Source organism: Ornithorhynchus anatinus, chromosome 3, assembly GCF_004115215.2.
Source record: "Ornithorhynchus anatinus isolate Pmale09 chromosome 3, mOrnAna1.pri.v4, whole genome shotgun sequence".
Classification (NCBI taxonomy): domain Eukaryota; kingdom Metazoa; phylum Chordata; class Mammalia; order Monotremata; family Ornithorhynchidae; genus Ornithorhynchus; species Ornithorhynchus anatinus.
The window spans coordinates 14,734,269-14,868,831 of record NC_041730.1 but is presented as its reverse complement, the minus strand read 5'-3'; the positions used below and the strand labels follow the sequence as shown (position 1 = coordinate 14,868,831).

At 59.7% G+C, this 134,563-nt stretch overlaps 9 protein-coding genes and 1 long non-coding RNA gene across 12 annotated transcripts; 8 read left to right on the top strand and 2 right to left on the bottom strand.

Annotated features, from left to right (window-relative positions):
* Positions 1 to 9,338: 9,338 nt before the first annotated feature.
* On the top strand, positions 9,339 to 31,322 carry PLCB3 (phospholipase C beta 3). Its single transcript, XM_029060653.2, has 32 exons — positions 9,339 to 9,443; positions 11,819 to 11,896; positions 12,553 to 12,621; positions 12,905 to 13,045; positions 13,778 to 13,857; positions 14,261 to 14,314; positions 14,546 to 14,621; positions 14,778 to 14,878; positions 15,896 to 16,062; positions 16,709 to 16,855; positions 17,324 to 17,564; positions 18,617 to 18,701; positions 20,090 to 20,276; positions 20,760 to 20,855; positions 20,944 to 21,014; positions 21,133 to 21,229; positions 21,448 to 21,532; positions 21,812 to 21,936; positions 22,041 to 22,195; positions 22,718 to 22,879; positions 22,994 to 23,093; positions 23,504 to 23,608; positions 23,711 to 23,802; positions 25,659 to 25,806; positions 25,999 to 26,034; positions 26,640 to 26,850; positions 27,222 to 27,348; positions 27,547 to 27,623; positions 28,621 to 28,710; positions 28,893 to 28,950; positions 30,379 to 30,465; positions 30,585 to 31,322. Exons 1-32 carry the CDS (start codon positions 9,345 to 9,347, stop codon positions 30,828 to 30,830), a joined length of 3,693 nt encoding a protein of 1,230 aa, XP_028916486.1. The 5' UTR covers positions 9,339 to 9,344; the 3' UTR covers positions 30,831 to 31,322.
* A 2,667-nt stretch (positions 31,323 to 33,989) lies between these two features.
* On the bottom strand, positions 33,990 to 46,383 carry BAD (BCL2 associated agonist of cell death). The gene is made up of 4 exons (XM_029059370.1): positions 46,329 to 46,383; positions 44,012 to 44,235; positions 36,048 to 36,223; positions 33,990 to 34,531 (listed from the first exon to the last, which is right to left on the bottom strand). Exons 2-4 carry the CDS (start codon positions 44,187 to 44,189, stop codon positions 34,421 to 34,423), a joined length of 465 nt encoding a protein of 154 aa, XP_028915203.1. The 5' UTR covers positions 44,190 to 44,235; positions 46,329 to 46,383; the 3' UTR covers positions 33,990 to 34,420.
* A 194-nt stretch (positions 46,384 to 46,577) lies between these two features.
* On the top strand, positions 46,578 to 56,590 carry LOC114810031. The gene is made up of 3 exons (XR_003757772.1): positions 46,578 to 46,652; positions 52,517 to 52,624; positions 56,306 to 56,590. It is a non-coding gene; the product is annotated as an uncharacterized LOC114810031 (long non-coding RNA).
* Positions 56,591 to 59,319: 2,729 nt separating this feature from the next.
* On the top strand, positions 59,320 to 65,210 carry GPR137 (G protein-coupled receptor 137). Of its 3 annotated transcripts, XM_029061532.1 has the most exons (8): positions 59,320 to 59,727; positions 59,825 to 59,874; positions 61,487 to 61,712; positions 62,068 to 62,217; positions 62,466 to 62,594; positions 62,696 to 62,814; positions 63,892 to 63,991; positions 64,743 to 64,830. In XM_029061532.1, exons 1-7 carry the CDS (start codon positions 59,371 to 59,373, stop codon positions 63,980 to 63,982), a joined length of 1,122 nt encoding a protein of 373 aa, XP_028917365.1. In that variant the 5' UTR covers positions 59,320 to 59,370; the 3' UTR covers positions 63,983 to 63,991; positions 64,743 to 64,830. The 3 variants fall into 3 exon arrangements, with proteins under 3 accessions (XP_028917365.1, XP_028917364.1, XP_039767316.1); XM_029061531.1 differs by lacking the exon at positions 63,892 to 63,991 and having other exon boundaries at positions 64,743 to 65,210; XM_039911382.1 differs by lacking the exons at positions 63,892 to 63,991; positions 64,743 to 64,830 and adding an exon at positions 64,712 to 64,733.
* Positions 65,211 to 67,342: 2,132 nt separating this feature from the next.
* KCNK4 (potassium two pore domain channel subfamily K member 4) lies at positions 67,343 to 72,849 on the top strand. The gene is made up of 7 exons (XM_039911381.1): positions 67,343 to 67,758; positions 68,113 to 68,416; positions 69,029 to 69,149; positions 69,271 to 69,431; positions 69,863 to 70,049; positions 71,416 to 71,564; positions 72,153 to 72,849. Exons 2-7 carry the CDS (start codon positions 68,228 to 68,230, stop codon positions 72,528 to 72,530), a joined length of 1,185 nt encoding a protein of 394 aa, XP_039767315.1. The 5' UTR covers positions 67,343 to 67,758; positions 68,113 to 68,227; the 3' UTR covers positions 72,531 to 72,849.
* Positions 72,850 to 81,875: 9,026 nt separating this feature from the next.
* LOC120638301 (basic proline-rich protein-like) lies at positions 81,876 to 83,583 on the top strand. Its single transcript, XM_039911660.1, has 2 exons — positions 81,876 to 82,143; positions 83,450 to 83,583. The coding sequence occupies exons 1-2, from the start codon at positions 81,876 to 81,878 to the stop codon at positions 83,506 to 83,508; spliced, it is 327 nt and encodes a 108-aa protein (XP_039767594.1). The 3' UTR covers positions 83,509 to 83,583.
* A 39-nt stretch (positions 83,584 to 83,622) lies between these two features.
* ESRRA (estrogen related receptor alpha) lies at positions 83,623 to 86,039 on the top strand. Its single transcript, XM_029059099.2, has 6 exons — positions 83,623 to 83,997; positions 84,123 to 84,239; positions 84,346 to 84,474; positions 84,589 to 84,756; positions 84,889 to 85,158; positions 85,306 to 86,039. The coding sequence occupies exons 1-6, from the start codon at positions 83,661 to 83,663 to the stop codon at positions 85,569 to 85,571; spliced, it is 1,287 nt and encodes a 428-aa protein (XP_028914932.1). The 5' UTR covers positions 83,623 to 83,660; the 3' UTR covers positions 85,572 to 86,039.
* A 307-nt stretch (positions 86,040 to 86,346) lies between these two features.
* TRMT112 (tRNA methyltransferase subunit 11-2) lies at positions 86,347 to 88,755 on the bottom strand. The gene is made up of 4 exons (XM_029059220.1): positions 88,656 to 88,755; positions 87,204 to 87,305; positions 86,753 to 86,845; positions 86,347 to 86,654 (listed from the first exon to the last, which is right to left on the bottom strand). Exons 1-4 carry the CDS (start codon positions 88,734 to 88,736, stop codon positions 86,547 to 86,549), a joined length of 384 nt encoding a protein of 127 aa, XP_028915053.1. The 5' UTR covers positions 88,737 to 88,755; the 3' UTR covers positions 86,347 to 86,546.
* Positions 88,756 to 93,426: 4,671 nt separating this feature from the next.
* PRDX5 (peroxiredoxin 5) lies at positions 93,427 to 101,058 on the top strand. Its single transcript, XM_029061166.2, has 6 exons — positions 93,427 to 93,575; positions 97,188 to 97,322; positions 100,206 to 100,337; positions 100,424 to 100,462; positions 100,655 to 100,716; positions 100,835 to 101,058. The coding sequence occupies exons 1-6, from the start codon at positions 93,441 to 93,443 to the stop codon at positions 100,938 to 100,940; spliced, it is 609 nt and encodes a 202-aa protein (XP_028916999.1). The 5' UTR covers positions 93,427 to 93,440; the 3' UTR covers positions 100,941 to 101,058.
* Positions 101,059 to 104,791: 3,733 nt separating this feature from the next.
* CCDC88B (coiled-coil domain containing 88B) lies at positions 104,792 to 134,165 on the top strand. Its single transcript, XM_029061165.1, has 27 exons — positions 104,792 to 105,055; positions 105,311 to 105,450; positions 105,655 to 105,766; positions 107,640 to 107,709; positions 107,818 to 107,876; positions 108,014 to 108,097; positions 108,335 to 108,478; positions 108,725 to 108,870; positions 110,474 to 110,555; positions 111,547 to 111,705; positions 112,242 to 112,388; positions 112,573 to 112,681; positions 112,802 to 112,938; positions 114,245 to 115,948; positions 120,312 to 120,439; positions 120,862 to 120,982; positions 122,502 to 122,618; positions 122,929 to 123,069; positions 123,959 to 124,215; positions 125,053 to 125,196; positions 125,975 to 126,161; positions 127,913 to 128,058; positions 131,629 to 131,727; positions 132,320 to 132,489; positions 132,642 to 132,851; positions 133,048 to 133,116; positions 133,271 to 134,165. The coding sequence occupies exons 1-27, from the start codon at positions 104,996 to 104,998 to the stop codon at positions 133,321 to 133,323; spliced, it is 4,995 nt and encodes a 1,664-aa protein (XP_028916998.1). The 5' UTR covers positions 104,792 to 104,995; the 3' UTR covers positions 133,324 to 134,165.
* The last annotated feature ends 398 nt before the right edge of the window (positions 134,166 to 134,563 follow it).

Here is a 134,563-nt window from a genome sequence, read left to right as displayed (position 1 = left end):
AGAAGTTAAGTGACTCTCCCAAGGACGCACAGTGGACAAGTGGCACAGCGGGGATTAGAACCCGCCGCCTTCTGACTCCCAGGCCCATGCTCTATTCACTAGGCCATGCTGCTTCTCATCTCTGCTAATCCTATTCAAGTCTCCCAGGTACTTAGCAGAGTGCTCTCCCAAGTGCTCTGCACATAATAAGCTCTCAATTGATTGATTTCAGTAGGTGCTCAATGAATACTTTTGATTGATTAGCTGATTGATAAGCTCATTCATTCATTCATTTAAGTGTATTTATTGAGCACTCACTGTGTGCAAAGCACTATACTACACGCTTGGGAGAGTACAATACAACAACAAACAGACACATTCCCTGACCACAATGAGCTCACAGTCTAGAGAGGGAGATAGACATTAATACGCATAAATATGTAAATAAATAAATTACAGATATACATACGTGTGCTGTGGGGAAGGGAGGGAGGGTGAATGAAGGGAGCAAGTCAGGGCGATGCAGAAGGGAGTGGGAAAAGAGGAGAGGAGGGCTTAGTCAGGGAAGGCTTCTTGGAGGAAATGTGCCTTCCATAAATCCTTGACGTGGGGGAGAGCAGTTATCTGTCTGATAGGAGAGAGGGAGGCCAGAGGCAGGATGTGGGCGAGAGGAGGGCGGCAAGATAGACAAGGTCGAGGTATTGTGAGAAGGTTAGCATTAGGGGAACAAAGTATGCGGGCGGGGTTGTAGTAGGACAGTAGCGAGGTGAGTCAGGAGGGGACAAGGTGAGTGTTTTAAATCCAATGGTGAGGAGTTCCTGTTTGATGAGGAGGTGGATGGCCAACCACTGGAATTTCTTGAGGAGTGGGGAAACACGGTCTGAACGATTTTAAAGGAAAATGATCCGGGAAGCAGAGTGGTGTTAGACTGGAGTGGGGAGAGACGGGAGGCGGGGAGGTCAGCAAGGAGGCTGATACGATAATCAAGGCAGGATAAGTGCTTGCATTAATGTGGTGGCATTTGGATGGAGAGAAAGGGGTGGATTTTGGTGATGTTGCGAAGGGGGTAGAACTGACAGGATTTAGGGATGACTTGAATAGGTGGGTGGAATGAGAGAGAGGAGTCAAGGATAATGCCAGGGATATGCTCACCACCGTGGGGTGAAAAAGCATTCTCTTTGTTCAAAACCAAACCTCTCGCCTTCGACTTCAACAGATACTCCCTGTCCCTGGAGGTGTGGGATCTCTAGTGAACAACAGCTCTCAATTCTGATTTTACTTTGTCCACACCCTTTGTGATTTTATAACCTTCAATCATGTTCTCACTCAGCCTTTGCCTCTTCAGACCGAAGCTGCCCTACCCCTCTGATCATCCTAATTCTCCTTCTCTGTTCACAGTCTAGTGAGGGAGTCAATCATCCAATCAATCCTATTCATTGAGCATTTACTGTGTGTAGAGCCCTGTCCTAAGCACCTGGGGCAGTAATTAACCGACCTACATGGAAATGTCTCAGTACCTTAAATTCGATAATGTCTAAGACCGAAGTCATCTTCCCTCCCAAATCCCCTCCGCTACCTAACTTTCCTATCACTGGCAACCTGACCATCCTCCCTGCCTCTCGAGCCTATAACCTGGGCTTAATCCTCACCAAATCACGTACTAATCAGTCCTTAGTACAGTGCCTGGCACATAGTAGGTGTTTAACAAATTCCACAGTTATTATTATTTTTATATCTTTCCTCTAACGTGCTGCGATCTTACCTCCCTGCGGGTCTTCCCTGTTCATTTCCTCCTCTGCATAGGAATGGAACGCTGTGGGAGAAATTCTCATAATAATAATACCTGTGGTATTTGTGAAGTGCTTACTGTGTATCAAAGACTGTACTAGGCACTGGGGAAGATAGAAGGTAATCAGGTTCCACATGGGGCTCCCAGTCTAAGAGGGAGAAGAGGTATTGAATCCCCATTATGCAGAGGAGGGAACTGAGGATCAGAGAAATTAAGTGACTTGCCCAAGGTCACAAAGCAGGTAAGCGGGGGGACCCGGGATTAGAACCTAGGTCCTCTATTCCCAAGCCCGGGCTCTTTCCACCAGGCCATGTTGCTTCTAAGTAAACGGTACGTTGCTTGGTAGCTCCCTGGGTACTCTGTGGGCTGAGAAAGCATACGCCTCACCACTCCACCATTATTCCCCAGCCCCATTACTGGGGATGAAGAAAGTGGCCAAAAGCACAATAGCCTTCTAGCCGGAAAAGCGGCCCCCGTGGGATGCAGCTCTCGGGAGAACTCACACCCCTTCCCGCTTGGCAAAGCAATGAGCTAGACCTTCCTGGGCTTCCCCCTGCACTCAGATAGGGGTGTGCTCATGCCTTAGGCTCCCCTTTTTTTGGTATCTGTTAAGCGCTTACTATGTGTCAAGCACTGTCCTCAGCACCGGGGTAGATACAAATTTACCAGGTGGGGGACAGTCCCTGTCCCACATGAGGCTCACAGTAAGAGTGAGGAGGATTGAATCCCCATTTTAGAGTTGAGGAAACTGAGGCCCAGAGAAGTTAAGCGACTTGCCCAAGGTCACATGGCAACAACCATAATAATAATAATAATTGTGGTATTTGTTAAGCGTAACAAATAACGGTATTTGTTAAGCACTAACTATGAGCCAGGCACTGTACTAAGCGCTTGGGTAGTTACAAGTTAATCAGATTGAACACAGTCCTTGTCCTATATGAGGCTCTTGCTCTTAATCCCCATTTTGCAGATGAAGGGACTGAGGCCTAGAGAAGTGAAGTAATGATAACGATGGGATTTGTTAAGATCTTACTACATGCCGAGCACTGTTCTAAGCGCTGTGGTAGATGCAAGGTAATCAGGTTGTCCCACGTGGGGCTCACAGTCTCCATCCCCATTTTACAGATGAGGTTACTGAGGCCCGGAGAAATGAAGTGACTTGCCCAAGCTCACACAGCAGACAAGTGGCGGAGGCCGGATTAGAACCCATGACCTCTGACTCCCAAGCCCGGGATCTTGCCACTTAGCCACGCTGCTTCTGCCTATGATGGCATTTGTTAAGCACGTACTATGAGCAAAGCACTGTTCTAAGCGCAGGGAGGATATAAGGTGATCAGATCGTCCCACGTGGGGCTCACAGTCTAAATGCCCATTTTACAGGTAAGGTAACCGAGGCACAGAGAAGCGAAGTGACTTGCCCAGTCACACAGCTGACAAGCGGCGGAGCCGGGGTTTGAACCCACGACTTCTGACTCCCCAGCCCGGGCTCTTTCCACTGAGCCACGCTGCTTCTCTAAGTACTAAGTGCTAAGTACTAAGTGCTAAGTACTTAGTACTAAGTGCTGGGGTAGATACAGTGAAAACTGCATCAATTCTTCCCTCCGGTCTGATAATTGGGTTGGACTCAGACCTTGGCCCCCATAGGGCTCACAGTCTTAATCCCCACTTTATAGATGAGGCCCGGAGAAGGGAGGCGACTCGCCCAAGGTCACACAGCAGACAAGTGACAGAGCGGGGATTAGCAGGCCCTCCGCCTCCAAGGCCCGGACTTTTTTCCACTAGGCCACGCTGCTTCTTCTTACTGCCTCTTACCTCGGTGGCTGCCCTTTCTTCGGCCCCCTCCTACCTCTTAGGTCCCTGGGCTTGCTTTCTTGAACTTGAATCTTGCCTTGTCGGTCTGATCCTTTCTGTCATCTGGCTATTGCTCTCCCCTCTGTTATCAGTCAGGGCAGAGATCAACTCCAGGCCGGCTGGATTCTGGGTGAGGGGGCAGATCCGCCACTCAGGTGAAATTCGAGTTCCATCTTGTGTTACTGGAAGCCGTCTCCGGAGAGCAGGGAACAGCTGACATCTCCGGAATGGAGAACTGAAAGGACACTCAGAGAGATACGGCAACCTTGAAGAGTAAACAATTACATTAAAGAAACCTAGTAGTTATCTAAAGCAGGACTCTCCTCCCTTAGAAAGGAAGACTTTTAAAGGTCCTAACCCAGCCCCATCTAACCTTCTGTGAGATTCCCTAGCCCCTGGTTGGAAATGACTGAGTCTGGTCTGTGACTTACGTGTCCTCTAGACTGCAAGCTTATCGCGGGCAGGGAACACGTCTACTGACTCCGTTATATCGTTCTCTCCGAAGTGCTTAATGCGGTGCTCCGCACCCAGTAAGCGCTCAGAAAATACGATTCCTTGACTGCCAGTGTCCCTTGACACCTGTCCCTCTTTCTAGGGACAACCCCCATTCTACTTTGTCCCTTTTAGAGTTGAATCTCCGGGCCCTGCCCCTCCCTCAGGGACAAAGATCCCCACGGCCAACACAGCGGAGGAAAGAAACCGAAAAACCCAGTGGCCTACAGACCGTCGGGGGCTATCAGTTGGAGACCGAAAAGGAACCCTCCACATAGCGGCCCTTTCTCTGATCTGCTCGGATCACCAGGCCCCCTCCCTCCTTCCCCAGCCCCCCACTCCTAAGAAACCTCCTTCCGAGTTCCTGCTCCCTTACCAGAATAGAGGGCTCTCGTGGTTCGGCTCTGGCTCTCCTCTCCAGAGGAGCTAAACGTCCGGTTCTTAGCCTCCCAAGGCTTCCACCCTTCTCCCCCCTCCCCCAGCCTCCTTCTGACCCCCAGCCCCCTCCCCTCCCCACCGACCCTCCGCCTAATGCTGTTGTCGGTTTGGTGCCTCTAGGCTCTGGGGATAGAGAAGATGTGGTTAATGGAGGGGGAGGGGGTCTGAGAAGGCGCCAGGCCTCCCTACTCCACCATTATTACCCGGCCCCATTACCGGGGATAAAGTGGCCAAAAGCACAACAGCCTTCTAACCGGAAAAGCAGCCCCCGTGGGATGCAGCTCTCGGGAGAACAGACTCCCCCTCCTGCTTGGCAAAGCGACAGGCTGGAGCTTCCTGAGTTTGCCCCTGCCCCCTCCTCAGACGGGGGACACTGACCACTCCTGCCCTAAGCCCTCCTTACTGCCCCGCACCCCTGGGGCCGCCCTGCTCTTCCATCCCCTCCCTACCCCTTAGCCTTCTTCTGGGCTTTCTTTACCGAATGGTACCTTTTCTGTCTTGCCCTTTCTCTCATCTTGCTATCGCTCTGTTATCGGCCGGAGGGGAGATCGACTCCAGGGCAGCCGGATTCTGGGAGAGGGGGCAGAGCCCGGGGTGCCCCCATTGCAAGGGAGGGAGGGAAGGGAACAGGCACCGGAGAACTTCTCTGATTTTTTTTTCTGTTCTGCCTCTCCCCGCTCCCTCCCCCTTCACTTTTCCCAACACAACTGCGGACTTTGCCCCCGAGACTCTCCCTCACTTTAGGTACTTGGCCTACAACTCCCCAGGAGGTGACTTTAGCCAATAATGACGATAATAACTATGGTTTTGTGAGGTGCTTTCTAGGTGTCAAGCACTGTACTGAGCGCCGGGGTCCGTATTTTGGCCAAGAAAACTCTACGGATCCACTGCCACAGCGACTGCAGATGGAGGTGGGGCGTTCCGCGAGAGATGCGTCCATGGCGTCGCTATGGGTCAGAGACGACTCGACGGTATAAGACAAGAGGAGATACAAGAAAATCAGGTCCCACGCTGGGCCCGCGGTCAAAGTAGGAGGCAGCACAGGTATCAAATCCGCATTTTGCGGATGAGGGAACTGAAGCGCAGAGAAGTTAAGTGGTTTATCCAAGAGCACACAGCAGGTAAGTGGGAGAGCTGGGATTAGAACCCAGGTCCTCTGACACCCGGACCAGGGCTCTTTCCACTAGGCTACGCTGCTCCCTGCCCGCCCCACTTAAAAAAGCTCTTCACTTGTTGAACAGAGCATGTGTCTGCCAACTCTGCTGTAGTATACTTTCCCAAAAATATACTTTCCCAAATGCTTAGTACAGTGCTCTGCGTGTAGTAAGCACTCGACAATTACAATTGATGGATTGATTTGAAGAATTTTGTTTCCTGCTTCCTTTGCTCTCTAACGACCCCATCTTGATGTTCTCTTCCTTCATCTCCCATCAAGTTCCACTCCTCGCCAGGATAGACGAGGAGAGATCACCATCATCATCCTCACTATGCCATGCAAATGCTTCTCTTAGAGAAGCAGCGTGGCTCAGTGGAAAGAGCACGGGCTGGGGAGTCAGAGGATGTGGGTTCTAATCCCGGCTCTGCCACTTGTTCTCCAGTGTGACCCTGGGCAAGTCACTTAACTTCTCTGTGTCTCAGTTACCCCATCTGTAAAATGGGGATTAAGACTGTGAGTCCCACGTGGGACAACTTGATCATCTTGTATCCTCCCCAGCGCTTAGAACAGTGCTTTGCGAAAGAGCACAGGCTTGGGAGTCAGAGGATGTGGGTTCTAATCCCGGCTCTGCCACTTGTCTCCTGTGTGGCCTTGGGCAAGTCACTTTACTTCTCTGTGTCTCGGTTACCTCATTTGTAAAAATGGGGATTAAAAATGCGAGCCCCACGTGGGACAATCTGATTACCCTGAATCTACCCCAGCGCTTAGAACAGTGCTCAGCACATAGTAAACGCTTAGCAAATACTATCATTATTACCCCTTGTAGACTGTGAGCCCATTGTTGGGCAGGGATTGTCTTTATCTGTTGCCAAACTGTGCATTCCAAGTGCTTAGTAGAGTGCTCTGTACATAGTAAACGCTCAATAAATACGATTGAATGAATGAATGAATGAATAAATGCCATCATTATTATTATTGTTATTATAGAGCCCTCCGGATTCCCCACCCGAGACCCCCGCCCGATGCCAGCTATTTCCTAGGCGCCCCCTCCTTGGCCTCGCCCTGAACTCTGGCCCAACCACCCTGCCTGCACTTCCTTCACCCCCCGGGCTAGCTTTTCCTGCTCTTCCCCCAGCCCCTTCTCTGCCCTCTCTACTGTGAGCCCCATGTTTGACCACCTCATTACCTTGTATCTACCCCAGCGCTTAGAACAGTGCTCGGCAAACACCATCATCATTATTATTACTATTATTACTGGTCTCTAGCCTGCCCCTCCCAGGCTTCCTCTTCCTATTTTCTTGTAATGGCATTTATTAAGTGTTTAATAGATGTTAGTCACTCTACTAAGCGCTGGTGTCGATACAAGATAATCAGGTTGGAGACAGTCCCCATCCCATATGGGGGCTCACAGTCTCAGAGGAGCAGCATGGCCTAGTGGATAGAGCACGGGTCTGGGAGTCAGAAGGTCATGGGTTCTAACCCCGGCTCTGCCGCTTGTCTGCTGGGTGACCTTGGGCAAATCACTTCACTTCTCTGACCCTCAATTACCTCATCTGTAAAATGGGGATCGAGACTGTGAGCCCCATGTGGGGCAGGGACTGTGCCCAACCCCATTTACTAGTGTCTACCCCAGTGCTTAGTACAATGCCTGGCACATAGTAAGTGCTTAACAAATACCATAATAATTATTATTATTCTCGGGGCCTCGGTTACCTCATCTGTAAAATGGGGATGGGGATTAAGACTGTGAGCCCCACGTGGGACAACCTGATCACCTTGTATCCCTCCCAGCCCTTAGAACAGTCCTTTACACATAGTAAGTGCTTAACAAATGCCATCATTATTCTTATTATTCTTAATATTAGAAGTGGAGTGACTTGCCCAAAGCCATGCAGCTGCAGACAAGTGGCAGGCACAGGATTAGAACCCAGGTCCTTCTGCCTCCCAGGCCCGGGCTGTATCCATTAGGCCACCCTACTTGGGAGTCAGAGGTCATGGGTTCTACTCCCGGCTCCCCCACTTGTCAGCTGCGTGACTTCGGGCAATTCACTTTGCTTCTCTGGGCCTCGGTGACCTCATCTGTCAAATGGGGATGAAGACCGTGAGCCCCAAGTGGGACAAACTGATCACCTTGTGTCTACCCCTGCGCTTGGAACAGCGCACACAGCGAACGCTTAAGAAATGCCAACATTATCACGAAGTCCTCGGGCCGGAAGGGGAGGACATCGGCCTGCGGGAAAAGAGAGAGGGGCTCCGGGGGACGGACCCAGGGGCAGAGGGGGACGTTCTCCGTGAGGAGGGGGCCGGACGCCTGGGTTCCCCGGAGGGAAGGCGAGGCAGACTCCGGGTCCCTGAGGTTTGAGGGGGAGGGGAGAAGGGGCCGAGAGGGCCGTGCTGGAAGAAGAGGCTAAGATGGCCTCGCCGATGACAAGTTTCTCCCCCCCCCTTCTGGACCGTGAGCCCGTCGTTGGGCAGGGATCGTCCCTATCGGTGGCCGAACCGTCCTTTCCAAGCGCTCGGCAGACAGTAAGCGCTCAGTAAGCGCGCTGGAATGAACGAACGGAAGGCCGTTGGCCGGCCGAGTGGGAAGCAGAGAAGCAGCGTGGCTCCGTGGAAGGAGCCCGGGCTCGGGAGTCAGAGGTCATGGGTTCGAATCCCGGCTCCGCCACTTGTCAGCTGGGTGACCGTGGTTAAGTCACTTCACTTCTCTGGGCCTCAGATCCCTCGTCGGGAAAATGGGGATGAAGACCGTGAGCCTCACGAGGGACAACGTGATGACCCTGTATCTCCCCCAGGGCTTAGAACAGTGCTCGGCACACAGTAAGCGCTTAGCAAATACCAAGGTTATTATTATTATATTATGATTATTATTAAGGGGAGTCGTTTCCCGGGCCTCGGTCCCCCCCGGGTCGGCGCCGTCGAGGGGCGCAGGCCTCAGGGGCGAAGGAAAGGCGGGAAAGCGGAAGCAGCGTGGCTCAGTGGCAAGAGCCCGGGCTTGGGAGTCAGAGGTCATGGGTTCGAATCCCGGCTCTGTCACTTGCCATCTGTGTGACTGTGGGCGAGTCACTTCACTTCCCTGGGCCTCAGTTCCCTCATCTGTCAAATGGGGATGAAGACTGGGAGCCTCACGGGGGACAACCCGATGACCCTGGATCTCCCCCAGCGCTTCGAACAGTGCTCGGCACCTAGTAAGCGCTTAACCAACACCCACATTATTATTAAAGCGGGGAGAGGCGCGAGGCCCGGGCCCGCGCGCCCCCGACGGCTGATCGATGGATGGATGGATGGATTGATCGGCGGGCGGGCTGGCGGGGGCGGGGCCCGGGGAGGAGAGGAATGGAGCGGGCGGGGTCGGGGCCAGGCCCCGCCCCGCCCCCGATGCCCCCGCCCCCGAGCCCGGGCCCCCGCCCCCGAGCCCGGGCCCCCGCCCCCGAGCCCGGGCCCGGCCCGCTTGGGGAGCGGGGTGGCCGGCCGAGCAGGGCGTCGCGGCTGCCGCGCTCCTCCGCCCGCCGTGCGCTGCGCCCTGCGCCCTGCGCTCCGCACCGGGCCGTCCCGTCCCGTCCCGTCCCGTCCCGTCCCGTCCCGTCCCGTCCTGCCCCGTCCCGCCCCGTCCCGTCCCGCCCCGTCCCGGCCGGAGCCATGGCCGGCGCCCGCCCCGGGGTCCACGCGCTGCAGCTGGAGCCGCCCAGCGTCCCCGACCTCCTGCGGCGGGGCAGCAAGTTCATCAAGTGGGACGAGGTGAGCGAGCGCAACCTCTCCCCTCCCCCCGCCCTGCACCCCCACTTCCCCCGTCCCCCTTTTCCCAGGTCTCTTTTCCCCTCTGCCCGGGGCCAACCGGCCCTCCCCCGACTCCGGCTTTCGCCTCCCCGCCGCCCCCCGGCCTCCCCATTCCCCCGATGCCCCTTCCCACCCCCGGGGGCCTCTTTCTCCCCCGGTCTGGGCCTCCTCGCCCCCCGCGCCGCCCCGGGCCCTCATCGCACGCGGTTTCCCCTAAGGACGGTGAGACTTTGTTCCGCTCAGAGCCTCCCCCTTCGAGGGACTTCGCCCCCCACTCCTCTAGGAGAAGACTTTGCCCCCCGATAAATCTTTCGTGTTCACTTCTCCCCCCCCCTTCCTCTGGGCCCCTCCGCGGGGGCCACCCGCACGTGCCACTCCCCTCACCCCTTCTCCTGCCCCCCCAAACGATGCCCTGGCCCTTAAGACTCTCCCCCCAACTCTCCCATCGCCCCGGCCGACAGCCCCGACTTCACATCCTCTCTCTGGCTTCTGCTGCCTCAGTGTCTCCTCCGTCACCCTCCTTGCCCCTCCGCGGTTCCCCCTTTCGCCCCCCCCCCCCCACCACGAGGGCTCTCTCCGCTCCCCAGTTCTTCCTCTCCGCTCCCCCAATCCTTCACCGTCTCCGCCACCGTCCCTTCCTTTCCCGGTCCCCGTCGCCCCACCTCTACCCACGTCCCCCCGAGACTTCCCCGGCTCAGGATCCACGTCCCTCCGCTCCCCGCCTCTCCTCCACCTCCCCTGCCTCTGCTCCCCGTCTCCCCCGCATCCCTGTTACGGTTCCCGTCCTCTCCCCTCCCTTCCCCGAGTAGATCCCGGAGCGGAGTCGGGCCTGAGGCCTGGCACGCTCCTTTCTCCTTTCCGGCAGGGTGGGGCAGGGGGAGTTTGTTCGAGTTTGGAGGGGAAGAGAGGACTGGGGGGTGTGGCCAAGGGCAGCAGGTGTGGTAGGGCGGATCGTGGGTGTGAGGGTCGGGGGGCCGCCGGGGGACCCCTGCTCCCGTCCCGGTACCAGCCTGGCCCCGGTCGGGAAAGTTAGAAAAGTTTCTCCTTTTCCTTATGCCGTGATAAACCCAAATAAGGAAGTAGGAGCCCGGGAGAAGACGGTCTGGGGGCCAGCGACGGGATTGGGGTAGCCGGGGCTTTGGGTGTCAGGAGCAGCAAGGGGGGGAGGGGAGGCCGAGGAAAGAACAAGGGAGGGGGGGTGGGAGCCGGGGAAAATGGGGTGGGTGGGGTGGAGGCAGACCTGAGGAGTGGCGAGATCCCGTCCCTATTCTAGGAGATCTCCCTTCTTGATTAGGAGCTGGCAGGATCTGTGGTGGGAAGGGAGAGGTGGAAAGCAGGAAGAGGGTGGGGGTGGGAGGAAACGAGAGAGTGAGGGAGAATTTGGAGAGGGGAAATATAAATAAGAGGTGAAAGTGTAAAGGAGGAAGAAAACACTTCTCCTCCTTTGATCCTCTCTTCCTCCCCTCCCTCCCCGGGCCATCTCTGGAGATGCTCATGGGATTTGCTGATCCCCTTCCGCCCCCCCGCCCGGGTCCACGGAACCCCTCCCCATCAGGGGAACGAGGGGAGAGCCGCTCATCCTTTCCTCCAGGAGAGAGGAGGGTGTGTGAGAGAGTCAGAATGCCGGCAGGTTTGCTGGGCGAGGGGGGAAAGTGAGGGGGAGGTTTGGAGAGGCCCTGGCGGGGTGGGTGGGGAGTGCGAGGAAAGAGGGATAGAGAGGTCTGTGAGGGCGGGGTCGACCGGAGCCCAGGAGAAGCGTCTGTGGCGCCAGTAACCAAGGGACCCCCCCCCCCCCCCGCCCCGGTCAGACAATTCCCACTTTGCCGGATGAGTCCTGTTAGTCCCGGGGATCTGGGAAACCAGCCCACCCGAGAGTCAATCCACACCTCTAAATCGGAGCCAAACTGCCCAGCCGCCCGGGGTCCTTCAGCCGAAGGGGGCTGGTCCCAGGCCTTGGCGGCTTGGGCCTGAACCCGCCGTGGGTAGAGGAGTGAGGGGAAGGGTCCCCGCAGGCAGGGGGCGAAGACAATCAATCAGTCATTGGTATTTGTTGAGCGCTTACTCTGTGCCAGAGCACTGTATTAAGGGCTTGGGAGAGAACAGTACAACAGCGTTAGCAGACACTGTTCCCTGCCCACGGTGAGCTTCCAGTCTAAAGAGAAGAGCGGTGAGGTGTGGGAGTAGGGGACCCGACTGTGAGTTCTCCCTCTGCACCTACCCCGACCTTTGCCCCCGTGACCTGCGCCCCCTTGGCAGGCCCAGGGAGCCAAAGGTGCGGTCTGAATCCCCCGGCTTCTGCCCCCTCCCTCATCTCGTGCCCCGCCTGTACCCTCCAGGAGGCCTCCAGTCGCAATCTGGTGACCCTGCGTGTCGACCCCAATGGCTTCTTCCTCTACTGGACTGGGCCCAATATGGTAGGAGCGTGTGACGATTCACACCCGGGGGGGGGGGTGTAACAGGATGGAAATTCCCTCGTTGGGGGCCCTTCTCCCTCTCCCCATTCCCCCTCAGGGTACCCCAGGCCCCGATTCTTTTCTCCTGACCCCTGCCGCCCTTGGGAGAGGGGCCTCTTAAACCAGCTGACCTTTCCCATGACCTAGGCCCCAAGCCCGGCTGGACAGGAAATCTCCCCCTCACTCCCCCCACCCCCCCACCACACACACACACACACACACACACATACACAGGTCCTCCCCCCAACCTCAGTGACCTTGGGTCCCTCCCACCTCCTGAGGCAGGAAACGCTCCCCAGCCAGGGGAGGTCCTGGTCCTCAGGATGGTCCTCGGTGCCCCTGCCCCCGGGGCTGCGTTCATCCCCTGGCCCCGTGCCCATCCCCTCCCGCTCCCCAGGCCGGTCTCCGCCCCTCTCCCCCTTCTCTCCCTCCCCTTGGATTTGCCTGTGGTTTGGCAGCTGTTTTGCCTGTGACCGGAGAGCCCGCTATCCTCTGCTCGGAAACAGCAGCTTGAGGATCCTGAAGTTCCCTCCTCCCCGGGGACCCCCCACTATGTCCCGACCCTGCCCCCTTCCCCTAACCAGTCACCTGTGCACAAACACCCCGTTTCCCCCTAGGAAGTGGATACCCTGGACATCAGTTCCATCAGGGACACTCGATTTGGCCGCTATGCCCGGTTGCCCAAGGTGAGCTTCTAGAGAAGGGGCATGGTAAGCACCCCCCACGTCCACCCCTCGCTCCTCCCCCAGCCGCCGATCCTCCCCGGCCAGCAGCCGCAGGGCTGCCGTTTTCAGAGCTGGTCTAAACAGAGGCAGAAGGCCTGGCCCCAGGGGAAGGCCCGCCGGGAGAGAGGGAGGCCAGCGACATCGAGGGGGACGTACTGGATCTGGCCTTTGTTGGGGAGAGCTGACCTCCTGCACGGGGAGGGTGAGGAACCCCTTGACCTTCTGACCTCCCCTTCCCCCCCAGGATCCAAAGATCCGGGAGGTGCTGGGTTTCGGGACCCCCGAAACCCGACCGGAAGAGAAGCTGGTGACTGTGGTCTCTGGCCCGGATCCGGTCAACACGACCTTCCTCAACTTCATGGCCGTGCAGGACGATGTTGCCAAGGTGGGGCTGGGAGAGATTGGAGGGTAGGAGGCTGGGCTGGAGGGCAGGGGGCAGGGAAGGAGGGGGCCGGGCTGGGAAAGCTGATAGGGAGGGAGGAAGGGGCCGAGCTGGTAGGAAGGACAGGCCGGGTTTGGAACCCCTTCCGATGTGCCCTCAGCCCCCTGCCTGCCCCTTCTCTCCCATCTCTGGGGGTTTGAAGTACGGGGGTCGCGGGGCTGCTGCATGGATGCGAGGTGTAACCATGCCTGTGTGGAACAGACTCCTCCTGGCATCCCAGAAGACCAGCTGCTCTTATGAGGCAGGGCGGCCCACCAGCTCGAGCTTGGGCTGGGCTTGGGGGGCTGCCGGTCTTAGGGGGCGGTATCACCTTAGAGCAGGTCTGGTTGGGGCAGGATGGGGTTTTCCAACCCCAGTGGGGCTCTGAGCGAGGCCAGAGTTGGGAGGGAAGGAGAGGGTGTGGGGGGGTGAAAAAAAGAGGGAGAAAAAGGTGGAGGAAGGGAGGACGGGAGAGAGGAGGTGGTTTGGGATGGGGGTGGGGGTAGCCGAGAGATCAGGGAGGCAGCAGAACCCGAGGCTTCTGATAAGAGACCCCCGCCCCAGAGGGGAGTGGAGGGGAGAAAGCCTACTGGGCAGTGAGGGGGTGAAGGGTGCTGTGGCCAGGGTCTTCTCCAGTCTACTTTATAATTATTATTACTATTACTCCCTCTATCTCCCCCTACTTTTGCTCCTCAGGTCTGGGCGGATGGGCTCTTCCAACTGGCCATGAACATCTTGGCGCAAAACGCCTCCCGCAACACCTTCCTGCGCAAAGCGTGAGGCGGCGGCTCGGTGGAGGCGGGAGGGACGGGGCGGGAAGGGCCCGGAGAGGCGGCCTAAGGGAGGAAAGGCCAGGGGGCCAGCGCGACCCAGAGGAAATCCCACAGGCAGCCTAGGGCCGGGCCATTAGTCACCCGCCGCTGGCCGGCTGGTGGAGCTCGGTTGAGGCCTGTGTGGGGAGGGCCTCCCCTGCCCCCCACGTCCACCACCACCAGAAGGGTTGGGGAGGCCCCGGGGAGGGGAGGTAACCCCAGGCCACAGAGACAGCACAGGACAGCGATTTTCTCTGCGGGGCCTCAGCCCTGGGTGTGGTGAGTGGAGCCGGGAGAGGGGGTCCCCATTTGGAAAGGTCAGAGCCGCTCTGACGTCTCTTTACCTCTTTCTGTCCGTGCCTGCCAGGTACACCAAGCTGAAGCTTCAGGTGAATCAGGACGGGCGGATCCCGGTCAAAAAGTGAGAAGCCCCTGGGGACGTCGGCTGGGAGGCGGAGAGCCGGGAGAATTTGGGAAGGGGGTAGCCGGCCGGATGGGAACGCAGATGGGATGAGGCAGTCTCTCTTGCCCCACAAGTGCTCTGAGGTTTGCCCTACTGACCGATGATCCCTCACCCGCTAGCCCTTGACCTTCGCTCCAGCTTTCGATTCCTATGGTCCCTCTCTGACCTCGGCTTTCTCCCCCTGCCCAGTATCCTGAAGATGTTCTCCGCTGACAAGAAGCGAGTCGAGACGGCGCTGGAGTCCTGTGGTCTCAACTGTAACCGGGTATGTGGAGAGAGGTGTTTGGGGGTACAGGGGACCTGCCCGGGTCTGCCCTCCAACCGTTCCCGTCCCCTAAGCCCTGGCTCTCCCCTGCCCCGATTCCCCTGAGGCTTCACCCCCGTGGCTTCACCTCGGGCCTTCCGCCACCCAACCCCACAGAGCGAGTCAATCCGGCCGGACGAGTTTCCTCTGGAGATCTTCGAGCGATTCCTTAACAAGCTGTGTCTGCGGCCCGACATAGACAAGATCCTCCTGGAGATGTGAGCTGCGGGGAGCGGGTCCGGGAGGGCGGGCCCAGGTTCAAGGGGTGTCTGGAGGCCGAGGTGGGGTCGAGGAGCACCCCCACGTCACCCCGGCCCCTGGCCGTGAGTGAGCATACTCGAGGGAGGAGGAGGAGGAGAAGGTGAGGGTTAAGTCTTTGGAGTTGGAGGGAGCCCTTTGGGAGGGGTTAAAGTTCTTTGCTGGGCACCCTGCCCGTAATCATTAATCAATCAGTGGTATTTACTGAATGTTCACAGAACACTGCACTGAAGGCTTGGGAGAGACATGATCCCTGCCCTCAAGTAGCTTACAGTCTAGTGGGGTGATAGTGCTGGTATTTATTAAGTGCGTACTATGTACTAAATACTAGAAAAGATATAGGACCATCAGATCAGACGCAGTTTCCATAGCACCCGGGGCTAACGGTTTAAGAGGGAGGGGTACAGATATTTTATCCCGATTTTACAAATGAGGAAACTGAGCCTGATGAAAGAGCAGGCAAGTGGCGGATCTGGGATTAGAACCCAGATCTCCGGACTCCCAGGCCCATGACTTTGCCCACAAGGCCATATTACACTCATCGACTCACTGAGGGCTGGGAATGTGTCTGCTAACTCTGTTTTATTTTCCCAAATGCGCAGTAAAGTGCTCTGCACGCAGTAAGAGCTCAGTCAGTTCCATTGATTGAGCCGTGATATTTATTGAGGAGCCCCTACGAAGCACTGAGAGAAGCACTTGGAAGAGTACAGCAGACCAAGGCCCACAGCCACCACCCTCCAAGGGTTTACGGTCTAACGGGGTGGACCGACGGAAAGACAGAAGTGACTTACAGATGACGGCGGGAGGGGGGACGAAGTCGTAGCAGGAAAGCGAGGACGTAGCTTGGCCCCCGGACAAATAAAAACTGACCTCGGCCCGTCCCCGGCGAGGGGCGGAAGGCAGATTGAGTGCCCCAGGGTGGAGCCGGGCGGCCGCAGCCAGCGTGGCTGGAGTTGAGCAGCCTCCCTCTCCCTCAGAGGGGCCAAGGGGAAGCCGTACCTGACCCTGGAGCAGCTGCTGGACTTCATCAACCAGAAGCAGAGGGATCCGCGTCTCAACGAAGTCCTGTATCCGCCACTACGCCCCGCTCAGGCCCGTCTGCTCATCGAGAAGTACGAGCCCAACCGCCAGTTCCTGGAGCGCGGTGAGGCTCCCTGGGGTCCTGGGCCGGGGGTCCTGGGCCGGGGGCCCTGGGGAACTGTGCCCCGGGACTGGGCTCCTTCCTTCCCCCCGCCCCCGGCCGGGGAGGGAAGCCCGGGGGAGCGGGAGGGCTTCCCGGAGATGGGGGTGGGGAGCGGCGCGTGGGAGTGGGACAGCGCCTCAATCAATCGTATTTATTGAGCGCTTACTACAGGCAGGGCGCTCTACTAAATGCTTGGTAGAGTACAGTGTAACAGATTTGGGAGACACGTTCCCTGCCCGTCACGAGCTTACAGTCTAGAGGGGGAGACGGGCAAAAATATAAACAAATAAATTACGGCTATGAACGTAAGTGCTGTGGGGCTGAGAGGGAGGGTGAAAAAAGGGAGCCAATCCAAGTGTAAGGGCGACGCGGAAGGGAATGGGAGAAGAGGAAATGAGGACTTAGGGAAGGCATCTGGCCGTTGACCCCCAAAAGGGTCAGCTGGCAGCTAGTGGCCTTTCTGGCCCCGAGCCGGAAAGAGGGAGCCTTGGGCTCGGGAGGAAGGTGCGGTGCCCCGATTCGAGGGGAAGGACGAGTTTGAGGAACCTGGGATTCGAGGGGTTGCGGGTTCTCCTGTGTTGGGGGTGACCCTCCCTCCCAACCCTAGACCAGATGTCCATGGAGGGCTTCAGCCGCTACCTGGGGGGAGAGGAGAACAGCATCGTGCCGCCCGAGGCCCTGGACCTGAGTGACGACATGACCCAGCCACTGAGCTCCTACTTCATTAACTCCTCCCACAACACCTACCTCACGGGTCAGTTCCGCTCCCATCCCCCCTCCACTCCCAGCCTCTCCCCCCACCAGCCCCACCCCGGGCCTCAACTCCTCCTCCCTTGGCGGCTTGGGAGAAGGGGAGAGGAGTTCAGCGCTTTGACCTTTGACTCCTGGCCAGAGGGCCCAGGGGAGATCTCCTTGGATTTCCAGCGCTGTGACCGGTGGTGTTTCTGCGTCACCCTCCTTTTCGCTGGCCTCCCTTCCCTCTCTCCGCCTCTGCGGTGAGCAGGGTTGCAGGCCCCCTTTCCCGGGCCCGTCCCGGGGGTTCGGCAGACCGGACGGAGGGGTGGCGGGCCCTGTGAATCCTGACCCTTAACCTTCCTCCCGCCTCCCGGTTGGTGGAGCGGCAGACCGTCGGAGCGTGAACCCTAGCGGCCGGAGCCTTCCGCCCGCTGACCTGGGCCCTCGCTCCTCTTCCTCTTGCCGCCGCCCGAACGTGCCCGGCCAGCGGGGCAGCTGGCGGGGGCCTCGTCGGTGGAGATGTACCGGCAGGTGCTGCTGTGGGGCTGCCGCTGCGTGGAGCTGGACGTGTGGAAGGGCCGCCCGCCCGAGGAGGAGCCCTTCATCACCCACGGCTTCACCATGACCACCGAGGTGCCCCTGCGCGACGTGCTGGAGGCCATCGCCGAGACGGCCTTCAAGACCTCCCCCTTCCCCGTCATCCTGTCCTTCGAGAACCACGTCGACTCGTGAGTCTCGGCCCCTCCCTCCCCGCTGACCCTCACCTTTCTCCCGGTCCTCCCCGTCCGACCCGGTCCTCTCTGGGCTCTCGGACTTCACCTTTCCCCTTCTGGGGCCCGACCTCTGTCCTCAGGCTGCTCCGAGTTCCACGGTGCCCCAGTTGAGTTGCGCTCGTGTCACCCATCTTATCCAGAGTCCCCCTGGCTCCCGGCTCACCCCGGCGGGTGGAACCGATCGAGGGCCAGAAATCGGAGGCCTGGCACTACGCAGCCTGGCCCGGCCCGCCCTGGCACCGGCTATGGCAGCAGCACCACAGCCTCCTGTCTGAGGAGGAGGCATGGCAACCGCGGGGGGAGTAAGGGACAGCCGAGCCCAGCCCGAGGAGGCGTGGCAGCTTTCCCCAGCCCGTGTGGGGCTCTAGGTGTTGGCAGAGCCCTCGTGATGGGGCGGGCATCAGCCCTGGCCTCTGAGACCTGCCTGCCCCCGTCGTGCCCAAGTGGAAAGTAAAGCCGGATTTCTAAGTGGAGATCCAGGGGCTCCCGACCAACAGCCGGATTTCCCGGGCAGGGCCGACCGCGTTCCGGCTAGCGATTGGGCCGCCCGAGGCCCTGGTCCTGAGTGAGGATGCAACCCGCCCCTTGAGCCCCTGCCGGGTTCATTCGGTCAATCAATAAATGGTATTCTTTGAGCGCTTTTTGCTTACGGGGCACTGTACTAAGTGCCTGGGTGAGTCCGGAACAGTAGAGAGTTGGTAGACACGTTCCCTGCCCACAACGAGCTCCTAGTCTAGAGACAGTGGAGAAATCTACACTCCTTCCCCAGCAGGAATTCTGGGCCTGGCCAGCCGGGGAGGCAGACACTGAAGCCCAAGGTCTCGGGGGACAGAAAAAGGAAAAAGGTGTGCTTGGGCAGCACGGACCGGCCCCCCACCGCCCCAACCTCCAACTCTACCCGTGTGTCGCCAACCCTCCAACTCCTCTCCGTCCTGGAGCCGAATCCCTCCCTGTCCCGGGTCACTCCCGGCACTGATCGCGGCCTCTTCCCTTCTCCCTGGATCTAGGGCGAAACAGCAGGCCAAGATGGCCGAGTACTGTCGCAGCATCTTTGGAGATGCCCTGCTCATCGACCCACTGGATAAATACCCGGTGAGAGGCCCCTGGGTGTAGGGATCTCTGGGGTCACAGGGACTGTTGGGGAGACCCCGTGGTGGGGATTGAGGTTGAGGTCAGGGAACCTGGGTTCTAATCCCGGCTCCGCCGCGGAATGATAGTAATAATAACAGTGGTATATGTTAAACACTTCCTATGTGCCAAGCACTGTACTAAGCGCCGGGGGTAGATAAAAGATAAACAGATCCTATGCGGGGCTCACGGTCTAGGAGGAAACACAGGTATTGAATCCTCATTTTACAGTTGAGGGAACTGAGGCACAAGAAGTTCATTCAATAGTATTTATTGAGCACTTACTATGTGCAGAGCACTGTTCTAAGCGCTTGGAATGTACAATTGGGCAACAGATAGAGACAATCCCTGCCCAATGACGGGCTCACAGTCTAATCGGGAAAGTGACTCGCCTAAGGTCAAACAGCAGGCAGGTGGCGGAGCTGAGATTAGAACACACGTCCTCTGACACCCAGGCCCACGCTTTTTCCACTAGGCCACTCTGCTTCTCTAAGCGACTTGCCTTCTGGGTAGCGTTGGGCAAGTCACTTCGCTTCTCTGTGCCTCCGTTTCCTCATCTCTAAAATGAGGATTCAGTCCCCATTTTCCTGCCCCTTAGACTCTGAATCTGGGTGGGACAGGTTCTGTGAGTGACTGATCTGAATATAGTGCATCTACCCCAGTGCTCTGCATGGTGCTTGGCACTTAATTCAGCAATTGATTCCTACAATTATTATTTGGGTTGCCCTTTTCACCCAGTTAAAAAATACTGCAGGCTGGCAGTGCAAACACACGCAGCTTGGGTTGGAAGGGCCTTAGAAACTGCTTAAAAAAATGTCAGTAAGCTCTCAGCCTAAAGAGTCCCTCGTGGAGCTTTGCTTTACTGAGGGAGGATGATAATAATAATAATAATAAAGATGATATTTGTTAAGCGCTTACTATGTCCCAAGGACTGTTCTAAGTGCTGGGGGAGATATAAGGTCATCTGGTTGTCTCAGGTGGGGCTCACAGTCTTCATTCCCATTTGACAGATGAGGTCAGTGCGGCACAGAGAAATTAAGTGACTTGCCTAAAGTCACCCAGCTGAGGAGGTCATCTCACTTCCTTGTCAGCGGCAGACAGTTCTTGCGGCTCTCTAAAGGCAGACGTCATTCAGTCTGCTAAGTCCCCAGAGTCTCCACCTTGGGTCCATCAGCTCTCTCTTCCTCTGTCCGTCAGTCTGTCCTTCCTTTCAGAGATGTCAAAACTGTGGGGGGCGTCAGGCCAGGGACTCCTAAGCCCCTCGGGCCATCGTCAGAGAGCCCGTGGCCGTGCCTGGGCCGGGGGCTCCGGGCGGCCCTGACCCTCTCCCACCCACCCCGTGTCCCCCCCAGCTGGCGGCCGGCGTGCCCTTGCCCAGCCCCCAGGACCTGCTGGGCCGGATCCTGGTGAAGAACAAGAAGCGACACCAGCCGACCCTGGGCTGTGTCGAGGGCTCAGTGCGCAAGCGGCCACTGGAGCAGAGCAACTCGGCCCTGAGCGAGACCTCGCTGGCCACCGAGCCCCCCTCTCCGCAGTTGGGTACGACTCCCTGGCCTCCAGTAACCTCCGACCCTTCCTGGCCCGGCCCCGTTTACGCTGATCCCTGACTAAGCCCTCCTCTCCTCTTCTCCCTCTCCCTTCCACGTCGCCCTGACTTGCTCCCTTTCTTCATCCCCCCTCCCGGCCCCACGGCACTTACGTCCGTATCTGTCATTTATTTATTTACATTAATGTCGGTCTCCCTTTCTAGACTGTAAGCTCGTCGTGGCCAGGGAGTGTGTCAGTTTATTGTTATACAGGCTTCTCCCAAGCAGTTAGTGTAGTGTGCTTTGCACAGAGTAAGCACTCAGTAAATACGACTGAATGATTGAATGCTCCCCCATGAACCACTCGACCTCCAAGCCTCAGGCCGGGCTCCGCCCCAACGGCAGTGTACCCCAACCCCACAGCTGGAACGTCTCCTCTTCCCCTCCCCCCTCCACACAGCGAGAGGGTCCCCCTAACCTCCTCTTCCTCCCCCAGGGAGCCCCAGCCCCGAGAGCTGCCCCTCTCTGAGCAACGGGGAGGAGCGGTCAGCAGAGAAATTGAGGCGCAGCCTGGAGTCCCGAAAATCGATTGGTTAGAGGCGGAAACCCGGGCTGGGGGGGCGGGGGGCGGGTGAGGGCCAAGAAGAGGATCGGGTGCCCAGCCTGCTTTCTCTCACCAGACCGAGAGGTGGAGAGCGATGATGAGGAAGAGGAGGAGCAGGTGGATCCCAAGAAAACCACCACAGATGAGGTCAGGCCCGGGAAGGGGTTGGGGGGTAGAGGGGCCGGGGGCGCCGCCGGGGTTGGGGTCACCGAAGAGGAGCCCTGACCCCCGAGAGTCACCCTGGAGTTGGGTGGGGGCGTCCCAGGGTACAGCCAGCAGCGAGGTGAACGCCACAGAGGAGATGTCGACGCTCGTCAACTACATCGAACCCGTCAAGTTCAAGTCCTTTGAAGCGGCTCGGAGTGAGTCTGGGTGGGAGGGAGCGGGATATATGCTCGAGGAGGGGGCCGGTCGCCTTGGCGGGTTGGGGGCTCCGGGACACGGAAGAGGGGGCTTCCTGAGCGTGGGATCGGTGTCAGGACCGGGGCGTGGAGCCAGAGGGTGGCGGGAGGGAGAGCGGAGGGTGTTTTCCCCAGCCCTGCCCCGACTCTAACACTGGTCCGCCCACCCACCTGTCCAGAGCGGAACAAGTGCTACGAGATGTCGTCCTTTGTGGAGACCAAAGCCCTGGAGCAGCTCACTAAAAGCCCCATGGAGTTCGTGGAGTATCCACCCAGAAGAGTGGCTGGGGTCTCTGGCCCCTGGGGGAGGGTCCCGGAGGGAGGATCTGGGCCGGCTGCGTAGGTCTGCCCGCTCAGCGTGGGCTCCCTGGGGAGGGAGGGAGGATGAGGGCCGAGGGGCGGTCGGCGCGTCTGGTAGTGGGGGGTCAAGGGGAGGGTGAGGGGCCCCGAGGGAGGGCTGAGGGGTAGCCGGACTCTCTGGGGTCCGGTCCCGGGAGGTCCTCGCGGAAGTGCTGCTCTGGGCCTTGACCGCCATCCCGTCAGATACAACAAGCAGCAGCTCAGCCGCATTTACCCCAAGGGCACGCGGGTGGACTCCTCCAACTACATGCCCCAGGTCTTCTGGAACGCCGGCTGCCAGCTCGTCGCCCTCAACTTCCAGACCCTCGGTGAGGCGGCTCATAACCCCCTCTCCCTGACCCCGACGCGGTCTTCTCGTGCCCGCCCGGACCCGTTGCCCTCTGACCCCTCGCCCCCCGCCCCCTCGCCCCAGACCTGCCGATGCAGCTGAACGCGGGGGTGTTTGAGTACAACGGTCGCAGCGGCTACCTCCTGAAGCCCGAGTTCATGCGGCGCCAGGACAAGTCCTTCGACCCCTTCACGGACGGCATCGTGGACGGGATCGTGGCCAATGCCGTCAGGGTCAAGGTGGGGCGGTGGGCTGGGGAGTGGGGCTGGGGGCCGGAGTAATAATAAAAATAATGATTACGATACTTGATCAGCGCTTACTATGTGGCAGGAACGGTTCTAAGCGTAGGGGTACGTAAAAGTTAATCGGGTTGGACGCGGTCCCTGTCCCACACGGGGCTCTCACTCTTAATCCCCATTTTACCGGTGAGGTCACTGAGGCCCAAGGGAGTGAAGCGACTTGCCTAAGGTCGCACGGCAGACACGTGGCAGAACCGGGATTAGAACCCAGCTCCTTCTGCCTCCCAGTCCCGCGGCCTATCCACTGAGCCACGCTGCTTCCCGGCTTCCCGGAGTAGGCGTTACTGACGTTGATCGAGCCCTCGGAGGAGCCTAGGGTGACCGGTTACCGGGATCCCAGCTCCGCGATGGGCCCAGCCAGCTGGGCAGGGTGGGGGCAGACTGGTGCTCTGCACAAAGTAAGCGCTCAATAAATATGATCGGATGAATGAACGATCCCACTCCTCCCTGCCTCCCCGCCAGGTGATCTCGGGCCAGTTCCTGTCAGACCGACGGGTGGGCATCTACGTGGAGGTGGATCTTTTCGGCCTCCCCGGGGACACGCGCCGCAAATACCGCACGAAGCCCTCGCAGGGGAACTCCTTCAACCCCGTCTGGGACGAGGAACCCTTCGACTTCCCCAAGGTGGGCTCGCCGGACCCGGGCCACCCCCGCGCCTCTCCGACCGCTCGCGTCTAACCCGGGTCGGCTGTGAGCCCCCCCCCCCCGCCTCTGACTCTTCTCTCCCGGGCCCTGCAGGTAGTGCTGCCCACCCTGGCGTCGCTTCGCATCGCGGCCTTCGAGGAGGGGGGCAAGTTCGTGGGGCACCGGATCCTGCCCGTCTCTGCCATCCGCTCAGGTGGGACCCCCTAGGCACCTGCCCCCCGGAGTCCTCTCCGAATCCCGAGGGTTGGGGGAGGTGAGCCCGTGGCGGGCGGGGCCCAGCGGACTGCCCAGGGGGCACAGGGCAGAGATTTGTCCGGTTTTCTGCCGCCCCGTCCCCTGCTGGGTCCTGGGTGTGGTGGTGGCTGGCCAGGGGCTGTCCCCAGGATAGAGCACCATCGGTGGGTCTCCAAGGGAGGGTGGCGATGACTGGGAGGGGAGTCAGGCGGGAGAAGTGGGGAGGGGGGTTTCCCTCTTACTGTCTCTGGGGTCAGCTGTGGCAGGACTGGCCAGGCTGCTTGTGGAGAAGGAGGAGGAGGAGGGGGACCTCCTTTACCCTTGCAACCCAACCTCTCCATGATCCCTGCCCTGCCCTCCCCCCTGCAGGATATCACTACATCTGTCTACGCAACGAGGCCAACCAGCCCCTGTGCCTACCGGCCCTGCTCATCTACACAGAGGCCTCCGACTATATTCCCGATGACCACCAAGGTGAGAGGGCTAGAGTTACGGCGGGTGGGTGTGTACGTGTGTGCCTCTGCCACTAACTTCTTCCCTCGACTCCCCCTGCGGCCCCAACACCTTCCGCCCCAGACTACGCGGAGGCCCTCATCAACCCCATTAAACACGTGAGCCTGATGGACCAACGATCAAAACAGCTGGCGGCGCTGATTGGGGAGAGCGAGGTAAAGGAGGGCTTGGGGGTGGGGCGCTGGGGTCGGAGGTGATTCGGGGGGTGGGGGGAGAGAGGGACAGCGAGGAAATAGAGCCGGCATCCTTTCATGGGGTGATTCACCAAATTCAAGGAACCGGGGTGTCAGTCTCCGATCACACTCGGTCTAATCTGTTTTTGTGGTGTTTGTGAAGCGCTGACTATGCGCCAGGTACTGTGCTAAACGCTGGGGTAGCTACAAGCTAATGAGATTGGGCCCAATCCATGTCCCACGTGGAGCGTGCCGTCTTAATCCCCATTTTGCAGATGAGGTGACTGAGGCATAGAGCGGTTAAGTGACCGGCCCGAGGTCACGTGACAGGTGGCGGATCCGGGATGAGAAATCAAGTCCTCCGACTCCCGGGACTGTGCTCTTTCCACTAGACCACAGTGCTTCCCGGTAATATGGTTACATTGACTTTTCCTCAGCGCAAAGAAAGCGCTTCAGAAATACACTATTATTATCACACACTACTTCTAGTATTCCCGTTGCTGTTATACGTCAGTTTCAGGCAAAAAAAGCGGGAAAGCTGGAGGGCTGTCATAATAATTGTGGTATTTTTTCAGCACCTATGTGCCAGGCACTGTACTAAGCGCCGGGGTAGATACGAGATAACCGGGTCGGACACAGTCCCCGTCCCACATAGGGTTCACAGCCTTAATTCCTACTTTACAGCTGAGGTAACTGAGGCAGAGAAGTTAAGTCAGTCCGTCAGTCGATTGTATTTATTGAGAGCTTACCGAACGCAGAGCACAGTACTAAGCCCTTGAGAGACTACAATATAGCAGATGCCCTCTGTGCCCGCAACGAGCTTCAACTCTAGAGGGGGAAACGGACATTAATATAAATAAAATAATAATAATAGAGGTATGGAAAAGTACAGAAGTGCTTTGGGGCTGGGAGGGAGGGATGGATAAAGGGAGCGAGTCAGGGTGACGCAGAAGGGAGTGGGAGAAAAAGAAAAGAGGGCTTAGTCAGGGAAGACCTTTCGGAGGGGATGTGCTTTGAAGATGGAGAGAGTAATTGTGTATTTGATATGACGGGGAGGGGTGTTCCGGGCCAGAGGCAGAACGTGGGCGACTCGCCCAAGGTCACCCGTCAGACGAGCGGCAGAGCTGGGATTAGAACCCAGGTCCTCCGACTCCCAAGCCCGGGCTCTTGCCATTAGGTCATGCTGTCGTGTGACCTAGAGATTGTACCTCAGTCAGAGATACTTAGAATGTCACTTCATAATTATTGTATTCATTAAGCACTTAGTCTGTGCCAAGCATTCTGTTCAATGCTGGAGTAGCTGCAGAATAATCAGATCCTCTAGCACAGTCCCAGTCCCACGTGGGACTCCCAAGCTGAGAGGTGGAGAGGGGGATTGTCTCATCCCCATTGTACAGAGGAGGAAACCGAGTCTGAGAACCCAACTGAGCAGAGGCAGATCCGGTACTTGACCCGAGTCTTCTGACTCCAAGCCCCGTGCTCTTTCCGCTAGGCCACACGGTCTCCCGTTCGGTCAGTGCTCAATGTTTCCCCGGGAAGAGGCCAAATTCCCAGGAGAAATTGGAAAAGTTCTTGAGTTCTTAGGGCACCGAGAAGTCCGCTATCCCCTCATCGTCCCCGAACCCACGCGAGGAAGGGAGAGGCCCGGGTAATTCCGCCCCTTCTGCGCTGAGAAGGAGAGCCGGGATGGGAGGTTGGCATTCTCCGCCCCTTGACCTCCAGACCTCGCTGCAGTTAGAGGCCAGGGGAAGTTGGGTGGTCCTTGTGGTCAGTGAGTCGAGGATCGTGGAGGTGCCTGCCCCTCTCTTACCCTTTCCTCCCCTCCCCCGCCCTCCCAGGCTGACTCAGAGATGCCCCAGGAGCCACCTCCGCGGCAGCTGGGCCCCTCGCTGTCAGCTAGTCCTTCCTGCAAACCAACGGAGTCCTCTTCTCGCTGCCCTCACCCCGCCACCTCATCTTCCACCAGCCCTTCCATCAGCAGCCCAGGTACTGAGTATTGGGGAGCGGAGGCGGGGGAACGGGGGAACGCGGCTCCCGGGGTCCGGCCATCCGGCCATCCGGCCTGGGGCCGGGGTCGGTGGTCTGTCCCGGGGCGTGTCCTCTTGGGGACACGCCGTTGAGGCCTCTGGCTGGCTCTGTCCCGGGCCTCCCCCGACCCGTTTCCTCCTCCTCCCCCAGGCCAGCGAGATGACCTCATCGCCAGCGTCTTGGGAGGTAAAGGGGGTCGGGGATGCAGCGGGCCACAGTTGGGCAGAAAGCACAGAGGGGAGAGGTTGGGGAATGCCCGGGGGGTGGGCGGCAGGGCGGAGAAGCAGCACGGTGTAGTGGATAGAGCTCGGGCCTGGGAGTCGAAAGGTCAAGGGTTCTAATCCCGCCTTCGCCACCTCTCTGCTCTGTGACCTTGGGCAAGTCACTTCACTTCTCCGGGCCTCCGTTTCCTCGTCTGTTAAATGGGGGTCGAGACCGTGAGCCCCACGGGGGCAGGGACTCTGTCCAATTCCATTTGCCGGGATCCGCCCCAGCGCTTAGTACAGTGCCTCTCACTTAGTAAGCGCTTAGCAAACACCATCGTGATTATTATTAGACTCTAAGCTCGTTGCGGGCAGGGCATGCGTCTCTTCATTGTTCTCTTGTACTCTCCCAAGCGCTTCATACGTGCTCCGCACACAGCATGCGCTCAGTAAATACGATTGAATGAACGAAGGAAGGAGTGGAGGGGCGTGGTCTCCCCGTCTCGAGGGGCTCCGGGTGGAGGGTCCGGCCTGCCCCGGCCACGGGACTGAGGGTTGGACCGGCCGGGCCCGCGGCCCCGCTTCCAGACGTGTCCCCGACGCCGCTGGGGGAGCTGCGGGGCCACAAGGCCCTGGTGAAGCTGCAGGGCCGGCAGGAGCGCGACCGGCGGGAGCTGCGACGGAAGCAGCAGAGGAAAGCGGCCACGTTGACGCGCAGGATGCTGGCTCAGCTGCAACAGCAACGCGACGAGCTCTCGCGGCGAACCTCTCAGTCCCAGCGCGGCGGGCGGGACCCCCGGTGAGTGCCCGAGGGCAGGCCACCCTAAGGGGACGGGGGGCTACGGGCCCACGGCGTCCTTCGGGCTAACGGAGGGGTCGCAGGGCGGCGGCAAGGACCCCGGGGTTCCCGGGATGGGGGATCCGGGCCGCTTTTGCCTCGGCGCCTCGGGTCAGGCACGCCGGGGGCCGGAGAGCCTGAGGATTGAGGAAGGGACGTTTGTCGGGGGCGGGCTGAAGGCCCTGGGTGTGTTGGGTCAGGGGCCGTCGGAGTCCGAAGGGATGGGGAAGGGTTGTGCGGAGGCGGGCGTTCCCCCGGGGGGGGGGGGATCCCCGGGTGCTCCGGGCCCGGGAGAGGTTGGCTCGGACTCGAGGGTGCGTCCGGCTCCCCAGGGCCTCGGAGGAGGAAGAGTGGAGGAAGTACCGGCAGCTGCAGAAGAAGCAGTTTCAGAGTCTCCTGGAGCTCAGAGAGGCCCAGGTGGAGGCAGAGGCGGGTCGGAGGCAAGAACACCTGAGACAGGTGAATGAGAAGCCCGGGGCGGGCGGGGAGTCACCTGAGAAGGCAGCGGCTCTCCGGGGAGAGAGGGGCGCATCCCGAGAGGAGCACGCTCAGATCTGGGCCTTGACGTGAGGGCGACCCCGAGTCACCAGCGTGGAAGCGCCGTTCGGAACCTCGGGTCACCTCCGGCCCCGTGTCCCCCGTGTCCCCCACCCCCAGACTCAGCAGCGACTCCGGGAGACCGTTCTGGAAGCTCACGCCTCTCAGCTGAAGAAGCTCAAGGAGACGAGTGAGAGGTCAGTGCCGGGGGAGGGCTGGAGAGGGCAGGGTGGAAAGGGCAGAGAAGCAGCGGGGCCCAGGGGGAAGAGGGCGGGCCCGGGAGTCAGGGAACCTGGGTTCCGAGGCCATTCCCGCCCTTTGCCCGCTGGGTGACCGCGTTCGAGTTCCTTCCTTTATTCAGTCGTGTTTTTTAAGCGCTTACTGTGTGCAAAGCACTGTACTAAGCGCCTGGGGGAGTACAATATAACAGCAGACAGAAATATTCCCTGCCCCTGATGAGCTCACGGTCTGGGGGGGGGGGGGGGAGTCGCTTCACTGGGCCTCAGTTTCCTCATGGGGGATTCAGTACCGGTGCTCGTCGGTCATCCTACAGAAGCAGCGTGGCTCAGTGGAAAGAGCCCGGGCTTGGGAGTCAGAGGTCATAGGTTCGAATCCCAGCTCTGCCACTTGTCAGCTGTGACTGTGGGCAAGTCACTGCACTTCTCTGTGCCTCAGTTACCCCATCTATAAAATGGGGATTAAGACGGCGAGCCCCTCGTGGGACAACCCGATCCCCTTGTATCTACCTCAGCACTTAGAACAGTGCTCTGCACATAGCGCTTAACAAACACCAATGTTATCGTCGTCAATGGCATTTACTGAGCGCTTAACTGTGTGCAGGGCGCTAGGGAGAGTACGATACAACAGAGTCGGTAGACGTGTTCCCTGCCCACAGTGAGCTTACAGTCCAGAGGGGGAGAAAGACGTTAATATAAAGAGATGACATATCATTTATAAATATGTTCTCCCTCCTACCTAGACCGGTGGGTCCCATGCGGGACAGGGACCCTGTCCGACTCTGTGATCTTGTATCTATTGCGGCGCTTGGCACGAAATAGTCGGTTAAGTGATTATTCTTATCAGGAGAGATTTGGGGCTCCCCACGCCCTAAAAGGAGGTGGAGGTGGCACCGGGTCGGTGGGCGGGTGGGAGACGGGGTCTCGCCTCAGCTCCTCCGTGGCCACGGCCCCCTAGGGAGAAGAAGGAGCTGCAGAAGATTCTAGAACGGAAAAGGCACAACAGCATCTCCGAGGCCAAGACGCGGGAGAAGAGCCGGAAGGAGGTGTAAGAGGCTGGGAACCGGGCCCCGGGACGGAGGTGCGAGGGTGGGGGAGGCGGAGAGGGGGGTACATTTGGGGGGAAAGGGGCCGGGGGGAGCGGGGCGGACAGCCGGGGGAGCCTGGGAGTGGGGGCGGATTCCTGGTGTGAGCTGATTCCCGGGTCCCTCCCACCGCCTCCGCCTCCAGGGAGCTGACGGAGATTAACCGGAGACACATCACCGAGTCGGTCAACTCCATCCGCAGGGTGAGAACCCTGCCCGTCCCTCTCCCCTCCCCTCCTCGGTCCCTCCCCTTCACCCCCAGCCTGGCCTGACCGGTCAGTCGACCAGTGGCATCTCTTGAGCACTTACACCTCGCTACTCTCCTACTCTAACCCGGCCCGCGCACTTCACTCCTCTAATGCCAACCTTCTCCCTGTCCCTCCGTCTCGTCTGTCTGGCCGCCGACCTCTCGCCCACGTCCGGCCCCTGGCCTGGAACGCCCTCGTATCCGACAGACGGTGACTCTTCCCCCATCAGAGCCGTATCGAGGGCCCCTCTCCTCCGAGAGGCCTTCCCTGACTAAGCCTCCCTCTCCCTTCCTCCTACTCCCTTCGGCGTCGCCGTGACTCGCTCCCTTTATTTATCCCCCCCCGGCCCCGCCCCGCAGCACTCTGATGTCCGGATCTGACATTTCTATTAATGTCTGTCTCCCTGGCTAGACTGTAAGCTCGTTGGCGGCGGGGGATGTGTCTGTCTGTTGTTATATTAAACTCTCCCAAGCACTCGGGGTGCTCTGCACACGGTAAGCGCTCAGTAAATACAATTGACCGACTGCCTTGGGCAAGGCAGTGTACTAAGCACTTGGGGGAGCGCCGAAAGGGAGGAGACACAATCCCCCGTGAGCCCCTTATTGGGCAGGGATCGTCTCTGTTGCCGAACTATACATTCCAAGTGCTCGGTACGGTGCCTTGCACAAGATAGTCAGTCACTTGTACTTACTGAGCGCTTACTGTGTCTGCACATAGTAGGTGCTCAATAAATACGATCGAATGAATGACTGAATGAAACCCCGATTCAAGGAGCTGAGTATCTAGCTGAAGAGACGGATATTGAACCAGGCCACCTCCTTCCTGACCCTGTTAGGGACCGATACTAATTGAGAATTGTAATAAGCTCTTACTATGTGCCGAGCACGGGGTGGGGTTCGAGAAGCAGCGTGGCTCAGTGGAAGGAGCCCGGGCTTGGGTGTCATAGGTCATGGGTTCGAATCCCGACTCTGACACTTGCCAGCTGTGTGACTGTGGGCGAGTCGCTTCACTTCTCCGTGCCTCAGTGACCTCGTCTGTAAAATGGGGATTAACCGTGAGCCCCACGTGGGACCACCTGATTCCCCTGTGTCTCCCCCAGCGCTTAGAACAGTGCTCTGCACATAGTAAGTGCTTAAGAAATACCAACATTATTATTACAAGCAAATCGGGTTGGACACAGTCCCCGTCCCACGTGGGGCTCCCCATTTTACAGACGAGGAGACCGAGGCACAGAGAAGTAAAGTGACTCGCTCCAGGTCACACAGCAGACTCGTGGTAGATCGGGCCATCCCCTGCCCCCCTAGGGACAGCTCCATCCCTCTAGGTGACCCCCCTCCCGTCCGCCTCCCTCCCCACTCTTGGTTGAGACCGTCCCCCCCGCAGCTGGAAGAGGCACAGAAGCAACGCCTGGAGCGTCTCGTGGCCGGGCAGCAGCAGGTGGTCCAGCAGGTGGACGAGGAGGAGATAAAGGTGAGAGGGCGGGGGCGGAGGCGAGGCGGCCGGGCCGGGAAGGGGAGGCGGAGGGAGCCGGAGGCCGGCGCGGAGGCCCGGGGCCGTCCCGCCGGCTGACGGGGCCCTCTCCGCCGTAGCTGCTGGCCCAGCTAGCCCAGGAGTGCCGGGAGCAGAGGGCCCGGCTGCCCCAGGAGATCCGCCAGAGCCTGCGGGACGGGCTGCAGGGCGCCGAGGAGGAGCAGGGCCCGGCCGCCGGGCACGCGGCGGGGGGCGCGGGGCACGCCCCGGCCAGCGGCGCCAGCAACGGGCACGCCCCGGGGAGCGGCGGCGGCCCCCCGCCTGGGCTCGGCCCCGAGAGCCACGAGGAGAACACCCAGCTCTGAGCCCGGCCCCGGGCTCGGGGAACCGGGCCGACCGGGCCCCGGCGGGGCCCCGGCCCGAAACGGGAGAGAGCGGGCGCCCGAGACACTAAACTCTCTTTTTAAAACTTTTTATTATTTTGGGGGGGTTTAAATTTTTTATTTTTTTAAATTCGGGCCCAAGGGCCTCTCCTCTTCCCTCTCCCGTCTGTCGTACCCTCCTCCCCACCGTGGAGCTGCCCCTCCAAACGGGCCCCCCGCGCCGGCCTGGGGAGGGCGGGCGTCGGTTTCCGATCGATCGGCGCGCATCCCCGAGCGGGGTCGTCCCTCCCCCGCCACCCGCTTTACATTTCTCTCAGACCCTAACCGGCCTCCCCCGGGGTCCGCCGGCCCCTCGTCCGACGAGCCGCGGCCCTGGGAGGAAGGGGCTCCCGAAGGCGGGGAGAGCGGGCCCTGGGGTGTCGTGATCGTCCTTGTCCTTTGGGGTTTTTATATCAATAAAAGTGGATTCCAGGGCCCGGGCTGCGACCTGTGACTGGGGAGAGAAGGTGGGGCGGGCCGGGGGTGCCAGGGAGAGCCGGGGGACACCCCCCCCCCCCCCCCCCCGCCACCCTCAGCCGCCCCTACGGCCGCGGGAAACGGGGGCCGGGGGGTGGTTGAGGCGGAGCCGCACCTCCGCCCGCCTCTCCGGGCGGCACCTCCGGGACCGCAGGCGTTGGCACGACCCCGGCGGGGAATGTTCCTGTTTTTCCCCGCTCTGGGAAGGAGGGGAGGATGGAAACCCGCCAACTAAACAAACGACCGGCTCCCCGAACCCAAACAGTTTGGATAATGGAAAAGCAAGCCGCGCACAATTGGCCATCTGCTGGCTCCAGATAAACCCTGTTAAGTTCGGTTATTTGAATTAACCTCAATCTTCTGCTCCCCCTCCCCGACCTCCGCTGCTCCGGCTCCTCCTCCCCGAGCTTCCCTTCCTGGCCTCCCCGACCCGTCGGCCGCCGGCCGGGCGGCCGCGTGTTGAGAAACGCCGTGGCCTGGCGGGTGGCGCGGGGGCCTGGGGCGCGGAGGGTCCGGCTTCTAATCCCGGCCCCACCGCCCGTCTGCCGCGGGACCTCGGGCCGCTCCCTTTCGCTGCCCTGCGCCTCGCTTCCCTCGTCTCGAAAATGGGGATTGAGACGGCGGGCCCCGGGTGGGACGGGGACCGGGTCCGGCCCCATCAACCTGCCTCCGCCCCAGCGCTCGGTACGGTGCGCGGCACGTAGGAAGCGCTTCACGGATACCGTGATTATTATTATTAACTCGTATCTAATTCGGTGCTCGATACGTAGTAAGCGCTTAGCAGATACCACGATTTTTTAAATCGTTCTTAACGTGACCGTGTCCTCCCCCAACCCAAGAACGTGTCTACCGCTTTTGTCGTGTTGTACTTCTCCCAGAGAAGCAGCGCGGCTCGGTGGAAAGAGCCCGGGTTTGGGAGTCGGAGGTCGCGGGTTCTGATCCCGGCTCCGCCGCTTGTCAGCTGTGTGACCTCGGGCGAGTCGCTTCACTTCTCCGGGCCTCAGTTCCCTCATCTGGAAAATGGGGATGAAGACTGGGAGCCCCACGTGGGACAACCCGATCACCTTGTATCTCCCCCGGCGCTTAGAAGGGTGCTTGGCCCATAATAAGCGCTTAACAAATACCGACATCGTTATTATTAAAATGGGGATGAAGACTGTGAACCTTACGTGGGACAACCCGATCACCTTGTATCCTCCCAGCGCTTAGGACATAGCGCTTAACAAATACCATCATCATCATTCCAAGCGGTTAGTACGGTGCTCTATCCCCAGCGCTCAATAAATGCCGTTGATTAATTGATTTTCATTTTTAATGATATTCAAGCGCTTACTAGGGACCAGGGGCGTTAGAGGCTCGGGCCGGGAGTTGGAGGGGGTGGGTGGGGTGGCGCTCCGTGGACCCCCGTTATGGGGACGGCAGCCGGGACCCATCCCGCCGCTGGCCCCGGGACCCAGGTGTTGGCCCAGCTCCCCCGCGTTTCTGTGTGGCTCAGTGGCAAGAGCCCGGGCTTGGGAGTCAGAGGTCATGGGTTCTAATCCCAGCTCTACTTGTCAGCTGGGTGACTTTGGACAAGTCACTTCACTGCGCCTCAGTGACCTCATCTAGAAAATGGGGATGAAAGAGTGTGGGCCTCATGTGGGTCCAACCTGATGATCCTGTATCCACCCCAGTGCTCAGCACATAGTAAGCGCTTAAATACCAACATTGTTATTATGATTACGTTGGGAAGCAGCGAGGCCTAGTGGAAAGAGCCCGGTCTTGGCCCATGGGGTCTAATCCCTGCTCCGCCTCTTGTCAGCTGTGTGATCTGGGGCAAGTCACTTTAATTCCTCTGTGAGCCCCATGTGGGACAACCTGATTTCCTTATATTCCTCCCCCCCGCCCCCCAGTGCTTAGAACAGCGCTTGGCCCATAGTAAGTGCTTAACAAATACCAACATTATTGAACGGTGCTCGGCCCGTAGTAAACGCTTAAGAAATACCAACATTATTGAACGGTGCTCGACCCGTAGTAAACGCTTAAGAAATACCAACATTATTGAACGGTGCTCGGCCCGTAGTAAGCGCTTAACAAATACCAACATTATTGACCGGTGCTCGGACCATAGTAAGCACTTAAATGCCATCATTACTGACCAGTGCTCGGCACATAGTATGCGCTTAAGAAATGCCATTGTTATTGACCAATGCTCGGCCCATAGTGAGCGCTTAAGAAATGCCATCGTTATTGAACAGTGCTTGGCACATAGTAAGCGCTTGAGAAATGCCATCATTCAAGAGGGGCTTAGTGGAAAGAGCCCAGGCTTGGGAGTCAGAGGTCGTGGGTTCTAATCCCGACTCCGCCACTCCTCTGCTGTGTGACCTTGGGTGAGTCGCTTCACTTCTCTGGGCCTCAGTTCCCTGGAAAAATGGGCGTTAAAAAATGTGAGCCCCACGTGGGACAACCTGATGACCCTGTATCCACCCCAGCGATTGGAACAGTGCTCTGCACAGAGTAAGCGCTTCACAAATGTCATCATTATTGTTATTGACCAGTGCTCGGGCCATAGTAAGCGCATATCAAATGCCACCCTTATTCTGTGGGGGCAGATGCCCCCTTTGCACGGAATAAAGGAAGGGAGGCGACAGCAAATAGTGTCTTTATTTCCACGTTGGGGGGGCGGAGGCGGGAGCTCGCCCAGCCTCCAGCGCTTCGGGCAACAGACGGTTAACTCCGGCAGGGGCCGAGGCGGCCACGCCCCCTTCGGCTCCAACGCCGGAAGTGGGGCCTGCCCGGAGACGTCACTTCCGGCGGCCATATTTCTCGAGGGCGGACCCCCTCCCCCCGCCGCCGGTGGCCGCGGGTCGTTGTAGAGGTAAGGCGGCCGGGCTCCGAACTCCTTCTGCGCCTCCGGGGCGAGGGCGGTCCGCACGGGGAGCGTGGCCCGGCCGGGAAGGGGCTCCGGAGCGGGGAGATACGGAGCCCCCAAACGGGGGGACGGACTTCCGCCCGCACTCAAGATGGCCGCCGGCGGCTTCCGGTCCGGCGCGGGGCCGGGGGCGTGACGTCAGCGGTCACTGGGCAGAGCTGGAGCTGCGATTCCACCAGGAGCGGAGGACGCGGGTCCAGCCCGAGGGTCGCTGCAACTGCGCCGCGGTGCCCGCGCTCTTCGGCCGGGGCAGACCCTACAGTGATAATAATAGCAACAAAAACATGAATACTCCTATTTCTGCAGCAATTACTAATAATAACGTTGGTATTTGTTAAGCGCTTACTATGTGCAGAGCACTGATCTAAGCGCTGGGGGAGATAAGGGTCATCAGGTCGTCCCACGTGAGGCTCACAGTCTTCATCCCCATTTTACAGATGAGGTCACTGAGGCACGGAGAAGTGAAGTGACTTGCCCACAGTCACACAGCTGACACGGGGCAGAGGCGGGAGTCGAACCCATGACCTCTGACTCCTAAGCCCAGGCTCTTTCCACTGAGCCACGCTGCTTCCAGGCTTACTATGTGCCAAGCACTGTTCTAAGCGCTGGGGGGGATACAAGGTGATGAGGCGGTCCCCCGCGGGGCTCCCCGTCTTCATCCCCATCTCCCACATGAGGTCACTGAGGCCCACAGAATAATAATAATGATAAAAATAATAATGATGGTATTTATGTGCCCAGCACTGTTCTAAGCGCTCCTCGGGTTGTCCCCCGTGGGGCTCCCAGTCTTCATCCCCACTTGACAGATGAGGGTACTGAGGCCCAGAGAAGTGAAGTGACTTGTCCAAAGTCAAATAATAATAATGATGGTATTTGTTAAGCGCTTAGTATGTGCAGAGCACTGTTCTAGGCGCCGGGGGCGATACAAGGTGATCAGGCTGTCCCCCGTGGGGCTCAGAGTCTTCATCCCCACCTCCCAGATGAGGTCACTGAGGCCCAGAGAATAATAACAATAATGATTAAAAAAAATAATGGTGGTATCTGTTAAGCGCTTACTATGTGCCAAGCACTGTTCTAAGCGCTGGGGGGGGGGGGATATAAGGTCATCAGGTTGTCCCACGTGAGGCTCCCAGTCTTCATCCCCATTTGATAGATGAGGTCACTGAGGCCCAGAGAAGGAAAGTGACTTGCCCAAAGTCACACAGCTGGCAAGCGGCAGAGGCAGGATTAGAACCCGAGACCTCTGACTTCCAAGCCCGTGCTCTTTCCTCTGAGCCACGCTGATGGTGTTTGTTAAGCGCCATTGGTAATAATAATAATAACACTGATACTAATGTTTGTTCAGCTCAGTGGAAAGAGCCCGGGCTTGGAAGTCAGAGGTCGTGGGTTCTAATCCCGACCCCGCCACCCGTCAGCTGTGTGACTCTGGGCAAGTCGCTTCACTTCTCGGTGCCTCAGTGACCTCTGACAACCCGATCACCCTGTATCTCCCCCAGCGCTTAGAACAGTGCTCGGCACATAGTAAGCGCTTAACAAATACCAACATTATTATTATTATTAAAATGGGGTCTGTGACCCCCAGGTGGGCCGTGGACTATGGCCAACCTGATCAACCTCAACTTACCCCAGCGTCTGGCACAAAGTAAGCGCTTAACAAACGCTACTTTTTAAAAAAGCCGCTGACACCTGGCTCTCGGATTGGGGGAAGGGGGTCAAGGGACCCCCGGATCCGGCTGAGGACGGGGTTTGGGGGTGGTTAGAGGGGGTCTTACCTGGAAAGTGCAGTCGAACTCGTCACTCATCCTGCGGAGCTCGCGGCCGTAACGCTGGGCGACCCAGAGGATGGGGGGTGCCGAGTGCGAGCGACCCCTAAACGGGCTGTGTTCCTCCGCCTCGGAATCCGGGGGTTCCGAGTTCAGGCGTCCGGACGGCTCCTTTGCTCTGGGACCTGTGGCCGGGGGGAGGCGGGGGGGAAGCCAGCTGAAAGGAGGGGCTGGGGAGGGGGACACGGTCAGTCAGAAGGGTCGCTCATGTTTACTGAGCGCTTACTCTGTGCAGAGCACTGTACTGAGCACTTGGGAGAGGACAGCAGAACAATATCCAGACACCCTCTCTGCCCACGACGGGCCTTAGAGTCCGGAGGGGGAGACGGACATTAATCGAGAAGCAGCGCGGCTCAGCGGAAAGAGCCCGGGCTTGGGAGTCAGAGGTCCTGGGTTCTAATCCCGGCTCCGCCGCTTGTCAGCTGGGTGACCTGGGGCAAGTCACCCTCCTCCTACGCGACAGACGCTAACTCTTCCCCCACTTCAAAGCCTTACTGAAGGCCCATCTCCTCCGAGAAGCCCTCCCTGACTGAGCCCCTCTTTCCTCTTCTCCCACTCCCTTCGCCCCCCAATTTGCTCCCTTTATTCATCCTCCCAGCTCCACGGCACATTATCGTCACTATCATTAATAACAAATAGTACTATATTTATATGGAAATGATTACATTTAGTATTTATTGAGCACTGTGGGCAAAGCACTTGGGAGAGCACACTTAGGTACCTATCTGTCATTTATAATAATAATAATAATAATGTTGGTATTTGTTAAGCGCTTATTATGTGCCGGGCACTGTTCTAAGCGCTGGGGGAGATCCAGGGGAATCAGGTTGTCCCACGTGAGGCTCACAGTTAATCCCCTTTTTACAGATGAGGTAACTGAGGCACAGAGAAGTTAAGTGACTTGCCTCCAGTCACACAGCTGGCAAGTGGTAGAGCCGGGACTCGAACCCATGACCTCTGATTCCCAAGTCTGGGCTCTTTCCACTGAGCCACGCTGCTTCTCTATTATCATCATCATCATAATGTGGCATTTGTTAAGCGCTTAGTATGTGCCAATATCCCAGGTGGGGCTCCCAGTCTTCATCCCCATGTTCCAGATGAGGGAACCGAGGCCCAGAGAAGTGAAGTGACTTGCCCAAGGTCACCCAGCTGACGAGTGGCAGAGCCGGGATTAGAACCCATGGCCTCTGAGTCCCCGGCCCGGGCTCTTGCCACGGAGCCACGCCGTTTTCCCAAGTAAGCGCTTCACAAATACCATCGTAATTATTATTATACCAAAGGGGACGTACGATGCTCTGCACACAGTAAGCGCTCAATAAACTCTGCCACTTGCCAGCTGTGTGACTGTGGGCAAGTCACTTCACTTCTCCGTGCCTCAGTTCCCTCATCTGTAAAATAGGGATTAACCGTGAGCCTCGCGTGGGCCAACCTGATGACCCTGTATCTCCCCCAGCGCTCAGAACCGCGCTCGGCACATAGTAAGCGCTTAACAAATACCAACATTATTATTATTATTAAATACGATTGGAAGAGAAGAGCCGGGGTGTGTGACCGAGGGCCGAGTGGCCCGTCTGTCTGTCCTTGTCTGACATCCTGCAGCTCCCTCCCCCACACCCCCCCCCCCCGCACACCCAGCTGAACCCCACTTTATCAAATGCCTGCTGAATCGGCGTCCCGAGGATCCCCACGACTGCTGCTTCTCGGGGAGTCCTTTAGTGGGCCGGAGATGAGTGACGTTTATTAAGCACCTCCTGAACGCAGAGCCCTGTACTATGTGCTTGGCAAACCACCCCAACTGGCACGAGGCCAGTTATTTCTATTAATGTCTGTCTCCTCCTCTGGCCTGAAAACTCGTGGGCAGGGAATGCGTCTGTTTATTGTTACATCGGACTCTCCCGAGAACTAAGTCCAGTGCTTTGCACACAATAAGCGCTCAATAAATACGGTTCAATGAATGAATGAAGAGGAAGCGCTCAATAAGTACAACTGAATGAATGAGTGAAGAGGAAGCGCTCAATAAATGCAACTAAATGAATGAATGAATGAAGCAGCCTATGACTGGACCCTGTGAGCCCATTGTGGGTAAGGACTGTCTCCATCTGTTGCCAAACTGTACACTCCAAGCGCTTAGAACAGTGCTCTGCACACAGTAAGCGCTCAGTAAATACGATTGAATGAATGATGCCCGCACTGGTAACTGCTGCTTTGGTGACTCTTTTTTTTTTAATGGTATTTTCTGAGTGCTTACTATGTGCTAGGCATTTAGGGGAGAAGTGTGGCTCAGTGGAAAGAGCCCGGGCTTGGGAGTCGGAGGTGGTGGGTTCTAATCCCCGTTCCGCCACTTATCGGCTGTGTGACTTCACTTCTCTGTGCCTCAGTGACCTCGTCCGTAAAATGGGGAGTACGGCTGTGAGCCCCACGTGGGAACACCCGATGACCTTGTATCTCCCCCAGCGCTTAGAACAGTGCTCGGCCCATAGTGAGCGCTTAACAAATACCATTATTATTATTATGTATTAATATTACATATTATATCTGTTTCAATACTACTCTCCCAAGTGTTCACTACAGTGCTCTACATGCAGTAAATATATGTATAATTTGATTTATTTATATTGATGCCTGTTTACCTGTTTTGATGTCTGTCCTCCCCCTGCTAGACGGTAAGCCCGGTGTGAGCAGGGATCGTCTCTAATGCTGAACTGTACTTTCCAAGGGCTTAGTCCAGTGCTCCGCACACAGTAAGCGCTCAATAAATACGATCGAATGAATGAATGCTCAGTGAGTACCACTGATTTGAATGATTTGACTGCTTGGACCTCGGGGTTTAACTACCCAAAATTGTGGCGAAACTTCCCCTCTGCCCCGGCTCCTTCTCGTCTCCTAGGCCCAGCCCACAGACCCCCAGGGTAATATTATTTATTTTGGTGGCCCCGGAGGCCTTAAGAGCAAGAGCTGGTGAGGTGTGCAGCTGTGGCCGGCCACATCTTGTCCTGCTTGTCCTCAGTCTCCCTCAGATGCGGCCGTTGGGGCCCTGGGGCCTCTGGAAGTGGCCGCTGTCCGGGAGAAAGGCAGGACTTCCTGACCATTTAAGGCCCGCTCACGCCTCTCTTGCAGCAGGAAAGAAAAAGAGAGAAGAGGGAGCGGCCACGGAGGGGAGAGGAAGGGGACGGAAGGCCTCTGTGCGATTTAGCAATGGGCTTCTGGAAACCGTCAGCAACGGGGAGACACGATGGAGGGCGAAAAGTGGGGGTCAGGCTCTGGGGGCCACCGCTCTAGACTGTAAGCTCACTGTGGGCGGGGGAACTCTCTTCTCTTAAGAAGCAGCGTGGCTCAGTGGAAAATGCCCGGGCTTGGGAGTCAGAGGTCATGGGTTTGAATCCCTGCTCCGCCACTTATCAGCTGGGTGACTTTAGGCAAGTCACTGCACTTCTCTGGGCCACTTCTCTGGGCCACTGCACTTCTCTGCACTTCTCGGTGTCATCCTTGACTCGTCTCTCTCGTTCACCCCACACATCCTATCCGTTACCGAGACCTGCCGGTTTCACCTCTACGATATCGCCAAGATCCGCCCTCTCCTCTCCACCCAGACGGCTACCTTACTGCTACGGGCTCTCGTTATATCCCGGCTAGACTACCGTGTCGGCCTTCTCTCTGACCTCCCTTCCTCCTCTCTCGCCCCGCTCCGGTCTATTCTTCACTCCGCCGCCCGGCTCATCTTCCCGCAGAAACGATCTGGGCATGTCACTCCCTTTCTTAAACAACTCCAGTGGTTGCCTATCGACCTCCGCTCCAAACAAAAACTCCTCACTCTAGGTTTCGAGGCTCTCCGTCACCTCGCCCCTTCCTACCTCTCCTCCCTTCTCTCTTTCTACCGCCCACCCCGCACGCTCCGCTCCTCCGCCGCCCACCTCCTCGCCGTCCCTCGGTCTCGCCTATCCCGCCGTCGACCCCCGGGCCGCGTCCTCCCGCGGTCCCGGAACGCCCTCCCTCCTCACCTCCGCCAAACCGATTCTCTTTCCCTCTTCGAAACCCTACTTAAAACTCACCTCCTCCAAGAGGCCTTCCCAGACTAAGCTCCTCTTCTCCCTCTACTCCCTCTGCCATCCCCCCTTCACCTGGAGAAGCAGCGTGGCTCAGTGGAAAGAGCACGGGCTTTGGAGTCAGGGCTCATGAGTTCGAATCCCAGCTCTGCCACTTGTCGGCTGTGTGACTGTGGGCAAGTCACTTAACCTCTCTGTGCCTCAGTTCCCTTATCTGTAAAATGGGGATTAAGATTGTGAGCCCCACGTGGGACAACCTGATTCCCCTATGTCTACCCCAGCGCTTAGAACAGTGCTCGGCACATAGTAAGCGCTTAACAAATACCAACATTATTATTATTATTATTACTCTCCGCAGCTAAACCCTCTTTTTCCCCTTTTCCCTCTGCTCCTCCACCTCTCCCTTCCCATCCCCACAGCACTGTACTTGTCCGCTCAACTGTATATATTTTCGTTACCCTATTTATTTTGTTAATGAATTGTACATCGCCTCGATTCTATTTAGTCGCCATTGTTTTTACGAGATGTTCTTCCCCTCGACTCTATTTATCGCCATCGTTCTCGTCTGTCCGTCTCCCCCGATTAGACCGTAAGACCGTCAAACGGCAGGGACCGTCTCTATCTGTTACCGACTTGTTAATAATAATAATAATAATGTTGGTATTTGTTAAGCGCTTACTATGTGTCAAGCACTGTTCTAAGCGCTGGGGTAGACATAGAGGAATCAGGTTGTCCCACGTGGGGCTCACAGTCTTAATCCCCATTTTACAGATGAGGGAACTGAGGCACAGAGAAGTTAAGTGACTTGCCCACAGTCACACAGCCAAGTGGCAGAGCTGGGATTCGAACTCGTGAGCCCTGACTCCAAAGCCCGTGCTCTTTCCACTGAGCCACGCTGCTTCTCTGTTCATCCCAAGCGCTTAGTACAGTGATCTGCACCTAGTAAGCGCTCAATAAATACTATTGAATGAATGAATGGGCCTCAGTTCCCTCATCTGGAAAATGGGGATGAAGACTGTGAGCCCCACGAGGGACAACCTGATTACCTTGTATCCCCCCAGTGCTTAGAACACTGCTTGGCACATAGTAAGGGCTTAACAAATGCTATTATTATTATTATTCTCTGATGTACAGGCTGCTCCTTTGCCTACTCTGCACTTTTTTTCCAATGGTATTTGTTAAACACTTACTTTGTGCCAGGCCCTGTACTAAGCGCAGGGACAGGTACAAGATAATAATAATAATGACGGCATTTGTTAAGTGCTTACTATGTGTGAAGCAGTGTTCTAAGCGCTGGGAGGGATACAAGGTCATCAGGTGGTCCCACGTGGGGCTCACAGTCTCAGTCTCCATTTTACAGATGAGGTCACCGAGGCCCAGGGAGGTGAAGCGTCTCCCCCAAAGTCACACAGCTGACGAGTGGCGGAGCCGGGATTAGAACCCATGACCTCTGACTCCCCAGCCCGGGCTCTGTCCAATGAGCCACGCTGCTTCTCTGTGATATTTATGGTAGTTGTCAAGCCCTTACTAGGTGCCAAGCACTGTTCTAAACCCTGGAATAGATACAAGGTTGCACACAGCCCATGTCCCACAGGGACCTTTACTGTCTTAATTCCCATTTTACAGACGAGCTAATGATAATTAATAATTATGGTACCTGTTAAGCACTTACTATGTGCCAAGCACTGGGGTAGACACCAGATGCCAGTCTTCATCCCCATTTTCCACTGAGGGTCACTGAGGCCCAGAGAAGTGACTCGCCAGAGGTCACGCGGCGGAGCCGGGATTAGAACCCAGGTCCTTCTGACTCCCAGGCCCGGGCTCCATCCGCTAGGCCACACTGCTCCACACTTGGATTTGCACCCTTCCTTCACGCCTCCCCCAGCCCCCCAGCAGGAAAGTACATAGTCGTAATTTGTGTATTTCCATTAATGTCCGTCTCCCGAAGAACCTGTCTTCCGACTCTCTTATATGGAAATGATAATTATGGCACTTATTAAACGCTTACTATGTGCCAAGGGCTGTCCTAAGCGCTGGTAATAATAAGCACTGGTAATAATAATAATAATGATGACGATGGTATTTGTTCAGTGCTCACTATGTGTCAAATACTGTTCTAAGGGCTGGTATTAATAATAATGATGATGATGGTATTTGTTATATGGTAATAATAATTATGGTACTTAAGTGCTTACTATGTACCAAGTACTGTTCTAAGCGCTGGTAACAATAATAATGATAATAATTATGATAGTATTTGTTAAGCGTTTCCTATGTGTCAAGTACTGTTCTGAGCGCTGGTAACAATAATAATAAAGATGATATTTGTTATCTGGTAATAATAATTATGTAATAAGCACTGGTAATAATAATATGACGATGGTATTTGTTAAGCGCTTACTATGTGTCAAATACTGTTCTAAATGCTGGTAATAATAATGATGATGGTATCTGCTATATGGTAATAATAATGGTCCTTCAGTGCTATGTATAAAGTAGTGTTTTAAGTGCTGGTAATAATAATAATAATAATAATGATGATAGTATTTGTTAAGCGCTTACTACGTGTCAAGTACTGTTCTAAGCACTGGTAATAATAATGATAATAATAATAAAGATGGTATTTGTTATATGGTAATAATTATGCCACTTGTTAAATGCTTACTATGTACCAAGTACTGTCCTAAGCGCTGGTAACAATAATAATGATGATGATAGTATTTGTTAAGCGCTTACTATGTGTCAAGTACTGGTCTAACTGCCGGTAATAATAATAAAGATGGCATTTGTCCTATGGTAATAATAATTATGGTACTTGTTAAGTGCTTACTATGTACCAAGTACTGTTCTAAGCGCTGGTAACAATAATAATGATATTAATAAAGATGATAGTATTTGTTAAGCGCTTCCTATGTGTCAAGGCTGGTAATAATAATGATGATGGTATTTATTATTTGGTAATTATAATTATGGTACTTAAGTGCTTACTATGCATCAAGTATGTTCTAAGCGCTGGTAACAATAATAATGAGGACGATAGTATTTGTTAAGCGCTTCCTATGTGTCAAGTACTGTTCTGTCTGCTGGTAATAATAATAAAGATGGCATTTGTTATATGGTAATAATAATTATGGTACTTGTTAAGTGCTTACTATGTACCAAGTACTGTCCTAAGCGCTGGTAACAATACTAATGATATTAATAATGATGATAGTATTTGTTAAGCGTTTCCTATGTGTCAAGTACTGTTCTAACTGCCGGTAATAATAATAAAGATGGTATCTGTTATATGGTAATAATAATCATGGTTCTTGTGAAGTGCTTACTATGTACCAAGTACTGTTCTAAGCGCTGATAACTATAATAATAATGATGATGATAGTATTTGTTAAGCGCTTACTATGTGTCAAGTACTAAGTGCTGGCAAGAATAGGAATAATAACGACGGTATTTGTTATATGGTAATAATAATTATGGAACTTGTTAAATGCTTACCGTGTGCCAAGCACTGTTCTAAGTGCTGGGGTCATCAGGTTGTTCCACGTGGAGCTCACAGTCTTAATCCCCATTTTCCAAAAGAGGTAACTGAGGCCCCGAGAAGTGAAGCGGCTTGGCCACAGCAGACGAGCGGCGGAGCCGGGATCGGAACCCTCTGCACCCCAAGCCCGGCCTCGTTCCTCTCCCAAGCGCCCGGGACAGTGCTCTGCACACAGTAAGCGCTCGGTTGTTATTATTCATCGTACTTATTGAGCACCTACCGTGTGCGAATGACTGTATTGGGCGCTCCAGGACAACCTCAAAGACACTCCCCGCTCACAAGGAGCTCAGAGCCTCTAAAGGACGACCGCTCGATGAGCGACTGGGCCTTACCTTCACTGAGGTGGGCCGCGGGCGGCGGCCTCCGTCCGGGGAGGTGCGACGCTAGGTCGGGGGAGGTGTGGGTGTGGCGACCCAGGCCCCCCGGTCCCGCTGGGGCCTGGCTGGGGTCACCTCCCGGGGTGCAGACGTCCCCCCGCTCGCTCGGCTCAAACTCCGGAATCTGAAACATGGTCAGCTCCTGGGGGGCATTGTCCGGGCGGCCGCGGCGGCAGCAACTAGGAAGGAAAAGACGGAAATCGTTCATTCCTTCAGCGGGATTTATCGAGCGCTTTCCTGTGTGCGGAACCCTGGTCCCAGCGCTTGGGAGAACTTAATTTCTCTGTGCCTCCGTGACCTCATCTATAAAATACAGAATAAGACTGTGAGCCCCATGGGGGACAACCTGAGCCCGCCGTGGGCAGGGACCGTCGCTGTTTGTTGCTGAATTGGACATTCCAGGCGCTTAGTACAGCGCTCTACACGCAGCAAGCGCTCAATAAATACGATCGAATGAACACCCCAGCGCTTAGGACAGCGTGGCTTAGTGGCAAGAGCCCGGGCTTGGGAGTCAGAGGATGTGGCTTCTGATTCCGGCTCCGCCATTTATCGGTTGTGTGACTCTCGGTCACTCGCTTCACTTCTCTGGGTCTCAGTTCCCTCATCTGTAAAATGGGGATGAAGACTGTGAGCCCCACGGGGGAAAACCCGACGACCTTGGATCTCCCCCAGCGATTAGAACAGTGCTTGGCCCACAGTAAGCGCTTAACAAATACCATCATCATCATCATCGACAGTGCTTGGCACACGGAAGTTTAATAATAATAACAATAACACCCTAAACAAATACCGTCATCGACAGTGCTTGGCACACAGTAAGCGCTTAACAAATACGATCATCATCATCGACAGTGCTTGGCACAGAGGAAACTTAATCACAATAATAATACCCTTAACAAATACCATCATCATCATCATCGACAGGGCTCGGCACATAGGAAGCTCAATAATACCCTTAATGAATACCATCATCATCGACAGTGCTCGGCACAGAGGAAGCTCAATAATAATAATACCGTTAACAAATACCATCATTCCTTCAAGCGTATTTATTGAGCGCTTACTATGTGCAGAGCACTGTACTCGGCGCTAGCGTGGCTCAGTGGAACGAGCACGGGCTTTGGAGTCAGAGGTCATGAGTTCGAATCCCGGCTCTGCCACTCGTCAGCTGTGTGACTGTGGGCGAGTCACTTCACTTCTCTGTGCCTCGGTTACCTCGTCTGTAAAATGGGGATGAAGACTGTGAGCCCCACGTGGGACATCCTGATTCCCCTGTGTCTACCCCAGCGCTTAGAACAGTGCTCGGCACATAGTAAGCGCTTAACACATACCAACATTATCATCATCATCATCGACAGTGCTCGGCACAGAGGAAGCTCAATAATAATCATACCGTTAACAAATGCCATCATTCCTTCAAGCGTATTTATTGAGCGCTTACTCTGTGCCGAGCACTGTACTCGGCGCTTGGATCATCATCATCGACAGTGCTCGGCACAGAGGAAGCTCAATAATCATCACACCATTAACAAATACCACCGTTCCTTCCATGGTATTTATTGAGCGCTTACTCTGTGCGGGGCACTGTACTAAGCGCTTGGCATGGACAATCCGGCGACAGATGGGGACCCTCCCTGCCCAATGCCGGGCTCGTCGTGGACAGTGCCTGGCACCCACGGAGCTCAATAATAATCCCACCATTTACAAATGCCATCATCATTATTCTTCCAATACAGTAAGTAACAAAGGGCGCCGGTCCCGGCCCCCAGTGAACTCCCAGTCTGGGGGAAGGGGGCCGGGGGGGGGAGGCGGACCCAGACATCAGGGCAGAGATCCAGATCCCGATATTGATGCCAATCTCGATATCAATAACTAAAATGCGAACTAAAAGCGGGGGGGGGGGGGAGGAGCAAAGGTCAAGGGGAGGCAGAAGGGAGGAGGAGCTGAGGACAAGTCTGGGAAGGCCTCTGGGAGGAAACGGGCCTTCGGGGGAGGCTTTGGAGGGCAGGAAAAGTGGGATCTGCAGGAGCTGGGGAAGGGGGCGGGGGGGGTGGGAGCCCAGATGGGGGGTCCCTCCCCCCTTCCCCCCCCTCCCCCAGGCCGGGCCGGCCAAGAAGGCGGCCCCCTCCTGCCCCGGGACCTTTGACCTCCCCTCCTCTGCTGCTCCCCCAAAGCGCCGGTCCTGCCCACTGACCTCTGCGGCTCCCCCGGCTCCCCCGAGCTGGGGGGGAGGGGAGGGCGGGGGGGACCCCCCAAAGCCGGACCCCCTGACCTTGGCCGAGCCGCGCCTCTCTCCCAGTGGCGGGGCAGGAGCCCGGCCCCCTCCCGTTGTCCGGGTGACCGAAACTGTCACCGGATCCGCCCAATGGGCTCCGGGCCGGGGCAGGGCAGGGCCGGGCGGGAAAGGGGAACCCCTCCCCTCCCCCCCTCCTCCCCTCCCCCACCTGGGGACCCCCCTCTCCATCCCCCCTCCCTCCAGCCCCACCGGCTCCCCTGCCAGCCCCTCTCCCACCCCCCTTTTACAGCCAAAATAAAGCTCAGAAACGGTGGCATTTGTTACGCACAAAAGAATCAGAACGAGAATAATAAGAAAGAGGTTAGTCCAGTGCTCTGCACATAGTAAGCGCTCGATCAAGACTAAATACCCTTGAAGGGGATGGCCTGGGTTCGACCCTCGCTTTGTGCCAACCGCTAATAATAAGAGTTTTTCTGAAGCGCCGACTGGGGGCCAAGCACCGCTCTTCCAGACCCCGGGGGGGGGGGGGGGGCAGGGACCGTCTCTCTTTTTTGTTGAATTATAATAATAATAGAGTAGTCGATAAGCGCTCACTATGTGCCAAGCACTGCTCTAAGCCACGCTGCTTCTGGAGTGTGAGAGCAAGGACCGTCTCTCTTTGTTGCTGGATTATAATAATAATAGAGTATTGGTTAAGCGCTCACTATGTGCCAAGCACTGTTCTAAGCCACGCTGCTTCTAGAGAGTGAAGGCAGGGACCGTCTCTCTTTGTTGCTGAATTATAATAATAATAGAGTAGTCGATAAGCGCTCATTATGATGTGCCAAGCACTGCTCCAAGGCACGCTGCTTCTAGACCGTGAGCCCATTGTGGGTAAGGACTGTCTCTCTTTGTTGCTGAATTATAAGAATAATAGTATTAATATAATAATATAATTCGATAAGCGCTCACTAGGTGCCAAGCACTGTTCTAAGCCACGCTGCTTCTAGAGTGTGAGAGCAGGGACCGTCTCTCTTTGTTGCTAAATTAGAATAATAATATAGTAGTCGATAAGCGCTCACTATGTGCCAAGCACTGTCTTAAGCCACGCTGCTTCTAGACCGTGAGCCCATTATGGGTTAGGACTGTCTCTCTTTGTTGCTGAGTTATAAGAATAATAGCATTAATATAATCATATAATATAATTCGATAAGCGCTCACTAGGTGCCAAGCACTGCTCTAAGCCACGCTGCTTCTAGAGTGTGAGAGCAGGGACCGTCTCTCTTTGTTGCTAAATTAGAATAATAATATAGTAGTCGATAAGCGCTCACTATGTGCCAAGCACTGTCTTAAGCCACGCTGCTTCTAGATCGTGAGCCCATTGTGGGCAGGGACTGTCTCTTGCTGAATTGTAATAACAATAATAATAATTACTATATTCCTTAAGCGCTTACTATGTGCCAAGCACTGCTCCAAGCCACACTGCTTCTAGACCGTGAGCCCATTGTGGGTAAGGACTGTCTCTCTTTGTTGCTGAATTATCATAATAATAATATGGTATTAGTTAAGTGCTTACTATGTGCCAAGCACTGCTCTAAACCACGCTGCTTCTAGGCCGTGAGGGGCAGGTACCGTCTCTCTTTGTTGCCGAATTGTAATAATAATAATAATTATAGTATCTGTTAAGCCCTTACTCTGTGCCAAGCACTGTTCTAAGCCACGCCGCTTCTAGACCGTGAGGGGGCAAGGACTGTCTCTCTTTGTTGCTGAATTATAATAATAATGATGATAGTATTCGTTAAGCGCTTACTATGTGCCAAGCACTCTTCTAGACCATGAGCCCGTTGTGGGCGAGGACTGTCCCTTTTTGTTGCTGAATTATAATTATAATAATATAGTGTCCGTTTAGCATTTACTATGTGCCAAGCACTGTTCTAAGCCACGCTGCTTCTAGATCGTGAGCCCGTTATGGGCAGGGGCTGTCTCTCTTTGTTGCTGAATTCTAATAATAATAATAACTATAGTATCCGTTAAGCGCTTACTATGTGCCAAGCACTGTTCTAAGCCACACTGCCTCTAGACCTTGAGCGGGCAGGGACTGTCTCTGTTGCTGAATTGTAATAATAATAAAATAGTATTCGTTAAGCGCTTACTATGGGCCAAGCACTGTTCTGAGCGCTAGCGTAGGCAGAGGGCAATCAGGTTGGCCCACGTGGGGCTCACACTTTTAATGCCCATTTTACAGATGAGGTACAAACAAATCAAGCAAGTCAGGTAGGACACGGTCCACGTCCCACGTGGGGCTCACGGTCTCGATCCCCATTTTAGAGATGAGGGAACTGAGGCAGAGAGAAGTGAAGTGACTGGCCCAAGGTCACAGAGCAGACACGTGGCGGAGTCGGGATTAGAACCCAGGTCCTTCTGACTCCCAAGTCCGTGCTCTATCCCCCAGGCCACGCTGCTTCTCTGCACACAGTAAGTCCTCAATAAATACCGCTGATTAATTGATTGATTGATTATTCTCCCTGAAAAAATTCATCCCTCCGAGTCTCGTCACTCCTGACCCCAGCAGTGCTCGCACACACTCACACTTATATTTAAACATATATTTCATATATATATATGGATTTAATATATATAGCTAAAAGAGAAAGAATATCAGAATATGTAGATCTGAAATCCTCCTCATATTCCTTCCCTCAAGTTTCCTTTATTTACTTTTTTAATGGTAATTGTTCAGCGCTTACTATGTGCCAGGCACTGTGCAAAATGCTGAGGTAGATACAAGCTAATCAGGTTGGACACAATCCACACCCCACATGGAGCACACCGTCTTAATCCCCATTTTCAGCGTGGCTCAGTGGAAAGAGCCCGGGCTTGGGAGTCAGAGGTCATGGGTTCGAATCCCGGCTCTGCCACTTGTCAGCTGGGTGACTGTGGGCAAGTCACCTCACTTCTCTGTGTCTCAGTTACCTCATCTGTAAAATGGGGAAGAAGGCTGTGAGCCTCACGTGGGACAACCTGATGACCCTTATCTGCCCCAGCGCTTAGAACAGTGCTCTGCACAGAGTAAGCGCCTAACAAATACCTACATTATTATTATCCCAGAAGCAGCGTGGCTTAGTGGAAAGAGCCCGGACTTGGGAGTCAGAGGTCATGGGGTCTACTCCCGGCTCCCCCACTTATCAGCTGTGTGACCTTGGGCAAGTCACTTCACTTCTCTGGGCCTCAGTGACCTCGTTTGGAAAATGGGGATTAAAAGTGTGAGCCCCACGTGGGACAACCTGATGACCCGGTATCCCCCCCAGCGCTTACAACCGTGCTCGGCACATAGTAAGCGCTCAAAAATACCAACATTATTATTCCAAGCAAATCGGGTTTGGCGCAGTCCCCGTCCCCCGCGGGGCTCACGGTCTCGATCCCCATTTTACAGATGAGGGAACCGAGGCAGAGAGAAGTGAAGTGACTTGTCCACGATTAAACGGCAGAGAAGAGGAGGAGCGGGATTAGAAGGCCTGACCTCCTGGCTCCCGGGCCCGGGCTCTGTCCACTGCGCCACGCTGCTTCACCCACTACGCCACGCTGGTTCAGTCCGGAGCCGTGGCGTTCCACCCCCTCCAGACACGGCCTCTCTTTCCGGACTGCGGAATTTAGCTTCAGGAGCCGGGGGGGGCGGCGGGCTGGTCACCCAAAATAGAAATGCCAGACATAGAGGTGGCTCCACTGGCCTCGTCCATTTTATTAAAACTGGATGGGCAATTTTAATAAAATTGAGAAGCAGCGTGGCTCAGTGGAAAGAGCCCGGGCTGGGGAGTCAGAGGTCATGGGTTCGAATTCCGGCTCTGCCGCTTGTCAGCTGGGTGACTTTGGGCAGGTCACTTCACTTCTCTGAGCCTCAGTGACCTCATCTGTAAAATGGGCATTAAGACTGTGAGCCCCAAGTGGGACAACCTGATCACCTTGTATCCTCCCCAGTGCTTAGAACAGTGCTCTACACATAGTAAGCGCTTAACAAATGCCATCATTATTATTTTAAAAAACCCAGGACAGCTAGCTACCCTATTCCTCGTCATCTTTCTGGGGTGCTTTCTTTGCCTGGAGCTCTTTTGGGGGAGGGTATATCGGTACACGGCACTTAACCCCTTTTTGTTATATTCTTTTCTTAGTTCCCCATTTCTCCTTTCTCCTTAGCTGATCGCCTAATGTATTTATTTGACTCCAACTTGGAGAAGCAGCGTGGCTTAGTGGAAAGAGCCCGGGCTGGGGAGTCTGAGATCGTGGGTTCCAAGCCTGCCTCCGCCACTCGTCAGCCCTGTGACTTTGGCCAAGTCGCTTCACTTCTCTGGGCCTCAGTTACCTCATCTGTAAAATGGGGATGAAGACTGTGAGCCCCACATGGGACAACCTGATCACCTTGGATCTACCCCAGTGCTTAGAACAGTGCTTGGCACATAGTAAGCGCTTAACAAATGCCATCATTATTTTTATAATTATTACCCCATTTCCCCAGGCATTGTAGCTGTAACCATTAGGCGAAAAGGGCCGACAGTCACCCCATCAGCATCCCGTTCCTTGCTTCCGCTGTGATTCTTGTTCTGGGGCTACAATGTGAGGGAAGTGGGGGTGTGCCCAGAAGCAGAAAATTTGGAATTTGGGAAAAGAACGTCTAGGTGTCCGCTCTGGCCCTCCTCTCAGATTCCTTTCTGTCCAGGTTTTAAATTTTCAGGGCTGAAAATTTCTCTCTGCCTCCCGCTCCCCGCAGACCCATGGCTTCAGGGGGGCCTGGGAGATGATTGATGATTGGGGTATTTATTAAGCGCTTACTAGGATGAGGCACTGTACTAAGTTAAGTAAAATGGGGTTGGACACAGCGCCCGTGCCACATGGGGCTCACAGTCCCAATCCTAATTTTACAGATGAGGAACACCACGGTTCTGGAGCGGACAGGGTGGTCGGTGGTCCCTCTGGAGGAATGCTCAAAGTTCAGGAGACGCAGTGTGGCCTAATGGGTAGAGCATGGGCCTGGGAATCAGAAGGACCTGGGTTCTAATCCCAGCTCTTCCACTTGGCTGCAGCTCTGTGACCTTAGGCAAGTCGCTTTCCTTTTAATAATAAGAAAAACAATAATAATAATAATAAAATGATGGTAATTGTTAAGCACTCACTAGGTGCCAGGCACTGTACTAAGCATGGGGGTGGATACAAGCAAATCAAGTTGGACACAACCCCTGTGCCACGTGGGGCTCACAGTTTCAATCCCCATTTTACAGATGATGTAACTGAGGCCCGGAGAATTTAAGTGACTTGCCCAAGGTCACCCAGCAGAGAGGAGGAGGAGCCAGGATTAGAACCCATGACCTTCAGTTCCTCATCTGTAAAATGGGGATTAGCACTGTGAGTCGGGTGCTTAGCTTCATTCATTCATTCAATTGTATTTATTGAGTGCTTACTGTGTGCAAAGCACTCTACTAAGCACTTGGGAGTTATCTACCCCCAGTTTGGCTCAGTGGAAAGAGCCCGGGCTTGGGAGTCAGAGGTCATGGGTTCGAATACCGGCTCTGCCCCTTGTCAGCCGTGTGACTGTGGGCAAGTCACTTCACTTCTCTGGGCCTCAGTTACCTCATGTGCAAAATGGGGATGAGGACTGTGAGCCTCACGTGGGACAACCTGATTACTCCGTATCTACCCCAGCGCTTAGAACAGTGCTCTGCACATAGTAAGCGCTTAACAAATACCCACATTATTATTATTATTACCCCAGGGCTTGGAACAGTGTCTGGCACATAGTAAGTGCTTAAGAAATACCGTTTCTTTTTAAAAAAGGGGTTACAACTTATTTCCACCAAAAGACGTAGAAGAGATCGTTTTTCAGCCCCGTACCCCCACCCCTAACACCTGTGTCATTTATTTGTTCAATCGTATTTATTGAGTGCTTACTGTGTGCAGAGCACTGTAATAAGCGCTTGGGAGAGGACAACAATAAAGAGACACATTCCCTGCCCACAGTGAGCTCACAAGCTAGTGGGGGGAGGATTTTTGAGGCTTCTCAGTGATTCTCTCCCCACCTGGGTGGATGGAGGTGGAGGAGAGATGAGAAGCCCCCCCAGAATCCTGATCTGACCCAGCCTCAGGGCCGCACTTTCTTTTTGTCTTATCTTTCCATCAGCTTTCAGAGCTCTGGGGGGTTAAACTTTGTATATTCGATTTTTACATTCACTTTCTCTTCTCTTGCTTCTCCTTAACAGGCCACAGAAACACGTACCAAAATCACGGGTCACGACTAAGGAATGCAGACAGCCTGGAACTGGGACCCCGCTACAGATGAAAAAAGATAGGAGCTTTGCCCCTCAAGTGTAATTAATTATGTTGCCTTTTTTAGGGCATTTGTTAAGCGCTTACTATGTTCCAAGCACTGTTCTAAGTGCTGGGGTAGACAGAAAAGCTAATCAGGTCGGACACGGTCCGTGTCTTACGTGGGCCTCACAGTCTCATTCCCCATTTTAGAGCTGAGGTAACTGAGGCCCAGAGAAGTGAAATGACTTGCCCGCGGTCACCCAGCAGACAAGCGGTGGCCATTTTCTTCATCTTCCCTCTCTTCCTGCAGTCGGGGACCTGGGTTCTAAATCCGGCTCTGCCGCTTGTCTGCAGCTGGGTGACCTTGGGCGAGTCACTTCACTTCTCAGTGCCCCAGTCTCCTCCTCTGTATGATGGGGATTAAGATTGTGAGCCCCAAGTGGGACAGGGACTGTGTCTAACCCGATTAGCTTGTATGATGATGATGGTGTTCGTTCAGCACTTACTATGCGCCAAGCACTGTTCTGAGCGCCAGCGTAGAGACAAGGGAATCACAGTCTTAATCCCCATTTTTACAGATGAAGTAACTGAGGCCCAGGGACGTGAAGTGACTTACCCAAGGTCACGCAGCAGAAACGTGGTGGAGCCTGGATTAGAACCCACGTCCGCTGACTCCCAAGCTCTTCCCACTGAGCCAGGCTGCTTTTCCAATAATAATAATAATGATGGTATTTGTTAAGCGCTTATTATGTTCAGAGCACTGTTCTAAGCGCTGGCGTAGATACAGGGTCATCAGGTTGTCCCACATGAGGCTCAAAGTCTTAATCCCCATTTTACAGATGAGGTAACTGAGGTACCGAGAAGTGAAGTGACTTGCCCACAGTCACACAGCTGACAAGTGGCAGAGCCGGGATTCGAACCCATGACCTCGGACTCCCAAGCGCGGGCTCTTTCCACTGAGCCCAGCGTTTAGCATAGTGCCTGGAGCATGGTATACGCTTCAAGGCTCTCCATCAGCTTGCCCCTTCCTACCTCTCCTCCCTTCTCTCTTTCTACCGCCCACCCCGCACGCTCCGCTCCTCCGCCGCGCACCTCCTCGCCGTCCCCCGGTCTCGCCCGTCCCGCCGTCGACCCCCGGGCCGCGTCCTCCCGCGGTCCCGGAACGCCCTCCCTCCTCACCTCCGCCAAACCGATTCTCTTCTCCTCTTCAAAACCCTACTTAAAGCTCACCTCCTCCAAGAGGCCTTCCCAGACTGAGCTCCCCTTCTCCCTCTACTCCCTCTACCACCCCCCCTTCACCTCTCCGCAGCTTAACCCTCTTTTCCCCCCATCTCCCTCCGCTCCTTCCCCTCTCCCTTCCCATCCCCTCGGCACTGTACTCGTCCGCTCGACTGTATATATTTTCATCACCCTATTTATTTTGTTAACGAAACGTACATCGCCTCGATTCTATTTAGTCGCCGTCGGTTTTTACGAGATGTTCTTCCCCTCGACTCTATTTATCGCCATCGTTCTCGTCCGTCCGTCTTCCCCGATCAGACCGTAAGCCCGTCAGACGGCAGGGACCGTCTCTATCTGTTGCCGACTTGTTCATTCCAAGCGTTTAGTACAGTGCTCTGCACCTAGTAAGCGCTCAATAAATACTATTGAATGAATGAATGAATGAATGAATGAATGAAAAAATTCCATAAAAAAGCCAGAGGGGGAATGGGGATAAGCGTCTGTTTGGCTGGAAAGGATGGATCCATAAAACTTCTGGGAGGAAGAATCGGCAGGTTTGGACGGTAGACGTGATGTGGAAGCAGGATGAGCGGGGAGTGGAGGATGACACCAACGTTGTGGGCTTCCGTGACAGGGAAGATGGGCGCATTAGGTATTCCACGTGAGCTGGGGCTATCACACTCTCCATTCTCCCGGCTCACTGCCCCAAACGGAGTAGGGAAAGACCCCCTTTGATTTTAAACTCTTAGAGGCCAGGGAACTTGTGTCTTGCTTCTTTGTAATAATAATGATTCGTTCATTCATTCGATCATATTTATTCAGCGCTTACTGTACTAAGCGCTTGGGAAAGTATAGTACAATAATGATAATGTTGGTATTTGTTAAGCGCTTACTCTGTGCAGGGCACTGTTCTAAGCGCTGGGGTAGATCCAGGGTCATCAGGTTGTCCCACGTGAGGCTCACAGTCTTCATCCCCATTTTACAGATGAGGGAACTGAGGCATAGAGAAGTGAAGTGACTTGCCCACAGTCACACAGTTGCCAAGTGGCAGAGCCGGAATTCGAACCCATGACCTCCGACTCCCAAGCCCGGGCTCTTTCCACTGAGCCACGCTGCTTCTCTAACAGACACACTCCTGCCCACAACGAGCTGACAGTCTAGAGGGGGAGATAGACATTAATATAAATAAATCAACAGATCAGTAGATAGATAAATAAACAAATACGTTACAGATAACCCGGCTCCGCAACTTGTCTGCTGTGTGACCTTGGGCAAGTCACTTCACTTCTCTGTGCCTCAGTGACCTCATCTGTAAAAATGGGGATTAAAAAAATGTGAGGCCCACGTGGGACAATCTGATCGCCCTGTATCCACCCCAGCGCTTAGAACAGTGCTCTGCACATAGTGAGCGCTTAACAAATATCAACATTATTATTATTATATATCCATATGTGCTGTGCGGAGGGGAGGAAGGATGAATGAAGGAGCAAGTCAGAGCGGCACAGAAGGGAGTGGGAGAAGAGGAGGGCTTAGTCAGAATGATAATAGTAATGATAATAATCATAACGGTATTTTTTAAGCACTTACTTTGTGCCAAGCACTGTAAAAGTGCTGGGGCGGAATCAAGCAAGTCGGGGTGGACACAGTCCATGTCCCGCATGGGGTGGAATCAAGCAAGTCGGGGTGGACACAGTCCATGTCCCGCATGGGGTGGACAGTCTTAATCCCCGTTTTACAGATGAAGTAACTGAGGCACAGAGAAGTGAAGTCAGTTGCCCAAGGTCACACGGCAGCAAAGTGGCAGAGGCGGGATTGGAATCCAGGTCCTTCTGACTCCCAGGGCCGTGCTCTATATTCTAGGAATGCTTGGACTTTCCCAAGTTCTTCCTGCAGCGTTTCGTGCTCCCTAAATTCTCCATAAATATTACTGACGGATGGATTAGGGTCCCGCTTTTGGCTGAGGTGGCAGGGCGGAACCCCACCTCGGTGGTGCTCGCAAAACGGAGGCTGCTTAACCTCCTCGTCTTCCACCGCCACACTAGCCCACCGTGTAAGCCAACTGGCCACCGTGTAAGCTCACTGTGGGCAGGGAACGTTTCCACCGATTCTTCTATTGTACCCTTCCAAACACTTAGGACCGTGCTCTGCACACCGGAAGCGCTCAATAAATCCGATCGAGTGATTGATCCCCCAACCCGTCATCATCAAGGGTATTTACTGAGCCCTTGCCGCCTCGAGAGAACTGTACTAAGCACTTGGGAGAGAAGCAGCTCAGTGGAAAGAGCACGGGCTAGGGAGTCAGAGGTCATGGGTTCAAATACCGGCTCCGCCGCTTGTCAGCTGTGTGACTTTGGGGAAGTCACTTCACTTCTCTGGGCCTCAGTTCCCTCATCTGGAAAATGGGGATGAAGACCGGGAGCCCCACGGGGGACAACCTGATCACCTTGTATCCCCCCAGTGCTTTGAACAGTGCTTGGCACATAGTAAGCGCTTAACAAATGCCATCATTATTATTCCAGTGCAACAGAGTTCCCTGCCCACAACGAGCTTAGAGTCTGCAGGAAAACTCTCCGGCCGGGCTCCAGGATGGGTCAGTTTAACCGGGACGGAAGGTGGGTCCACCCCATTTCCACCCACCTGGTGACAACGGCCCAGATGCCCAGGTGAAGGTGAGTTTGTCTCCCCTATCCCTGTCCCCCTCCCCCGCTGTTTTTTTAGGGAATTTTTTAGGCATTTACCATGTCCCAAGCACTGTATTAAGCACTGAGGTAGATACAAACTCTAGCTCTATTTACCAGCTTCCCTCTAGGCCGCAAGCTGGTTGTGGGCAGGGAATGCCACTTTATTACTGTAATGTACTTTCCCAAGCGCTTAGTACAGTGCTCTGCACACAGTAAATGCTCAATAAATATGATTGAATGAATCATATTGGACAGGCTGCTAATCAGGTTGGACACAGTCCCCGTCCCACATAGTAATAATAATAATAATTGTGGTACTGTTAAGCGCTGACTATATGCCAGTCACTGTACTAAGCGCTGGGGTGGATATAAGCAAACTGGGTTGGGCACAGTCCTTGTCCCACGTGGGGCTCACAGTTCAACCCCCATTTTACAGACGAGGGAGCTGAGGCACAGAGAAGTGAAGGGACTTGCCCAAGGTCACACAGCAGCAGATAAGTGGCGGAGCCGATTTTAGAATCCAGGTTCCTCTGCCTCCCAGGCCTGTGCTCTGTCCACCTCTCCCACATAGCACGTAGTAAGCGCTTAACAGGCGTAGGGAATAGAGCCCGGGCCTGGGAGTCAGACGGTCGTGGGTTCGAATTCCGGCTCCGCCACTTGTTTGCTGCGTGACCTTGGGTAAGTCACTTCACCTCTCTACGCCTCCGTTACTTCATCTGTAAAATGGGGATGAAGACTGTGAGCCCCAGGGGGGACGGGGACTGCGTCTAAACTGTTGCTTGTATCCATCCCAGCACTTAGCACAGTGCCTGGCATACAGTAAGCGCTTAACCAACACCACTATTATTATTATTGTTAACCACAAATGCAGAGAAGCAGCGTGGCTCAGTGGAAAGAGCACGGGCTTTGGAGTCAGAGTTCATGGGTTCGAATCCCGGCTCGGCCACTCGTCAGCTGTGTGACTTTGGGCAAGTCACTTAACTTCTCTGTGCCTCAGTTACCTCATCTGTAAAATGGGGATGAAGACTGTGAGCCCCACGTGGGACAACCTGATTCCCCTGTGACTACCCCAGCGCTTAGAACAGTGCTCGGCACATAGTAAGCGCTTAACAAATACCAACATTATTATTATTATTGTTGTTGTTATTATTAGTCTCCCCTTCCCCATTTCCCCTCTTGCTCCGTCTCGTTCCCCACCCATAAAAAGTGTCTTCCCACGGTCCTGGCGAGGTTAACAAGACAGGAAGACTGAGAAGCGGTGTGGCCTAACGGTTAGAGCACGGACCTGGGAGTCAGAAGGTCCTGGGTTCTAATCCCCACTCTCTTAGCTGTGTGCCATATGACCTTGGGCAAGTCACTTAGCTTCTCTGTGCCTCAGTTTCCTCACCTACAAAACGGGGCCTAAGACTGCGAGCCCCATGGGGGCCACGGGCTCGGCCCAACTCGATTAGTTTGTGAGGGCCCCGCAAATGCCATGTTAAAAATATGCCGTGTGACCTTGGGCAAGCCACTCTGCTTCCCTGTGCCTCAGTTTCCTCACCTATAAAATGGGGCCTAAGACTGCGAGCCCCATGGGGGCCACGGGCTCGGCCCAACTCGATTAGTCTGTAAGGGTCCCGAAAATGCCAAGTTAAAAATATGCCGTGTGACCTTGGGCAAGCCACTCTGCTTCCCTGTGCCTCAGTTTCCTCACCTATAAAATGGGGCCTAAGACTGAGAGCCCCATGGGGGCCACGGGCTCGGCCCACCCCATTAATTGCTGAGGGCTCCTCAAATGCCATGTTAAAAAGGGGGCTGACGGTGGGGCCCCGAGGGAGGGTGGCCATCTTGGATTTGGGCGGAAGTGCCCCAGTCTCCTACGTGAAGGAGGACATTCCCTCCTCTTTCCGGCCGCCGATTTGAAGGGTCCGAGAAAGGGGTGGCTCCCAAAGGGAGAGGGAATTACAGCGGGAAGTGAGCGAGGGAAAGCGACGAGCCGAGGGGAGGTGGGCGACGTCTTCCGCCCACCGTGACGATGGCCGGCGGAAGTGCCGCTCTGGCCCCGCCCCCTCGTCCTTGCGTCTCTATGGCCGGCGGCCTCCCGTAACCCCTAGCGTCCGCCGACGGCGTAGCCCGCGCCCATTCTCCAACGGCCCTTACGTCAGGAGCGGCGGCCCCCTCCGCCTAGGGGGCGCGCGGGCTCCGCGGCCCTGGCCGCCATTGGCGTAAGCCCGGCGCAGGCGCAGAAGCCGGAGTCCGGCCTTCATCTCCCCGCCGCCGCCGCCGCCGCCGCCGAGGAGGGACCCGGGGGTCCGGGCCGCCCCCCGCATGACGGGAGGAGGGGAGGACGTCAGAGACACCCTCCCCCTCCCCTGATGTGGGGGAGGAGCGGGACCGTCCCGTCTGGATAAGGGGGAGCCCCCGGCCCCATCCCCCCGACGGGCAGGGGGGCGGGGGAAACCATGCAGCCCCCTCCCCACCCGGTGAAAGGTCACCTGGGGGTGTAGGGGAGCCCCCTCCTGCGGCCCCTGCCCCCCCCCCCCGCGGCCCCCCATCCCCGCCGCAGGCGACGAGGACGAGAGAGAGAGGCCGGGAGTCGGTTGCCCCTCGGGGTCACGTCCAGTGACCTTTGCCCCCCGGGCCCGCGGTGGCCGATTTAGGAGCCTCCCGCAGCGGGCCCAAGGCCCAGTAGGGAGGGGAAGGCCAAGCCCCGACACCTTGCACCCCCCGCCCCTCCCCGTGGCTCGACGCCTCGCCACCCCCCGCCCCACCCCGTGGCTCGACGCCTCGCCACCTCCCCGCCCCTCCCCGTGGCTCGGTGCCGCCCTCGCCCCCTTCCCCCTATTTATTCCCTCGGGTCCCCGTCCCCCCGCCCCCCATCTGTCCCCCCCTCCATGGCCCCGGGGTCCTAGCCCCCGCGGGGCATGGAAGGCAACCTGTCCGGACTGGTGCCCGCAGCCGGACTGGTGCCCGCGCTGCCCCCGGCCGTGACCCTGGGCCTGACGGCGGCCTACACCGCCCTGTACGGGCTGCTCTTCCTCTCCGTGTACGCCCAGCTCTGGCTGGTCCTGCTGTACGGCCACAAGCGGCTCAGCTACCAGACGGTGTTCCTGGCCCTCTGCCTGCTCTGGGCCGCCCTGCGCACCACGCTCTTCTCCTTCTACTTCCGCGACACCCCTCGGGCCAACCGCCTGGGCCCCCTGCTCTTCTGGCTGCTCTACTGCTGCCCCGTCTGCTTGCAGTTCTTCACCCTCACCCTCATGAACCTGTACTTCGCCCAGGTGAGACCCCGGGGGCGGCCGGAGGCCGGGGGAGGGGGGGGGGGGGTCCGGGGTCGGGCCGGGGTGGTGAGCGACCTCCTCTCTCCCTCGGATCCAGGTGGTGTTCAAGGCCAAGGCGAAGCGCCGACCGGAGATGAGCCGGGGACTGTGAGTACCGGTGACCTCCGACCCCCGCGGACTCGGGGTAGGGGGCGGAGGGGGACCCCCTCGCTTCCCGCGGACGGCAGGGGGGCGCGAAGGGTCCGTCACGTCAGCGTGGCTCGGCGGCCGGAACCCGGGCCGGGGACCCGCGGGACGGGGGCGTCTAATCCCGGCTCCCCCCCTTGTCTGCCGGGTGACCCGCGCCTCGCTTCTCCGTGCCTCGGTGGCCCCGTCTGGAAAATCGGGGATTAGAGATAATAACGCTGGTATCCGTTGAGCGCTTACTATGCGCAGAGCACTGTCCTAAAAGCGCTGGGGGAGATACAGGGTCATCGGGTTGTCCCACGTCGGGCTCACCGTCTTGATCCCCATTTTACAGACGAGGTGACCGAGGCACAGAGAAGTTAAGCGACTTGCCCACCGGTCACACAGCTGACAAGCAGCGGAGGCGGGATTAGAACCCACGATTAAGACCGTGAGCCCCACGGGGGACAATTTGATGACCTTGTATCTACTCCAGCGCTTAGAACGGTGCTTGGCACATAGTAAGCGCTTAACAGATACCATTATTATCATTACCCCAGTGCTCAGGACCACGCTTGGCACAGACTGAGCGCTTAAATACCGTTATTATCATTACCCCGGTGCTTAGAGCGGTGCTTGGCACAGAGTAAGCGCTGAACAGATACCGTTATTATCATCACCCCAGTCCTGCGTAGAGCAGTGCTTGGCACAGAGTAAGCGCTGAACAGATACCGTTATTATCATTACCCCGGTGCTTAGAACAGTGCTCGGCACAGAGTAAGCGCTGAACAGATATCATTATCATCACCCCAGTGCTTAGAGCAGTGCTTGGCACAGAGTAAGCGCTTGACAAGTACCGTTATTATCATTACTCCAGTTCTTACCGCAGTGCTTGGCACAGAGTAAGCGCTTAACAGATACCGTCGTCGGTCTTATTAAAGGGGTGAGGACACGAGAGGGGCTGAGGACCTGAATCAGGGAGGGTTAGAAGAGGCTGGATCAGGTGAGCATGGGGCCAGTGGCTTCCTTGCTTTTTCCGTTCTTGGGGAAGAAGCAGCGTGGCCTAGTGGTTAGAACCCGGGCCCGGGAGCCAGAAGGTCGTGGGTTCTAATCCCGACTCCGCCACTCGCCTGCCGTGTGACCGGGGGCCAGCCCCGCTTGCCTTCTCCGGGCGTCAGTTACCTCCTCTGTAAAGTGGGGATTGAGACTGTGAGCCCCACTTGGGACGGGGACCGTGTCCACCCCGATTTGCCGGCGTCCACCCCGGCGCTTAGAACGGTGCCTGGCACGTTGTCGGCGCTTAGCCGACGGCGCGACGGTTACTGCGGCGGGCCCCAGTCGAGTGCCTGAGTAGAAGGGGCCTCCACGCTCGCGTCGTCCCCTCTATTTCCCCGGAGACGGAGCCGGGCCGGGTCCGTTGGTCCCCGGCCTCGACGCCGACCGACCGAGCCCCAGAATCTCGGGCCGGGCGGGGCCCGTGGCTCCGGGGAAGGACCGAGGGGCGGTGTCGGGGGAGGGGGGCGGTCCGGCGATGAGGCAGGGTCCCCCCCGCCGCCGCCGCGCGCACGCGGTGACCGGGCGCTCCGCTCCGCAGGCTGGCCGTGCGGGGGGCTTTCGTGGGGGCCTCCCTGTTGTTCCTGGCGGTCAACGTGCTGTGCGCCATGCTGTCCCGCCGGCACCGGGCCCAGCCCTGGGCTCTGCTGTTGGTGCGGGTGCTGGTGAGCGACTCGCTCTTCGTGATCTGCGCCCTCTCGCTGGCCGCCTGCCTCTGCCTGGTGGCCCGCCGCGCCCCCTCCACCAGCATCTACCTGGAGGCCAAGGTGGGCCGGGGCCGCGGCCGCCCGGGTCCGGGAGCGAGGCCGGGGAGGGGGCCGCCGGGTGGAGCGAGGGCGGCTTGGACTCCGGGAGAAGGAACGGGCCGGGATTCATTCGAGCGTATTTATCGAGCGGAGCTCCGTGCCGAGCGCCTGGGGAAGCGCGCTACGGCCATAAAGAGCGCCGGTCCCCGCCCACCACGAGCGGCGTCGGGAGCCGGGGACGCCAGGGTCCCGGGAAGGTGGCCGGAACCGGGGGAGGACGCGGCGGGTGGCGGCTCGGGGTCCCGGGAGGGAAGCCGGGGCCGAGGTGCCGCCGGCCCGCCTCCCCGACGGCCCGTGCGTCCTTCTCGGTGCCCAGGGGACCAGTGTGTGCCAGGCGGCGGCGATGGGCGGGGCCATGGTCCTGCTGTACGCCAGCCGGGCCTGCTACAACCTGGCGGCCCTGGCCCTGGCCCCCCGGAGCCGGCTCGACTCCTTTGACTACGACTGGTACAACGTCTCCGACCAGGTGGGCGCCTCCTCCTCCTCCTCCCGGGCGAACCCCCTTGCCCTGGACTCCGTCTCCGTCCCCCGCGTCCCCCGGCCTCCCCGAGGCGACGCTCCGTTGTTCCGCTCTCCCGCTCCTCCCGGCCTCTCTCCTCAGACCCCGGGGCCACCCCTCCCACTCCCCTCCCGGTCTTCGGCCCCGCTCCCTTCCCACCCCGCGGAGGTGAGGCCGGCCCGGCGTCCGCCCCTTGCACCCTCCCGTCTCCGCAGGCCGACCTGGTGAACGACCTGGGGGACAAAGGCTACCTGGTGTTTGGCCTCATCCTCTTTGTCTGGGAGCTGCTGCCCACGACTCTGCTCGTCGGCTTCTTCCGGGTTCACCGCCCCCCTCAGGACCTGGTGAGCCCCCCTCCCGGGGCGGGGAGGGAGTCTGAGAAGCCGGGGGGTCCCGCTGACATCCCCCTTTTATTTCCTCTCCCCCGCCTCCGCGAAACCCCAAGAGCGCCGCCCGCATCATCAACGGGCAGGTCTTCAGCTCCCGCTCTTACTTCTTTGACCGGGCTGGGCGCTGCGAGGATGAGGGGGGCCCCTGGGAGCACAGCCGGGGCGAGAACACCAGGTGAGGATGGGGGGCCGGGGGGGTGGGGGCGGGGGGTCTAGCGGGCTCCACCCCGGTGGACGACGAGTCCCGCCCCGCCTCGTGCCGAGGGGTCCAAAGGCGACGGAGGGAACGGACCCCAGGAACCGAGGACCTGGGTGTCTGGGGGTCCGCCCGGGTCGTGGCTTAACGGGTCGGGCACGGGCCCGGGAGTCGGAAGGACCCGGGTTCGGATCTTCCTGGCTAGGGAAGCGGCGTGGCTCGGTGGAAGGAGCCCGGGCCGGGGAGTCAGAGGTCGTGGGTTCTAATCCCGGCTCCGCCGCCTGTCAGCTCTGTGACCTCGGGGAAGTCCCGTCGCTTCTCTGGACCTCGGTCCCCTCATCTGTCGAATGGGGACGAAGGCTGTGAGCCCCACGTGGGACAGCCTGATCGCCCTGTATTTACCCCGGCGCTTAGAACGGTGCTTAGCGCATCTCGGCTCTGCCGCGCGTCTGCCGCGTGACCTTGGGCAAGTCACTTCATTTCTCTGGGCCTCAGTTCCCTCCTCTGTAAAATGGGGATGAAGAGTGTGAGCCCCACGTGGGACCCCGTGTCCAGCTGATTAACTCGTTCTGCCCCGGCGCTTGGCACATAGTGAGCGCTTAACGAGCACCGTAACTATTCTTATCGGGGCCCAACATCCTTTGTTCCGAGGGGGTCCGCGGCTCCTCCCCCGCCCCCCGCCGGTCTCGGAGGATCCGTGCGGTTTTTTCCTCTGTGGGGTTCCGAACCGCCCGATGGGGTCTTAGGCCCCAGCTTTTTTCTTTTTCCCTTACGATATCTGTTGAAGCGCTTCCTCTGGGCCGGACCGTGTTCGAAGCGCCGGGGCAGATACAGGCTAATCAGGTCGGGCCCCTTCCACGTCCCACGTGGGGGCTCACGGTCTTAATACCCATTTTACGAATGAGCTAACCGAGGCACGGAGGAGTTGCGATTCACCCGAGGTCACGTGGAGCCGGGATTAGGACCCGGGTCCTTCCGACTCCCAGGCCCGTGCCGCAGCCGCTGGGCCCCCGCTGCTTTTCCGAGAAGACCCTCGGAAACCCGTAACCCCGCCAGGTCCTCGGCCCGCGCCCCTTCCACAAACCGGTACGGGCTCTGCTTCTCAGGGAGGGCGAAGACGGTCTGTTCCGCTCGTTGCTCGCCGTAGCCAAACCGGGTGAGATTTCGTTCTCCCTGCCCGTCCTCCCCCAAGTTGTTCCCCCTCCCCTCCCCGAGGGACCCCGGCTAATCCGGTACCGTCGGAGCCGGACCGTACTCTCGAGCAAAGATGGAAAAAGCCTAGACTACGGGTCCTGGGAGGCCCCGCTTGGCAGGGCTCCAGGGCGTCGGGTTTAATCCGGACCGGCCCTCCGGCCCTCCGGCCCTCCGCTCCCGGGTCTCCAAAGAAATCCGGCCACCGGGTGCTGCTCGCGGAAGGGCTACGGGTCCCCGCGTGCCCCGGGACTAATCCCGCACCGCCGGGGACCCGGCCAACTGCCGGCAGACGGCTTCGGGATACCGGGTACCGGAGACCCAAGCGGTTAGCTACAGGGAGCGGGCGAGCAAACGGCCTGCTTCCGCCTCGCCTTCGAAGCAAACCGCAGAGTGGTCTGTGGAAGGGGACGGGTGAGGAGCTCCCGGGGCCGCGAGGCTCCAGGGGCGCCCCTGGAAAAAGACTGCAGGCGGGTCCCAAGGCCACCGCCGGGGGTTCGTAGCGGTTTGGGTCCGGGAAGCTGGAAGAACGGTCGTATCGGTGTCCCTGTCCCGGCGTGGCACGAGGTGCCCTGAGGGACCCGAGCCCCAGCGCTCCCTGGGACCCGGCCCGCTCCTTTCTCTCGTCGTCTCCTCTCTCTCGCCCGCTCGCTCCCTCCTATTTCTCCGCCCTCACCCCCCGCAGCGGATGACTGACTCTGACTCTCTGCCCGCAGCCTGTCGGGCAGCCTGGGGGCCGGCAGCTGGTACGGCGCCGTCGGGCGGGAACCGGGCTGGTGCGTGGGGAGCCAGGCTCGGACGGCCCCCCTGCTCTTCTCCCAGGCGACGGGGCCCGGAGGCCACCATCACCACAGCCTCTACTCCACTCCCCAGACGTGACCTCCCCGTCTTCCTCCCCGCCCCCGCCGTGACCCCCCTCGTCCCCGCGTCCCGCGGCCGCCCCGCTCCAGCTCCCCGGTGCCGGGATCGTCCGCGGCTTGGGGCCCCGGTAGAGGAGGCGGCGGCGGCGGGGGCCCCTCCGGGCTCGGTGAAAACTTTCGGCGGCGGGCTTGGGCCTCCCACCGGGAGGGGCACCGGCCGCCAGATAGCCACCGCACCCTGGCGTGCTGCCCCCGTTTCCATGTCGGAGCCAGCCGCCTCTCCTGTGCCTGCTGCTCAATAAAACGGTGTCCGCATCCCGGATTTCCGGCTGGAGTCCGCGTCCTCACCCGCCTTTCCAGACGGCGTCTCGGGCGAACGGGGGGCAGCCGAGCCTCTCTCCCGGCGGCCGGGAGGAGAGGCCGCGAAGCGCTCGGGGGCCCCTCCCCCCTCTAGTCGAGATCGCCGGGACCAGAGGGGACCGGGCGAGTCGACCGGCAACGGCGGCTGGTCCCGTCCGGGGCCGCGGCGGGACGGCCTCCGCCCGCTCCCCGCTCGGGCCACCTGCCCCTCGGCGCTCGGGCGAGAGGGGCACACGGCCTCCCCCGACCCAGGCCAGCGGCTCGCGGGGGTTTAGCCCGGCGGCCGGGGCGACGGGGAGGTCCTCAAAGAGGCAGCGGGATGAGGGGGGCTCTGACGGCAAGCTCCGGTGCGACTAGTGACCGTCACGTCCCCGCCGCGGGACAACCCCGCCCGGGCTGAGCGGGCGAGGAGGAGGAGAGGAGTCGGGGGAGGGGGGGCTCGCGTTCCTTCTCCTCTCCCATCCCCCGAGGGGAACCCCCGTCGAGGGGAGCAGGCGGAGGAGCGGCGGGAGCCAAAGCCGTTAGCCCGGTCCCGCCCCGCAACCAGGAGACTCCCCTGCCCCTGGCCCGCCCCATCTGGGGGAGAAAAAGCCTTCGGCCTGCTCCCCGTCACCGGCCCCTCTGGCCCTCCGCACGGTCCTGCTTCCCACTCCTCCGTGGGAGCGGAAGGGGTGTTTGTAAAATCAAGTGGGAAGAGACGTGGGCCGCTTCCCGCTTCTGGAGCATCCTTGTGCGCTCCGCCGCCGCCGCCGCCGCCGCCGCTTCCCTCCGTGCCCTCGGGGGTTTCCAGCCCCTCGCCTGCTCCCCGGGCCCACCCCCCGGCCCGGGCAGGGCCTCCTCGGCTCCCCCCTTCTCTCCGTGGCCGGAGCGAAGGGGTGGACGACGGAAGGAGCGACCGCCCCTCCGTCCCCCGGCCGGGCCCATCCCCGGGAGCCCCGGGGGGGGGTCAAGGAGAAGACCCGTTAATGGGGTTGGGCGAGGCCCGGAGCTCAGCCCGGCGCCAGGGAGGTGGGCCGTGCCCAAGGCAGGAGGGGCACACCTGGGGGAGGGGCAGTGCCCGCTGCCCCGCGGACCCGGCCTCTCCTGGACCGACCAGATGCCCCCGGGGCCCAGCTCGCCCGCACCGGCTCCGGCAGCCCCAGGACCCGCGCCATGGGAAGGTGAGTCTCGACGGCCGGCCGGGCGGCCGGGGTCACCCCGGACCCCTCCTCACCCTCCCGAGCCCCAGCCGGGGGGCGAAGGGACCCCTACGGGCGGTGCCGGCCCGGAGAGCGTCGCTCCGGACCTGGCGACGGAGGGGCCGCGCTGGGGGATGGGGAAGGGGAAGGGTCAGCTCTCCTTCTCCCCTCCCTCCACCGCCCCCCGACCCCGGGGGCTCGGAGTCGGATGTCTCTCCCTCCACCCCGGGGGCCGCTCCCGTCTCCGTGGGTCAGTGAGACGGAGGGTGCGGCGTCCTGGGCGAGCCCGGCCTGGTGCCCGTCCGGGAGGGTTCGCCCCCTCCTCCCTCTCCCTACCCCTCATCCTCCCCGACGCCTTCCCGGAACGGTCTCTGACCGGCAGGGGCTGACCCACTGCCCCCCTGGGGGAAGAAGGGCCGGGGTTGGGGGGCCGAGGGGGGTCTCCTCCCTGGAAGAGGACTGGTCGAGGTGGAGGAGGCCGAGGCCGGCCACGGGGGGAATCGAGACCCCCCCCGGGACCCCTAGGGACGTCCCCCCCGGCCCCCGGGCTCCCCCTCCCCCTTAGCCGAGCCCCCGGGACGCGCCCCCCCCGGCCGGAGAGGAGATGCCCTTGGGTTCCTCGAAAGCCGCCGATCCGGGGGAGGGTCGGGGCCGGACCCCAGGGGAGCGAGGGGGCGGGGGGCTCGTGGCCGGAGCCCCGTCACCCCCAGGCCCCGGCCCCGGGGGCCAACGGGGGCTGCTGGCCCCGGGGACCCCGGGCCGGGGGTGATGGGCAGGTGCGGAGGGGAAAGGGGAGAAGCCCTTTCAAAGGCCTCACCGGGAGGTGGAAGGAGAGCAGACCCCCCCCCCTTTCCATCCCCTCCCCTCCGCTACTGTCCCCTCCCCTCCGGTCCCCTCCCCTCCCGCCTCCCAGGCCTCCGGCGCAGGGCTCCATCATCCTCCGGCTCCCTCCATCTGCATCCCTCCCTTTCCGCCCTGCTTCCATCCCTGGATCTCCGCAGCATCCGTCCCTCCCGCCGCCTCCGGGGCCTTTCCCCGAGCCTCCTCCCTCTCCTCCCGCGCCCTCCCTTCCACCTGTCACCCTGTCATCCCCATCCCTCCCACCGCCCCCCCTTTCCCCGCTCCCCGGATCTGCCCCATCGCTCCCACCTCTCCAGCGTCTCCCCCAACCCTCCTCCTCCCTCCTCTCCATCTCTTTCTCCTCGCTCGCTCGCTCTCCTCCTCCTCCTCCTCCTCCTCCTCCTCCCCGGCTCGGTCTCTCCAACTCCGCCCGGCACGCTTGTCTGCCCGGCGTGGTGCTCCCAGAGATGGAGAGGATGAGGGGGGCGGAGGAGGTAAGGGGTTCCGGGGGTGGGGGACGGGGGGAAGGGGCCGGGACCCGCCGGGATCTGGGCCCGGGTGGGGATGGGGAGCGGTGAGAGGCGGGATGGGGAGGCAGGTCGGGTGGGGGGGCGGGGGGCTGTCGGGCGAGCCGAGGGAGGGGTGTGAAGCGATGGGGGTGGGGCCGGTCGGAGGCCGAGGGGAGCGGTCAGCTCGGGGGCACGGCCGGAGGGCTGGGGGCAGGGGGCCGCTGGGGGACGGGTGCGGGCCGAGGGGCGGGGGGCCGGTCCCGGGCCGGCGGGCCGGGCGCCCTCCTGGCGGGGACGGCGCCGCTGCCATTCCGCCCCCCTCCCCTCCGGCTCCCCCAGGGCCCGTGGGTCCGTCCGCGGTGACCCGGGCCTCACGGAGACGGATCCCGGCCCCGGCGGGCGGCTCCTCGGACCCGCCCCCGCCCCCCGCGCCCGGGCGTCCTCGAGTTCTGCCATGCGGTGCGCCACCCTCCTGGCGCTGCTGACGCTGGTGCTGCTGTACCTGGTGTCGGGCGCCCTGGTGTTCCGAGCCCTGGAGCTGCCCAAGGAGCAGGCTGCCCAGAACCAACTGGACAGAGCCTACCGCCTCTTCCTGCTGGATCACCCGTGCGTGAACGAGAGCCAGCTGAGGAAGTTCCTGGAGGTGAGGCCGGCGGCCCGGGTCCGTGAGCCCCCGGCGGAGCCCGGGGCCCGCGCCGGGCGCTCTCTCGCGGCGGCCGCCCTCTCCCGGCTCGGGCTGGGCGGCAGTGGAGCGGGCGGCCCGTTTGCCGTGACCCCTAAGTGGATCCGCCGCTCCGGCGGGCGGGGAGGGGCGGGGAGAGGAAACCTAGGCCCCGCCGCCAGGCGGTCTCCCGGGCCCGGCCCTCCTCCGGGTCGCCGGATGCGGCGGGGGAGGACCGTGGGAGGGATCGCGAGGCCCCGACCGACCCCGGAGAGCTCCGGGGGCCGGGGGGGGTATCGGAGGCCGGCCGAGGCCGGGGTGTGGCCGAAGGCTGAGAGGTGGGTGCCCTCGCGGGGAGACGCCGGGGAGGGATGGCGCCGGACCGGTCCCGTCGAACCGAGCCGGGCCCGGGAGAGCCGGGAGCGCGACGGACCGGGCGGCCCCGGGAGCGGCGGACCGGGCGGGCCCGGGAGCGCTGGGACGGAAAGGCCCGGGGGCGCCGGTCTGGGAGGCCCCGGCCAACGGGTGACTCTTGGGCCGTGGGAGGCCCCGGGGAGAGGCCGAGTTGAAGCGTCGTCCGGCCCTCCTCCGCAGGAGGTGGCCGACGCCCTGGGAGGGGGCGCCGACCCCAAGGGGAACGTCACCAACGCCACCTCCTCGGCCTGGGACATCGGCAGCGCCTTCTTCTTCGCCGGCACCGTCATCAGCACCATCGGTGAGGACCCCGGGGACCGCTGGAGGAGGAGGAGCCCGGGGCGCGGGAGGAGGTGGGGGGCCCCCCCCGGGAGAGGGGTCCCGCGCGGGCCCTGAGCCCCCGCCGCTCCCCGCCCCGCCAGGCTACGGGAACACGGCCCCGCGCACGGAGGGCGGCCAGCTGTTCTGCATCTTCTACGCCCTGGTGGGGATCCCTCTGTTCGGGATGCTGCTGGCTGGCGTCGGGGACCGCCTCGGCTCCGCCCTGCGTCACGGCATCGGCAAGCTGGAAGCCATCTTCCTGGTGAGATGCCGCCGGGCGGGGCTCCCCCGTGGGCCAGCCTTCCCTCGGGGCCCCTGGCCCTCCCCTCCTCCCTCCTCCGCACCGACCCCCGGGCCTACCTGGCTCGCGCCTCCCTCCCCGCGACCGCCCCGCGACCGTGGGTTCGTTCGGTGGAATCTGTCGAGAGCGCGCTGTGCGCGGAGCGCCGTGCTGAGTGCCGGGGAGAGTCCGCCGGAACGCTGAACGGACGCGTCCCTGCCCGCAGCAGGCTCGCGGTCCACGATCCCCTCACGGTAGCATCTGGGACCGCCCCGACCCCCCCGTGACCCTCACCCCCCCCCCCCCGCCCCTCCCCGGCCAGGTGGGTCCCGGACGGCCCCCCGGTCGCCCCCCCGCCCCCCCGCGCTCGCCCGCTCCCGGCCCGGCCCGCTCCCCACGGCTCCTCCCCGCAGAAGTGGCGGGTGCGGCCGGCCCTGGTCCGGGTGCTGTCGGCCCTGCTCTTCCTGGCGATCGGCTGCCTCCTCTTCGTGCTGGTCCCCACGATCGTCTTCTGCCACATGGAGGGCTGGACCACGCTTGAGGCCGTCTACTTTGTCGTCGTGACGCTCACCACCGTGGGCTTCGGGGACTACGTGGCCGGTGAGGTACCCTCCCTCCGCCACCGAGCTCTCGGTTTCCTCCGCCTCCCGTGCCCCCCACGCCCGACGGATGAGTCTTCCGTCTTCCCGTCCCTTTCCGCGTCCCCCTCCGCCCGGAGCGGAGCCCCCGTGGCGTCGATCACGAAACGACCCTCTCCTCCATTCCGCACCTCCTCTCCTCTGCACTCGTTCACTCGTTCGGTCAGATCTATTGAGCGCTTACGGTGTGCAGAGCGCTGAATTAAACGCTTGGGAGAGCACGCCGCCGCGGTAGACGGCGTCATCCCCCGCCCGGGCGAGCTCACAGCCTCGGGGGGTGACGGACATCAACGCAAATAAAATAAAACGACAGATGGATATACGGGTGCCGGGGGGCCGGGTGGGGAGAAGAGCATAGCGAGCCAGTCAGGGCGACGCGAAAGGGCGTGGGAGAGGAGGAAAAGTGGGGCTCGGTCCGGGAAGGCCCCTTGGAGGAGACGGGCCTTCGATAAGGCTTCGGAGCGGGGGAGGGTCACGGTCCGTCGTCGTCGGATATCGAGGGAGGGCGCTCCGGGCCAGAGGCGGGACGTGGGCCGGGGGTCGGCGGCCAGACAGGTGACATCGGGGCCACCGTGAGACGTTTAGCACTCCCTTCTCTCTCCCCGTTTTTCCTGAAGTCCTCCCTATCTACCTACCCTCTTTTCCCTTTCCCCTTCTCTCTCCCCTCACCCTCTCCCCCCTCACCCTCTCCCCCCTTTCCTGGATGGGAGGGCTGAGAGAGGAGGCCAGGGTCAGGCCCCGGGGCGTCTGTCTCACTCCCTGGATGACCCCGCCGAGGGGAGGAGATCGCGCCGGGGGAGCGGGACTGGCCCGCGGGGCGCCGGCCGGGCGGGCCGGACGGGGTCGGGGGACGCCCACACGCGTCTGCCGGAGCCGTGAGATCAGCCCGGCCATCCCAGCGTGGGTCCGGCCCGCTGGCTCCGGTCCGGTCGAGCCCCACGGTGACGGGCCCTCCCTCGGGCGGGACCGGGGCCACCCGGTTCCCAGCCGCCCCCCCGGGTCCGCGGGGTCACCGTTGGATGGTTTTCCGGGGGGCTCCCGGAACCGGTGGGGGCGTTCGTTTATTCAGTCGTATTTATTGAGCGCTTACCGTGTGCAGAGCGTTACGTTAGGCGCTTGGAAGAGTGCAGTAGGCGGACGCGTTCCCTGCCCACCACGAGCTTAGGGCACCAAGCGCCCCCGGCCCGAGGCCCGGAAGCAAAGAGCTCTGAACCGGGTGCCGTTGCTTCTATTCTGCCTCTCACCCCTCCGCCTCCTCCCCACCCCGCCTTCCTGCCCTTTCTTCTTCCCCTCCTCCTCTTCCCTCTCCTCCTCCTCCTTCTCCTCAGGTGCCAGCGTGGGAGAGGATCACCCGTTCTCTCAATTCTACCAACCGCTGGTGTGGTTCTGGATCCTGCTGGGCTTGGCCTACTTTGCCTCCATCCTGACCATGATCGGGAACTGGCTCCGGGTCGTCTCCCGCCGCACGAGGGCAGAGGTACGGGCGGCCCCCGGGCGGCGGCCGGCGTCGCCGGCCACACCGCCGTCCCCCCCCCGTCCCCCCCCCGGCCCCTCGCAGATGGCACTGTGAGCTCCTTCCAGCTGTTCCCGCCCTCGACCTCATCCCCCGCAGGCGTCTGCCGCCGTCTCTCCCTTGGGCAGCGTCCCCCGGGAGGACGCGCTCGATCCGCTGTCGGGGGCGTCCCCGTGGGGCCACGCTCTGGCCCCGGAGCCCCCCACCCTAGTGAGCGGAGAGCTGGGGGCAAGAGACGGGCGGCTCGGACCCGCAGTTCCCAGTGAAGGCGATCCACTTGACATCAGCTCAGGGTGGCACGGGATCCGGCGGGGGGCGGGGGGGGGGGCGAGACGCGGGCATCGGCGGGACGCTCAGGACGGCACACGGGGATTAGCGTGGTGTCCGGGGTGGCGTGCGATGGCGCGACGCTTGGGGTCGGCCCGGGGGGGCACCGGGAGCGGCACGGCGTCCGGGATGGCCCAGTGCCCGGGTTGGCACGCCCCGGGTGGCGGGGGAATCGGCACGGTGCCCGGAGGATGCCCTACATTCCTCCGCCGCTCCGCCCCGCAGATGGGAGGCCTCACGGCCCAGGCCGCCAGCTGGACGGGCACGGTCACGTCCCGGATGCCCCAGCCCGGAGGGATGCTCTTGGTGCCGGGGAGGCTGTCCCCCAAGCTCGCCCCCGGGCCCCCGGACCCGCCGGGCCTCCCCGGACCCCGGGAGAAGAAGTCCCGGGAGGGAGACCCGCCCCCCCTCCCCGAGCCACCCTCGCCCCCGCCGCCCCCTGCCCTGGATTACCCCGGAGAGAATTTCGCCTTCATCGACGAGTCCTCCGACGCCCAGAGCGAGAGGGGCTGCGCCCTCCCCCGGGCCACCCGCGGCCGCCGCCGCCGCCGCGACCCCCCGAAGAAGGCCGGCCGCACCCGGGACAAAGGGGAGCCGGCCTGACCGGCCGCGGCCCCCCGGGACCCCGGCCCCGGCCGCCCCAGGGGGCTCGGCCTTCCCTCTCCGCTCCTTTCCAGCTCCCTCCACCCTGCCCTCTGCCCCCGACCCCCTCCACCCCCTCTCCCCCCTTTCTGCACCCCAGGCCTCCGGGTGAGCGAAGAGCCCCTGGGGCCTGGGGACCCCCGGTCTCGCTCCTCCGCCGGCTCCCCGAACCGTCCCCCTCCCCCTTTACCCTGGCCTCCGCCCTGCATCTGCCTCTTCTCGGACCTCACGACCGTGCCTCGAGATCCGGATCAATAAAGGAGAAAAATCTGCCCACGGACACCGCGCCAGCGTGCGTCTGTGTGTTGGCGTGCGCGCCCTGACGCGCGTGGGCCCGGGGGACGCTCGGTCTCGGTTCGCTACGGCCTTGTTTCTGAGCGTGCGTCGCCTTGTGTGGAAAAAGATCCCTAGACCCAAGCGAATCCCCCCTTTTTGGATCGGGTGTATCTTGGATTTTTTTGGTTTTTTTCCAAATGGCACTTGCTAAGCGCCCGCCCCGCGACGGGCACCGTACTAAGCGCCGGGGTAGATGCGAGCTGATCGGGGTGGACGCGTGGGGCTCACGGTTCTAATCCCCGTTTTCCAGATGAGGTAACCGAGGCACCGACGAGTGACGTGACCCCCCCCCCCCCCCCCCCAAGGCCCCCCGGGGGACGAGTGGCGGAGCCGGGATTGTGGCGCTCTGGGTTTGGGTCACGGTTTCTAAGTCGCTTGGTGTAGCGGAGAGAGAGCGCGGGCCGGGGAGTCAGAAGGCCATGGGTTCTAATCCCTGCCCCGCCACTCGTCCGCCGTGTGACCTGGGGCGAGTCACTTTGCTTCTCTGGGCCTCGGTTCCCTCATCCGTCAAATGATGGATTAAGAGTCATTCGTTCATTCAGTCGTATTTATTGAGCACCGCCTGTGTCCAGAGCGCCGTACTAAGCGCTTGGAACGGACAATTCGGCAACAGATAGAGACCGTCCCTGCCCAGTGCCGGGCTCACGGTCTAATCGGGGGGATTAGATTGTGAACCCCGGGTGGGACAGGGACCGGGTCCAACCCAATTTGCCGTATCCGCCCCGGCGCTTAATACGCCCGTCTGCCGTGGGGCCTGGGGCAAGTCGCTTAACTTCTCCGTGCCTCGCTGACCTCGTCTCTAAAATGGGGATGAAGACCGTGAGCCCCACGCGGGACGACCTGATGACCTTGCATCTCCCCCAGCGCTTAGGACAGTGCTCGGCCCGTAGTAAGCGCTTAATAAATACCGCGATTAGGATTGTGACGGTGATTATTGTTGTTAAGTGTGCGCACGGCTCTCTGGCTTTATGACAAGACCTCGGTGTCGGGGCTTGTGACTCTAGGTGTGTATGACAGCTTTCGTGTCTGTGCGTTTGTAATATTGTCTAGGTTTGATAGCGTTTCTCGGTGTGTCACACCGTGCGGAACGATCACCGTGGGTCCCAGGGTGTCAGGTGGGTCCCGTACTGCAGCTCTCTCTGGGGGTGGGTCCGGGTTTCCGATTGGGTACGTGCGGCTCTCTGTGTATACGCGGCAACGCGGACGTATGTCGGTTGCCGCGTGTGTGAACGTGTGGCTTTCTGTGCCAGAGGACGAGGCCCCTTTCTGTGCTTGTGTGTCTCTAGGTGTGTATAACAGCGTGCGTGATTGCGTTGGTTCTGTGTTTGTGCCTCTCTGCGTATCTGATAAGGCCTCTGCGTCCAGGCTTGTGCGCGCGACGAGGTGCGTGTGTTGGTTTCCGCGGGTGTGAGTTTGTGTGGCTCTGGGCCCGTGCTTTGTGGGGGGGGGGGGGGTTGGTTTCCGCGTGTGTGTACGTGTGGCTCTCTTTCTGCGCCCGACAAGGCCTCCGGGCCCGGGCGTCTGTGTCTCTAGGCGTGTATGACAATACGTGTGTGTGTGTGTGGCTCTCCGTGTCTATAACGATGAGGGTATCCGTTCGGCGCTTACCATGCGCCAAGCACTCTTCTAAGCGCCGAGGTAGATACGGGGTCATCAGGTCGTCCCACGTGGGCTCGCAGTCTTCATCCCCGTTTTACAGATGCGGGAACTGAGGCCCGGGGAAGTGACTTCCCGGAGTCACAGAGCTGTCGAGGGGCGGAGCCGGGATTAGAACCCGCGACCTCTGACTCCCAAGCCCGGGCTCTAATAGTTACGATAATAATAGTGTCTGTTAAGCGGTCACTATGTGGCGGGCGCTGTACTAAGCGCTGGGGTGGGTACAAGCTTGATCAGGTTGGATCACGGTCCCTGCCCCACGCGGGGCTCCACGGTCCCAATCCCCGTTTTACAGATGTGGTCGCTGAGGCTCAGAGAAGTGAAGTGACGTGTCCGAGGTCGCCCAGCAGCAGCCAAGTGGAGCCCGGGAGCCGGGATTAGAACCCACGACCTTCTGAACTCCCAGGCCCGTGGTCCAGCCACCAGGCCACACCGCCGCTTCTTGCGTCTGGGACGAGGCCCGGGTCGGTGCCTGTGGGTCTCTTGGCCGGGTTTGATGGGGTGTATGCGTGTGTCTGTGGCCCACGGTAGCTAGTGCGAGGGGAGGGTCGGCGCTGGCTGGCGCGGAAGACCCCCTGGCGGGGTGGCCGGAAAGGGAAACTGAGGCCCAGAGGAGCGACGTGACTCGCCCCAGGTCCCCCAGCAGAGAAGCGGCGGAGTCGGGATTGCGGTGCCCTCTGGCTCCACGGGGCGGGGCGTAGTGGGGAGAGCCCGGGCCGGGGAGTGGGAAGGTCATGGGTTCTAATCCCGGCCCCGCCGCCTGTCTGCCGTGTGACCTGGGGCGAATCGCTTCGCTTCTCTCTGCCTCGGTGACCTCATCTATAAAATGGGGGTTAAGATCGTAAGCTCCACGTAGGACAGGGACCGGAACCGGAGCCAACCCGGCGCTCAATACGCTGGTCTGTCGTGGGACCCGGGGCACGGGGACCGTGTCCAACCCAGTCTGTCTGCTGTGTGAGCCGGGGCAAGTCACTTCACTTCTCTGTGCCTCAGTTCCCTCATCTGTCAAATGATGGATTAAGATCGTGAGCCCCACGTAGGACAGGGCCAGGGACCGACCCGGCGCTTAATACGCTGGTCTGCCGTGTGACCCGGGGCAAGTCATTTCACTTCTCGGTGCCTCGGTTCCCTCGTCTGTAACGTGACGGATGGAGACTGTGAGCCCCGGGTGGGACGGGGACCGGTTCCAACCCAATGTGCCGCGTCCATCCAGGCGCCCAATACGCTCGTCCGCTGCGGGGCCCGGGGCCAGCCGTCTGACCTCTCGGTGTCTCGGTTCCCTCATCTGTAAAACGACGGATTGAGATGGTGAGCCCCACGTAGGACCCCCTTCCCTGAGGGGGTGGGGGCGGGGGTTCCGGCGGTTTCCTCCCGGCTGCCCCCGGGGTTCCGTCGGTTACCGGCACGATGGCGTCCAGGACCAGATCCAAGGTGAGGCCTTCTCCCGGGGGCCGGCCTCTGACCTCCGCCCCCGGCGGGTTGGCCCGCCCGCCCACGCTCTGGGTCTCTCTCTCTCTCTCTCTCTCTCTCTCTGTGTCTCTGCGTGTGTGCCGTCCCCGCCTGCGCCCGCCGGCCCCCGCAGAGCCATCCGAGGGTGCGGTCGGAGTCCGTCGGGGGCCAGGCCGGGGGTCGGCCCGCGCGGGCCATCCAGCAGCTGTGGACGTTCGCCTCGCTGTCGGCGGCCCAGGGCCGCCGGGGAGGGCTCCGGGGCCGGGGGACGGTCCGGGGGTCGTTGGGGGGCCCGGCCCCGGCCCCGCCGCCGCCGCCGCCGTCGTCGGACGCCAGCCCGTCCGGCTCCGAGTCGCCGTCGGACGGGAGCGGGACCAGCCTCGGCTCCTTCGACGTCCTGGGCCGCAGGGACTCGGCCAGCGACCTCCTCCGACGGCAGGCGTGCCTGCCCAGGCCCCAGGACCGACCCTCCGACGCCTCCAACTTCTTGGGGTCCGGTGAGTCTCGGCCCGGCCCGGAAACCGCCCCGGGATGGGCGCGGGGACCCCGGGCCCGGCCCTCCCCCCCCCCCCGGACGCCCTTCCCCTCCCCACGGGATGGGCGGTGGGACCCCGGGCGCGCCCCTTCCCCGTGGAGACCCAGGGATGGGCAGAGGGAGCCTGCCCACGTCCCTGCCCCGCGGAGACCCTCCCTCTCCCCCACCCCGGGACCCCGGGGATGGGCGGAGGGACCCCGCGTGCGCCCCTTCCCCACGGAGACCCTTCCGCTCCCCCCCTCCCCCACCGTGGGGCGGGCAGAGGGAGCCCGTCCCCTCCCCCGCCGTGGCCGGGTCCGGGGTGGGTTTCGGGGTGGGGTCCGGGCGTTGACCCCTGTGGCGGGTGGCCCCTTCCCTCCCTCCCTCCCCGTGCCCGGCAGCGACGGCAGAGCGGTCCTTGTCCGAGGTGAGCGGCGGCGGGGCCCGCCGCCGCTCCAGCCCGCACCGGGCCTACTTGGCCGAGCAGAAGAGTCAGGTGTGTGGGAACCGCCCGCCCGTCCATCCGCCCACCCGCCCATCCACCCGGGGGAAGGGGGCCGGGGTGGGGGGGGAGACCCCCTCCCCGCAGCCCGGACCATTATCAGTATTATGATCACTGATCGTATTATTGAGCGCTTACTGTGGGCAAAGCACCGTACAGAGCCTTGGGAGAACACACTAAAACATCAGACGCACCCCCTACCCACAACGAGCTCACGGTCTAAAGGGGGAGGCGTCGTCGTCAGTGATAATGGTATTTATTGAGCGCTTACTGTGTGCGAAACACCGTCCCAAGCGCTTGGGAGAATACAGCGTAACATCAGACACACTCTCTGCCCAGACGAGCTCACGGTCTAGAGGGGGAGTCAGACGTTATTATTTGAGTCAGACGTTATTATTTATAATCATATTTATTGAGCACTTACTGTCCGCACAGCGCTGGACTGAGCTTTGGGAGAATGCACTCTTAACATCAGACCCATTCCCCGCCCGCACAAGCTCGCGGTCTAGAGGGGGAGACGGACAGTATTAAACAATCCTATTTATCGAGCGCTTACCGCGTGCGAAGCGCCGTACCAAGCTTCGGGAGAATACGCTACAACGGCGGACGCGTTCCCTGCCCACAGCGGGCTCCCGGTCTAGGGGGGGAGACAGGCTTTAATGTAGACTGATTAGAGATCTATCCGGCTATCCGGACATATGTGCTGTGGGAATGACGGAGCGGGTCAGAGCGGCCCAGGAGGGGGTGGGAGAAGAGGAGTGGAGGGCTCAGGCAGGGAAGGCTTCCTGGAGGAGTGGGGTCTTCGTTAAAGCTGTGAAGCACGGGGGAGGGGGTCTAATTGGCTTAACGAGGAGCGGGTCCCGTGCGTCCCCCCCCCCCCCCCCCCAGCACGTGGGAGGTCAACGGGTGGTGGGTCAGGAGCTTCATCTCCCCTCCGGCCCTCAGCTGCCCCTGCCCCTGACCTGTCTCATGGAGGAAGAGGTGTTGAAAATCCTGACCAAGGCCCTACACAGTGAGCGCGGGGCCGGGGCTGCGGCCCTCTGGGAGAGGGAAGCCGGGCCGGGGGGCTACGGGACACTAGCCCGTTGGCTATCCGTTGCCGACTTGTTCCTCCCAAGCGCTTAGTCCAGTGCTCTGCACATGGTAAGCGCTCCATAAATACTGTTGAACGAATGAATGAATGACACGGGCGCTGGGATGGAGACGTGGACGGTCTCCTGTGGGAAATAACCATCACCGCAATAACGTCGGTATTTAAGCGCTCGCTATAGGCCCGGCGCCTTTCTAAGCGCTCGACGGGGTCATCGGGTTGTCCCTCGTGAGGCTCCCGGTCTTCATCCCCCTTTTCCAGATGAGGTCACTGAGGCCCGGGGAAGTGAAGTGACTCGGCCCACAGTCCCACAGCTGACAAGCGGCAGAGCCGCGATCCGAACCCATGACCCCCGACTCCCAAGCCCGGGCTCTTCCCACCGAGCCACGCTGCTTCTCGATAGTATACCGTTACTGTACGATATCACTGTACGATAGCATACCGCTACTACCCGATAAATAATACTATTTACGGTACTTGTTAAGCGCTTACTATGCGCCAGGCACTAAGCTGCCGGGGTGGATACAAGTGAGGCGGGTTGGACACGGTTCCCGTCCCACATGGGGCTCACGCTCCTCATCCCTATTTTACAGATGAGGGAACTTGTCGTTCGGTCATCCATTCAATCGTACGCACCGAGCGCGTACCGCGTGCGGAGCGCTGTGCTAAGCGCTTCGCAGGTACAATCCGGCAACAGAGGCCACCCGGCGACGGGCTCACGGTCTAGAAGGGGGAGACGGAAAAACAAAACAAAAGTCGACAGGCAGTAGAAAGAGAGAAGGGAGGAGAGGTTGGAGGGGGCAAGCAGTTTTTGCTTCGCGCGGAGGTTGATAGGCGACCACTGGAGGTTTTTAAGGAGGGGAGAAGTGACCCGCCCGAGGTGACACAGCGGTCAGGTGGCGGAGGGGGGATCGGAACCCAGGTCCTCCCGGAACCCGGGTTCCGAGCGCGTGGCCCGGGGAGAGGGAAGGGCGGAAGCCGCCCCGGATCCGCTCCGTGGACGTAGGGAGGCGGCGTGGCCTCGGGGCTACGGCCCGGGCCCCGGGTTCTAATCCCGGCCCCTCCACTTGTCCGCTGCGTGACCTCGGGCAAGCGACCCCGCTCCTCTGGGCCTCGGTGCCCTCATCTGTAAGAGGGGGACTGAAGAGGGTGAGCCCCAGGCGGGACGGGGGAACCGGGTCCCACCCGTTAAAAACGCAAGACGTAAACGTCCGAGCGATGCAGGTTACCGCTCGGACATCGGTCGCGATCACCCTCTGACCCAGCAAGTGGAGCAGCGCATAGGGGAGCTGAAGAACCGCGTCCTGAGGAAGAAGGAGCCCAAGTGAGGCCGGGGGTCTACGGGGGTCCCCCCCATGCCGCCCGCTAGCCGGGCCTTTTATTTCCCCCCTCATCCTCCGGCCCCAGAGAAATAAAATCCTCCTCCGTCCCGCCCGTCGCAGGTGACCTTGTTTGGTTCGGGTTCTGCTTCGCCGCCCCTCATCCCCCCCTTTAGACCGTGAGCCCCTCGTTGGGCGGGGACGGTCTCTCTCCGTCGCCGAGCTGTCCATTCCAAGCGCTTAGTCCAGTGCTCTGCACAGAGTCAGCGCTCGATAAATACGATCGAATGAATGAACGATAATAATAAATAACGGTATCGGCGAAGCGCTTACTACGGGCCAGGCGCCGGGGTGGATACGAGGTGATCAGGTCGTCCCACCCGGGGCCCACGGTCTCTTGTCCCCGTTCTCCAGGTGAGGTCACTGAGGCCCAGAGAAGTGAAACCACCTGCCCGAGCTCACCCAGCAGATAAGTGGCGGAGGCGGAATTGGAACCCAGGTCCTTCTGACTCCCAAGCTCTTGTAATAATAATAACGTTGGTATTTGTCAAGCGCTTACTCTGTGCAGAGCGCCGGTCTGAGCGCTGGGGGAGATACGGGGGTCATCGGTTCGTGCCAAGTGAGGCTCCCAGTCAATCCCCATTTTACAGATGAGGGAACTGAGGCCCAGAGAAGTGAAGTCAAGCGGCAGAGCCAGCAGTCGAACCCATGACCTCTTGACTCCCCAGGCCGGGGTCTTCCCACTGAGGGAGGGTCGGGGGGGAGGGGGGGATGCAGTCATTCATTCGCTCATTCCATCGTATCTATTGAGCGCTTCCAGGGTGCGGAGCGCTGTACTAAACGCTTGGAAGGCACAATCGGGCAACAGAGAGGCGGGCAACCTCCCCGCCCAACAACGGGCTCCAGCCCTCAGCCCGTGGGTCTATATTCGTTCCTTCGGTTGTATTTATCGGGGGGGCTTACTATGCGCGGGGCACTGCGCCGAACGCTTGCAGTGGACAGCTGGGCCCCGGAGAGAGACCAGGGCCGCCCAACGCCCGGCTCCCGGCCTGAAGGCGGTACGGTGGGAAGAGCCCGGGCTCGGGAGTCGGAGTTCCTGGGTTCGAATCCCGGCTCCGCCGTTTGCCAGCTGCGGGACTTTGGGCAAGTCGCTCGACCTCTGGGAGAAGCAGCGTGGCTCGGTGGAAAGAGCCCGGGCCTGGGAGTCGGAGGTCCTGGGTTCGGATCCCAGCTCCGCCCCTCGTCCGTTGTGTGACTGGGGCTCATGAGTTCGAATCCCAGCTCTGCCACTTTGCATCAGGGTGACCGGGGGCGAGTCACTTCACTTCTCTGGGCCTCAGTTCCCTCATCTGTCAAATGGGGATGAAGACTGGGAGCCCCCCGTGGGACCACCCGATTCCCCTGTGTCTCCCCCAGCGCTTAGAACAGGGCCCTGCACAGCGTGAGCGCTGAACAAATACCGACGTCATTATTAAAGGGGGGGGGGAGGGGGAGCGCGTTCGGAGCGCCCAGTCCAGCGCTCTGCACAGCGCGGACGCCCAATCCATACGATTGAGTGCAGGGGAGCTGCCCCAAGGGGGGGGGGGGGGGGGCGGGGGCCCGTGCGGCGCCCCCCCCCCCACCGACCTTGAGCCTGAGCCCGCGGCGCCCTCCACGGCGCCCCTCCCCCCGCCCCCTTCGGGGACCTTCGATGACCTTCGGCGACCTTCGGCACGTGCCCGGAGCTCCGGAGAGGGGCGGGCGAGCTCCCCCTCATGCATATGCACGTTCTCCCCTCATGCCTAGGCCCGCGCTGCCCTCCCTCGCCTCGTGCATAGGCAAACGAGGCGCGGGCGGGACCGCCTTGCTTGACCCGCCAAGGAGGGTGGGGGGGGGGCGGGGGGGGGTGGGGGGGAGGGGGCTCCCTTGGCAGGCGGCCGCGCGCAGGCGCACGGAGCCGCTCGCCTCCCCTCGGCTCCGCCGCCCGGCGCGCACGCGCAAGCCCCCCTCAGGCCACCCCCCCCTCATTAGAATAAACCGGCGCGGCCCCGCCCCCCTCCGCTCGCCTGCGCGCGCCCCTCGGGCCACGCCCCCTCAGTAGAATAAGCCGCCGCGGCCCCGCCCCTCCGCGCGCGCGCGCGCCTTCCCAACGGGGCCTGCGCGCGCCCCCTTCCTCAGACCACGCCCCCTCATTAGAATAAAACAGCGCGGGAGGGGGGGGCGCCCTCCGCGCTCCAGCTGGGCCTGCGCGCGCCCTCCTCCCTGAGGCCCCGCCCCCCTCATTAGACTGATCCGGCGCGGCCCCGCCCCCCTCCGCTCCCCTGGGCGCGCGCGCGCTCCCTCCTCCCTCCCTCCTCCCTCCCCCGGGCCCCGCCCCCTCATTAGCAGAAGGCGAGGCCCCCTCCCCCGCCCCCCCGCCGCGGCCTCGGGCGGAGGCCCCGCCCCGCGCATCTGCATATGCATGAGCGGCCCCGCCCCCGCTGTCAGCTGGAGGAAGCGGACTCGGAAGCGGCCGCGATGTCCTTTTGTGTCCTACAAACCGCCGCCGCCGCCGCCGCCGCCGCCGCCGCCCGCTGAGCGGGGCCGAGGCCCGGGAGCGTCACCGGCAGCGGGAGGGGGAGCGGGAAGCGGCCCCGCACGGCCCCGCACGGCCCCGCCCCTCCGTCCCCCGGGCCCCGGGGCCCCGATGCCCGTCCGGACGTCCGCACGGCCCTGCCGCGGAGCCCCAGGTGCGAGGCCGGGAGGGAGGGAGGGAGGCCGGGAGGGAGGCCGGGAGGGAGGCCGGGAGGGCCATGTGCGCGGCCCCAGGCCCACCGGGGAGCCCCCCCCCCTCCCCCCGCCCACATGGGGCTCCGACTCCGAGGTCAGGAGGTCAGGAGGTCGGGAGGCCCGGCCTTGACCCCTCCCCGCCGGCCGGGCCTCCCCCCTCCCCCGGGGGTCAAAGGTTACGGCGCCCCGGCCCCCGTGCGGGACCGGCCCCGGGCCCCCCCCCCCGGCCCCCGGGGCCTCCCCTTTCCTTCTCCCTCCCTCCCTCCCTCCCTCGCCGCCGGGCCACTTCCTGATTGACCCTCCCTCCCTCCTCCCCCGGGGAGGCCTCCGAGGGCCCGGCCGCGTGCCGCCGAGGGCCGCATGGGGGCGGGGGCGGCCGGACCGGCGGGGGGGCGGGGGGCGGGGGTCGAGCCCGCCGCCCTCCCCTCCCCTCCCCGCCTCCCGGGCACCGCCGCGCCGAGGGGCTGAAGGTCGCCCGATTATTCGTTAACCTGAGATCAAGGTTAGGCGGGAGCAGGAGGAGAAGGAGGAGGCCCCGGCCTCCACCCCCCGGCCTCCACCCGCCGGCCTCCACCCCCCGGCCGCCCCGGCATCCGTTGGTCTCCAGGGTGATGCCCAACGGACGCCCCCCCCCCCCCATCCTCTCCCCCGGGGTCCCGGAGGGAGCGTCCTCCCCACGCCCCTCCCCCGACGGAGGGGGGAGGCCCGTGCGAAGGCCTCGCCGCCTCCCTGCCCTCTGGCCAGGCGGTGCCCGGGGTCCTGCCCACCCGGCCGTCCGTCCCCTAAGGTCTCTCGACGGCTCTCGTTTTTAATAACGCGGGTGGCAGGCGCCGTCCTAAGCGCCGGGGGCGACACGGGGGAATCGGGCGGCCCCCGGTGGGGCTCCCGGTCCTCGCCCCCATTCCATTTGACAGATGAGGTCGCCGGGGCCGCAGCGGGGTGAAGCCACCCGCCCGCAGTCGCCCGGCTGACGGGCGGCGCAGCGGGGATCCGAACCCACGACCTCTGACGGCCGAGCCCGGGCTCTCACCGCCCACAGCCCCGCCGCTCGTCCGTCCGTCCGTCCGTCCGTCTCCCCCCGTTAGATCGGCGAGCCCGTCCGGGGACGGGGACGGCCTCTAGCCGTGGCCCCGTCGTCCGTCCCGAGCGCTCGGTCCGGTGCTCCGCGCGGCGCCGGATAGATGCGACGGGACGGACGGACGGACGACCGACCGACCGACCGACCGACCTCCCTCCCCCCGACCCCGTCTCTCTCTCTCCCCTCAGGTGACGGGAGCGACGCCGCGAGCCTCCTCCCGCCGGCGCCCCGAGGGACGGGCGGGTGACTCCCCGGGCGCCCCCCCCGGCCCGTCCTCCCCGGACCCCCGTCTCTCTCCGTCGCCCCCCCCCCTTCCCGCTCTCCCTCCCGGGCGGTTGACGGCCGTCGCCCCCCCCCCCGTCCCCCTCTCGCCCCCCACCGCGGACGGCCGTCGGCGCCATGTCCGTCCGGGAGCGGGCCGCGGAGCCCCTGTATATCAAGGCGGAGCCCGCCAGCCCGGATAGCCCCCGCGGCTCCTCGGAGACGGAGCCCGACCCCCCGCCGGCCCGGCCCCCCGGCCCGGCCCCGGCCCGGCGCCGCCCCCCGCCCCCCGGCCGGGGAGAGGAGGACGAGGGGGAAGGGACGGGACCCGGAGAGCGGGGCGGCGGGGGCAAGCTGGTGCTCAGCTCCCTGCCCAAGCGACTCTGCCTGGTGTGCGGGGACGTGGCCTCCGGCTACCACTACGGCGTGGCCTCCTGCGAGGCCTGCAAGGCCTTCTTCAAGCGGACCATTCAGGGTGAGCCCCCTCGGCCCCCGCCCGGCCACCCCGGTGCCCCCGGGCCCCGAGCGGGGCGGCGCCTCGGCCCCCCCCGCCCCCCGCCCCGCCCCGCCCCTCCTGACGGCCCTGCCTTGCCCCGCCAGGGAGCATCGAGTACAGCTGCCCGGCCTCCAACGAGTGCGAGATCACCAAGCGGCGCCGCAAGGCCTGCCAGGCCTGCCGCTTCACCAAGTGCCTGCGGGTCGGCATGCTCAAAGAGGGTGAGGGCCCGCGGCGGGGCCGGCCGGGGGACCCGGGGACCCGGGGACCCGGGGAGGGCGTCGGGGGCGGCCTCCCGGTCTGACGGGGTCCCCTCCCTCGGTCCAGGGGTCCGCCTGGACCGGGTCCGGGGCGGGAGGCAGAAGTACAAGCGTCGGCCCGAGGTGGAACCGCTGACTTTCCCCGGCCCCTTCCCGGCCGCCCCCCTGGCGGCGCCCGGCGGGCCCCGGAAGGCAGGTGAGCGGGGCGGCGAGAGGGGACGGGGGCGGCGGGGGAGGCGGGGGAGGCGGGCCCGGGGGTCCGCGGCGGTGACTCGGCCGGCCTCCCTCCCTCCGCCCCCGCCCCCGGCAGCGCCCGTCAACGCCTTGGTGTCCCACCTGCTGGTGGCGGAGCCCGAGAAGCTGTACGCCATGCCCGACCCCGCGGGCCCCGACGGACACCTGCCGGCCGTGGCCACCCTGTGCGACCTCTTCGACCGGGAGATCGTGGTGACCATCAGCTGGGCCAAGAGCATCCCAGGTGAGAGAGCGGCGGGGGCCGCGGGGCGGGCCGCGTCCCAGTTGACGGGCGGGGGGCGGCTCGGGGCCGGGCGGCGCCGGCCCGCGGCCCCAGCTTCTCCCCCCGCCCCCCCGCCCCCCCGCCTGCCCGCAGGCTTCTCGGCCCTGTCGCTGTCGGACCAGATGTCGGTGCTGCAGAGCGTGTGGATGGAGGTGCTGGTGCTGGGCGTGGCCCAGCGCTCCCTGCCCCTGCGCGACGAGCTGGCCTTCGCCGAGGACCTGGTGCTGGACGAGGAGGGGGCCCGGGCCGCCGGGCTGGGCGAGCTGGGGGCCGCGCTGCTGCAGCTGGTGAGGCGGCTCCAGGCCCTGCGGCTCGAGCGGGAGGAGTACGTCCTGCTCAAGGCCCTGGCCCTGGCCAATTCCGGTGAGAGGCCGGGACTCGAGCGGTCCCGCCGGGGAGGCGGGCGGGCGGGCGGGCCGGCGGGCGGGGGGGACGGCCCCGGCCCCGCGCCCCGCCGGCTTCCCCGGGGCTCCCCCCCCACTCCCGTCCTCCCTCTCCCCCCCCCCCCAGACTCGGTGCACATCGAGGACGCCGAAGCCGTGGAGCAGCTGCGGGAGGCCCTGCACGAGGCCCTGCTGGAGTACGAGGCCGGACGGGTCGGGGGCGGGCCCGGCGGGGGAGCCGAGCGCCGGCGAGCCGGCCGGCTGCTGCTCACCCTGCCCCTGCTGCGGCAGACGGCCGGCAAAGTCCTGGCCCACTTCTACGGGGTGAAGCTGGAGGGAAAGGTCCCCATGCATAAGCTCTTCCTGGAGATGCTGGAGGCCATGATGGACTGAGGGAGCGGGAGGCGGGGCGGGCGGGGGGGACGCTGGCGGGACCGGCAGCTGGCTGTGAGGGATGGAGCCCGGGAAGGGGCCGGGGGCCGTCCACGCCTCCTTCCCCTCCCGCCACCCTCCTCCTCTCCGGGCGTCAGGGGGAGAGGGAGCGAAGGTCGAGGCCGGAGGCGGGAGGGCCGCCCCTAGCAAGCCATAATATGCCCCCGTGAGGTGGGGGGATAGGGGGTCGGGGGGGGGGGGGGACACACGGGGACACGACGTGGGGGCGTGTCTCACGGAAGCCATATCGCGGGGAGGGGGAGGCACTGGGAGAGTCGGGGCCAGATCTCAGGGAGGGAGTGGTGGGAGGCCAGAGCCTCCCTTCCGTCGATGCTTCTGCTGCTGCTTTGCCCATCTCCAGGGGCCAGTCCCCCACTCGGGGCGGGGGGCGGGAAGAGCAGACACACCCCCCCCAGCCCGCCCCTCTCCCCCTCCCCTTCTCTGCCATTCGCATTGGGCATTATCCCCCCCCCCCCCCCGCCCCCTCCAACCTCCCCTCTCCCCCCATTTAAAGCAATAAACCAGAGCAGGCTCCTCCCCTCCCTCTGACTCCGTGGGACCCGGAGCCCGAGCCCCCGTCCCCTCTCCATCCTTCCCCGGCCTCCCAGGAAAGGGGGACGGCGGCGCCTCGCTCCCCTGCACAGCAATAACACTATATTTATTTTTAGGGTTTGGATGGGGGGGGGGGGGGGAAGAGGGGCCCCGGCCTCTCCCCCGGGGGCCGGAGGGGACGCTGTACAGAGACTCTATTTTAATGTATATTTGCCGCAAAGACAAAACACGCGTTTGGTTTCGGACATTTAACGAGAAAATATAACGACGGTCACGACCTCACGGCGTGCGTGCGTCGGGGGCGGGGGGGAGACGCGCGGAGGGAGGGGGTCGGGGGCGTCGAAGGCGGGGGGGAGCCCGGCCCGGGGGGGCGGTGCGGGGGGCCTAGGCCGCGGCCTCCTCCTCGTTGAGCAGCAGGTTGGGGATCCCTCGCGTGATGGGGAACCGGCGTCCCGACGCGGGACACTGCAGCGTGCCCTCCACCACCTCCACCTGCGGAGAGAGAGAGAGGACGGGGCCTCGGATGGGGAACGGCCGGGACGGACGGGGCGGCGCGGGGCGCGAGGGGCCGGAGGGGGAGGAGGACTCGCCTCCAGTAAGACGTGATGCGCCTTCCGCAGAAACTCCTCGTCCTGCTGGTAGCCCTCCGTCAGTTGTCGGGGTAAGTCTGACGAGTGACCCAGCTGCGGGGGAGGACGAGGACTCTCATCGACGACGCCGAGAAGCGGCGCCCGCCGGGGCCGGAGCGCCGTTCCGGGCGCACGCTCGTGAGGTCGGACCCGATCCCCCCCCCCGTCCCCCGTCGGGGGCTCGGGTCCCCTCGACCCCCATTTTCCAGCGGGGGGAAGCGAGGCCGCCGGCCCCAGGTCACCCGGCAGGCTGGGGAGGGGTCCGGCCCTCTCCCTCCTGCTCCCCCGGCCCTCCGCCGCCCCGGGGGCCTCCGGGCTCGAGGCCAGGAGGCCGCGGATTCGGGGAGGGGGGGGATGGGCGGTTTTCCGGGCGGTGGGCCCGCCCGCCCGCCCCCGGCCCCCGGGCCCTCACGCTCTCGGCCGCCTCCACCAGCGCCTGCCATTCCATCTTGGGGATCATCCGGCTCACGAACTCGGGGTTGAAGTCCACGGCGTTGACGCGGACCTCGGTGGCCTGCGGGGAGAGCACGGGGGAGGTCGGCGAGCCCGGGGACCGGGCGGGGGGACCTCACCGTTATTAATAATCCTATTTACGGCGCGCTGACGGCGTGCGGAGCCCGGCACTGAGCTCGTGGGAGACTACGTGAGGACATCGGGCGCATCCCCTGCCCGCGGCCTAGAGCGGGGAGACCGACGCGCGGGCTCGGTGGCAAGAGCCCGGGCCGGGGAGTCAGAGGTCGTGGGTTCTAATCCCGGCTCCGCCGCTTGTCAGCTGGGCGACTTGGGGCCGGTCACTTCACTTCTCCGGGCCCCTCCTCTGGAAAATGGGGACCGAGACCGGGAGCCCCACGGGAGACAACCTGATCACCTGGTCTCCGCCCCTGTGCTTAGAACCCTGCCTGGCACGTAGCGCTCTGCGGACGCCATCGTCATTATCGTTATCAATAAATAGATAGAGAAACGACAACGCTATCCAGGGATGGTCTCTGTTGCCGATTCGTACGCTCTGAGCGCTCTGTACCCAGTAAGCGCTCCATAAATACGACTGAATGAGGGAGGACCGAGGAGGGTGGGTTCGAATCCCGGCTCTGCCACTCGTCGGCTGCGTGACTGCGGGCGAGTCACTTCACTTCTCTGGGCCTCAGTTCCCTCATCTGGAAAATGGGGATGGGGCCCGTGAGCCCCACGTGGGACCACCTGATTCCCCTGTGTCTACCCCGGCGCTTAGAACGGTGCTCTGCACAGAGTGAGCGCTTAAACAAACACCAACGTTATTCATATAGGACGGAGGAAGGGGCAAGTCAGAGCGGCGCAGAAGGGAGAGGGAGAAGAGAGGAGGGCTCAGTCAGGGAAGGCCTCCTGGAGGAGACGGGCCTTTCATTCATTCATTCAGCCGTATTTATTGAGCGCTTACTGGGTGCAGAGTGCTGGGACAGAACCACACAGCAAGAAAGCAGCAGCGTGGCTCCTCGGACGGAACCCAGGCTTGGGATCCAGAGGTCACGGGTTCTAATCCCGGCCCCACCGCTTGTCAGCGGGGTGACCTTGGGCCAGTCACTTCCCTTCCTCTGGGCCTCAGTTCCCTCCTCTGCAACATGGGGGGGGGGGGGGGGGGGGGGCGGAAGCCCGGGCGCCCCACGTGGGACCGCCTAGACGCCCCTGCCTCTCCCCCCGCGCTCAGCACAGCGCTCTGCGCAGAGTGAGCGCTGCACAGATGCCAGCACCGGTGGATTCTCGGGGCCTCGGGTGGAAAGGGTCACGTGATGAGCCTGCATTTCCCCCCCCCTCCCCAGCGCTTAGAGCAGGGCTTGGCACAGAGCGAGGGCACGAGGAGGAGGAGGGCGTGGCGGTCGCTCGGGGTTACCTGGATGCGGAGCGGGTATCCGTCCCGCGGGCCCACGCCCCGCACGTGCGAGGTGAGCAGGTTGTGGGTCAGCAGCTTCATCGCGCCAAGCGGGGGGGGGGGGGGGGGGAGGAGGCGGCCGCCGCAGCGCAGCCCCGCCCCGCCCCCCCCGGAAGCGGAACGCCCGCACTTCCGGCCACGCCGACGCCACTTCCGCCCGCCCTCGCCGACCCGGAAGCTCCCCTCCCCTCCCCTCCCCTCCCCCGCGGGGGCGGCGGCCCGTCTCGTCCAGGGAATACGGTAGTCAATCGGGGGCGGGCAACGCTTGGGATCATTACGGCAGGGGGTGAAGCGCCGACCCGGTGCCCGACGCTCTGCTCCCGGGGAGGAGCCCGGCGGAGCCGCGCGCGCTCGGGGCTCGGCTTTTACTCCCTGCCCACCGCTCTGCTCGGGACACTAGTGAGGATCATAAGAATGATAATGATAATGATAATAACGATACTCCGTGCCGAGCGCTCTACCCATGATAATAATAAAATAATAACAGTAATGCTATTGGCTCAGCTTTTACTCCGTGCTGAGCGCTCTACTCATGATAATAATAATAATAATAATAATGCTATTGGCTCAGCTTTTACTCGGTGTCGAGCGCTCTACTCATGATAGCAATAATAATAATAATGCCATTGGCTCAGCTTTTACTCGGTGCCGAGCGCTCTACTCATGATAATTATAATAATAATAATTATAATGCTATTTGCTCAGCTTTTACTCCGTGCCGAGAGCTCTACTCATGATAATAATAATAATAATGATAATAATAATAATAACAGTAATGCTATTTGCTCAGCTTTTACTCCGTGCCGAGAGCTCTACTCATGATAATAATAATAATAATAATAATAATAACAGTAATGCTATTTGCTCAGCTTTTACTCCGTGCCGAGAGCTCTACTCATGATAATAATAATAATAATAATAATAACAGTAATGCTATTTGCTCAGCTTTTACTCTGTGCTGAGCGCTCTACTCATAATAGTAGTAGTAATAATAATAATAATGTTATTGGCTCAGCTTTTACTCTGTGTCGAGCGCTCTACTCATGATAGTAATAATAATAATAATGCCATTGGCTCAGCTTTTACTCGGTGCCGAGCGCTCTACTCGTGATAATGATAATAATAATAATAATAACAGTAATGCTATTTGCTCAGCTTTTACTCAGTGCTGAGCGCTCTACTCATAATAGTAGTAGTAATAATAATAATAATGTTATTTGCTCAGCTTTTACTCGGTGCCGACCGCTCTACTCAGCACAGTAGTGATGATAATAAGAATTATAATGATAATGGTATTTGTTCAGCGTTTACTCTGTGCCGACCGCTCTACTCATGACAATAATAATGATGATGATAATAATGGTAGTTGCTCAGCTTTTACACGGTGCCGAGCGCTCTACTCATGATAGTCGTGTTGGTAATAATAATAATAAAATAATAATCATGGCTAATAATGCTAATGAGAAGCAGCGGGGCTCAGTGGAAAGAGCCCGGGCTGGGGAGTCAGAGGTCATGGGTTCGAATGCCGACTCTGTCACTCGTCAGCTGGGTGACTGGGGGCGAGTCACTTCACTTCTCTGAGCCTCAGTTCCCTCATCTGGAAAATGGGGATGAAGACTGGGAGCCTCACGTGGGACAAACCTGATTCCCCTGGATCTCCCCCAGGGCTTAGAACAGTGCTGTGCCCATAGTAAGCGCTTAAAAAATACCGACATCATTATTATTATTACACTCTTGTATACCCAGACACACATTCATTCATTCAATAGTATTTATTGAGCGCTTACTGTGTGCAGAGCACTGTACTAAGCGCTTGGAATGGACAATTCGGCAACAGATAGAGACCGTCCCGGCCCAGTGACGGGCTCACAGTCTAATCGGGGCGTCTATACTATAGTATGGAAGCTGCGTGGCCCAGTGGAAAGGGCCTGGGCTGGGGAGTCAGAGGTCATGGGTTCGAATCCCAGCTCCGCTGCTTATCAGCTGTGTGACTTCGGGCCAGTCGCTTCACGTCTCGATGCCTGAGTTACCTCATCTGTAAAAATGGGGATGAAGACTGAGCTCTATGTGGGACAAGCTCATCACCTTGTATCCTCCCCAGAGCTTAGAACAGTATTTTGCACATAGTAAGCACTTAACAAATGCCATTATCATTATTATTATATATTACATATAGCAGATGATATATCAATTTTATATATATATATATTCTTTCCTCCTCTCCCCGCTCCAGTCTATTCTTCACTCCGCTGCCCGGCTCATCTTCCTGCAGAAACGATCTGGGCCTGTCACTCCCCTCCTTAAACACCTCCAGTGGTCGCCCATCGACCTCCGCTCCAAACAAAAACTCCTCACTCTAGGCTTCGAGGCTCTCCATCACCTTGCCCCTTCCTACCTCTCCTCCCTTCTCTCTTTCCACCACCCACCCCGCACGCTCTGCTCCTCTGCGGCCCACCTCCTCACCGTCCCCCGTTCTCGCCTACCCCGCCGTCGACCCCCGGGTCGCGTCCTCCCGCGGTCCCGGAACGCCCTCCCTCCTCACCTCCGCCAAACTGATTCTCTTCCCCTCTTCCAAACCCTACTTAAAGCTCACCTCCTCCAAGAGGCCTTCCCAGACTGAGCTCCCCTTCTCCCTCTGCTCCCTCTACCACCCCCCCTTCACCTCTCCGCAGCTTAACCCTCTTTTCCCCCCATCTCCCTCCGCTCCTCCCCCTCTCCCTTCCCCTCCCCTCGGCACTGGACTCGTCCGCTCGACTGTATATATCTTCATCACCCTATTTATTTTGTTAATGAGATGTACATCACCCTGATTCTATTTATTTGTTACTGTTTTAATGAGATGTTCATCCCCTCGATTCTATTTATCGCCATCGTTCTCGTCTGCCCGTCTCCCCCGATTAGACCGGAAGCCCGTCAGAGGGCAGGGACCGTCTGTATCAGTTGCCGACTTGTTCGTTCCAAGCGCTTAGTACAGTGCTCAATAAATACTATCGAATGAATGAATAATTGCAGCAGCAGGACCTACTGGATAGAGCCCGGGCCTGGGAGTCAGCAGGTCACGGGTTCCAATCCCGACTCTGTCACCTGTCTGCTGTGTGACCTTGAGCCAGTCACCTCACTTCTCTGTGCCTCAGTCACCTCATCTGGAAAACGGGGATTGAGACCGTGAGCCCCACGGGGGGCAGGGCTTGCGTCCGAACCATTTTGCTTGTATCCGACCCAGCGCTTCATAGAGTGCCGGGCGCGTAGGAAGTGCGTGACAGATACCGCCGGTATATATGGTATATAGAGAATATACACAAAATGGATATATCTCCCACGCCGTTGGGGGTTCGTCGCGACTTTTCGGGACGTATTTTCTCCATTCGGTCCTGTCTTCTGCCACACTCCGTATCCTTGCCAACGGTTCTGCCGTTACGGTGGTTAGGGTCACTTCACTTCTCTGGGCCTCAGTGACCTCATCTGGAAAATGGGGATGGAACCTGCGAGCCTCACGTGGGACGACCTGCCGACCCTGCATCTCCCCCAGCGCTTAGAACAGGGCTCGGCACAGAGGAAGCGCTGCGCCAATACCGACATGATTATTATGCTGCTGCTGCTGCGGCTGCTTTGATCCCCATTTATCAGATGAGGAGCCTGAGGCCCAGAGGAGGGGAAAGTGCGGACACTGACGGTGGGCGCCGGCCCCGCCCCGAACGCGCATGCAAATGAGGGGGCGGGGCCGGCGTCAGGGGGCGGGGCCGGGCCTAAAGGGAGAGGTTCTGGAGAGGAGGAGGGGGCGGGGGCCGGGCGTAAAGGGGCGTGGTCGTGCGTCAGGGGGCGGGGCCGTGCGTGGGCAGGGGTGGGCGGGGCCGTGCGTAAAGGGAGAGGTTCTGGAGAGGAGGGGGCGGGGCCGTACGTCAGGGGGCGGGGCCGTGCGTCAGGGGCGGGGCCATGTGTAAAGGGAGAGGTTCTGGAGCGGAGGGGGCGGGGCCTGGCGTAAAGGGGCGGGGCCGGGCGTCAGGGGGCGGGGCCGTGCCTAAAGGGAGAGGTTCTGGAGATGAGGGGGCGGGGCCGGTCGTAAAGGGGCGTGGTCGTGCGTGAGGGGGCGGGGCCGTGCGTGGGCAGGGGTGGGCGGGGCCGTGCGTAAAGGGAGAGGTTCTGGAGAGGAGGGGGCGGGGCCGTGCGTCAGGGGGCGGGGCCATGTGTAAAGGGAGAGGTTCTGGAGCGGAGGGGGCGGGGCCTGGCGTAAAGGGGCGTGGCCGTGCGTCAGGGGGCGGGGCCGTGCCTAAAGGGAGAGGTTCTGGAGATGAGGGGGCGGGGGCCGGTCGTAAAGGGGCGTGGTCGTGCGTGAGGGGGCGTGGCCGTGCGTAGGCAGGGGTGGGCGGGGCCGTGCGTAGAGGGAGAGGTTCTGGAGAGGAGGGGGCGGGGCCGTGCGTCAGGGGGCGGGGCCGTGCGTCAGGGGCGGGGCCATGTGTAAAGGGAGAGGTTCTGGAGCGGAGGGGGCGGGGCCTGGCGTAAAGGGGCGGGGCCGGGCGTCAGGGGGCGGGGCCGTGCCTAAAGGGAGAGGTTCTGGAGATGAGGGGGCGGGGGCCGGTCGTAAAGGGGCGTGGCCGTGCGTGAGGGGGCGTGGCCGTGCGTAGGCAGGGGTGGGCGGGGCCGTGCGTAAAGGGAGAGGTTCTGGAGCGGAGGGGGCGGGGCCGTGCGTAAAGGGGCGTGGCCGTGCGTCAGGGGGCGTGGCCGCGCGTGGCCGGGGTGGGCGGGGCGATGGAGCTGGGGCGGAGAGCGCTGCGCTGGGGCCGGCCTGGGGGCGGGCGGTGTGCGGGATCCCCCCGCGCGCTCCTCTCCCTCGTCTCCGTCCGCGCCCTCCGCCTGCCGCCCGCCGCCATGGCCCCCCTCAAGGTCAGTCCCCCTCCCCCCGTCCCCAGGCTGGACCCCCGGGGGGACCCCGCCCCCCCCCCCCCGGCCTCGCACCCCCGGGCCCCCGACCGCCCACCTCCCCCTGCAGACGGGGCCCCCCCCCCACCTTCGGCTGACCCCCCCCCCCCACCTCCGTGCTTGGACCCCCCGGGACCCCGACCTCCCACCCCCCACCTTCGGCCGACCTCCCTCTCCGTCCTCGGACACCGGGCCCCGGCCCCCCGCCTCCCCCCCGCAAGATGACCCCCCCGCCCCAGCTTCGGCGGACCCCCCCTTCTCCATCCTTGAAGACCGGGGCCCGGCCTCCCCCCACTCCCCGCAAGCAGACCCCCCCACCCTCCAGCTTCGGCTGACCTGGGACCCCGGCCTCCCGACCCCCCTTCGGCTGAACCCCCTCTCCATCCTTGGACACCGGGCCCCGGCCTCCCCTCCCCCCCGCCCCCCAACCTTCCACTGACCCCATTCAGCGTCCTTGGATTCCTGGGCCCCGGATCTCCACCTTCCCCTGCCAGATGACCCCCCTTTCCGTTCTTGGACGCCCGGGTCCCGGCCTCCCACCTCCCCCTGCAGACGGCCCCCCCCCCACCTCCAACCTTCGACCGACCCCCCCCCCCCCCACTCCGTCCTTGGACACCGGGGACCCGGCCCCCCACCTCCCCTGCAAGCGGCCCCCCACCCCCTACCTTCGACCGACCTCCCTCGCCATCCTTGGACACCGGGGACCCGGCCCCCCGCCTCCTGCTGCAAGCGGACCCTCCCCCCGCCCTCCCCTTCTGCTGACCCCCCCCCTCCATCCTCGGACACCCCTCCCCCCCGCACACTGACCCCAGCCCCCCAAAACCTGCCAGGGACTGACCCCCCGCTTCTACCCTCCCCACCCATCACCCCCCCGGAGACCACCCCTTCTTGCTTTGCCCCGGCTCTCCGTGATAATAATGATGATGATAGGAATGATCATTTTGGTGCTTTAAAAGTGCTACGTGCCAAGCGCCGCCCTGAGCACCGACCGGGATGGATAGAAGGTGATGGGTCGGATACGATCTCTGTCCCACGTGGGGCTCACGGTCTTCATCCCCATTTTACAGATGAGGGAACCGAGGCGCAGAGAAGCGCGGTGACTCGTTCGCGGTCACGCAGCAGACGCGTGGCAGAGGCGGGATTAGAACTCACCTCTTCTGCCTTTCCCTTAGGCTACGCTACCCCTCCGCCTCCACCGACACCTCGCCCTGCATCCCTCCCAACCCAGAGTTTGGCGTTTTTCGTACCCCTCTCGAGGCGCTCTTTTAATTTTTAAATAACGTCCGTTAAGCGAGTACTACGTGCGGCCCGACGCGGTGGACGGGGCCCGGGCCCGGGAGTCAGAAGGACCTGGGTTCTAATCCCGCCTCCCCCGCTTGTCTGCTGTGACCTCGGACGGGTCACTTCGCTTCTCTGGCCCTCGGGTCCTTCGTCTGGAAAACGGGGATTGAGACTGTGAGCCTCGTGTGGGACGGGGACTGTGTCCAACCCGATCACCCCAGCGCTTAGTACGGTGCCTGGCACGTCGTAAGTGCTGGACGAATGCCCCGATTACCGTATGCCGTTATTATGCACCGAGCACTGTCCTGAAAGACGGTTAGGTTGGACAGAGTCCCCGATCCCACGGAGGGCTCACGATCTAGAAGGGAGGAGGATTTAATCCCCATTTCACAGATGAGGTGACTGGAGCACAGAGAACTCAAGTCCGTTCGCTAGTATTTGTTGAGCGCTTACTATGTGCAGGGCACCGTACTGAGCGCCGGGAACGTTCAGTTGGGCAACAGATAGAGACCGTCCCTGCCCAGCGACGGGCTCACGGCCTAGTGACTCGCGCTAGCTCGTACGGGCGGTAGAGCTGGGATTAGAACCCAGGTCTTCTGCTTGGGCCTCTTCATTCAGTCGTATTTATGGAGCGCTTACCGTGTGCAGCGCACTGTGCTAACTTCACTTCTCTGTGCCTCAGTTCCCTCATCCGTAAAACGGGGATTGACTGTGAGCCTCACGTGGGACGACCCGATGACCCCGTATCTCCCCCAGCGCTTAGACCAGTGCTCTGCGCAGAGTAGGCGCTTCACAGATACCAACGTTATTATTACTGAGCGCTTTCAATTAGGCCACACCGCTTTTCCCTGGAATTGGGCGTCCACCCTGCCTTCTGGTTGCCGGTGACCCTCCTTCCCGCCCCCGTCCGTCGCGGGGAATCGCTGCTCGTGGTGACATCCATCCCCCCCCCCCCCCCCCCCCCCCAGACCTTTCGACGCGATGCTCCTCCGCTCCGCCCGGAGTCAGCCGGCGGAGATCCACCCTACCTTCCCACCCTCTCCGGTCCTCAGCCTCCCCCGAGGCCTCACGCGCCGGCATCGTCCCTCCCTTCCCGAAGGCCTGAGAAGCCGTGTGCACTGAGAAGCAGCGTGGCTCGGTGGGAAGAGCCCGGGCCGGGGAGTCAGAGGGCATGGGTTCGACTCCCGGCTCTGCCACTTGGCAGCCGGGTGACTGTGGGCGAGTCACTTCACTTCTCTGTGCCTCAGTTATCTCATCTGTCAAATGGGGATTAACGGCGGTGAGCCTCACGTGGGACGACCTGATTGCCCTGTGTCCACCCCAGCGCTTAGAACGGTGCTCTGCACATAGCAAGCGCTTAACAAATACCAACATTTATTATTATTATTATTATTATTATTATTATTAAAGGCCTCCCCATTCCGGTCCTTGGCCCTCCGGTATCGGTTGATCTCCCCTCCCTCCCCTCCGCCCACCTGCTCACCCCACCGTCGGCCTCCCCGGGGACCCCGACCCGCACGCCCCTTCCGCGACCTGCTCTTCCTGATCTCTTCCAAGTGAAATGTCCCTGAGAATGTTGGTATTTGTTAAGCGCTTACTCTGTGCAGAGCACTGTTCTAAGCGCTGGGGGAGATGCAGGGTCATCAGGTTGTCCCACGTGAGGCTCACGGTTAATCCCCATCTGACAGATGAGGTAACCGAGGCCCAGAGAAGTGAAGTGACTCGCCCACCGTCAACCCAGCTGACAAGCGGCCGAGCCGGGATTCGAACGCATGACCTCTGACTCCCGAGCCCGGGCTCTTTCCACTGAGCCACGCCGCTTCTCTAAGCATCCCGCCCGCCGCGTCCCCAGCCCCCCGGCTCGTCCTCTATCCCTCTGCTCTCTCGCTCTTCTCGGCTGTGGCTCCGCTCCCCCCCCCCCCCCCCCCACCTTCCTCCTCGCACTCATTTCCCGGCACCCGGGCCCCCCGCCCCCACGCTGCCCGCCCTTCCAAGCTATTGGCCAATTTTACACAACCCCTTGCACCATCGGATTCCTGTGGCACCGACCGCCCTGCCCCTGACGAGAGGGGGGAAGGGCGTTGCTCCAACCTGCGAGCCGGCCGGGTGGAGGAAGGTGACCTATCTGCCCCGGGGAGCGGGGAGGGACTGGATGCGAGATGCCGCGCCGGCTTTTCCCCGGACCAAGCTCTCTGGCCCCGTTCCGCTCTCTCTCTCCACCCGCTTTTTTTCCTCTGCCCCGCGTCCCTCCCCGAGACTCTGACTCCCCTCCTCTGCCCCTGTCCTCTCCCCCAGGTGGGCGATAAACTGCCCTCGGTAGAGTTGTTCGAGGAAAATCCCGGGAACAAGGTCAACCTGGAGGAGTTGTTCAAGGGCAAGAAAGGAGTCCTGTTTGGGGTTCCCGGGGCCTTCACGCCGGGCTGCTCCAAGGTGAGACGGGATTGGGGACGGGAGGGCAGAAAGACAGGCCTCCCTCGGTCCCTCCGCCGACGCGGCGGCTCGGCAGATCCGACCCCTGCGCGGCTCCGCCGTCGTCTGAGCGTTTATCGACCACCTACACGAGAGAAGTTAGTGACGCAAGGCCCCCCCGCGCTCAAGGAGCTTTCACTCCGATTCATTCGTTCAGTCGTATTTATCGAGCTCTTACCGTGTGCAGCGCACTGTACTGAACGCTCAGGGAGGGGGGACGGCATGTAGAGAAGCAACGTGGCTCGGTGGAAAGAGCCCGGGCTTGGGAGTCAGAGGTCATAGGTTCGAATCCCGGCTCTGCCACTTGTCAGCTGGGTGACTGTGGGCGAGTCACTTCTCTGTGCCTCAGTTACCTCATCTGTGAGCGTCACGTGGGACAACCTGGTGACCCTGTATCTACCCCAGCGCTCGGAACGGTGCTCTGCAAAGAGTAAGCGCTTAATAAATACCAACATCAAATGCCAGCGGTTTGCCGGAAATCCCGGACCGAAGGGATTTATCGAACGCTCTCTGTACGCCAAGCCCTGTGCTAAAGGCTGGCGTACGCACGAGGCGATCAGCTCAGATGCAGTCCCTGACCCACACGGGGCTCGCGGTCTAAGGAGAACGGCTCAGAATCACTCAGATTCATTCAGTTGTATTTATTGAGCTCTTACTGTGTGCAGAGCACTGTACTGAGCGCTTAGGGCGGGGGGACGGCATGTAGAGGAGCAACGTGGCTCAGTGGAAAGAGCCCGGGCTTGGGAGTCAGACCTCGTGGGTTCTAATCCCGGCTCCGCCGCTTGCCAGCTGGATGACTTCACTTCTCTGGGCCTCAGTGTTTCCTCTGTAAAATGGGGATGAAGACTGTGAGCCCCACGTGGGACAACCTGATCACCTTGGATCCTCCCCAGCGCTTAGAACGGTGCTTTGCACATAGTGAGCGCTGAACAAATCCCACCATTATTAAGAGGTATTTTATCTCCACTTAGATGAGGAAACGGAGGAACAGAGCGGCCAAGGGACCTGTCCAAGGTCAAACAGCAGACGAGAGGTGGAGTCGGGACTAGAACCTGGGTCTTCTGACTCTCGGCCAGCCCTGGGCTCTTTCCACTGGGCCGGGTGGGCACAGAGTAACAGTGCAACTACACAGAATAGAAAACAACAGACGAGCAACTGAAAGAACTAGTAATAGGTTCATTCACTCATTCAATAGTATCTATTGAGCGCTTACTATGTGCAGAGCGCTGTACTAAGCGCTTGGAATGGACAAATAGGCAACAGATAGAGACAGTCCCTGCCCACTGACGGGCTCACAGTCTAATCGGGGGACATAAATTGCAGTGTCCGTGCTGCCCGATGGTGAGTGGAGGAAGGGCTGTCGGAAGAGGTAAAAAAAAAAAAATAAATAAATAAAAAATAAATAAATGGTGGTATTTGTTAAGCACTTACTACGTGCAAAGCACTGTGCTAAGCGCTGGCGGATATAAGGTGCTCAGGTTGTCCCACGTGGGGCTCCCAGTCTTCATCCCCATTTGACAGATGAGGGAACTGAGGCACAGAGAAGTGACTTGCCCAAAGTCACACAGCTGTAAAATGGGGATGAAAACTGGGAGCCCCACGTGGGACAAGCTGATCACCTTGTTATCCCTCAGTGCTTAGAACAGTGCTTTGCACATAGTAAGCGCTTAACAAATACCACCTCTAGAGATTCTCTGAGGTACAGAGAAGTTCAGTGACTTGCTCGAGGTCACGCAGCAGTCAAGTGGCGGAGCCGGGATCAAAACCCCTAATCTCTCGACTCCCGGGCCCGTACTCTACCCGCTACACCATGTTAATCAGATTGGACACGGTCCCTGTCCCACATGGGGCTCTCGGTCTTAATCCCCATTTTACAGATGAGGCAACTGAGGTGCAGAGAGGTTAAGTGACTCGCCCAAGGTCACGCAGCAGGCGATGATGATCTTGGTATTTGCTAAGCACTTACCAAGTGCCAAGCACCGTTCTAAGCGCTGGGGTAGATACAAGGTCATCACGTTGTGCCACGTGGGGCTCACGGTCTTAATTCCCGATTTACGGATGAGGGAACTGAGGCCCAGAGAAGCAAAGTGACTTGCCCAGGGTCACACAGCCGACAAGCGGCGGAGCCGGGATTAGAACCCACGACCCCTGACTCCCAAGGCCGGGCTCTTTTCACTGAGCCACGCGACTTCTTAAGAGGCGGCGCCGGGATTAGAACCCAGGTCCTTCGGACTCCCAGGCCCACGCTGCTACTCTCAATCAGTCAGTCGATGGTATTGACTAAGCACTTACTGAGATGTCAGACCTGAGGCTCTTAGAGTGTTTCTGGGCACCGAGGGGGTGGAGGTCCAGATCAGAGCCCCTTGAGCCTGGGGAGACCTCACCCTTCTCCTTCCCCCTCTGCCCTGGTCCCACATCTCGACCCCTCGGTTGCTTTAGGGGGAGTGATGATAATAATAATAATAATAATGATAATAATAATGGTGTTAAGCGCTTACTATGTGAGAAGGAGACAGGGAGCTTAGAGATCTGGGGTCTGGGGTGGTTTCATACCGACCTTTTGGGGTGGGGTCATTCATTCAGTCATATCTGTTGAGCGCAGAGCACTGTGACCAGCGCTTAGAACAGTGCTTTGCACATAGTAAGCGCTTAACAGGTACCGTTATCACTAAGTGCTTGGGAGAGTAGACTGACAATAAAGGGAACGTTCTCTGCTCCCGACGAGTCGGAACCGGACCGGCCCGGGCTCCCCGGGAATGTCAACCCTCGTGGTCAGGAGACCCTGGGGAGTTGTGGCGGGGGGAGAAGGGAAGTGGGGCGGCTGACATCTGCCTCCTCCTCCAGACCCACCTGCCGGGGATCGTGGAGCAGGCCGGGGCCCTGCGGGCCAAGGGGGCCGAGGTCGTCGCCTGCCTGAGCGTCAACGACGTCTTCGTGGTCAGCGAGTGGGGCCGGGCGAACGGGGCCGAGGGCAAGGTGAGGCCGCGGGGGAGGCGGGGGGCCGGCCGGGGCCCCCGGGGAGGTCGGCAGGTGACGTGACTCCCTCCCCTCCGTGTCCCCAGGTGCGGCTCTTGGCGGATCCCACCGGGGCCTTTGGGAAGGTGAGCGCGGGCGGCGGGGGTCGGTGGGTGGGGAGCGGGCGGAGGTTACCGTGGCAACCGGGCCGGGAGGGCGACGGAGGGCGTCCGCCGGCCGGGAGCCGGTTGGCGCGAGGGGGCCCGCCTCCGCGTGGGAGCTCGGGCCGCTCCCTCCCGTCCCGCCCTCGACTCCCCTCCCACCTCCTCTCTCCCTAGGCGACGGAATTGCTCCTGGATGATTCCCTGGTGCCGCTGTTTGGGAATCGGCGCTCCAAGAGGTGAGAGGGGCCGGGGGGAGGGAGTGTTCGGGTCGGCCGGCTCTCCCCTCGCCCAGATCCCCGCTGGCCCGTCCTCCTCCCCCCCCTCCTCTGACTCCTTCCTCCCCTTCCAACGCAGGTTCTCGATGGTGGTGCAGGATGGCGTGGTGAAGAGCCTCAACGTGGAGCCAGACGGCACAGGGCTCAGCTGCAGCCTTGCCCCCAACTTACTGTCCCAGCTGTGAGGCTCCCCCCCTCCCCCGTCCCCGATCCCCCCGCACCCTCCCCCGCCCAACCCCGCTTCTCTTCTGGCCCAGGTACCGCACTGCCCGGGCCTTCTGCAATAAACAGTCGGAGCCCCCAGCCGGGACCACGTGCCTCTCTTCCGCGGGTCCGGGGGAGGCGGGGGCCCGGCCTCGCCCGTCGGTCTGACCGTGTCGAGCCACCCGGGGTGCGGACGCCCCGGCGGCGGGCCCTCTGGAGAACAGCGTGGAGGGGGACGCGGCGTGGAGGGGGAGTTCGGTCTGATCGGGGAGACCGCCCCGGCCCGAGCGGAGAAAGCAGGGGTCGGTCCACGCGCCGCTAATCATACGTTCGCAGACGCCGGTGTTAACCCTCTGGGTGGGGGGACGAGGAGGAGGGTCGGGGATGGACGGGGAAAACTCTCTGAGGAAGCCGAACCGGGAGCGGTTCTGCGGGAGGGAGGGAACCGGGAGGAGAGGAGAGCGAGCTCCCACTTGGACCGTGAGCCCCGTTTGGGACGAAGACCGTGTCCGACCTGATTATCTCGTATCTCTCCGCGGTGCTCGGCGCGGGGCACTTATCGAATCCCTCTATTGGTAGTAGTAGTGATATCGTTTTGAGGTAGGAGGAGGCCAAAGTGGGTCGGGGCGCGGAAGCTGGTTGTGCCTTGCTGCGGGAGAGGGGACGGGGTGGGGGTGGCAAGGGGCGGAAGGCCTTGAGGTCCAGGAGCGGGAGTTTAGTATCAGTGGGAACGAAGAGGCCCGGGTTTTGGGGCACCTGCTGGTTGAAAGAGGCTCCCGGGGTGACGTGTAGCCACGAGCAGTGGGCAGAGAGGCAGGGGGTCCCGAGAGGGGATGTGGGGCACGAACAGAGGGTTGGGGAGGTCTGGGAAAACCTAAAGGGGAACAACCCCGGGGAGTGAGGAGGAGAAGGAACAGCCCGCCACGAGGGATGCTGTTTTGTGTTCACAATCCTCGAAGGGACCTCTGAGGTCATTTTTGCCCAATGACTCCCCTCCAGTAGCGTCCCCCGGATCTCCTCCTTCTAGACCTCCAGGGGAGAAGATGCCTCACGCTGTGGGAGCCTCTTCCGGGGTCCCTTAACCACCGGGCGTGACGTCTTCCTTATGTGTAGCGCCAATCCCTCCCACTGCCATTTCAACCCATTTCCCGGTCAGATCTCAGTGGGGATATTGGCTGCCCTCAGCCTTCCCTTCTGAGGGCAAAACCATTCCACTGACCTTAACCCCTCTTCAGAGATCCAAGTCTCAGCGTTAACCTCGCCGGGTGGAATCGCGTGGAATCGGGAACTGGTCTGGCCAGCGCTAAGGATAATAAGAGAATTATCTCATGAGTCCTCCTCGCTGCCTCGGGGGAGTGACCCGAATGCGTCCTTAAGTGCTTTACTGCTGACTGGTACCTGACTTGTGGTCCCCCCCTGACCTCCAGCTCTGCTGGGCCTAGAAGTGTCTCCTTTTGAAGGGAGGTTCCCCGTTTCGCTCTCTGTCTGCCCTCTGGGCTTGGAGCAAGCTCAGTCAAGTTCTGGCCCCTTGTCTCTGGCTTGGTTTGCCCAGTGGCTCCTGGCTGGAACAGGCAGGCCTAGAAGCCTCTCTGAGACGGAGTGATGGGAAAAGATTGTAATTCCGGGATTGTGACTCTTCCTTCTTCCAATCTTCCCCGGCCTCCCAAGCCCCCCGTCTAGTCGGACCCATCCTCTCGTTCATTCAGTCGTATTTTTTACCGTTATCATTTTTAACAATACTAATGATGGTATCTGTTAAGCGCCGACTTTGTTTCGGGCTCCGTACTACGCCCCGGAGTGGACACGGGCAGATTGGTTTGGATATAAACCCTGTTCCCCATGGGGCTCGCAGTCTCAATCCCCATTTTCCGGATGAGGTAACTAAGCCCAGAGAAGCGAGGTGACTTGCCCAAGGTCACACGGCGGACGAGGGCAGAGGCAGGATCGGAACCCATGACCTTCTGACTCCCAAGCCTGTATTGAGTGCTTATCGTGCGCAGAGGACTGTACTAAGTGCCTGGGAGAGTACGATACAAAAATAAACAGACGCATTCCCCGCCCACGGTGAACTTACGGTCTGGAGGGGGAGACGGACATTAATGTAAATGAATTAGAGATTTGTACAAAAGTGCTGTGGGGCTGGGAGCGGGGATGAATAAAGGGAGCAAGTCAGGGCGACGCAGAAGGGAGTGGGGGAAGAGGAAGGGGAGGGCTTAGAGAAGGCCGCTTGGAGAAGGTGGGCCTTCGGTAAGGCTTTGAAGGCGGGGGAGGGTAATTGTCGGGTACGAGGAGGGAGGGCATTTGAGGCCAGAGGAAGGACGTGGGCGAGCGGCCGGCGGCGAGATAGACGAGTTGGAGATACTGTGAGAAGGTTGGCGTTGGGAGCGAACTGAGTGGGCTGGGTTGTAGTGTCAGAGTAACGAGGTGAGGTCGGAGAGGGCAAAGTGATGGACTGCCTTAAGACCACTGGTGAGAGCAGAGAAGCAGCGCGGCATCGTGGATAGAGCCCGGGCCTGGGAGTCAGAAGGTCGTGGGTTCTGATCCCAGCTCCACTCGTCTGCTGTGTGGCCTCGGGCAAGTCGCATGACTCCTCTGGGCCTCAGTCCCCTCATCTGTAAAATGGGGATTAAGACTGTGAGCCCCATGCGGAACAGGGACTGTGTCTAACCTGATTTGCTTGTATGCACTCCAGCGCTTGGCACAGTGCCTGACATATAGTAAGCGCTTCACAGATACCACAATTATTATTATTAAATCCTCTTTCCACTGTCCTGGCACTGAGGCTATCAGATTATGAGATCCTGGAGGGCCAGGGACCACCTCTAATTTCACTAGTGTGCTTTTCGGGGCTTAGTACAGCGCTCTGCATTCAGTATGCGCTCATAAAGGAGCGCGGTCTAGTCGAAAGAGCACAGGCCTAAGAATCAAGAGGACCTGGGTTCTAATCCAGTCTCTGCCTCTCGTCTGTGACCTTGGACAGTCACTTAACTGCTCTGTGCCTCAGTTTCCTCATCTGCCAAAAAGATTCAATACCAGCGCTCTCTCCTATTTGGACTATAAGCCCGCATGTGGGAGTTGATTATCCTGTATCTACCCCAGGGCTCAGCACCGTGCCAGACGCATCATGGACGCTTAACAAGTAGCACGATTATTATTATCAATGTAAGAAACACGACCACTAACAGCATTTTTTGGGAAGAGAAGTGTGGCCAAGGGGAAAGAGCACGGTACTGGAAGTCAGGGAATCTGAGTTAGCACTTACTAAATACCGTTATTATGAGGATTACTTTTGAGGTCTGGTCTCAGACTGTCCATCGCATCTACCCAGACCCATCTCCGGCAGGAAGCTGTTCCCCGAGGCCGGGCCTGGCTCCTCCCATCTTTTTGCCAGGTGCTTGTGCCCGGGAAGGGGTGCTGGTGTGAGGGGTCTCTTACCCTCTTTTCCAGTTCTTGCCCTTGGCCCATCTTCACCCCTCTCCTGCTCCTGCAGTGATGAGGGTGGGAGGAGGAGGATGGGAAAGAGGGCAAGTGCTGCGAGACTGGACGTATGTGGCTTTTCTCTCTCTTCTCACCTTGTCCGTTGACAGGAAGAAGGCGTCTCCTCCCCCTGACCGTTTTGGGGTTCAACTGGTTTCGCTACGCTGGCTGACGGAGAACGGTTTGCTGGCTTTCCCTGTCGCCACCCCAACGAAGTACCATTCTGTCGCGCTTTGGCCTAACGTGGGTCCGTCAGGGAGGAGAGACTCTAGCGGAGGTCGGGGGTCGCGACGTCTCCGAGACCTCGAGTTGGGCTAGGAGGGGAATCCCGGGAAGGGAGGGTCGGGGAGGCCCAGCCTTAGGGCTCGCTGATAGGGTCGGGAACCCCCATGATGAGCTCCCCGCCCCCCACTCGCCGGACCCGCCCGGCCCCTCGTCCGGAAGGAGGAAGCCGCATCGTGGTGTCACCGGCCCGGGCATCCCCCTCCCCCCAGGGGACTTCCTCTTCCTCTTCAGGGACAGGTGCAGCAGCTGAAGCCTGGGCTCCTGGGACTCCGACATGGACGGGGGGGCAAGGCCCAGGCTGGGGGACTTCCTGAACGGCAGCCTGGCCACCTGGGTGAGCGGGACGGGGGCGGGGGCGGGGCCGGCAGGGGCAGATATCTGGGGAGCGATGGGGGAATCGGGGTCGGGGGGAGGGCCGGGTCCCGGGGCAGTGGCTGAGCAGTGGGGAGAGGAGAAACCAGGGAGAACCTTGGGAGGGGAAAGCTAGAGGAAGTGGGAGAGAGAGGGTGATTTCGGGGAGCAGAGGGGGCTGGGGCAGGAGCGTGCCCCCATTACCCCCCTTCCCCTTCCGTCCGGCTTCCACCCGCAGGTGCTGGGCCTGGCTGAGCTGGTGGGAGAGGGGCGGGATGGGGAGGAGGAAGAGGAGGAGGAGGAAGAGCCCCTCGGTCCCAGGGGTCAGTTCCTGCATCTCAGCGACGGGGCTCTGCTACACCGGGTCATGGGGCTCATGTAAGAGAGCGAGGAGGCGGCCGGGGCAGGGCGGGGCCGGGGGTGTGAAGCGCTGAGGAGGGTGGGGGCGGAGGGCGGAGGGCAGGGCCGGGGGCGGGACCGGGGGATGGGTGAGGGCGGGAAAAGCAGGTGGCTCGTGGCGAGAGCCCAGGTGGAGGTGAGGCCCGGAGAGGGGGACAGCCCGTCACCTCCCCACCCCCGCAGAGCCCCCAGTTCCCGAGGGGGTCCCTGGCTGACGCGGGCTCAGGGGACTCCCGGAGCCCGGAGGGTGGAGAGCCTGAGCCGCCTGAGGAGCCGCCTGAGGGATTTCTACCAGGTGAGCGGGGGCCGGCCGGCCGCCGAGGAGAGGCGTGAGGTCCGGGGAAAGCGGGAGGATGAGGGGAGGCCTTGAAGCCGGGAGGAGAGAACGGGAGGTGGGAAGGCAGGAAGCAGGGCGGGAGGGCAGATCTGGTGAGTGGGGTCAGGGGGTTGAGCCTGAGAGGACACAGGGCGTGGCGAGGACTGACCGGGCCTGGGCCGCTCCCGACCGGAGCTTCGGGCAGTGGCATCTGAAGTCAAGCTGGACAGGGAGCGAGTCCGGGCCAAACTGGAGGTGCCCGAATTCCCCTGGCGGGGGGGTGCTGCTGTGCGGGCCTGGTTGGGAGTTGTCGCGGTCCCGGTCGTCCTGACCTGGGGCAAGTCGCTTCACCTCTCTCTGTGGGCGAAGAACGTGTCTCTTTATCGTTATTTTCTACTCTCCCAAGCGCTCAGGACAGTGCTTTGCACACAGCGAGCGCTCAATAGATACAATTGAGTGAATGAACCTCTCTAGGTCTCGGTTTCCTCCTCAGTCAATCGTATTTATTGAGCGCTTACTGTGAGCAGAGCGCTGTACTAAGCTCTTGGGAGAGGACAATAGAACAGTAGTGCTCTGCACACAGTAGGTGCTCAATAAATACGATTGAATGAATATAATGGACACATTCCCTGCCCCAAATGGGGATTAGCTAGATTAGAAGCCCCAACCTGCCTGGGATAGGCATCATGTCTGATCTGTTAACCCTGTATCTACTCCAGCGCCTAGCAGGAGGAGCGGGGGAATAGTATTTTATTAAGTGTCTCTGGTGGGCAGAACACTGTACTAAACGCTGGGCAAAAAAATAGGTAGAAATTAGACCTGGACGCTGGCCCTCAAGGGGCTCACAATAATAATAATGGTATTTGTTAAGCGCTCACTATGTGCCAAGCACTGTTCTAAGCTCTGGGGTAGATATAGGTCATCAGGTTGTCCCACGTGGGGCTCACAATCCCCATTTTCCAGATGAGGTAACTGAGGCACAGAGAAGGGAAGTGGCTTGCCCAAGGTCACCCAGCAGACAAGTGGCGGAGCCGGGATTAGTACCCACGTCCTCTGACTCCCAAGCCCGGGCTCTTTCCACTAAGCCAAGCATAAGGAAGGGAAGAGGGAGTGGCTGAGAGACACGCTGGGAAAGATGAAACGACAAAAATAGAGAAGCAACGTAGAAGATAAGGTCTCTCTTCTAGACCGTAGACAGTAAGCTCCCCGTGGGCCGGGATCCTGTCTATTACCTCTTTTGTACTGTACTTTCACGAGTGCTTAGTACTGTGCTCTGCACACAGTAAACGCTCACTAAATATCATTGATTGACAGCGATCTATACAATAAGATGGACAGGGCAGGGTGGCTGGGGGAGCTGTTTTGGGCTCCTTGTGGCTCAGAGTCCAAAAACCACCACCACAGAGATCACCGCAGCCTTTTCAACAGAAGGAGGGGCCGATCAGCGCCCCGATGAAGTTAATAGAACGATCCCCGCTCGCAAAGACCTTACGATCTAACTGGGGAGAGAGAGACACTAAAATAATTTATAGGTAAGGCAGGGTAATAGCATACAAAGACATGCAAACAAGAGCAATGGGGCGGAGGGGGTGAGTACCCAAGCGCTTAGTTGACACGGAAGAGCTGGCGGGAGAGCACTGGGGAGTCGGGAGACGAATCGGGGAAGGCCTCCTGGAGGAGACGTGACTTTAGCGCACAGTAAGGGTTTAATAAATGCGTGATCGTCTAGAGGGGAAGAAACGGAAAGGGAGGGCGAGAGGCTGAGGAGGAGAGTTGGGAACGGGAGGGAGATGGCTTCCGATTCGCCCCCAATGGAGCGGTCCCTATCCCTTCCTCCTCCCATCCCAACCAGGAAGAGCTGCAGCTGCTGATCCTGACGCCTCCTCCAGACCTCCAGATCCTGGGCTTGGACCCCCTTTCAGGTACCGCCCGCCGCCTTCGCTGCCCCGACCCCGGCCTCCCATCCTTCTCCCACGCTCCCCCAACCCCGACGCGCCCTAGTCAACCCCTTGTGGCCTCTGCCCCCGCAGATGAGGCTGTGGAGGAGCTGGAAGGAATCTTGAAGCTGATGCTGGGGGCCTCCGTGCAGGTGAGGAGGGAGAGGAGGGCAGGTGGGTGCTGAGGGGATGGGGTAGACGGGGTGGCGGGGGTGGTGGGGAGGAGGGGCCCGTCAGCCTGGGGGGAAGAGAGGGACCGAGCCAAGCCCTGCTCTCTCCTCCCCTACAGTGTGAACATCGAGAGTTCTTCATCAGGCACATTCAGGGCCTCAGCTTGGAGGTCCAGAGCGAGCTGGCGGCCGCCATCCAGGAGGTACGGACCAGGCCTCCCCCCTGCCCTCCCTGCCCCCCCTCCCCATCCGAGACCCCAATCTCCTTTCCCAGCCCCTCCAGGGCCGGGCCGCCCTTTGGACGGAGGCCTCCTCAGCCCCAGCCTCCCGCCCCTCGCCTCCCTCTCCCCGACGCCTCCCTGTGGGGCCTGGGGCCCAGAGTGCTTGGTGGTCCTCCCCACGTCCGGGCCCGGCCTGAGTCGCCCGTTCCCGGTCCTCAGGTGACCCAGCCGGGGGGAGGAGCCGTGCTGGCCGTGGGTGGGCCGGAGCTGGCGGAGCTGGAGCAGACGCAGCTGGAGCTGATGCTGCGGAGTCTGATGGGGGCACTGGGGAGGCTGGTGCGGGAGCGGGACCGGGTCGCTCAGGTACGCTTGAGGTGGGCGGGGGGGCAGGTTGTGGGGGGCGTGAGGAAAGATGTCGGGGATGGTGGGTTGGAAGGGCCGGGGGCAGGAGAGAATCCAGCTTGGGGGCCAGAGAGGCCCAGGGGGAGAGGGACGGGCGGGTGAGGACGGGGGTGGCACTGAGACCCTAGGAGAACGAGGCTGGAGGCCCGAGGGGTGGACTGGCGTGAGGAACCCGGGATGGAGCCCCCCGACCCTCGCGTCCCTCAGCGGCTGGCGGAGCTGTTGCTGGAGCAGGAGGCTCCCACTCCCCGACCCCCGACTCCCGCCGGGACCCCTCGGGACGAGCCCCCCCACCACCTGGCCCTGCAGCTGGCGGATGCCAAGGCCCAGCTGCGGCGCCTGCGGCAGGAGCTGTGAGTGCCGGGAATCGGGGGGCGGAGGGAGAATTGAGCGATTCTAGGGGTGTGAGGGGGGTCCACCTCAGTCTCGTTTATCGAGCGCTTACTGCGTGCCGAGCACTGTACTAAGCGCTTGGGAGAGGACATTAGAACAAACACATTCCCTGCCCACGACTGAACTGCTGCAGGATGTGGCGAGGACCGAATCGGTCCCCGGCCCAAGCCGGACCGGGAGCAAGTCCGGGCCAAACCGCAGGTGCCCGAACTCCCCTCTCAGGAGGGTGTTGCTGTAGGGCCGTGGCTGCCCCAAAGACTGCTGGAAGTTGTAGTCCCGGCCACCCCGGAGACACCCACGTGTGGGCAAAAGCACCACATGTGTAATTGCTGAAGCCGGGTTCGCTTGTGCTCTGAAGCACCCAGTGGCCAGGTGCCATCCCGGCTCAGAAAAGGGGAGAAAGGTGGGCAGAGGTGAGGCAGGACGGTCACCAGAGGGCCACAGCTTCGCTCCGTTTAGTGCTGCTCCGTCTTGGCCCGGCTGGGGCTGGGCCTGCCCTCTGCGGGCTCTGGAGAAAGGAGCAGGGTCAGGTCCGAGCGGCAAGAGGGGAGGGGATTCATTCAATAGTATTTATTGAGCGCTTACTATGTGCAGAGCACTGTACTAAGCGCTTGGGATGAACAAGTCAGCAACAGATAGAGACAGTCCCTGCCGTTTGACGGGCTTACGGTCTAATCGGGGGAGACGGACAGACAAGAACAATGGCACTAAACAGCGTCAAGGGGAAGAACATCTCGTAAAAACAATGGCAACTAAATAGAATCGAGGCGGTGTACAATTCATTAACAAAATAAATAGGGTAACGAAAATATATACAGTTGAGCGGACGAGTACGGTGCTGTGGGAATGGGAAGGGAGAGGTGGAGGAGCAGAGGGAAAAGGGGAAAGTGAGGCTTTAGCTGCGGAGAGGTAAAGGGGGGATGGCAGAGGGAGTAGAGGGGGAAGAGGAGCTCAGTCTGGGAACGCCTCTTGGAGGAGGTGATTTTTAAGTAAGGTTTTGAAGAGGGAAAGAGAATCAGTTTGGCGGAGGTGAGGAGGGAGGGCGTTCCAGGACCGCGGGAGGACGCGACCCGGGGGTCGACGGCGGGATAGGCGAGACCGAGGGACGGCGAGTAGGTGGGCGGCGGAGGAGCGGAGCGTGCGGGGTGGGCGGTAGAAAGAGAGAAGGGAGGAGAGGTAGGAAGGGGCAAGGTGATGGAGAGCCTCGAAGCCTAGAGTGAGGAGTTTTTGTTTGGAGCGGAGGTCGATGGGCGACCACTGGAGTTGTTTAAGAAGGGGAGTGACATGCCCAGATCGTTTCTGCGGGAAGATGAGCCGGGCAGCGGAGTGAAGAATAGACCGGAGCGGGGCGAGAGAGGAGGAAGGGAGGTCAGAGAGAAGGCCAACAACACAGTAGTCTAGCCGGGATATAACGAGAGCCCGTAATAGTAAGGTAGCCGTTTGGGTGGAGAGGAAAGGGCGGATCTTGGCGATATTGTAGAGATGAGGTTGAGGCAGGCTGAGGGAGGGAGGCCGGCCTCCCAGACTGCCGACGACTCTCCACTCCGCAACCTCCTTCCCCAGGGAGGAGAAGGCAGAAGAGCTGCTGGACTCTCAGGGGGAAGTGCAGGGCCTGGAGGCGGAAATCCGGCGGCTGCGACAGGAGGTATCTTCACTGTGTCTCCCTGGGAGTGCCTCCCGCCTGGGGGCCTTCTGGAGTCCTTGGTCTTCCAGCGCCCCCCACCCAGAATCCCCCCCACTCTTCTCCCTGATCTGGGCACCATCCATTCTGGCTCCTGACTTCCGCTCCTTCTTCGTTTCCCACTCCTCCATTCCCTTGGGCCCCGTGTCTCCCATTTCTCTATAAGTAAAGGTTTTCCTTTTTTTAAAAAAAATAGTATTTATTGTTATTAATAATAATAATAATAATGATGGTATTTGTTAAGCACTTACTATGTGCCGAGCACTGTTCTAAGCGCTGGGGTAGATACAAGGTAATCAGGTTGTCTCTCGTGGGGCTCACAGTCTTCATCCCCATTTTACAGATGAGGTAATCGAGGCACAGAGAAGTCAAGTGACTTGCCCAAGGTCACACAGCTGATCAGTGGCGGAGCCGGGATTAGAACCCATGACCTCTGACTCCCAAGCCCCTGCTCTTTCCACTAAGCCACGCTGCTTCTAAGCTGCTTCCACGCTGCCTATTAAGCACTTACTATGTGCCAGGAACTCTACTAAGCACTGGGGCAGATACAAGGTCATCAGGTCGGACACAGTCCTTGCCCTACGTAGTCTCCCAATCTTAATCCCCCTTTACAGATGAAGTAACTGAGGCCCAGAATCAGTCAGTCAATTGTATTTATTGAGCGCTTACTGTGTGCTGAGCACTAAGTGCTTGGGAGAATACACTATAACAGACGCATTCCCCGCCCACAATGAGCTTACAGTCTAGAGAAGTGAAGTGACTTACCCAAGGTCACACAGCAGACGTGTGCCAGAGCCAAGATTAGAACCCAGGTCCTTCCGACTCCCACGCCCACGCTCTATCCACTAGGCCACGCTGCTTCTCAAGGGAATCTTGCTTGGGGGACCCCCTACCTCTCCCTCCACCCAACCTCTCCGCCCTCCCCCGCCCCCGCCATTCCTTCCGCTCCCCCAAGGCCCAGGCGCTGTCGGGAGCCGCCCGACGGGCAGGGTTGTACCGGGAGGAGGCCGAGGCCCTGCGGGAGCGGGCAGGGCGCCTGCCCCGGCTGCAGGAGGAGCTGCGGCGCTGCAGGGAGAGGCTGCAAGCGTTGGAGGCCTGCCAAGGCCAGCTGGAGGTGAGCTGGCCTGGGGTGGAGGTCAGGGACGGGGGACGGGGTCCAGGAGGGGCGGGATGAGAGGGAAGGAGGCAGGACGGGGCCGGGTCGGCCCACGGTGAGCGGGTGGGCTAGAGCGGCCGGTTGTCCGGTAGCGCGCCGGACGCAGCCTGGTTTCCCGCCCTCTGACCGGTTTGGATCCGGCACCGTGGGTGGGCTCCTTCGCCCTGGGCTCCTGTCGCTGTGGCTCAGAAGCGGTGCCCGTGTTCGCGCGGCTCTGGAGGAGATGTCCGGGGTCGGCGGTCTCCCCGGGGGGCCGCGTGCTGGGTCCTGCGCCTTTCTGCGAAGGATCTGGTCGCAGCACGCACGCAATATAGGCCCCTCTCTGTGGTGGTTGGTTTGGATGGGGGTGTGGGCACGGTCACCGCCTCTGAGACGGGACCCTACCTAGGGGGCAACGCGGGGGGTGCGGCGGGAGGCGGGTGGGATTAGGAGGGGCAGGAGGGGCGGCCGGAAGATGGGGAGCTGGGATCGGAGCCCCCTGGTTTTGCTCCCAGGAGGAGAGGGCGCTTTCGGGGGCACTGGAGGCAGCCCGGGCACTACTGGAGGGGCAGCTGGAAACCGCCCGGGAGCGCTGTGCCCGACTGCACGAGTCTCAGAGAGAGAATCTGCTGTTGCGGGCGCGGCTTGGGGAGGCCCATGCGGTGAGGACCGTCCCCCGTTACTCCCTACTCCTGGGGCCCTGATCCCACAGACCTCCCCTCCCTGGGGACTCCTGCCTCCCCCAAGCCTGCCCACCTCTTTAACCTTTCCAACCCCGCCCCTGGAGGCCTCGAACCCCTGTGACCGCCGACCCCTGTGATTTGGGATTCGCTGGGGGCTTCACAGGAGCTGGATTCTACCCGGCAGCAGCTAGACCACCTACTAGAAGAGAACGTGGAGCTGGAGGCGGAGTTGAGGCAGAGCCTGAAGACCCCCCTCAGCCCCGCCGCGGAGGGTGAGAGGGGCCCCGGAGGGATGGGGGAGGTGGCGGCGGTGGCGGGGGAGAGGGGCAGGGAGGGAATGGGTCCCGGGGGCGGATGGGGGGCACTGACGGCAGCCCCTCCTCCCTTTCCAGTCCCCTCTCCGGTCTGGGCCCCGTCTCTGCAGGAGGAGGTGAGAGAGGCTGAGATGGGACAGCTGCGGAAATTGGAGCGGGAGAATCGGGAGCTGCGAGCCCGGCTGTGGGGACTACGGGGGCAGCCCCCGACCCAGGTGACCCTGGCCCCTCTCCTCCACCTGCCATCGTCCCCCACCCCCATCACCAGACCTCGCCTCACCCTCTCCCACCTCACCTCACCTCGCTACTCTACAACCCAGCCCACACGCTTCACTCCTCAAATGCTAACCTTCTCACCGTACCTCGCTCTCATCTATCTCCCCTCTGACCCCTTGCCTATGTCCCCCTTCTGGCCTGGAATGCCCTCCCTCCTCAAATCGGACAGAGAATTACTCTCCCCCACTCCAAAGCCTTAGTGAAGGCACATCCCCTCCAAGAGGCCCTCCCTGACTAAGCGCCCCCCTTTTCTCTTTTCCCAATCATTCGTTCAGTAGTATTTTTTGAGCGCTTACTACCTTCTGCGTCTCCCTGACTTGCTCCTCTTTCTTAACCCCCGCCCCAGTCCCACAGCACTTATATACACATCCTTCCATTATTTATTTATATTAAGCCTGTCTCTCTATCTAGACTGTAAACTCATTGTCGGCAGGGGATGTGTCTGTTTATCGCTATATTGTATTCTCCTAAGCTCTTAATATTGTGGTCTACACACAGTAAGCACTCAATGTATACGATTGAATGAATGAATGATAAATGAATGAATGACTGGAACCCTGTCCTGCCTGGGTTTGGCTGATGGGTCTTGAGCTCCTGGGCCTGGGTCAATCAATCAGTCAACTGTATTAATTGAGCACTTACTGTGGGCAGAGCAGTGTACTAAGCATTTAGGAGTGTACAGCATAACAGAGTTGATAGACACGCTCCCTGTCCACAATGAGATTACAGTATAGGGTTGATATCAGACCATTTTACCAAGGCCTTGGTATCAGGCCATCTTGTCAAGGCCCTGGTTGGGTTTGGAAGTCTCTTTCCCGGGCTGGGGGGTTGGAGGCAGGGTGTCCCCGGATCGGCAGAAAAGAAGTAGGCCAACATAGAAGGGTGCCGGGGTAATGTCTGAGCTGCTCTGCCCCTGGAGCAGTTGCCCAGGGGCTGCTGGGGACTCCGGCCAAGAAGTTTCAGCACAGTGAGCAGATCCTGCAGAGCGGGATCTATGGGACAGGACTCCTAGGCCACTTCCAGATGGTCAGACCTCCCTCTGGTCCAGCTCGAGGCTGGAATGTTGTCCTCTTCCAGTTGCTTCCACATGCCTCAGCTGCACGTGGACAGTTCTGGGTCTCCAGCCCCCACGTGGCTCAGATCCCACTCTCCTTTGCCTTCCCGCCTCTCCCCAGTCCCAATCCCGAACCCATTCCCAACCCCACTCCCATTCCCAGCCCTGTGCCTTGTTTCTCCTCTCCCCAGACCCCCTGGCCTGAGGTCGGGAATGAGGAATTGGATCTTGCTGAGAAAGAGGAGCTCCCCCAGGCTTCGGAGCCCCATGAGAAGGACCAGCCCATCCAGCGGCGTGATCCTCCCACCAAGGAGACCCCCAGCATCGCGGAAGCTCCTGGAGCCCTGCTACAGACTCTGCCGGAGGCCAGGAGGCAGGAGGCTGAGTCCTTGGAGCCGGAGGCCAGGAGGCAGGAGGCTGAGTCCTTGGAGCCGGAGGCCAGGAGGCAGGAAGCCGAGTCTCAGGAGCCGGAGGGCAGGAGACTGGAAGCCGAGTCCCGGCAGCTGGAGGGCAGGCAGCGGGAATCTCAGTCCACAGAATCAGAGGCCAGGAGGCAGAAAGCTGAGTCCCTGGAGCCGGAGGCCGGGAGGCAGGACGCTGAGTCTCAGGAGCCGGAGGGCAGGAGACAGGAAGCCGAGTCCCGGCAGCTGGAGGGCAGGCAGCGGGAATCTCAGTCCACAGAATCAGAGGCCAGGAGGCAGGAAGCTGAGTCCCTGGAGCCGGAGGCCAGTCGGCAGGAGGCTGAATCCCGGGAGTTGGAGGCCAAGATGCAGGAGGCTGAGCCCCAGGAGCCAGAGGGCAGGAGACAAGAAGCTGAATCCCAGGAACTGGAGGGCAGGAAGCAGGAAGCTGAGTCTCGGGAGCCGGAGGGTAGAAGGTGGGAGACTGGATCCCAGGGGCCAGAGGGCAGGGCCCGGGCAGAGCAGAGATTAGTAAGAGAGGCTGGAGCCTGGGAAGGGGTGAGAGAAGCCAGGGGGCAACAGCTGAAAGAGAAGGCTCCGAAAGGGGAGGAGGACAAGCAGGCTGGGGCAGAACAAGAAGGAGAGGCCCAGAATGGGGAGCAGAAGTGCTCGGAGCCGACAGCCGAGGGGCGGGGAGGGGAAGCCGTGAGGGAGAGAGAACCTGGAGGGGAGAGGCTGGAAGCCCCTGCCACAGACAGAGAGGCTGGCGAGCTGAAACACTGGAAACGCAGAACCATGAAGTGGGAGAAGAGGCTAGAGGAGGAGGCCAGGTGCCAGGGAAAGAGGAGGGAGAGGCCAGAAGGGGAAGCAGGGTCTTGGGAACAGGAGCGGGAGGTTCTGAAGGTTGAAGTGGAGCTCCTGAAGAGAGAGCTGGAAGCTCTGGAGAGGGAGCGGGCGGCCCTGAGGAGGGAGGTGGAGGCTGGGGAGCGGAGGCAGGAAGCTCTGAAGGGAGAAAGGGAAGCCCTGAGGGAAGAGCAGGGGGCCCAGGCCCGGAAGCTGGAGGCCCTGGAGAGGGAACTGGAGGCTCTGAAGGGGGAACAGAAGGCTCTGCAGGGGGAACTGGAAGCCCAGGGCCGGAGGCTGGAGGCCCGGGCCTCGGAGGCCGCCCTCCTCGGCGAGGAGCTGGCCCGGGTCAGGAGGACAGAGGCTGAGGCTCAGGCGGAAGCGGAGGCTGGGGCTCGGGAGCGGGACGGCCTCCGGGAGGCCCTGGAGGCGGCAGGGCGAGAGCTGGAGGCGGCGGGGCGGGAGAGGGAGGCCCTGGGGGAGGCATTGGGTGCCACGGGCAGGGAGAGACGCCAGTGGGAGAGGGAAGGGCTCCGGCTTCGGACCCGGGCCGAGCAGGCCGAGGAGAAGCTGCAAGCTCTGGAGAGAGAAGGCCGGGAGCGGCGGGAGGAAGCCGAGAGAGAGCGGAGGGAGAGCCAAGCCCTGAGAGAGGTAATCAGTCGACCCGTCGATCGATCGGTCGATGGGATCGGGTCTGAGGGAACCACGGAAATCCCCAGCTGGGCCATTCAGGGAGCCTCCTATGCACTCGTAACATGGCGGAGTGGGTAGAGCACCGGCCTGGGAGTCGGAAGGTTATGGGTTCTAATCCCGCCCCCGCCACTTGTCCGCTGTGTGGCCTTGGGCAAGTCGCTTCGCTTCTCTATGTCTCGGTTACCTCATCTGTAAAATGGGATTTAAGACCATGAGCCCTATTTGGGACAGGGACTGATTTGCTTATATCTGCCCCAGTGCTTAGTACAGTACCTGGCACTTAGCACTTAGCAAATACAATTAGCAAATACAATAATGATGATAATAATGGTAATAATAGTAATTAAAGCTTGGGGCCTCTCTCTACCACCCTCTGCCCCCAACTCCATCAGAGACCCTTCCTGCTCCTCCCCCTTTGCCCCCTTTTAGGACCCCTTCTCCTCTTCCCATCCTTGGGGATCAGCAGCCCCATTTGGGCGCCCCGCCTGCCAGTTCCCGCCTCTTTCATCAGGACTCCACCCCCAAGGCAACGTTGGCTTCCCTCCTGAGTAATTTTGCTCCATGGGAATTTTAGCCTTTTAGGGAAGGAGGCAGCAGAGGCTGCTGGGAGCTGTAGCCCTCTCGGGAGGGAACAGGGTGAGCTTAGGAGAAGTAGATAAGACAGATGGAATTTTTTTTTTTCCATTTCTGTGCAACAGAGCTCTGGTTCTTATTTGAAAATAGAAGATAAGTTTGGACGTCCCCTTTCCTTCCCCCAGCCTTCAACCCTCACGATGGTTTGGACCATCTCTTCCCTGACAAAACACCAACTCTTAATAATAATAAGAATAATAATAATATTCTCAGCAAGTGGTGCCTTAGGCTCATCCTAGGGTCACCTCAGACTGAATCCCTGAGTCTCCTCGCCTCACCCCAGTCCTGAAACTGACCTAGCTTCCTGGGAGAGCCTTTGGCAAGGGGGTTGTGGTGGATCAGAAAAGAGGGCAGGTGTCTTGAGGTTATTATTCTTATTACCGCTAATAGTGGTATTTCTTAAGTGTTTCTTATGTACCGCGCATTGTTCTAAACACTAGGTTAGGTACAAGACAGTGGGTTCTAAACCCAGCTCTGCCAATGGTCTGCTGTGTGACCTTGGGCAAGTCACTTAACTTCTCTGGGCCTCAGTTTACTCCATCTGTAAACTGGAGATTGAGTGTGAGCCCCATGTGGGACAGAAACTGTCTAACCTGATTAACCTCAGCACTTAGAACAGTGTTGGCATATAGTAAGCACTTAGCGAGTATTATTATTATTTTTGTCATCATCATCGTCATCACCACATGGGCTCTAAGGAGGAGGGAAAGCAGGTATCGAATCCCCATTTTGCAGATGAGGGAACCGAGGCGAAGAGATGTCAAGTGACTGATCCGAGGTCAGAACCCAGGCCCGGGTTGTTCCACTAGACCATGCCGCTGCTAAGCAGTATTTACATTAGGGTCTATGTATCGAGAACTGTTCTAAGAACTGGGACTAGGTATAACACAATCAGATCAGATGCAGTCCCTGACTAATATGGGACTCACAGGCAAGTTTAAAGGAGAGGGAGAACAGGGATTTTATCCCCATTTTACGGGTGAGGAAACTGAGGTACAGAGAAGTGAAGTGACGTGCCCAATATCACACAGCAGACAAGTTGTGGCGTCAAGATTAGAACCCAGATCCCCTGATTCCCGGTCCCGGGCTCTTTATACTAGACCACACAGCTTCCCCCAAGGGAGCCTGGAGACCCCCCCAAGCCCGGGGCTGGACCAGCCCTGAATTAGCTCCTGGCTAGTGGATAGAGCCCGGGCCTGGGACTCAGAAGGACCTGGGTTCTAATCCCGGCTCCGCCATTTGGCTGTTGTGTGACCTTGGGCAAGTCACTTAACCTTCTCTATGCCTCACTTACCTCATCTGTAGAATGGGGATTAAGACCGTGAACCCCACGTGGGGCAGGGGCTGTGTCCAACCTGATTAACTTGTATCTACCCTAGCTCTTAGTATAGTGTCTGGCACACGGTAAATGCTAAACGAATACCATAAAAAACACAACAAAACCCCAGAGACCCAAGATGTTGACAGAGGCTGTTAGTCATCCCTGGCTAGTATCCTCTTCTTCGCTGCCCCTCCTCCCCGTCCCCTGGTCCCTCCTGGTGAGAAGCAGCCTTGCTCCTTGCCCAGCGGTTACCCAGTGAAACCCAAAAAACCAGCTCTGTCCCTAAAGGCACCTCGGAGGTCTCTTTTAAGAGATTTCTGACACAGAACTGTATTTGTAAGAGGATCTGAGGCTGCACATCACAACCTGGGTTATCAGAGACCATAGGACAGCTATAAATTGATCTCAGAGGTTGGCGGTATTGGCTGGGGAGGAAGGCCGGCCCGTTGAACTCTCGGTGATGAAAGTGTGCGGTTTGATTCTGGAGGCTGTGAAGTGGATAATTCCCTAGTAGGGAAGAGGAATTTCTTCCATCGTTCAGATTTTCCCCTTTCCTCCTTCCTGGCTACCCAGAGCTAAGATTCCCTTTCCCCCAGCACCCATCTCTGCCTCCCTGCCCCTGCTGCCTCCCTGCCACACCCAGCCTAATTGGATGAGGATGACAGGCTGGCCCTGACCCAATCAATCAATAGTATTTATTGAGCTCTTACTATGTGCAGAGCACTCTACTAAGTGTTTGGGAGAGTAAAACAGAATTATTATTGTTGTTAGTAGTAGTAGTAGTAAGAATAATAAGAATAATAACTGTGATATTTGTGAAGCACTTACTACGTGCCAGGCACTGTACTAAGAACTGGGGTAGATAAAAGCAGATCAGGTTGGACACAGTCCCTGTCCCATGTGGTACTCAGAGTCTCAATCCCCATTCTATAGATGAATGAAGTGAAGTGAAGTGAAGCAACTTGCCCAAGGTCACACAGCAGACAAGTGGTGGAGCCATTCCCTGCCCACAACAAGCTTACAGCCTGTAGGGGGAAACAGATGTTAATATGAATAAATATTTAACTTACATATTTAAACGATATGTAAAGAAGTGCTGTGGGGTGGGTGGTGAGGTGAATATCAAATGACCCTCCTCACTTTGTGAAGCAGCACGGCTCAGTGGCAAGAGCCCAGGCTTGAGAGTCAGAAGCCATGGGTTCTAATAATAATGTTGGTATTTGTTAAGCACTTACTATGTGCAGAGCACTGTTCTAAGCGCTGGGGTAGACACAGCGGAATCAGGTTGTCCCACGTGGGGCTCACAGTCTTCATCCCCATTTTAATAATAATAATAATAATGTTGGTATTTGTTAAGCGCTTACTTTGTGCCGAGCACTGTTCTAAGCGCTGGGGTAGACATAGGGGAATCAGGTTGTCCCACGTGGGGCTCACAGTCTTCATCCCCATTTTACAGATGAGGGAACTGAGGCACGGAGAAGTGAAGTGACTCGCCCACAGTCACACAGCCGACAAGTGGCAGAGCTGGGATTCGAACTCATGAGCCCTGACTCCAAAGCCCATGCTCTTTCCACTGAGCCACGCATTTTACAGATGAGGTAACTGAGGCCCAGAGAAGTGAAGTGACTTACCCACAGTCACACAGCTGACCAGTGGCAGAGCCGGGATTCGAACTCATGACCTCTGACTCCAAAGCCCGTGCTTTTTCCACTGAGCCACGCTGCTTCTCTAATCCCGGCTCTGCCACTTGTCAGCTGTGTGACTTTGGCCAAGCCACTTCACTTCCTCTGTGTGTCGGTTCCCTCAACTGGAAAATGAGGATTAAGATTGTGAGCCTCACAAGGGACAACCTGATTATCTTATATCCCCCCCAGCGCTTAGAACAATGCTTGGCACCAACTACTAAGCACTTAACAAATACCATTATTATTATTTTCTGTGCCTCAGTTACCTCATCTGTAAAATGGAGATTTAAACTGTGAGCACCAAGTGGGACAAACTGACTACCCTGTAATAATAATAATCATGGTATTTGTTAAGCGCTTACTATGTGCCAAGGACTATTCTAAGCGCCGAGGTAGATACATGGTAATCAGGTTGTCTTACATGGGTCTCACAATCTTCATTCTCATTTCACAGACGAGGTAACTGAGGCCCAGAGAAGTGAAGTGACTTGCCCAAGGTCACACAGCAGACAAGTGGAGGAGCTGGGATTAGAACCCACGACCTCTGACTCCCAAGCCCCTGCTCTTTCCGCTACGCCACGCTGCTTCTCTACCCCAGCGCTTAGAACTGTGCTTGGCACATAGTAAGTCCTTAACAAATACCATAATTATTTATGATTAATTATTATTCCTATTACTCCAGGAGCTGCAGGGGGCCCTGGCTCAGGGACAGGAACTGCAGGCTCAGCTGGAGGAGCTGCAGAGGACGCTGCAGCGGGACAACCAGGGCCAGGAACAGAGGCTCCAGGAACAGGAGGATCGCCACCACAGGTGACAGCTGTCGGGGAAGAAAGGGGAAGAAGAGGAGGAGGAGGAGGAGGAGGAGGAGGAGGAGGAGGAGCAGGGCCGTCTGCCAGGGAGACCCAACCGAAAGATGCCTCCGGGAGAGAGGCCAGGGAGACCCAGGCAGCAGATGTGTCCGAGAGAGAGATCAGGGAGATGGATGTGCCCGAGAGCCCCAATGGGCAGACGTCCCTGGGAGAGGGTCCAGGGAGACCCAGTGGACAGTCGGGTCCGGGGGAGAGTCTAGGGACACCCAATGTGCCCAGGGGCTGCCGGAGGGAAGAAGGGACTGACCCCCGGAGGCCTCCTGCAAGGCGGAGTGGGAGAGGGCCGGGGGGACCCAGTTGGGACCGGTCCACGGGACACGAGGGCTGTGTGTGTGACGCCCCTCCCTCTCTCCCACCGGTCAGAGCGTGTGAGGCCTTGGAGCAGCGTCTGAAAGGAGAGCTGCAGGCTGTGCTGGCCACCAAGGACCAGGCCCTGGCTACTCTGACTTGTAGGGCCCAGGAGCTGGAGAGGGAGCTACTCCTGGTGAGTACCTCAGCCCCACCCACCCCAATCAGCAGCATTTATGGGTCACCTACTCTGCGCAGAGCACTCTACCAAGTGCTTGGGAGTTAGAAGACACCATCTCTGCCCTCCAGGACCTTGCTGTCTAACCAGACAGACGGGCCCTAAAATAATTTACGGAAAGGAGGAAGAGAATGGATAGGTTGGGAGGTGGATGAGTAAGTGCTTAAATAATAAAGTCACCCTGTGTGGATGCAACAGATCACCGGGGCCTTAGCGTGAGGAGCCCAGGGCCGGGAGTCAGGAGACCTGGGTTCTAATCCCAGCACCCAGTAATAACGATGGTATCTATTAAGCGCTTACTATGTGCTAAGCACTGCCCTTGGACAAGTCACAACTTCTCTGGGCTTCAGTTCCCTCTCGAAAATGGGGATAAAATACAATCCTCCCTTATCCTTAAATTGCGAACCCCACGTGGAACGGAGACTGTGTCTGATCTGATTGTGCTGTATCTACCCCAGTGCTTAGTGCAATGTTTGGCACATAATAATAATAATAATAATAATAACAATAATTATGGTATTTGTTAAGCGCTTACTATGTGCCAGGCACTGTTCTAAGTGCCGGGGTAGAGACAAGATAGTCTGGTTGGACACAGTCCCTGTCCCACATTGGGCTCACGGTCTTAATCCCCATTTTACTGATGAGGGAACTGAGGCACAGAGAAGTGAAGTGACTTGCCCAAGGTCTCAGAGCAGGCAAGTGGTGGAGGCAGGATTAGAACCCATGACCTTCTGACTCCCCTTTCTGTGCTCTATCTACTGTGCCATGGTGCTTCTCATGCTCTTTGCAAATTCTACTAAATGCACCCAGGAGACCTGGGCAGAAGGAGGGTCCTCCAATTTCTTTTCAGTTTTGTTTTGGATCTAGTTCCCCTCTCTTCCCTTTAGCCTCTTGGGTCCCTTACTCTGCTTGTTCCCAATCTCTCTTGCTCCCAATCAATCTATTAATCAATTAATGGTATTTATGGAGTGATTAGAGAACACTGTACTATGTGCTTGGGAAAGTCCAATACAGTAGATTTTGTAGACGCGATCCCAGCGAGGCCTAATGGAAAGAGCATGGGGCTGTGAGACGGAAGCACCTTGGTTCTAATCCTGGTTCCACTACTTTTCTGTTGCGTGACCTTGGGCAAATCACTTTACTTCTCTGGACCTTCCTAACCTCATCTATAAAAATGGGGATTAAGATTGTGAGCCGCAGGTGGGACAGGGAAAGTATCCAACCCGATTATCTCGTTTCTATCCTGGCACCGAGGACAGTGACTGGTGCATAATGAGCACTTAAGACACAGGACAAAAGAAAGAAACTTACACTATAGCCTGGGAGACAGTTGTTAAAATAAATTACAGGTAGGGAGAGTGACAGAGAATAAGGACATGGATACAAGAGATCCCCTTCCATTGGCTACCTCCAGCCATGAGGCTCCCCATTTTCTGCCTTCCCCCCTAATGCCCTGGGATGGTTCTCCCTTGTCCAGCTGCAGCAGGGGCCGCAGGGGCCTCAGGGGCAGCGGGGCCTGACGCTCGCCCTGTCCTGTGGAGGTGGGGGTGCCCAGGAGCCCCACAGTGGCCGGCTCATCGAGGTGGAACGCAGCGTGAGTGCCCGGTCGGTGGGAGAGGGGACGGGAGGAGCGGCCCGCTAAGGTGGGAATAGGGGAGGGGGCAACACTCCCAGGAGTAGGAGAGGGGCAGCCCCCTGGGGTGGGTGCTGGGAGGGGGCAGCCCTCCAGGGGCGGGCATGGGGAAGGGGGCAGCCCTCCTGGGGTGGAGGTGGAAGAAGGGTCAGCCCCCTGGGGTGGGCCTGGGAGGAAAGCAGGCAGGCCCCTGGGGTGCAGGTAGGGGGTGATAAGGTGGGCCTGGGCCAATTGTCCCCGGTGACCCCCCCCACGCCCCTTCCTCGGGCAGAACGCAGCACTGGCGGCCGAGAAGGCAGCCCTGCAGGCCCAGTTGCGGCAGCTGGAGGGGCAGGTGGATACCCTGCATTCCCGGTCACTGGACATGCAGCAGCAGCAGCAACGGACCCAGGCGCACACCAGCCAGCTGCAGGTGGGTGACCCTCTCCCTTTGTCCCGGGAGACTGCCCTCTCCCCCAAACCCTGGGGAGATCACCCTCCCCGGCCCCCGCCCCCTCTGCTCCTGGGAGATCGCCCTCTCCCTCTTCTGTCCCTGGGGTGATCACTCCCACCACCTCTGTCCCGGGGAGATCACCCCCTCCCCCCATAGCCCGGGGAGAGTGCCCCCACACCCTTCTGTCCCTGGGGAGATCACCTCCTCCCCCACTCTGTCCTGGGGATGACCACCCCTCCTTTTGGGGCAGTGGTTCACCCTGGCTCTTCCCCACTGACACTCTTCCTTCTCCCTGCCCATCATTCTTTCATTCGGTCGTATTCATTGAGTGCTTCCCGTGTGCTGGGCACTGTACTAAGCACTTGGGAGAGTAAAATGCAGCAATAAACAGACACAGTCCCTGCCTACAACGAGCTTACAGTCTAGAGGCGGGGGAGAGACTGACATTACTATAAAAAACTAAATTAGAGACATGCCCCTGAGTGCAAGTCAGGAGCGGGAGATGAGGAAAAGTGGGCTTAGTCTGGGAAGGCAGCTTGGAGATGTGCCTTCAGCGAGGCTTTGAAGGGGGGAGAGTCATGGTCTGTCGGATTTGAGGGAGGGTGTTCCAGACTAGAAGTAGGAAGTGGGCCGGGGGTCGGCGCCGAGACAGGTGAGATGGAGGCCCAGTGAGAGGGTTAGTGGCAGAGGAGCGAAGTGTGCAGGCTGGGTTGTAGGAGAGAAGCGGGATGAGGTAAGAGAGGGCAAGGTGATGGACTGCTTTTAAGCCAATGGTGAGGGGGTTTTGTCTGATACGGAGGTATCCCGCTCCTCATCCCTCTCCTGGTCCCTCAACCCGCTCCTTCCTTCCCCGGCGTCGTCCCGGCAGGCGGAGAAGGCGGTTCTGGAGGCGCAGGGCCGGGAGCTGCGGGAGCGGGTGGAGGCCCTGGAGGAAGAGGTCCGGGGGTCTCGGCGGGCGCAGGAGGAAGCCCAGGGGCAGCAGCGGGCCCTGCTCCGGGACCACGAGGCCCTGGGCCGGCTGCAGCGGCGGCAGGAGGCCGAGCTGGAAGGACTGCTGGGTCGCCATCGGGAGCTGAAGGCCGACAACAGGCTGCTGGAGCTGGAGCACAAGGAACTGCAGGGCAGGTGGGCGTGCCGCGGGGGCCCGGGGGGTGTCCAGTTTCCTCAGCCCGCCTCCTGCCCGGTCCTGGCTCCCCCAGCCACCGAAAGGGCCTCCCCAGCCCGGCCCTTCCACGGCAGGGTCAGCCGTGCGCACCCCGACGCCCGGCACGGTTTGACCAATGATCCGGTCCACCTGTCCACACCACCTCCCGGCTGTGGGTGGTCCAGGCCGCTGACCTCTCGTGGCTAGTGCTCACTGGGTTCCTCTGAGGGTCCCACCTCCATCACCTCCTCCTCCTCCAGCACTTCCACCACCCACCTCCAAAACCACCTCCACCTCCTCCTCCAGCAGCTCCACCACCAGCCCCAGAGAACCAGTTTGGCCTAGTGAGTAGATCCCGGGAGTCAGAAGCACCTGACTTCTAATCCCGGCTCCGCCACTTGTCTGCCGTACGACCTTGAGCAAGTCATTTCACTTCCCTGGGCCTCAGTTACCTCATAAAATAGGAATTGAGACCGGGAGCTCTATGTGGGACAGGGACTGTGTCCGGCCCGGTTAGCTCATATCTGCCCCAGTGCTTAGTACAGCTCCTGGTACATAGTAAGCGCTTCACCAGTACCACGATGAATATCACCCCCTCCTCCACCACCTCCACCAACATCTTCTCTACCCCATCGCCGACCCCACCGCCACCCCCGTCGTCACCCCCTCCAATTCCACCACCACCGCGCTCGGCTTTGCAGCCCTTCTCTATCCCGGGGTTGACCGGACCCCCTCTCTCTGCAGCGTCTGCCCCTCTGGGGGAGGGGGTGGGAAGGGGCCGCGCCCCCGACACTTCGCCTGACCCCTCCACCCCCCAGGTATGAGCAGCTCCAGGTTCAGAGGGCACAGGTGGAAGCCCAGGAAGTGTCTCTGCGGGCGGAGCGGGAGCGACTGGCTCAGGACGGGCTGCGGCAGCGGGGGCTGGAGGAGGCCCTGCAGCGGCTGCAGGGCGAGCACGACAGGTACCCCCACAGCCGGCTCCCCGCATTCCTCAGCCTCCCCTTTCCCCCGTCCCTCGGCGAGGCCCCCAGTCCTCCTCTCGCCCACCCTATCGTCTTCATCCTGGAGACTCCCCCCCATCCACTGCTCCTCCTCCCTCTAGAACCCTGTAACTGCTTTCCTGGGCGTCCCCAGCTTCCTTCTCCCCACCCCCAGGGGCTACCGGTCCCTTTCTTAGCCCCCACCACCCACCTCAGCCCCATCGCCAGGGACCCCCTTTCGGTGGGACGGGGGAGGGAGGCTCTACTCCTTGGCCTCCCCTCTCTGATCCCTCTCCGACCCCTCACCCCTCCCTTCCCCGATCTCTCCCTTAGGGGCCCCTTCATCTCTCAGACTCATCTCCTCTCTGGTCCTGCCCCTCTCTGAGACTGGGAGCTCGCTGTGGGCAGGGAATGTGACTGTTTACTGTTGTAATGTAATAATAATAATAAAAAATAATTAAGGTATTTGTTAAACACTCTGTGCGAGACACTGTACTAAGCACTGGAAGTATTACTCTCAACGTGGGGCTCAAAATAACCCTGAGATTAAGGGTCTTAATGCTCTACCGACTGAGCTAGTTGTACTTCCCCAAGCGCTTAGTACAGTGCTCTGTACCAGTAAGCGGTCAATAAATGCCATTGAATGAATGCATGTCCCTCACCCCTCCCTTCCTCGACCCCTCCCCCCCGGGACCCTCCCCTCTGTGACCTGGGCCTGCACCCCACCCCCACCCCCCGGCTCCCGGGCCCTCTCTTGCAGGGCGCAGGTGCTGCTGGCGGAGGCGTCGAGAGAGCGGGGCGAGCTGCAGGGGGAGCGCAAAGAGCTGCGGACCCGGGTGGCCCGGCTGGAGCTGGAGCGGGCTCAGCTGGAGGCCCAGGGCCAGACCCTCCGGGACCTCAACCAGAAGCTGGACCTCAGCGTCTGCAAGCTGACCACCCAGTGCCAGGTCGGTCGGGGCACAGATGGCCGCAAGTTGGGGGAGGGAAAAGAGGGGGGAGGCACTCTAGATGGTAGGTGAGCCCTACGCGGGACACCCTGACTACCTTATACTATCCCAGCGCTTAGAACAGTGCTTTGCACATGGTAAGCGCTTAACAAATGCCATTAATAATTATGGTATTGGTTAAGCGCTTACTATGTGCCAGGCGCTGTTCTAGATACAAGATATTCGGGTTGAGCACAGACCCTGTCCTACGTGGGGCTCACAGTCTTAATCCCCATAAGGGAACTGAGGCACAGAGAAGTGGCTTTCCCAAGGTCACCCAGCAAAGTGGTGGAGCCGGGATTAGAACCCATGACCTTCTGACTCCCAGGCCCGTGCTCTAGCCACTGGGCCATGCTGCTGCTTCACGGTGGCTGTGGCGGAGAGAGCCTAGAGTGGGTCTAAAGCCTGGACGGGGGCGGCGGGGGAAGGGGCGAGGAGGGAAGCTCCGGGAAAGGGATTGGAGTTGGGGGCCGGTTTCGGAACCTGGAGAGTCTGGAAGGGTGGAGTGATTTCAGCCCTGGGAGTCAGGAGACCTGAGTTCTAATTCCTCTGGGCAAGTCATTTGATCTTTCTGGGCCTCCGTTTCAATCGATCAGTCAGTTAATCCTATTTATTGAGTACTGACGGTGTGCAGGGCGTTGTACTAAGCGCTTGGAAGAGTAACCTGTAACAGGGTCGGTTGACACTTTCCCTGCCCACAGTGAATTTACAGTCAAATAATAATAGTAACAATTAATATTTATGGTCTTTGTTAAGTGCTTACTATGTGCCAGGCACTGTTCTAAGTGCTGGGGTAGATACAAGATATTTGGGTTGAGCACAGTCCCTGTCCTACATGGTGCTCACAGTCTTAATCCCCATTTTACAGACGAGGGAACCGAGGCGCGGAGGAGTTAAGTGGCTTTCCCAAGGTCGCACAGCAGACAAGTGGTGGAGCCGGGCTTAGAACCCATGACCCCAGGCTGGTGCTCTATCCACCAGGCCATGCTGTTACACTGTAGAGGATGAGTTTACGGTCTACAGTTTCCACAGTCTACAGTTTCCTCATCTGGAAAACGGGGATTACGTTCCCGTTGTGTCTCCCCCTCGGACTGTGAGGCGCATGTGGAACAAGGAGTGTGTCTGACCTAATTCCAGTGGATCTACCCCAGTGCTTACCATTCATTCATTCGATCATATTTATTGAGCGCTTACTGTGTGCAGAGCACTGTACAGTGCTTGACACCTCGTACTAGCCATAGTTTACCAAACACCATTGTTTATTTTATTATTCTGGTGGTTATTATTAGGAAGAGAAGCAGCGTGGCTCAGTGGAAAGAGCCCGGGCTTGGGAGTCAGAAGTCAGGCGTTCTAATCCCGGCTCCGCCGCTTGTCAGTTGTGTGACTTTGGGCAAGTCACTTAACTTCTCCGTGCCTCAGTTCCCTCATCTGTAAAATGGGGATTAAGATTGTGAGCCCCACGAGAGACAACCCGATTACCGTGTACCCCCAGCGCTTAGAGCAGTGCTTGGCACATAGTAAGCGCTTAACAAATGCCATCATTATTATTATTATTAGGTGTGAGGTTCTTTGCGTCCAGGGGACGGTAGGCCACTGGGGTTGGGCAGGGGAAACGTGACCAAGGCCGAGATTGGTCACGGCTGGCCGTCCGGGCCCCCGGGCTCTGGGGCTGAGCCTGTGGCGACGTCCGGCCGTGTCCCTTCCCGTGGCAGCTGCTGACAGACCTGCGAGGGGCCCAGGAGGAGGAGAACCGGCAGCTGCTGGCCGAGGTGCAGGCCTTGAGCCGGGAGAACCGCGGCCTCATGGAGCAGAGCCTGGAGAGCCGGGACCACCTGCATCGGGAGCAGCGGGAATACGTGTAACTTCATTCATTCATTCATTCATTCATTCAAGTGTGGCTCAGTGGAAAGAGCATGGGCTTGGGAGCCAGAGGTCACGGGTTCGAATCCTGGCTCTGCCACTTGTCAGCTGGGTGACTGTGGACAGGTCACTTCACTTCTCTGGGCCTCAGTTCCCTCATCTGTAAAATGAGGATTAAGACAGTGAACCTCATGTGGGACCACCTGATTACCCTGTATCTCCCCCAGCGCTTAGAACAGTGCTCTGCACATAATAAGCGCTTAACAAATACCGACATTATTATTATTATTGCATCTACCCCAGCGCTTAGAACAGTGCTTGGCACATAGTAAGCGCTTAACATATACCAACATTATTATTCAATCGTATCTAGTGAGTGCTTACTATGTGCAGAGCACTGTACTAGGCGTTTGGAATGTACAATTCGGCAACAGATAGAGACGATCCCTGCCCAGTGACGGGCTCACACTCTAAACGGGGGAGACAGACGACAAAATAAAACAAGTAGTCTGGCCGTCAGTATCATCAAGATAAATAGAATCGTAGATATATAAACATCATTAACAAAATAAATAGAGTAATAAACGGCCCCCGGCGACCACACCTCAACTCCCGGCTCCCTTCCCCCGACTGCAGCTTTCCCTTCCCTCTGCAATGCAGCTCCCCTCCCGCCCACTGCATCTTCCCTTCCCCACCCACTGCACCTCTCCCCCCTACCCCACTACAGCTCCCCTTTAATAATTATAATGACAATGACGGTATTTGTTAAGCGCTTACTCTGTGCCAAGCACTGTGCTGAGCGCTGGTGTAGATACAAGGTCATCGGGTTGTCCGCCCGGGGGGCTCACGGTCTTCATCCCCATTTTACAGATGAGGTAAGCGAGGCCCAGAGAAGTGAAGTGACTTGCTCAAGGTTACGCAGCAGACAGGTGGCGGAGCCGGGATTAGAACCCACGTCCTCTGACTCCCGGGCCCGTGCTCTTGCCACTGGGCCATGCTGCTTCTTTACTCCCCCTCACTCCCTCCGCTTCTGCAGCTCCCCTCCTCCCCCACTACAGCCCCCTTTTCCCCCACTGCAATTTCCTCCCCTCACTGCAGGTCCCCTTCCTCCACTGCAACTCCTCCCCCAGCCCTGAAACTCCCCTTCCCCACTGCGGCTCCCAACCAATGAATCAGTTATATTTTTTGAGTGCTTACTGCGTGCAGACATTGTATTCATTCATTCATTCATTCATTCATTCATTCAATAGTATTTATTGAGCGCTTACTATGTGCAGAGCACTGTACTAAGCGCTTGGAATGAACAAGTCGGCAACAGATAGAGACAGTCCCTGCCATTTGACGGGCTTACGGTCTAATCGGGGGAGACGGACAGACGAGAACGATGGCGATAAGTAGAGTCAAGGGGAAGAACATCTCGTAAAAACAATGGCGACTAAATAGAATCAAGAATCGAATCGAATCATTGTACTAAGCACCTGGGAAAGTCCAGTGCAGTAGAATTAGAAGATTCCTGCCCACAAGGAGCTTGCGGTCTTCAGGGGTAGACAGACGTTAACATAAATTACAGATAGGGGAAATAGTAAAACGTAAGGAAATGTACAAAGATGCCATGGAGCTGAGGCGAACATCTAATTCCTCCCCTCCCCTTTAGGGCAGCTCCCCTCTTTCCCGATCCTCCCTCCTTTGTTCTTCCCATCGCGGCCGATCCTGGACACACAGCGCCTTGGAAAAACTTATTTTTTTGCAATCACAGTCAATCATTCAGTGGTATTTATTGAGTGCTTATTATGTGCAGAGAACTGTGCGGAGAAGCAGCGTGGCTCAGTGGAAAGAGCACGGGCTTTGGAGTCAGGGCTCATGAGTTCGAATGCCAGCTCTGCCACTTGTCAGCTGTGTGACTGTGGGCAAGTCACTTAACTTCTCTGTGCCTCAGTTCCCTCATCTGTAAAATGGGGGTTAAGACTGTGAGCCCCACGTGGGACAACCTGATTCCCCTATGTCTACCCCAGCGCTTAGAACAGTGCTCGGCACATAGTAAGCGCTTAACAAATACCAACATTATCATTATTATTATTATTATTATTAACTGCACTAAGCGGTAGGAGAGTACAAAATAACAGAATTGGGACATGTTCCCTGCCCACAGTGATCTTAGAGTCTACAGGTAGCTTATCCTAGTACCTGTTCCAGTCCGGACCCTGGGTCCCCCAGCATCCTGCTCCTCTGATCCCTGGGGTTCAGAAGCATCATTCTGTGACCCCAGTTTAAACTTCAGAGGTGCAGCTGCCCTAGCAAAAATGTAAAATTTTTGCAAAATGCAAAAATGTGACTCACACCCACAAATAGGGCCAGAAATGGGGGTATTTTTTATTTCCCACTCTTTTATACAGGCCATGGTTTACATTTTGGCGTGCTTGGGAGGCAGCGTAGCCTCGTGGAAAGATTTCGCGGATCTGAAAGTCAGGGGAGCTGACTTCTAGTCTCAGACCTGCCACTGGCCTCCTGAGTGACCTTGGGCAAGTCCCTGGGCTTCGGTTTTTGCCTCCTCTAGATTGTAAGCTCGCTGTGGGCAGGGAATGTGTCTACCAACTCCGTTAGAATGAACTCTCCTTAGAGCGTAGTTCAGTGCTCTGTGCACAGTAAGCGCACAATAGATAGGCTTGATTGAGCTGTAAAATGGGGCAAAGATAGACTGGGAGCCCTATGGGAGACAGCGACTGTGTCCGGTAATAATAATAATAATAATAGTGCTATTTGTTAAGCATTTACTATGTGCCAGGCACTTTACTAAGCGCTGGGGTGGTAACAAGGGAATTGGGATGGACACAGTTCCTGTCCCATGTGAGGCTCTCAGTCTCAATCCGCAATTTATAGATGAGGTAACTGAGGGCCAGAGAAATGAAGTGACTTGCCCAGCAGACAAGCAGTGGAGCTGGGATTAGAACTCATGACCTTCTGACTCCCAGGCCCTGGCTCTATCCATTACACCATGCTGCAGTCTGTACAATCTAATGACCTCGTCTCTACTCCGGTGCTTAGCTTTAGTATTAACATTTGCCCCTAATAATTGTCATGAAGTAATAATATTTCATTATTATTATTTTGGGGATGACTGGCCCTTAGAGAAGCTGCGTGGCTCAGTGGCAAGAGCCCATGCTTGGGAGTCAGTGGTCGTGGGTTCTAATCCCGGCCCCGCCTCTTGTCAGCTGTGTGACCTTGGGCAAGTCACTTCACTGCTCTGTGCCTCAGTGACCTCGTCTGTAAAATGGAGATGAAGATTGTGAGCCCCATGTGGGACGATCCGATTATCTTGTATCTCCCCCAGTGCTTAGAACAGTGCTTGGCACATAGTAAGCACTTAACAAATTCCAACATTATTATTATTATTATTATTACACTAGCTCTTACTCCCCCTTCGTTTCACCTTGGCCTTTTCCCTGATCCCTTCCTGCTAGGCTCTCCCCAGCCCTCCCCACGCCTTTCCCTTCCATGTCCCCCTTCTGCCCCTGGACATCCCCCCGTCCCCTTCCCTCACCCCCTCCCCCGCCATTCCTTTCTTTTGCAGGGACCAGTTGAATGCTCTGCGCAGGGAGAAGCAGAAACTGGTGGAGAAGATCATGGACCAGTACCGAGTACTGGAACCTGGACCCTTGCCCCGACCCAAGTGAGTCCTCGCCTCGAGCCGGTGACCCCGACCTTTGACCTTCCTCCAACTCCAGCGAGTCCTGCCTCCGACCTCGAGGGCTCCCGGGGGCCCCGATCAAACGAGAGGCAGTGTGGCCTAGTGCAAAGACCCCAGGGCTGGGAGTCAGAAGGACCTGGGTTCTAATTCCGGCTCTGGTGCTTGCCAGCTGTGTGACCTCGGTTGAGTCCTTTAGCCCCTCCGGCCTTCAGCGTTCCCATCTTTAAAATGGAGATTAAATATCTCTTCTCCTTCCCACTTAGTCTGTGAGCCCAGGGTGGGACGAGGACGGGGTCTGATCTGCTTACGTTGCATCTTCTCCGGAGCTTAGTACAGTCATTCCTGGCGCGCAGTAAGCGTTTGAACGGTGCCATGATTATTATTCATTATTAAATGTCTACGATGGGGCCTCTCATCTGGTTCTTGTTGCCTGGGTACCTCCTTCCTATGAAACCAACTTCCTCCCACCTCCTTGCCCTCATCCCTGTACCTTCCCAGTCTCCAGATTCCCTGGGCCTTGCTCCCCGCCCTTCCGACCTCACCATCTATCTCTCGTCTCTCTCATCCCCCGCAGGAAGGGCAGCTGGCTGGCCGACAAGGTGAAGCGGCTGATGCGGCACCGTCGGGAGGGAGGTGGTCCCGGGGGGCTCCACCCCGGGGCCGAGGGGGTCGGCGGCAGCATGGAGAACCTGGGCAGCTCGGTGGACCTGTACCTCCCCGAGGGCAGAGAGGCCGAGGGACCCGGTGAGTGGGACAGGGACCTGGGGGGAGGTGGACAAGGGCGAGGGGGAGGGCGAAGTACCCTCTCAAACCTCCCCCATCTCCCCTCACCCTTTACCCCCCTCACCTCCCCATCACCCTTCCCCCATCACCTCTTCTCCACGGCCTCCCGGCAGGCTCGGGCTCCCCGACCCCCATGCGGCGGGCCCAGAGCTCTTGGTCCCTGAGGGACGAGGCCGTGACCGGAGGACAACGCAGGAAGCTGAGCTCCCGCCTGCCCGTGGTCCGCGGTTCGGAGTCCTTCAGCCCCGGGGACTCCCCCCGCCAGCGCTTCCGCCAGCGCCGCCCCGCTCCCCAGGGAGGAGCCCCCGGCTCCCGGCCTAAAGGTGAGACCCCCCGGGGCCTTGCTTCGGACACCGGCCCCACCTCCCGGGACCCCGGTGCCCTCTGTGCCCACTCCCATTTAGCCCTTCTGCTTCCACCGCCTCAATTTTCTGCCTCCTTTTCGGGGCTGGCCCTCCCTCTGGCCTCATCCCCTCCTCCCCCCCCGCCGACGGAGCCTCCCCTTGTCTCCCCGGGCAGTGGCTACAACGGGATGGGATGGGGTCCCCGAAGCCCCGGAGGAAACCGGAGATGACAGCGGCCTAGAAAGTGAGCCTGGGGCTCTGGACCGGGGTTTGGCGCAAGTGGGAGTGGGGAGGAGGGGGCCGGGAGGGAGGGAAGGAGGGGATGAGGGTGGAGGGGGCTGGGATGGGCGGGGGGCGTAGGGCACGGTCCATGGCCTCTGCCTTCCCCCTTTCCACAGGCCACACGGAGGTGCAGCAGAAGCTCCCGCTCACTTCCTCCCTCAGCCAGTGACCGGCAGCCCACAGCCCCAGGGCCCGGGGCGGGACGCCAGGGGACCCAGCCGGGACACCAGGGAACCAGCCGAAGGATGCAGCGCTCAGCCCTGGAGCCCGGGATGGGATGCCAGGGGAGTCGGCGAACGCAGGCCTCAACCCCAAGGCCCGGGGCAGGACACCGGGAAGCCAGCGGTTGGACACCTCAAGCCCCAGGGCCCGGGGCGAGATGCCAGGGAAGAGCCGGTGGACGGAGCCCTTAGCGGGAGGGTCCAGGGCAGGATACCAGGGAGCCGGCAGACGGACACGACCCTCAGCCCCAGGGCCCGGGACACGACACCAGCGAGACGGCGGATGGACACAGCCCTCAGCCCCAGGGCCCGGGGAGGGACGCCAGGGCGCCCGAGCTGATGGGGAGGCCCTGTGGGAGGGCGGACGGCTGACGAGAACTCAGCCATTTGTGGTGGAAGGGAAGGATTCTCTGCCCACACCCCATACCCCCACGTGCCTTGGGCCCTCCCGGGTGGAGAGGAGCATCAGCCAACTGGGTGGTGGTGGAATAAATTGGGTTGGAAGATGTCTGAGGGGGCTTGAGGGCCTGGAAGCCGCGGACTGGGGCTGCTTTATGTCCTGGGTCTTCCCGTTGCAGCAGCAGCGGCACAGAACTCCCATACGGGGTGCTGGGGACGCACAATGCGAGAGGAGGAAGGCGACGATGTAAAGTCTTCCGGCCCTGGGAAGTTTTAGTGGTAACAGCAGTATGATAGAAGTAGTATTGTTAGTACTAGTAGTATTTATTAAGCGTCTATTTTTCTTCTCAGTTTTTTTTAAAAAAACAGTATTTGTTAAGTTCTTACTATGTGCCAGACACTGGACTAAGCGCTGGGGTAGATACAAGCTAATGAGGTTGGAGCCGGTCCCCGTCCCACAAAGTCTTAATCCTCATTTTACGAATGAGATAACAGAGGCATAGAGAAGTGAAGTGAGTTGCCGGAGGTCTCCCAGCAGACGGTGGCGGAGCCGGGATTGGAACTCAGGTCCTCTGACTCTCAGGCCTGTCGTACACAGATGATCGTACTGAGTGCTGGGAAAACGACTGTGTGACAGACTGAGGTTCTTGGCCCTCCAGGGGTTCACAGTATACGAGTAAAGCAGGGAGGTGTTGGGTGACAGACATCATCACTATCATCATCGATGGTATTTATTGATCGCTATGTGCACAGAACTGTACTAAGGGCTCGGGAGACTTCAGTGCGGGA

Excerpts from the sequence above, each read along its gene's own strand:
- PLCB3 (XM_029060653.2), top strand. The coding sequence starts at position 9,345 with ATGGCCGGCGCCCGCCCCGGGGTCCACGCGCTGCAGCTGGAGCCGCCC. Across the intron at positions 21,533-21,811 it reads AGCCCCATGGAGTTCGTGGA|ATACAACAAGCAGCAGCTCA; the intron begins GTATCCACCCAG and ends CCATCCCGTCAG. Across the intron at positions 21,937-22,040 it reads CCTCAACTTCCAGACCCTCG|ACCTGCCGATGCAGCTGAAC; the intron begins GTGAGGCGGCTC and ends CCCTCGCCCCAG.
- BAD (XM_029059370.1), bottom strand. The coding sequence starts at position 44,189 with ATGTTTCAGATTCCGGAGTTTGAGCCGAGCGAGCGGGGGGACGTCTGC. Across the intron at positions 36,224-44,011 it reads CGCGGCCCACCTCAGTGAAG|GTCCCAGAGCAAAGGAGCCG; the intron begins GTAAGGCCCAGT and ends CCCCGGCCACAG. Across the intron at positions 34,532-36,047 it reads AGTTCGACTGCACTTTCCAG|GGTCTGCCCCGGCCGAAGAG; the intron begins GTAAGACCCCCT and ends TTATCACTGTAG.
- GPR137 (XM_029061531.1), top strand. The coding sequence starts at position 59,371 with ATGGAAGGCAACCTGTCCGGACTGGTGCCCGCAGCCGGACTGGTGCCC. Across the intron at positions 62,218-62,465 it reads GGTACAACGTCTCCGACCAG|GCCGACCTGGTGAACGACCT; the intron begins GTGGGCGCCTCC and ends CCGTCTCCGCAG. Across the intron at positions 62,595-62,695 it reads ACCGCCCCCCTCAGGACCTG|AGCGCCGCCCGCATCATCAA; the intron begins GTGAGCCCCCCT and ends CGAAACCCCAAG.
- KCNK4 (XM_039911381.1), top strand. The coding sequence starts at position 68,228 with ATGCGGTGCGCCACCCTCCTGGCGCTGCTGACGCTGGTGCTGCTGTAC. Across the intron at positions 70,050-71,415 it reads CTTCGGGGACTACGTGGCCG|GTGCCAGCGTGGGAGAGGAT; the intron begins GTGAGGTACCCT and ends CCTTCTCCTCAG. Across the intron at positions 71,565-72,152 it reads CCCGCCGCACGAGGGCAGAG|ATGGGAGGCCTCACGGCCCA; the intron begins GTACGGGCGGCC and ends TCCGCCCCGCAG.
- LOC120638301 (XM_039911660.1), top strand. The coding sequence starts at position 81,876 with ATGAGCGGCCCCGCCCCCGCTGTCAGCTGGAGGAAGCGGACTCGGAAG. Across the intron at positions 82,144-83,449 it reads GCCCTGCCGCGGAGCCCCAG|GTGACGGGAGCGACGCCGCG; the intron begins GTGCGAGGCCGG and ends CTCTCCCCTCAG.
- ESRRA (XM_029059099.2), top strand. The coding sequence starts at position 83,661 with ATGTCCGTCCGGGAGCGGGCCGCGGAGCCCCTGTATATCAAGGCGGAG. Across the intron at positions 84,757-84,888 it reads CTGGGCCAAGAGCATCCCAG|GCTTCTCGGCCCTGTCGCTG; the intron begins GTGAGAGAGCGG and ends GCCTGCCCGCAG. Across the intron at positions 85,159-85,305 it reads CCTGGCCCTGGCCAATTCCG|ACTCGGTGCACATCGAGGAC; the intron begins GTGAGAGGCCGG and ends CCCCCCCCCCAG.
- TRMT112 (XM_029059220.1), bottom strand. The coding sequence starts at position 88,736 with ATGAAGCTGCTGACCCACAACCTGCTCACCTCGCACGTGCGGGGCGTG. Across the intron at positions 86,846-87,203 it reads TGGTGGAGGCGGCCGAGAGC|CTGGGTCACTCGTCAGACTT; the intron begins GTGAGGGCCCGG and ends CCTCCCCCGCAG. Across the intron at positions 86,655-86,752 it reads CGCATCACGTCTTACTGGAG|GTGGAGGTGGTGGAGGGCAC; the intron begins GCGAGTCCTCCT and ends CTCTCTCCGCAG.
- PRDX5 (XM_029061166.2), top strand. The coding sequence starts at position 93,441 with ATGGAGCTGGGGCGGAGAGCGCTGCGCTGGGGCCGGCCTGGGGGCGGG. Across the intron at positions 100,463-100,654 it reads CCACCGGGGCCTTTGGGAAG|GCGACGGAATTGCTCCTGGA; the intron begins GTGAGCGCGGGC and ends CTCTCTCCCTAG. Across the intron at positions 100,717-100,834 it reads GGGAATCGGCGCTCCAAGAG|GTTCTCGATGGTGGTGCAGG; the intron begins GTGAGAGGGGCC and ends CTTCCAACGCAG.
- CCDC88B (XM_029061165.1), top strand. The coding sequence starts at position 104,996 with ATGGACGGGGGGGCAAGGCCCAGGCTGGGGGACTTCCTGAACGGCAGC. Across the intron at positions 110,556-111,546 it reads TCCGGCGGCTGCGACAGGAG|GCCCAGGCGCTGTCGGGAGC; the intron begins GTATCTTCACTG and ends CGCTCCCCCAAG. Across the intron at positions 120,983-122,501 it reads TGGAGAGGGAGCTACTCCTG|CTGCAGCAGGGGCCGCAGGG; the intron begins GTGAGTACCTCA and ends TCCCTTGTCCAG.